Source organism: Lampetra planeri, chromosome 7, assembly GCF_965212315.1.
Source record: "Lampetra planeri chromosome 7, kcLamPlan1.2.h2, whole genome shotgun sequence".
In the NCBI taxonomy this organism is placed as follows: Eukaryota; Metazoa; Chordata; class Hyperoartia; order Petromyzontiformes; family Petromyzontidae; genus Lampetra; species Lampetra planeri.
Window position 1 is genome coordinate 5,644,732 of NC_136113.1, and position 136,190 is coordinate 5,780,921.

At 46.5% G+C, this 136,190-nt stretch overlaps 4 protein-coding genes across 8 annotated transcripts; 1 reads left to right on the forward strand and 3 right to left on the reverse strand.

Annotated features, from left to right (window-relative positions):
* Nucleotides 1-2,465: 2,465 nt before the first annotated feature.
* On the forward strand, nucleotides 2,466-62,545 carry LOC144719841 (serine/threonine-protein kinase D3-like). Its single transcript, XM_078596092.1, has 18 exons — nucleotides 2,466-2,877; nucleotides 37,934-38,072; nucleotides 42,546-42,677; nucleotides 45,293-45,411; nucleotides 48,680-48,881; nucleotides 50,258-50,335; nucleotides 51,042-51,171; nucleotides 51,325-51,445; nucleotides 52,534-52,611; nucleotides 53,076-53,433; nucleotides 54,150-54,202; nucleotides 54,726-54,798; nucleotides 55,535-55,641; nucleotides 56,908-57,069; nucleotides 57,401-57,499; nucleotides 57,672-57,942; nucleotides 58,445-58,530; nucleotides 58,934-62,545. The coding sequence occupies exons 1-18, from the start codon at nucleotides 2,611-2,613 to the stop codon at nucleotides 59,138-59,140; spliced, it is 2,682 nt and encodes an 893-aa protein (XP_078452218.1). The 5' UTR covers nucleotides 2,466-2,610; the 3' UTR covers nucleotides 59,141-62,545.
* A 5,644-nt stretch (nucleotides 62,546-68,189) lies between these two features.
* LOC144719842 (proteinase-activated receptor 1-like) lies at nucleotides 68,190-74,922 on the reverse strand. 4 transcript variants are annotated; one of them, XM_078596095.1, is made up of 3 exons: nucleotides 74,591-74,922; nucleotides 73,964-74,039; nucleotides 68,190-71,708 (listed from the first exon to the last, which is right to left on the reverse strand). In XM_078596095.1, exon 3 carries the CDS (start codon nucleotides 71,685-71,687, stop codon nucleotides 70,779-70,781), a length of 909 nt encoding a protein of 302 aa, XP_078452221.1. In that variant the 5' UTR covers nucleotides 71,688-71,708; nucleotides 73,964-74,039; nucleotides 74,591-74,922; the 3' UTR covers nucleotides 68,190-70,778. The 4 variants fall into 4 exon arrangements, with proteins under 4 accessions (XP_078452221.1, XP_078452222.1, XP_078452219.1 ...); XM_078596096.1 differs by having other exon boundaries at nucleotides 68,190-71,694; nucleotides 74,591-74,921; XM_078596093.1 differs by lacking the exon at nucleotides 74,591-74,922 and having other exon boundaries at nucleotides 73,964-74,506.
* Nucleotides 74,923-90,798: 15,876 nt separating this feature from the next.
* On the reverse strand, nucleotides 90,799-94,128 carry LOC144719843 (proteinase-activated receptor 1-like). Its single transcript, XM_078596097.1, has one exon. The coding sequence runs from the start codon at nucleotides 94,089-94,091 to the stop codon at nucleotides 93,180-93,182; it is 912 nt and encodes a 303-aa protein (XP_078452223.1). The 5' UTR covers nucleotides 94,092-94,128; the 3' UTR covers nucleotides 90,799-93,179.
* Nucleotides 94,129-102,141: 8,013 nt separating this feature from the next.
* LOC144719845 (3-oxo-5-alpha-steroid 4-dehydrogenase 2-like) lies at nucleotides 102,142-112,199 on the reverse strand. 2 transcript variants are annotated; one of them, XM_078596099.1, is made up of 5 exons: nucleotides 111,613-112,199; nucleotides 109,104-109,267; nucleotides 107,842-107,943; nucleotides 104,704-104,854; nucleotides 102,142-102,670 (listed from the first exon to the last, which is right to left on the reverse strand). In XM_078596099.1, exons 1-5 carry the CDS (start codon nucleotides 111,900-111,902, stop codon nucleotides 102,604-102,606), a joined length of 774 nt encoding a protein of 257 aa, XP_078452225.1. In that variant the 5' UTR covers nucleotides 111,903-112,199; the 3' UTR covers nucleotides 102,142-102,603. The 2 variants fall into 2 exon arrangements, with proteins under 2 accessions (XP_078452225.1, XP_078452224.1); XM_078596098.1 differs by having other exon boundaries at nucleotides 104,704-104,892.
* Nucleotides 112,200-136,190: the final 23,991 nt, after the last annotated feature.

Here is a 136,190-nt window from a genome sequence, read left to right on the forward strand (position 1 = left end):
GCGTAAGACAATAACGCCGATTGGACTAAACACGCACGCTTAGCATTTATGTTGAGAAACAAAACACAAGTTCTGCTCAGGCTCTATTCGTCGTTCTTTGACCCCTGCACTCGTGACTTGTTTGATGTGCTTGATCAATGTGGGAAGGGGCCATCCGTTTAGTAGGTACGCAAAAATCTGTCAAAACTTGACCCCTCCACCCCCTCCCTGTACGCACGCAGACTTTTTACACCCCACCCCTCACCTGCGTACGTCCGCCGGACGCACCCCTACCCCTAGAATCCTACAGATCGGCCAATATTTAATCCACGCAGAAGGATTAATAATATTAACGTGATTTAAAGATTTCGTGACTGCAGGGATTCATATTCTTGGTTCTTTCGGTAAAGTCACGTAGAAGGGAAATAATAAAGTAAATTAATGTTTTAATATTTTTATTATTTTATTATTTCCCTTCTACGTGACTTTACCGAAAGAACCAAGAATATAATATTAACGTGTTTAAGTAAACAGATAGTCCACCGCCGGACTATCTAACTCATTTGAAGGCCAATGTAGACACATTATTATCGAGGCTTCACCCCCTTCCCCCCCGTTTCCTATGCGCACATTGTCAGTAGACCCCCCCCCCCATACGCAAGCGTACGAGTTTGTGTTATCCCCCCCTCCACCCCTCCATGCGTACACACTAATGGATGGCCCCGAAGCAGACAATTGGTGTGTCGGAGTTAGGAGAGGAATGCGACAGGGACCGTCCGTAAATGACGTCACGCACCTAGGGGGGGGGGGGGGGTCAGACATTTGTGACGATGTGTGACGAGGGGGCTGGGGTGAGAAATGTGACGTCACATCAAAATGCGCAACTTTAAATTAATACAGACAGCACGTTCTACTTAATTAAATAGACTTTTTAATAAATGTTTTCTCCTACAACATCAGAGTGCAGCGCCACATTAAATACGCACTACAATGACAATAGTTTAAAGCGATTGGAATCATGTTTCATTTTTTGGGGGAGGGGGGCAGAGCTTTGTGACTTTTTATTTGAGGGGGGGGGGTCTGACTTTTTGTGACGCCGTGTGACGAGGGAGGGGGGTCATAAATTGTCCAAAATCGCGTGACGTCATTTATGGACGGCCCCACAGGCTTCGTTCACCGCTTAGTCTTGACATTTTGGGTTCCGGCTTTTCCTCTCCCACGCGCGAATATAAAACTCAGTCCGGTACTGTGCATGCCACCACACAAACACAAAGGCGTTATCTAGCAGCCGGATTATACGACGCACATCTCTTACCCTGTCATTTAAGGCCAACGTTTTTTTTGCAGGGTGCGTCTTAAAATCTCGATACTGCAGGTGTGTGTTTGTGCCCCGTGTAACTTTATTGACTCCGAGCGCAAGTTTGGGCCGAGTGTGTTTTGTACAAAAAACAGCTTGACTTAATAGAAACCACCCACGCTGCTGGTTCGCCAACCCGCACTGACCGGCGTGGCGAAGTATGACCAAACAACCATCACAGGAATGGATCATCGGTTGCTGGATATCGCGTGCCCTCCCCCCGTTGTCCGAAGTGACATCTCGAGGCATTACAAATCGAGCTGCCCAATAAACAACAACACACAAAGTCAAGACGGCGATGCGGGCATGAGAAAGAAGAGCGAGTCGGAGGGGAGATGAGAGACAGAGGATGTGGAGAGAGAGGAAAGGGAGTTAGATGAGGAGGTGAATGAGATAGGGGGTGGAGAGGAGGGAAGTGGGGGAGAGGAGGATGGTGGGGGGAGAGGAGGGGGGGAGGGAGGAGAGGAGGGAGGTGGGGAGGATGGTGGGGGGGAGGGGGAGAGAGGGGGGGAGAGGAGGGGGGAGGGGAGAGGAGGGGGAGGGAGGGGGAGAGAGAAGGGAGGGGGAGGAGAGGAGGGGGAGAGGGAGAGGAGGGGGGGGAGGGAGAGGAGGGTGAGAGAAGGGGGGAGGGGAGAGGAGGGAGGGGGGTGAGAAGGGAGGGGGGAGGGAGAGGGGGGAGGGAAGAGGAGGAAGGGGGAGGAGTGGGACCTGGCGCCATGAACATACAGGGCACGGGGCCCGCCCAGACCGGGTTGACGGGGGCGGCTGTGTGTGTGTGTGGGGGGCGGGTGTGTGTGGTAGGGGGGGAGTTCCACGGAAGCTTCCGCGTTGGCGCGGCGTGGAGCTCAGAGAGAGCCTCCTCTGAGTCAGAGACGGAGTCTGCTGGCCGCCGTTGGGGGGGACGGCTGCGGAGACAGAGGGAAGGGCAGACAGAGGGGGACAGACGTGGGGAGGGACAGTCAGTGGGCTCTACACACAGACAGAGGTGGCAGACACAGAGGGACGTGAACTCACACACGCACACACACAGTCAGAAGACGTTACACACAGACACTACACACCTACAGATTACACAGCAGACAACGTAGGAGCGTGCGGGGTGGGCGGGTGGGTTGGGGTGGGAGGGTGATCCGCGTCTCCGACGAGTGAGAACTCTTGAAGAGAGACCGAGGCATTCATGTAGCTTGCCCTCTCGGTGGGGCTCAGAGGGAGAGGCCGTCTCCCCAAGACGTTTTCCTGCTGTACCTCTCTGGACAACGACGACAGCTTCAGCGATGTCCGCGGGTCTGGCGAGCGGGCGGCCCGCAAACTTCGTCCACCCGCCGGGCTGCCCAGCGCCCAGCAGCAGTCTGTCGGCTTCGGGCTCGTCTCTGTGCAGCATGGCCAGCGTGCCGGGCAGCTACTTGCCCATGAAGGAGCCCACCAACCCCGTCTCCTTCCAGATACAGGTCGGACTGGCCCGCGAGAACGTCACCATGGATGCCGCAGAGACCAGCCTGGCCGCGCTCAAGGAGCTCGCCTGCTCCGTGGTCGACCAGAAGGTGAGGAGGGGAGAGACGTGTTCGGGGGTTGGGTTCCAGAAGGTGTAACGAGCGTGCGGGGCAGGGGGGTGCCTTGAGCCTGAGCCCCCCCCCCCCACTCCCAATCCCTGGTGGCAAAAGCTATGAGTTGGTGGGCCCCCTTTGACAGCCACCACGAGATGTTTTCAACAGTAGTGTCAAAGAACTGAACACGTATTTGAAACGCGGTTTAAAATGTTTTAATGAGAATGCTTTAATGAGAATGTTTGAATGAAAATGTTTCAATGAGAATGCTTGAATGAGAATGCTTTAATTCAAGTCCCACGGTGATGTTATTTCAATTTAATTGAGAGCTGTAACGTCCGGCGACCGTGCTAGACGAATCAAATATTGGTGGCCCCACCGGGACCACAGGACTGATTGCCCCGCACTCCCTGAGCTGATAACGTCGTTATTATCTACGACAATGGCTTTCTGGTTACATAAATGTTGGCGTCTTGGAATTGTTTCGTGTGTGTTTGTCGTGTTACGTGTGTGTGTGTGTCTGTGCGCGCTGGGCCTGCCTCAATAGTGTACCTAACCTGGCACAAGCGCTTTGATAGTGGAGAATGACGGACGAGATGTCGGTGTCTGTGCGTTTGCTGTTGCGTCGCGGATGCTGGAGGTGGCTGAGCCCCCAACCGACCCCCCCCCCGACCCCCCCCGACCCCCCCTGACCCCCCTCTGACCCCCCCGAGTCTGCTGAAGGCTCAGCCCCCCCCCCTTCCCATTTAAACTCTGAACATTTGGTTAAAGTTTCTTTAACATTGACTGTGCCATACCCCCCCCCCCCATGAGTGTTGTTTGAACCTTGCCCCCCCCGACCGCCTCCAACTTAAACGGGGTCACGCTTCAGGGTTGGTGTGCGTGGGGAGCGGTGGCGCAGTGGTTTGCACGCCATCCGCCGCACCCGGCGACCGGAGTTGTGCATGCCGGTCACGGCTCGCATCAGTGGCGAGTAATCTCTAAAACCGTTTCTTGAGCCCACCCCTAGGTTGACTCGGTCATAAATGAATACCTCGGGTGTAAAAAAAAAGCACAAGCACTGGGTGGGGAGACAAAGGTGGCCGGACGGGCGTGGTGCTGTGGACCACACCCCGTGCCGGTCTCAATAGGTGCTCGCTAACAGCACTTGCGTCAAAACTCAACTTTGTGAAATGTTCTACGGGGGGAATCTTCCACGCTTTTATGTGGGTTTCACATTGCCGTGTAATCGTACGTTGGGTTCATAATCCAGTCTTGCGCGCAACCACCGTCAGGGGCAGTCTCACTTGAGTTGTGTTTGCTGTCCCCACTGTTGGAATTTGTGTTGTTTGCTCTTCTGCCTGCCTACAGTAACTTACACTGCTACAATCAAGACCTGGGCGGATGGCTGGCTGTCCCCTTGCCTACCAGGTTAATTCAGATTACCCATGGACTTGTTATGCCTAGGCTGCTATTCTACAAAATAAAATGTGGAGATGATACTGCTGCTACTGCTGCGTTGGTAGTGGTGCACAAGCACAATTTCCTAAATACACGTTTCGTGTCAATAACGCTGTGGCTTTAAAATAAAATAAAAAAATCGGCAACGTTGCGGGTAACAGCCCGGCTATGAAGAAGGGCCGTTGCCAATTTTAAATATATATTTCTTATTTTCAGGCCACAATGTTATTGATGAATGTGAGTTTTTTTTTTTACAATTCTAACAAATTTGTTCCTTGGCTGTGTTTACATTTGAAGACGCGTGCACTCGGTTTCGCCGTGTAGATTCAAGGGTATCCTCACGTCACTTCCGGTCACGCCGTTTGGCTTGTCCAATTGTGCTGTTCATTTTCTTTCCGTAATTTTAGTTTTAGATACAAATTTCGCGAGTTGTCTTTAGTTGTGGTCTCACTGAGACCGCTATATAAGTCTAAATTGTATTGTTTTGTACTACTATTACTACCACGAAGACTTTCGCCGTTTGTCCTGAACACCTCTCCGATGTGCTTTTCGGGTTCTACTGCGTGTTGTTCGGCACGATGTCCAACGTTTTGCTCTACTTTCCGGGAGCTTCTTCAGGAACTGCATTAAGCCGCTCGCATTCTGATTCGCACGGTTGGATTGGCTACGTATGGTACGATAAGTTCAACATACTGTACATACATTCTCCCTCGATTAATTGCGAATACTTGCAACTTGAGAACATATGTGAAATCTATAACCTTTATCCTTTCATCATCAGACTGGCCACTTAGGAATGCACAATACAGTATTGGTGCTTTGTGGAATGTGCACTCTGAAGAGGTGTATGCTGGCATGTCATTGATCCTGAGGCGGTGGTGTGATGGCAGATTGTTGGTTTAGGGGAGGGGGGGCGGGACACTCAAGAGACACTTTAGGTGCAGAGAATTGTCTGCCCACAAATGCTAGTGCAGAGGAGCCATGCCTGTGGGATTATGGGATTTGATCCATATTTGTCCACTCTGGATGGGCCATGTTTGCACTCAGCCACCCTGGCCACCAACCGTGTCACCCCCTTATGTCCACCCTGGGATGTTCAGACCATATGATTATCATGGGCTGCCACTGCTGCCCCTTCTGCTGTTTATTGGCCTGTTTATGGTGAACGATAGCGTACAATTATTTTATCTCTATTTATTCAGGAAAGCTGTGGTTCTTTTCATGAGTGTCCTGCATTTGGGATGTTTAGATATTTCCATTCATGGCTGTTTGGCTTATGCGACGAAGCAGGAGTGACCGGATGTTGTCTCGCCCGATTAAAATAATATAAAAGCTACCGAAAAGAACATAAGCTGCCTAGAACTGCATGGGCAGCAGTGGTATACGCACAAATCAGAAACCACAACTCAACAGTTTCCTTATTGAAACTGTCTTCATTGTCAAAGTTCATATGACCTACATCCAATTCCGGTTGAAGGCCTCCCCCCTAAGCTGCCTACACCGCCTTCCGTGGCCATGCGATGCAACAATCCGTACAGCACCTGTGCTTGCACTGATTTCATCACTTTGGTGTTAGTCTCGACCACCGGCTGCATCAACCTTCGTAGCGATATGTCCCGTTGAAGCCTACTTTTCTCAATAGTTCATACGATGGCTCTAATTCGTGTTTAAACAGTCATTATTTTGTCATGTTGCGTTGGCAGTGGTGCACAAGCACAAATCGCAAAAACAGTGCAGCACGTTTGCCAATGTCACTGCGGCCTTAAAAGGGACAAAATATCATAGTTGACATTTTGGGCAATTTCCCTTTTTCTCAGCACTCGAATACAGAGGCCAGAGAGGTAGAGTGGACGTCCACTCGCTCTGTGCTGTGGGGAACGACTGTTGCGTGAAATGTCACCTATGTGGTATACTTTTCATTTTAAGTCCTCAGTGTTACAAACGAATGTGAGTTCTTTTGTTCATTTTCGTTCACTCTGAAACATCCATGCGTTCCCCTTTACTGTCTTTGCTTAGCTGCCTTATAGCAGAAATTAGTGCTTGTACGTACGATGTTCTAATCGGCTCGTGAGGCAGACAATGGCTCTGCTGTGAAGAAGAGCCATTTCCTTAGTAGGGTCAGTCTGTTATACTTCCTTCTGTTGTATCGCAGTGTTAATGAGGAAATGCGGTTAGTGGTTTTTTCTTTCGTATGCTTAATCTTGACTGGTTAGGTCGACCTGCTTGGTTCTTTCGGTAAAGTCACGTAGAAGGGAAGTAATAAAATAATAAAAATAAAACATAGTAAAACAATTCTCACGACGTTTCGTCCACAACGCAAGCAGCCGTCCTCAGGTGAAAATCAGCCTCGACATACCTGGTTTTCACCTGAGGACGGCTGCTTGCATTGTGGCCGAAACGTCGTGAGAATTGTTTTATTATGTTTTATTTTTATTATTTTATTACTTCCCTTCTACGTGACTTTACCGAAAGAACCAAGAAGATGAATCCCTGCAGTCACGAAAGCTTTAAATCGAAATTGGATAGGTCGAGTTTATGATTCCCTTCAGCCCTATTGTGTTTGCTAGCTGGACACACCCCCAACCCCCTTTTCAATGCATCCTGAATTCGCTCCCTGTTTAATTGACAGGGGAAATAAGAGTCATCTGTGAATTAGCAACAGCCGGGGAACAATTAGAACCAAACTCGAGCAAGATGCCCAGGGTTGGGTTCAATAAAACACTCAAACAGCGCCCTTAATTTGATGATCTGGGGATTGCAGATCTGCTCTGCGTTCCCTGGCCCGAGGCTTCGGTTGATGGGCTGCCGAGCTGTTTTCTCCATACTCTGTGACTCTCTCCCCGACGTGATGTCAGGATGTCTGGACATTTCTAAAGCGTGTCTTAAATATGATCGCTACGCTTGCGTTTATTCAACTTTGAGCTAATTTAGCAAATGGTTTGTCGCAATTATTTGCTTATTTTGCCCCCCTTCTTTTTCCACGTAAGTTATTGTCATCGTCATCATGAGTGTCTGGTGTGTCTCCTATAGATTGCTATGAGATGTCTGATGAAAGGGGCTTCATGAATAGGATTGGGAGTGGTTACGTTTGTTTTTGGTACGTGTCCCATTGTCTTCAGTGAGAGCATCTGGAATCCTCTGCTCTTATACATTTCTTCAAAAAAATGATTCACAGCACTTTGTCAACCCACCGCTGGATGAAGGCCCCCCCCCCCACGCATGCAGTGTTTGACCATACTTCACCACTGTCGTCAGAAGTGCGTGATAGTGAAGTGGGTGAGCTCAGGACCGGTTTAGATATCACTCCCCACTGATGTTAGCCGTGGTTGGGAATCAAACTCAGGTGGCTGCTCCACACCCCCACCCCCAACGTCTGTTTTGTTGCTACGAAAAATTGTGATTCAATAATCGGTAATTGGTTTTCATCTTGATGAATGTAGCGGCCTCCAGTGGGGGCAGGTGTCACGTGAAACCCATTTAAACAATGCAACATCAGCCATGGTCATTCCACTGTGAGATGAAAGCCTCCTCAAGATGAATTGATTGTTGCACGTACGATCCGATGCGCGTAGTGTGAGCGTAAGTATTGGCTTTCATCGATGATGGAGCGTTACACCCCCACCACATCGTGAAAAGGTAAAGGTGCAGCTTTGAAATGTATTACTCATGCCACTGCTGCCGTAAAGGCCTCCCTTTGAGGGATCTCTGGACAGCCTCTCTAGATGGTATTTGGCCTCTTTGTCCACCTTGGTCAGGCATCTCGGAAGACATCCTGACCACGGTACTACTTTTCTGCTTTATTAAAAATCAAATCAATACTGAATGATACCAGCATGCACTGTGTGTTTTGCCGATGCCCTTTAAATGTAATGTTTTGTACGTCCGATGACAGTGTTAGGGACATTTATTTGACCGTCGCTGCCCTGGGCATACCTTGCGAATTTGAACCATCCCAAGAATTCGGTCACGGCCAATAGAAGGTGAAAAATAAAGGTGACATTCACGTGGGCTCGCCACAGGCATCCCCTCCCTGCGCACGTTTATACAGCGTGTACACACCTTCAACGGCGTCGCGTGTCCGACAATTACAGATGGCCACGGCGGCTCGGCAGGTTCGAGTGATTGGTTCGCAAAGCATGAGGTTGCGAGTTCAGAATGCTGGTGTTCTTAATGGAATTTCCACCGCTGGCTCTGCGGAGATGTTAGCAGGCGATGAGCCACCGCAGTTTTAAGCAAGAAGTCACCGACTCCTGGCGTGCCGTCGTCTGCCCAGCTGACCTTAAAGCAATTTTGGAGCTCACTGTTGAAGATGAACCTACCTCATTGCCCCATTGGGCTAACAGTCGGCCGTAAAAAAAAAAAGTCGTAAAACAGTACAACAGGCAGACCTTTGCCTTGGCCAACTGGCACAGTTACGGCAGGACTGATCTGCCGTCTTGTGCCGAGAACTTAAACATTTTCTCATTGTGCAAGTATCGAGGTTTTCCAATAACAGGTGGAGAGAGGGGCCAATGCCAATCAAGTCTTGGGGACACAACTTCGAGCAACACAGGGACAATTTTTGACCTTAAATTTCGATTTAAAGCTTTCGTGACTGCAGGGATTCATCTTCTTGGTTCTTTCGGTAAAGTCACGTAGAAGGGAGATAATAAAATAATAAAAATTTTACATAATAAAATTCAATTCTCACGACGTTTCGGCCACAACGCAAGACGCTGTCTTTCCGACGGACCTGTTCTTCACCTGTGGACGGCTGCTTGCGTTGTGGCCGAAACGTCGTGAGAATTGTATTTTATTATGTTTTATTTTTATTATTTCCCTTCTACGTGACTTTACCGAAAGAACCAAATTTGACCTTGATTTGTACGGCGGCGTGAGAGCAAGCATTGGCCAGAATATGTATCATTTCCTGTCAGATGTCAGGGAGGGGAGGGGTCTGGCTTGAAAACCTTGAAGTTGCTGGAAAATTGTATCACGGGCGGAACCCTGCACTTTGAAGTCCTGCTCGTGAACTCACGTGTTAGCGGTTGGATCTGCCGCAGGCAGGGGTAACGTCCCCTGGAGAGACCCGTTGCAGTTTATCAGGAAATAAAATGCCTTGAGTGTCCACCCACGTTAGAAATTAACAGGTGGGGTCAAGGTCATGGATTGTTCTTGATGTAAGCAAAAAACAAACTAATTTGGCCTTAATGATTTGAAAACACATCGGATATCCGCGTATATCCATGGATATCTAGTCTTTCTACTCATCAGGTCACAACACATAGCCCAACTCCTTAGTAAAGTTCCCGAGTGCTGCGTCATTCTGAGCCGTTCACGGACGCTCGATCTTGATACAGGTTCTCAAGTCCGTCGCGGTGTGCTTGTGTTTGGACATTGCACCAGGGATAGTGCATTGTTGACTGCAAACGAGGGCTGTATCTTCTTTAGCTAACGCATCAATAACCTCCTCCTGGCGGCTCCCCCGAAAGAAGGAGACCTGCGAGGCGCGCCTGCGTCTGGACGAGAGGTTGACAACGCGCTCGCCGATAGCACGTGGGCCCACACCATTTAAAAAAAAAAGTGGTGAACTGTGTTCCTCCACAAGACAAAGATCCCCCGTTATGGCCTTCACAGACGGTTGGGGCAAGTGCTGTTAGCGAGTAAGCGCCTATGAAGGCCGGCAGGGCACACGAGGGTGTGGGTGGCCAACACCTCGCCCGACCGCCTTTGTCTCCCCAGTGGCAAATGTTTACGCACCGCACGCAACCAAAAATGCGTGCGCTTGCACGTCAGACAAACCTCACTCACGCGCACACGCATGGGCGCGCTAGCCCGCAAGTTGCAGAGCGCCAGCGAAAAAACGCAGATAACTGGACAAACCTGTATCGTGCGTTATTACAGTGCCTGGCTTGCCTGCCAGTGTCAAGTGGCTCGGAGTAAGGCGGCTTTTGCGGGGGGGGGGGGGGAACGAGCTATGCTGAAAGAAAGTCGACCGGCGCCGTTTGCGCTGCAACGCTGAGAGTTCGCAAGGCGGTTGAGAGAAGAAGAAGAAGGGGGCTTTATTTTTCGATTTAAAGCTTTCGTGACTGCAGGGATTCATCTTCTTGGTTCTTTCGGTAAAGTCACGTAGAATGGGAATAATAAAATAAAATAATTTCTCACGACGTTTCGGCCACAACGCAAGCAGCCGTCCTCAGGTGAAGACCAGGTCTGTCGGACGGCTGCTTGCGTTGTGGCCGAAACGTCGTGAGACATTATTTTATAATGTTTTATTTTATTATTTTATTATTCCCATTCTACGTGACTTTACCGAAAGAACCAAGAAGAAGGGGGCTTTACTCGGATTTCCCGCCGAGTCGGGCTGCGTGGGGGCTTGTCTGCCGCGTCTGCTGTGTGGGCGGTGTGCTGGGCAGAGGGCCTCTGCGAGGTAGCCACTGCTGGCAGCAATTTGAAGGAATCTTTAAATCCAGGGTGGCCCAGAAGTCAGGTGGCGTTGGGTTTATTGCATTTATTTTAAAACTGCCATTAAAACATTGTTATTTTGGTTTCTTTAGGTTTATATTTTATCTGTTATTATTCAGTTACCTGAAATTCGTCGTTTACAAAACTCGACCAATTGAGGCGAAACATAATTGATGAATTTTCAAAGATTACACCGCTGTAATCTTAATAAAAAAAGTCCTAAATTCATTTAAAAACAGTTGAGGCAAAACATTGATGAATGTTCAAAGATTACACCGCTGTAATCTTAATAAAAAAAAAGTCCTAAATTCATTTAAAAAACAATGCATGCATGTATTAATGTAAATAAGTTTGAACATTTGTTAAAATAAATTAAATAACCGAATATAATTTGTTCAAATAAATGTTACCCTAAGTGTCCTGACTTTTAAAATGCTATTTGATGTTCGTGGTCAGGGAGTTTATCTTAGAGACATTAGAGGCCTCGGACGCAAGACGGGGTGTGTGCGACATAGTGAGTGCATGTTACTGGAATGTAATGCGTGTGTCTGGGACTCTGGCACTATGAGATAATTTATGCAAGCGCTGCATATTTAGGTTTTTCACGTACATGTCCATAGGTGTACGAACAAATACTGCTTGCCCAGACCTTATTCCAAAAAGCCCTTTCTCTACACCACAAAGGTCATTAGGCTGGTAGATTTAAATAAATGTTATGTTTGTGTGGAGATATCCAAAGGATGGAGATTAATATATTACCCTGAAAGCTCCACTACAGCACTCGGTGTGGTTTTATTATAGATTTTGATTGATGTAGGATTTATGCCTTAAAACTAACTAAACTAAAAACTATTTTATTTTACCAGATGAAGCCCACTGAGCTATTATCTTCTTCATAAGCGACCCAGCCGCAATTGATACCTCAAAGAAGTGTCTCCTCATGTGGAAATCTATAGCAGCCAAATAATATACGGGGAGAACATGCAAACTCAAAATATACAGGCATATCGGTCGGGATTGAAAACAACCTCCTGCATACCAGGCAAGGTAGCTAACATCTCGCCACCGTTACGCCTTGCTGCTGGTTGGCTACCCACGGTTGGTTAAGTATGGTGCGTAAGAAGTTCAACAAACATACATTCATGCAGGTGAGGGAAATAACGTCTCGCCACCGCGGCGCCCTTAATGCTTGATTCGTTACTTTCCATTGAATTATCATTTTGCCTTGTTTCGGTACGTGTGAAAGTCTATATATTATTCGACCTGGTGGTTGATAGACACTTTTAACAAGCACACTGTTATTCTGCGATCGTATTCGTTTTCTTTCAGAATTCGCACTCCCTCAATTCACCTTACTTGAGTGACTGAAATTCCATGACCGTAGTGAACACGGTACAGTGTATTATCTCAACGTTACATTACCTTGGGGGTGGATCGGTGGTGCAGGGATTAACGCACTGAGCTATGACCGTGGTTACCCGAGATTCGATTCCCAGCCACGGCAAGCATCAGTGACGAGTGGTGACCTCACCTGGTCTTGGGCCCCCTGCCGCCTGACCAACACCGCAATCTCCAGTGTAGTGAAGTATGGTTAAACAACTGCCACGACAGGCACAACCAACATGGGGAGGCCTAATTTTAGCAATAATGTCACAAATGGCTGTAAACTATTGTATTACATTCAGCTGCTTCACTGATTATTATTTGCCTCATCTTGCTCTCAAATCTTGATCTGTAACCCATGCCTCGTACGTTTAGCACAGTATTCGTGCTGTGCAACACGTGGAAGTGTGCATTGCGTGTCCTCCAGCAGTAGTGAGTGTTGGCACAAACATGCGATTCGGCTTACTCTTTATTGGGGAGGGGTATTGCTGTGCCAGGTGGATTGGCCCACATTTGGCCAGAACAAGCGAGTGTGAGCGAGCGTCTCCACGTGAAATACCTTTGGACAAAGAAATGTACTTTCTGCATTCATGCTCTCGGTCCGAGGTCCACAATCTACGCTGGTGTTCCTGCAAGTTAAACAACTTTGGAACAAACAAAGCCACTCCGCCGATTGTCGAGTGTCGTTCACCTTACAGTCGTCGTGTAGCATTTGCGGCACTGGCAGTGGGTAGGGGGTGGGGAAGTGGAGCTGGTTTAAAAAAAAAACGCGTGCGCGCGTGCGCTCCAATTAATCCGGCGGACAATATCGAGATTAGGGTGTCAGCTGCTTAGACGCGCGCACCTCAAGGTAGGATGCCGTGAGGTGCCCGTTGTCTTTGTCGACCAAACCTCGGTGGCGCGACAGGATTTCTCTTTGGCACAACGACAACAAACCCCCGCCGCCCCGCCCCCCCCTCCACCGACGTGTGACTCGTCGTAACAGCAATGGCAGCGCTGCCCATCGCGTTTCGTTCTGTCTTGGTTATTACTGCGCCACGAAAGAATACAAAGGTCCCGCTGCGCAGCCATGCACACCGTTGTTGGGCAATCGCCGTTTGCGAGCGCCTGCAAAGGAACGCGCGCGGTAAACCGATGGGGGCGGTGCGGCGGAGTCGACCCCAGTGGAGACGCTGGACACGTTCCGACGCCACCGATGTTGGCCCGTGGCTGGAAATCTAAAAGGCTCGGATCACTGGGTTTGTGGTGCAGTTCCACGAACCACTCTGCCACCGCTTTCCATTTAGGTTATTAGCACACGTGTACAGACCAAACAAATGTACCTCAGTTATGCCTGTACGCCATCAGGGCAAGTGCTCTAAGCACGCCAATTAAAGTCCTATTAGTGCGTGTTGGGAGGGTAGTGTGTCCAGCACCACGCCCAGTTGTCTTTTGTCCCCCCCCCCCCCACTGTTACCGTTCTCACACTTCACCAGCTACACGTTTAAGGCTAAATTCACTTCGGGGTTGGCCCAGGGCAGGTTCAGATACCACTTGCCACCGATGGCACACACACCCACTGCATGGCATGTGTAATCTAAATGGCAGCTGCAGATGATTAGCCCACTAAAATAGCATGAAAATGAAATACAAGGTTGTACTATAAACAAAAAAACAGCCCTCTGTGTTAATACTATCATCTCGGTTATGCTTCATAAGCAACATAATCAGCCATGGGTCCATCCACTGCTGGATGAAGACCTCCCCAAGCCACCACCATCGCCCACGATCACGCGGTTGAATATAATCCGACTAGCCCACCTGCACATGAGCTTATTTCGACCAGCTCCATCTCCGCGATGCTTACCAAACAAAATTAATGTTCCCTAAATCCAAAGTCCTTTCCGGGAGTGGGGGACTGGGCGGGGGGGGGTGAACACCTCGAATTTGCCAACGGGGTGCAATTATTCAACAGGGAGCAGATGGGAAACTTGGGAAGGGTGGAGAAAACCCCAGCCCCAGCCATCGGCGGTGGTTATAAAGATTCTCTGTGGTTGCATGCCTCCCGGGCCATTTTCGAAAATGCACAAGCGATGGGATGGGGCACGCGAAGGTCAAGGGTTGAGAGTCTGACCTTGCAGGGATTGTCGTCTATCCAGCGCCGCCAAAACCCCTGGGAGAGAGGGAGCTATGATGTCGTGAAAAGTCTGCACGAGTGTGTTTGTACATGAGTGTGTGTTTGTCTAGACGTCTGCACGTGTCCTTGTGTTTAGGTGTGTGTGTGTGTCTCTACACAAGTGTGTGTCCGAGATGTGTCCAGGTGTGCAGGTGTTTGCGTGTGTTTGTGTATGTGGGGAGCGGTGGAGGAGTGGTTAGCGTGCTCCGCTACGAGCCCGGTAATCCCAGTTCGAATCACGCTTACAACCAACACCACTGATGATTATCGCCGCAACCTCGAATGAGTACCTGGTACAACGTGACTATCGCCACTGGGGAGACAAAGGTGGCCGGGCGTGGTGTTGGCCACCCACCCCCTCGTGTACCGTGCCAACCTTCATAGGTGTTCGCTAACAGTACTTGCCCCAACAGTATGTCAAGGTTATAGGGAGGAATCTTTGTCTTTTTATATGTGTGTATGTTGCTTGTGTATTGGGGTTTGGTAACAGCACTTGCTCCAACAGTCTATTGAGGCCACACGGGGGTTCTTTGTCTTGTTACTGGCTTTGTGTCTAGGCATGTGCGTGTCTCTCGAAGCGCGCACATGTGTGAGTGTCCCGGCATCCGTGTGCTGCTTTCATCATACAGCAATGAGCGTGACACTAGTCTGTAAATCTACCCGCGCCCGAATGGCGTGCCCCCTTTATATAATCTCTCTGGCTTTGGTCAAAGGTCATTGCAGGTAAATGCATTCCTTGGACATGACTGGGTAAGTAGCTCCTCTCTCCCACCCTAGTTTCCATGTTCATTACTGTCTAGAGCAGAACAACCCTTGCGTTGGACAGTTCTAGAATCATCCGACAAACCAACACGCACAGTACGTAGCTCTAGAGAACCATCGAAGGCGTACCGTGTATATATTGGCTTTCGTAGGAATGTGGTCCTGAATGGCACAATGAGGAATGTATATAAACTGCATGACCATAAATAGTTTAATTGATTCTCGGCTGGAACTCATGTGGGCTTTCCAGGAAACGAAAATGAAATAATGCATTTCTTTTAGCGTCGAATACTCTTCCGGCGTCTGATCAGCGGAACGCGAGGAATGAGCCTGGGTTGGCTTCAGAAGGAAGAGGTTACGAACACTATAAAGGGAAACAATTGAAGTGAACGATAGTCTCGTGCTGCCCCGCTCTAGTGCGCTGTGGAGTGTTGGTGTTCTGAGGTTCGGGGATAGATTAGGAGCAGGCTTGTAATTATTTTTTTACAATGCAATGACGTTTGGGTTCATGGCGTGTCGAGATCCAATTGTGTCTGGACACGCCGGCACAGAACAGCGGATAATGTTTAACCGTGGGGAGCGAAGAGAAGTATTTGTCTTGGTGCGTGTATAGATTTAAATGAAGAGACGAGAAGGCCATGGATAGAGGGAGGTGAGAAGAAGGGGTTGAGCCTGGACTTGAACTTAAGCACAGGGAGTTGACAGCACGGATGACCAGGGGGTGAGATTTCCAAACTACGGAGGCAGCAGAGGAGAAGGAGCGACCTTCCCACTCAGCGAAGATTTGACTGGAGGACTTGAATCTGCAGTTTTGAAATAGATGGGCATCACCTGTCTGTGTGACCCCATCGCAGTGGGGCTTCTTCCTTCCATGGTGGCGCTGAAAGTGATTAAATGATGCTTATTTGAAAAATATCACTGCAGTCAAACTATAGCGCTAACAGTATCCATAACAATCAACACCGTCCATTCGGCGTATATTGACGCATCGACTAAACAGTAAATATTGATTGTTACGATCGCAATGCATGCAATGTATTGTGCGCCAAATAAGAATATGCTAATGTTACGTGTAAGCTAATGTCGCTCACGAGACGATGTGAAAGAGACGGACCGAACAAGAAACATTACAAACGAAACTGCAACTAATCGAATCACAGATAAGATTCATGATAGTTAATTCACTTTCTGGGGTGTGAGGGAAGGGGGAATTGTTACAGACGGTGACATCATGCCCATTACTCCTGTACCCTGTGAGTTACAAATCTGACCGTGTGGTAGCAGCAGCAGGATTTTTCAGAGCAGCAGGATTTTGTTTATCGCTACGCCCATGCCTCCCAAGACTTCGATGGAATGCGCTCGACTCATGCCGACACGACTGCCGTGGCCGCTAAGTGGTTTGGAAAGCGCTCTGACAAACGAATTGAGTTTGCGCCGGAAGTTCGTACACGACAATCGCTTTCATCGTCAGTCTCCATTGCCATGGAATATTTTCGCCATCGGTCACCACCGGTGACGGTTCCTATCGTTGTCTTTCCTCCTCAACGGGAGAGGCGGTTGGGGCGAAGGGGGCAATGAACAGCTAACTTGCGCGCAAACAGAGGTGGCGTCAGTGTTGCCGCGTGACAACTGCGTGCCACCCAGGCCGTTGGCGAGTTTTCGCGAGATGCCAAACTCACCTCCTCTTTATTTCGGCGATTTTGTCCGTGTCGCCGCCGAAATAGAAAACGGAACAACTTTACGGTCATCCCACCGTGGGACTGCTTTGGAGCGACGATTTTTTCCACTCGACGCGTTGGCCCTCGCGTCGGTCCGTGTTCGTTTTTGCAGCGGCCTTGGTCGTGACGCTTGCTGAGGTTTTTCCCAGATGCTTCAAGAATCAATGAAGTAGTCTCTTTATGCACATCGCTGTGTGCGGTTCAGTGTTCTGGAAGATAACTATAGGCAGCACCGGTGGTGTATTTGTGAGTTCTGCTCAAGCGCTGTGGGGTGGTGGGAACAAGGATCCAAGAGCGTTCGTGTTTTTAAGCAAACAAATTCTGCATGAAAACATTTGTCCCGAAGGGCCAGAGGCAGAGTACAAAAACACATTTTTTTAAATTATGAGTATTGGAACAGGACCCATGTCTGAGAATGTAATTCCTTGTATATTTTACTACCCACAGTCCAGCAAGACATCGCAAAATCATGTTGTGCAATGGGGTACTTCCATTTTTTTGTGGAGCAGTATGCTTCAACTGAATGTGGCCTCGCTTGTGAATTAAGGGCACTGCGATTTTTGTGATCTTGACTCATTCATTTCCGAAGCTGAAGCTTCCCCCCATTCCTATCCAATCTCCCCTCCATCCTCTTGATCTCACACCGCACGAGGGATCTTGAGCCATAACTATGGAAGGATGGTGAAATCGTTTCAGGTTGGCTTTCCCTCAGCACTTTGTTTAAGGTGACGCCTTCGCCGGAAGCAGTTTAACGTCATTCCGAAGGAGCATTTATTGATGATTAATTAATTTGCGCTTGTAAAGCACCGCACCGTTATTCGCTCGCTCTCAAAGAGAGAGAACGTCTCGGGGGGCGGGGGGGGGCCTGGCAAGGAGGAACCACAGGCAAGCGGGAAAGGCAGCCAGGTGGTGAGTCGTCCCCAAATTCCCACCCCAAGCTCAGTCGTCCTCTTTCTATTAAAGTTTAATCAGCTTATTTAATGAGTGTTTACATCTGGGAGGAAACACGAGCACCCGGAGAAAACCCACTCGTGCGAGGGGGCAGCACTCGGATGAAGCAGGTCGAGTCCACATTTGCTGTGCCTCTTTCTCCTGGCAAGCCAGGGTATGGCACCTCCTTGGTGCCCCATGGGAAGGGAGTTTCACAACATATGTGTGATTCACCAACCCTCGCTGCCTTCACAGTGCTGGATTTACAGGCCACATGCGTAGCCACCACCGCCCGGCTTTTTTACGGTGCAGCATTTGGGTACTGCGATAACCCTGGGACTCGGCGATGAGTTCCGAGTCCCTGCTTTAGGTGATTCTGTGGCGATGTCCCCCCACTGGCTTCACCAACTGCGGGAACCGAACCGTCCACCTCGGCAGGGATCCATATCAGCTGGGTCTGTCTCGGTCGGTGATGTGTAAAAAGTCAGCACTCGGCAGACGACACCCAGCATGCCTCTCGCTATGGCTGTGGCAACGAGCCACGTGCCTACTCCAGATGACTCGTGACCTGGAGAATACTCGCTGAAGCTTAAGCCATGCATCGGGCAGAGTTCTCTGTGCAATTATTCACCCGTGCACCAATCATCAGTTTACCCGTGCGCAACTGATCAGTTCACCTATGTGACACTACTCGTTTTCCACGCAATGAGTGTTTGGAGCTACGTTCCTGAATAGATTCCAGAAAACGCTGAATGGAGCACGTGAAGAGCTTCCAAATGCAACAACAAAAATTCTAGTTTGAATTTTTCAAAACATTGCCTAGAGTCACTGCTCATCTCATGGTTTGTTGGTTTAATTAGTTTTTTTTAGCGTTCATACACTACTCCAGTTTATTTTGCTAAGAAGCCCAAACTTTTTTTTTGTTTCAGTTCGTAACAGGCTCGTCTTTTGATCTTATGTGCGCGCCGGTTACGCGGTCATCTGCAAATTCATGGAATTTCTAGCCACTCTGCGTTGATCTGATGTCATTGTAGGCAAGGTCTCCCATGCAAATATACTGATTTGGTCATGCTGGATTTCATATTAACTCTGGATAACTTTGCCAATCATTATTGAGCAATGATTGCTCCAGAGCAATGGAAAAATGTGTGTGCATATATGAAGCCTGGGGCTTGCGTTAAACGATTTTAAAGAGAGAGAATTGGGAGATCCTCCCCCCCCCCCATTAGCCTCGATTGATGATAAAAGTAACAATCATTTATAAACCACTTTGCGGTGCACAATTATAAATAGACTACAATTGCGGTTGTGCTTCAAGTGTAGAATTAATCGTACCATTCCCGGCCTTGGCTAACTCCAGTGGCCAGTGATTTCCGAACCGATCCTGGGCCTCCCCTTCAGGCTGCACTCTCCAGCATGGTGAAGTATGGTCAAAACAATCGCTATGACGTGGCACGGAGAGTGAGGCCTGCGATTAGCAGGGCAGTGACCAAATGGGGGCTGTACATTATTCTATTGTGCATCCGCGGTAGGGCTTGGGCGGGGCACATCGCGAGCAGGCGCCAATGGGCCAGGGTGATGGAAATGCCAGCTAAGTGAGAGAAGGGACGACCACCACAGAGAAGTTGCAACGTCAGTTTTTTTTAGTTTATACATCACTCCAGCAGTGGATAAACCATGGCTGTCGATGATGGTATTTGAATGAAATCAAAGCTGCTTGCTCGGTCTCGCCACCTATCTATCCCGAACGCAAACCCGCTCTCCTCCTTGCGGCTGCCCCCCATGCGCTCCCACCGCAGTGCATCTCGGCCGGAAGTGTGTGGGTGTGTGTGCGTGTTTGTGGAGCAGCGTGCCGGTGTTTGGGTGGGGGGGGGTTAGAGTGATGCGTTTGCTGCGATGGGGCTGGGTTTTTGGGTTTATGCCCTCGCACGTCCGTCCATGTGTGTCCGCTTGACAAGCGCCGCCACTGCGGAGCTGTCATGTAGGTGCGTGCGTGCGTGCTTGCATGCAATGTGCACGTGGGCGTTGCTCATGGCCACCAAACACCGGTGACGATTATATGAATCGGTCCTGGCCCTTCCATCGGTCGACTCGGCCTTAAATGAGGACCTGGTGCTGTGTGTAAACGTCGACCACCGAGGAGACAAAGGCGGTCGGGCGTGATGCTGGCCACCCCACCCCCTTCTTGTGCCGTGCCGGCTTTCATAGGTGCTCGCTAAGAGCACTTGCCCCAACAGTATGTAAAGGCTACGCGGGGGATCATTGTCTTTGTACGTGGGTGTGAATGCCCTTCCCGCGTGACGCTGAAGCCTGCTCGCCCGCTTGGCAGTTCTTCCGAGATGTAATCTGTGTCGTGGGTGGGATTGGCGCACGGGAAGGACGAGCGTGGCGTTGTTTGAGCTGTCGCGCTCTCTCCGTCGCGCCGGTGTTGGTGGCGTGCGAGCGAGAGTCGGTCCGTGAGCCCACACCAGACGGTCGCGCGCACGTGCCGTCGGTGCCGCCCAATGCCTCGATGTGGCCAACGACACCATTGGAACCTCCTTTGCCAGTAGCAAAATGTGATAATTGGTTTTTTACCCTTTTATTTGGCAACAAAACTGACGCTTTTTTTTTGGCCAACGACGTTGAATGATGCGACAACCAATTTGCAAGAAGAGAGTTATCAAGTACTCTTTGGTTCTTTCGGTAAAGTCACGTAGTTAGTAATAAAATAAAACAAATCACGACGTTTCGATTGCAACATAAGCAACCTTCACCAGGTGGGAACAACCACAGCAAGAAAAAATTGCTGAAGTGGGCGAGAGAGCTGCCGTGGCAAGAGATTATATAGGTATCAAGTAATTCATTCATTATTGATTTGAAGCTGTCGTGACTGTAGGAATCCATACTCTTTGGTTCTTTCGGTAAAGTCACGTAGATAGAAAATTAATTGATCACGACGTTTCGATCGCAATACAAGCAAACCTCATCAGGTGAGACGAACGCAGCAGGAGAACTGCTGATGCAGGAGAAAGAGCAGCTGCAACACGTGGCTATACAGGCTTTAGGTACGCATAGATACATCGCTATTACTTACGTTTTGCTACCTGGGGTGGCACCGATTTCAGCTCTGGCGAATGGAACAAGTTTGTTATTGCGGGGTAGCGCGCTGCGTTACGAACCCGCCCGACCTGGAATTCGATTCCTGCTCACGGCCAACATTGCTGGGTTTGTCCAGGATGTTTCTGTTGCGCGTCGTCGCTTTAAGATGTTCTCCGTTCATATTTAGTTTGTTGCGGTTGCACCCGACTCAAGAGCCGCATGGCTCACAGGGCTATACCTAATACATGAAACTTGAACTTGATATCTGAACTGTTGGCTTCCTCGCAGCACTGTGTAAACATTAAGTACTGTGGAGGCAAACATGGCCAGTCATAGTGCTGGTCACAACCAATCTCCTCGTGTGCCTTTGCCGGCTTTTGCACGTGCTCGTTCAAAGCACTTGTCCCAAACAGCCTGTAGTGCCTATACGGGGAATTGTTTTGCCTTCGTCCATATCCACGGAGGCTCGTTTGTTTGCCTACCAGCGAATAATGAAGTCTTCAGTTATTGAATACCTCGACAACAAGCACTATCTGCCCGGCTGGCTGGCGGTGAAGGTCTACAAGTTTGACACCTCTGTTTTATCTTGGTCCTGGGCTTCACCTAGGTCGACTCTGCCTCCTAATGATTACCTGGTGTGGTGTGCGTAGACAAAGGCGGCCGGGCGTGGTGCTGGCCAGCCACCCCCTCGTGTGCCGTGCCGGCCTTGATAGGTGCTCGCTAACAGCACTTGCCACAACAGTCTATTAAGGCTGTACAGGAGATATGTGTCTTGTTTATCATGGAGAAAACAAACATGCCGTTTGTTTGCAACGCATTCAATCCTTGGCTGCCGTAAATGTCGAGTGGCCATGGCACACGGCTGTGTTACGCAAATTTCACCCCGAGTTGTGTAACTGGATTTGGGACGGAATTCCATTTTAAGAGCGTGCAAATTTTACAGTCCAGTAAAATATACACGCGTCGCGCAGAACGAGGAGGGATGTGCCATATTTAAGATTGTGAGGGCTGCTCAGAAGATTTTTTCCTGTAATTGAGATAAGCCAGCACTTGCACTTACTGTAGGACTATTCTTGCTTTTCGCAATAGCGCCCATGTCATATATATACAGTCTTACAAAACAAGAAAGATCTCCCGTATAGCCTTGAATAAGCTTTTGGGGCAAGTGCTGTTAGCGAGCACCTAGAAAGTCCGGAACGGCCAGCACCACACCCGGCCACCTTTGTCTCCCCAGTGCTGATGTTTTTACACACCGCACCAGGTACTCATTTAAGGCTGAGTCGACCTCAGGGAAGCACAGGACCGGTTCAGATTATCGTCGCTGGTTTTGGTGACCGTGGGCCGGAATTGAACTCAGACCGCCGTGTTCGCAGCGCAGCGCGCTATCCGCTGCACGACCACTCCCCCTATTATATCTATACATATACACACATCGTACGAATACTAACAATCCGCTGGTGGATGAAGACCTCCACACACCATGTCGATCATGGGGGATGTTTGACCATACTTCACCATGCAGGTTGGAATTAAACTCTGCTTGCTGGACTTATAGCGCAGTGTGCTAACCACTATGTCACCACTCTGCCCTTGTATGTATCTCTGTAAATGTGTTGTACCGTGTATAGTTCGTACGTGACATGGATCCGCAGAATAAGCCCGGCTTCATCTCGGTGTAATCGCTGGGTATAATAGTCCGTGCTGACCATTTAGAAAAGTAAGTGGGGCTTGGGCATAACACGTTGCCCATATGAACGATGGCCGGTGGTCAAGGCTAAGGATGGAGTGGCAGCCAAAGGAGGCGAGCACGCCCGAGAGGGCGTTGCGTGGGGGAGATGGAGCGATGAAATCGGCCCGCGTGCAGGAGCCGGAGGGAATTCTGCAACTTGATATTGAGAGACGACGAATGCTTGGAGAGGCTTTCATCCAGCAGTGGATAGATTATGGATTATGTTGATAATGAGCCCGTTGAGACTAGAAGTCTTTTTGTTTCGGTTTTGACCTGAGTACACACGACACACAAAAGTAGACACAGAAAATGCAGCTCGTCGACAAAGGTCCATACTGTTTGGTTCATTCGGTAAAGTCACGTAGGTATAAAATAAAATAAATCGCGACGTTTATTTTCGACCTACGTGACTTTACCGAAAGAACCAACGAGTATGGATCCTTGTAGTCACGAAAGCTTCAAATCAAGATACAAAGGTCCAGTCTGTCAGTCTACAGTTTTGTCCAAGAATGAGCTGACTGGGTCCACATCAGCTGTGGTCGCTTCTCTGACCCAGGCAAAGGTCATTGCCAGGGGCATCGCATCTGCAACGTTGATCTTGCCTGCCATAAGCCCTTTTGTCTTCAGCACCGAACCTCATTATGCAGGTGTGGGACGCGCACAGGGGCAGATTTACTCTTCACATGCTGCGGGGGGTTGGAGGATGGCGGTAAGTACGAGCGAGTAAACTCCCCAAGTAACGATTCCCCGTATTCACAGGAATGTCCACCTGTGCTTACGGGGGAGGGGGTGTGGGGGGTTTGCTATGCTGTGAGAGAGTGGGGGCTGTGAGTCGCGCTCTCGCTCGCCTTCTCTCTCCGCTTCCCTTGAAAGCTCATTACGCGCACGTACACGGATACTCGCCCCCGTGGACGTACACACACACACAGTCACTCAGACAAACTCGCACGTGGACTGATGCTCGCATCCAGAGACAAAGCTCCCCCCGATAGCTTTAATAGACTGTCGGGACAAGTGCCGTAAGCGAGCACCTATGAAGGCCAACACGGCACACGAGGGGGAGGGTGGCCAGCACCGCGCTCGGCCGCCTTTGTCTCCCCAGTGCTGATGTTTACACACCGCACCAAGTATTAATTTAAGACTGAATTGACTTAGGGGAGGCCCAGAACCGATTCAGATAATCGTCACTAATGTTGGCCATGAGCCGGAATCGAACTCGGTTCGCCGCGTTTGTAGTGCACATACAGACGTGCGCGCAGACACGAATGCGCACACAGACTTTCTCGCATGCGCGTTTACACATGGACGGACATTCACAGACACGCATGCACGTACTCGCATACACAGACCGACGCAGTCACCCGCACTCGCGGAGAGGTTTCAAGGTATTGAGAAAGGTAGTACACTCAAAGTCTCTCTGGCCAAACACTGGGCCTAGAAGCTCGGCATCAGTTTGTGTCCAGCAGTCCCTGCATCAGTACCACGCATTGTATCGGCTTATGCTGGACACTGATGCGGAGACTGTTTTTTAGAAATATGAAGAACTGCACTGCGTGTCATATATGCAGGCGTTTGTGTATTTTTCATATCTAAAAAGATTTCAGCGGTCCCTTTGCTTTTGAGCCGTACAGTAGGTTTATATTTCGGATGGAATACGAGATGGCACAAATAATGTTACTATTTCAGTAAACTTGGGGTGGAGCCTTGGCACAGCGGGTTAGCGCACTGTGCGACAAACCCAGCGACCCGAGTTTGATCGCCAGCCACGGCGCCTAACATTGGTAGCGAGCGACATCGGAGCCAATCCCTAACCCCCAACAACAACCCTTCATCAATTCGCATTGACCAGCGTGGTGCAGTGCGGTTGAAACAACCGCTGCAGTGACTGACACGGCATGGAGGAGGCCTTCATCCCAAAAGTCGATTGACAACGCAGCTTGTTGCACCGAGCGGTCAACTTCAATAATATTTCAAACATGGATGTTGCTAATTGGTTTTTTTACCCTTCTATCTGGCAACAAAACTGACACCTTTTTACAAGGAGTCATGTTTGCATAGACCGCAATACCTGCAGTCATAATACAAACAAAAGAACATAACTCTGATAATGTATGCACTGTCCTTGAAGTTGATTGGTCCACACCCGAGACAGCTTTTCTTAGAGCCTAGTCTCACATGGTGTTGGACCAGATGACGCCAAAAGGCGCACTCAGGACAGTGCACATTATCAGTTATGTCTTTTGTTTGTATTATGACTGCAGGTATTGCGGTCTATGCAAACATGACTCCTTGTAAAAAGGTGTCAGTTTTGTTGCCAGATAGAAGGGTAAAAAATAACCAATTATCATATTTTTACTGGCAAATGAGGTTCCCATAGTGAAGGATGTTGTTGTCACATGAGTCGTCCTATCTCGGTTATCAAATTCACGTCGGAGGCTGCAGATGTATCTTGTGTTGAATTCCCTCTCCCCGCTCGTGACCAGATAAAAGGAATATTTTATTTATATCATGGAAAAAACCCTCCCCCCCCCCCCCATCAAAATAAGAGCGGGGTTCCTGTTTTCATACACACGTGGGCCACCCAAAAAGCTGCCTTTTTCCACCACTCGCCCTGCTGTGCGTGTGGTCGCTGGGTGGCGGTGGCAAGGACAACAACGCTTCCCACCCAGTGTTTGTTTTTCTCCCGGCTGGTCGATTGGCTCTCAGCATCTTCCGCTGTGGGCAGGGATTGTTTGTTTCGCCGCTCGTTCGATTGCGCACCATCTGCGCCAAACTGCCGATACATTGGGCAGGATGCAAATCGCCAAACTCTGTCGGCCAGATTGTCCCGATTCGGGATGAGTGGCCTACTTTTGTTGTACTTCCTCCTCCTGACACCTTGCAGTCCCTGCGGGTGGATGTGTCTCACACGGCTCAATTTGTCAATCTCGCTTCCAAAGGTCTAGATTAGAGGCGCGCGCGAGCATCCACGCGCCCACTACACCGGCCCTGAGATGTGGAGCAGAGTGAGACATGATATTTATTTTTGCAGTCAATGTCCTGCGTGTTCCCCATCCACACTGTGAGGCCCCGTGGGAGGCTGGTGGGCCCTCGAGACTGGCCGGATCCTGACACAACTGCTGTGATGTTCTTCCTCTGATGATACAGTAGCCCATTCACAGGTCCACAGAGGAACAACTCGTGCACCATGCTCCCCTGTTTCTAAAAGTATTGCTTGCATTTTTTATCTCTTTCTTATATCTATCCCTATTGTGCTGTCGAGGTAATCACTCGCAAAGCAGTGCCATCTTTTGTGTTAGAGAACTGACCACAGCTACCTCCGGACCATTGTATAACTGTTTAAAACACCGTAATGCAGATGAACATTTTGTTTTGAACAGCCGAACCGCGTCATCTTGGTGATTTTGCGCCACTGCTGGTAATGGAGACATTGGTGCGTGTTCACCAAAGCTAGGACAGACAGGCACGTTCGCCAACAACACTTTGATGTGGCCCTGCAAGTTAAAGGGACGGGCCAAGCTTTTTTTTGCTCGTGCTGTTGATGATGGTCAGGGTCTTTTAAAACTGGCTCCAACAAAGTGGTTCAGTCTGGCAAACCGATCTCGCACACAAACGCGTCCATTGTTAAGGTAGAATTATCTCAGTTTCAAAGTTTTTATTGCTAAATTCACCCATTGTGTGAGATTCCCCACAATCCTCTACTGTGACCCTGTACGTTGTTGTGATGCGTTGTTGTGATACGTTGCGATGCGTTGTGCCTTGAGCGGTGCCCCAGGCTGCTTTGTGCTCACAGCAGCATGTTGCTGGCACTGTCGCAAGAGTCTTCAATGCCCATTTATGACTTATTTTAAGGTATCCACTGCTTTAACCAGTAGACGCTGCCTCTCCAGGCCAGCCACCAGCACAGTACGAGACTTCAAGTATGTGTCTGTGGACCTGCGCATGCAGCCTGTAATTTTATATCGCAATATTACATTTTATTATTCATAAGTCATTCTAATCGGGGGCACCCTTGCGTGCCGTGCTGGCCCGGCCGGAGCGTGGTTGGCGTTTCGGTTTGCAGTCCTTTATTTGAAAGGGCCTGGATGTTTTGTTGTGAGCAAACCACATTATTCTCTTAGGTGGTGGCATTGTTTAAATATTAATCCCAGCAATATCATTTTCTCTGTGGGACGGCCATTACGCAATATCCTGTTTGGAAAACTCAACTCGCGCGCCCCGCGACCTTGTTGCCCCCGTATGACCAATGCCGCAAGAGCGTCACCACACAATCACTCTTAAAACAATACTAGGCAACTTATAGAATTGGCTGCGGATTTCTAGGATTTTGTGTGCCGTCTCTCTCATTCTTACTCTGTCATGTGGGCTGACGGCTGGCAATTTGTCCTCGCTTGTTCCCTGTCCCGAGCTCGCACGCGCGCACACACTGGATGGGAGAGCTCACTCACCCTTCTTGCCCAGGGGGTTGTCTCAAGATGGAATTGCCTCTCAAGCCGTGGGTTTGTGTGAAGGCCGCGGTTTGTTCGAATGTGGCCCCTTGAAAACTATTTTAGGGGCGCCGCGGTGGCGAGACGTCAACTCCCTCGCCTGGTATGCAGGAAACATGAGTTCGATCCCAACCCTGACGCCTGTTGTGTATTTGGAGTGTTCTCTCCCTGTGGTCGCCTGGGTTTTTCTCCAGATTCTCCAGCTTTTCCCTCCACATTTATAAACGTGCGTTTAGAGTATTTGTCTGCTATAAATTTCCACATGATAAGCCACTTCACGGAGCTATCGTTTGTGACCAGGTTGCTTCTGAAAAAGAGCTACATAGCTAAGTGGGGCCTTAGCTAGTGAAATAAAAATAGTTAATAGTTAGTTGTTTTACTGGAAAGTGGTATAACAAATGAAGCTGGTCCATGAAAGAGTCCCTGATGGTGCGATCACTGAATGAAACAGTTGGGGTCCACAACTCCTGGTCCCCAGTGTAGAACAGCGCAGCTTATGAAACCGTCGTGGATTGTCCAACGCTGTGAGATACAAACCACGAGGTGAATAACGATTCACCTTCCCAACTCCCGGAGATTCGAGGAATTGTCACGATGCAGTTGTTGATTCGGGGGGTCAGGATTCGCTTACTATTTTAAAACATTGCGATGACCGTAAGCGGCACCTGTGGCGGCTACGTGGGGGTCATGTAAACCCATTACGCACAATGTATTGAAATAGAAAATAAAATAGCGATTCTTATACATGCGATTGACATGTCTACCGTTAACTCATGGAACTGATAATGACCATCGATGGATGCGTTGCTATAGCCGTGCATTCCACTGCCGCACGCAAACAGGTGTGGCGTTGGTGGGTTTAACACCACAGCACTATGAGAGATATTTCTATTCCTTTGTTACATCCGTGTGCTTGAATGTTCTCCGTAACGTGCTTGTTTCTACCCTCATTTCCTCGTGTCCGAGGCCTGAGATGTTAAAACTATGACGCTGGAATGAGTTTGCAAAACGGTTAATGGGTTAAATTGATTCATTCGTTACATAAAGTAAAAAAACGCTTGTTTACTCAGGACAGTATTACAGTACTCACAATATTGTTTTCAGAATCAGAATATTTAATTGTACTGGAGGAATCCGATGAGCCGTAAATCTCTTGAAACAAATAGGGTGACAAAGTAGAGGATGCCATTAAGCTGGTGAAATACAGAATGAGGTGGAGAGTTCTCATTCGGCCCATCATCTCTGGAATGTGATCATTCTGATCCTACAAAAATTTCAACCGGATGACCACCTAAAATGGAACGTCTCATTCGCAAGGGCGTCCGGGGTGTCGAATGGCACGTGTGTCACAAGCGCGCAACAGCAAAAAGAAGATGGACAGGCAGAACCAGAGAAGAGATAAAATAGTAATGATTGTAGAAAATATTCAATCAATACGTAGATTTAACTCAACACTTTCGTCAAAAAGAGAGAAAACATATCTGGCTTCTGTATGTGCTGTGAAGAAGGCCCAATACCTGAAACGTCACTTATTGTATACTTTCCCAATTTTAGGCAGTGTTATTGGCGAATGTGGTGAGTGCTTGTGTACAATTGCCAATGCAGCAGCAGCAGCATCACCAAATAATTTGCATGCACAATGGATAGATCCATTGGTTACTTCAGGAGTCGATCATGCTGGTCACCGTCTCCGTGCGCGTCACATATTTTTATCGTGACGAGTCCGCTCGGTGATGTTGGCGACAGATTGCCGAGTTGACGCAGCCTACAGGTGGCGAACAAAACAAGAAGAAGTTTGCGTTGACCCTTATCAGCCCATATGCGTCCATCTCTCTGGGAGCATTTCAGTGCGCGCTCCGCACAGTGCGCTCGCGCGCGCGTGTTGTGTCCATTGTGCATCTTCACACGTGCATGTCGGCGTGAGCAACGCACGTGCTTGGGGCGTGCACACGGCACACGTGAACATTTTGCGAACTCGCCGTTGCGACGCCACGATCGGCGCGTGCTCGGCGGCGTAACTTGGCTTTAGCGTGCGAGGCCTCGTGGAAGGAATGAAACGGGGGTTACCGCCCTGGCCGATTTCTCCCCCCCCCGCCACGCTCTAACCTAGACTCCTCCGGCACGTGGACCCCTGTGCAGTTTCACCGCCTGCACGCTCGATAGCTACGCCGCTGCGTTTGCCAAAATACATTTCGACTTGGCTGAGGTTGTGGCTGTGCCACACATTGCTCTCTCATCTGATAGCAGAGGCCCCCTGGTCGTGTGTGGACACGCGAGATTAACCCACTTAGGAAAGATGACATCAGAGCCGCTCGTGGCCGTTCGGCGAGCGATGGGGGGGGGGCATCGTGATGATGACTGCCGACGGCCAAATCCGGAGCTAAGCAGGCTAGATCCTGGTTAGTACTTGTATAGGTGACTCCTGGGCAATAGAATACTTGGTGGTTTAGGTTTAGACTTGTATGTTAAACTTCTTTCGCACCATACGTAGCTAACCGTGTTAATCGGAGGTGCAGGGGAAGGACAACAAACCAAACACAAAAAGCAGTTCGAAAGAGATGAGTTTTCAATGTAGATTTGAAAGTGCATAACTCTAGTGCGTTTTAGACGGACGCAGAAGGGCATCTGGAAGCACGCGATGCGGTGGCCATCTTTGTTCGATGGTAAAAAGACTTGGGCTGCGAGTTGGTCAGGTGATGACAGTACAGCAATGGATTATTGAATATATCTGTGTGGAGCATTCAGTGTTTATCTCCCTTGTATCCATAGGGTTTCATCCGTGCACTCTTATTTTTCCTCTCGTATGCTAAAAACTCGGGAATGGAATTCACCTATCAGGCCTGCGCAGGATCCTTCCACACGAATATAAAAACAAGTCTTGAGATTTAGTAATACGCAACATATGTAGGGTGCCTGTTAAATGAGAGAACATTATTTTGCTACCCTAAAGTATACAGGAATGGTTGCTATTGAATGCCAAATCGTTTCATCCACATCTGTGTGTGTCTGTGCATGTGTGTGCATGTATGAGGTTTGGTTTCAAAACATCTTAAAAAGTTTAACATTATGGTAAATTATAACATTATGGTTATGTTATCTTCACATCCAAAACATGCTGAGATTCCTGTAATGTGTTTCGATGTAATGCCCAGATATATTAGCATTTGTTTCCAGGCTTCATGCATTTTTTTTGCGCTTCTGTTGAATTTGCCTCTTCAGATGAGGAAAGTGCTTGCATTTGACAGACATGGATTTCAGATCTGGTACTCACAAGGGCAAAGGTTGAAGTCAGGACCCATAAACAGATGCAAACGTTGAGCCAACGTTGGCCCGAACGTCCCATGTTTACCAGGGAGCTTACAAGACCAAGCACAAACCAAGGCCGTTAAGGTTGAGGTCAATGTCAAATCCAGCCACGGCTGCATCCCCTGCGTTGCCTGCGTAGTTACAGTAAGCAAAGCTGCATCATGGACACTCAAGCGCTTTCACACAAAAGTGATAGATTACATTTCATTAACGTCCTCACAGTTTGAATAAAATGTTTTAAGATCAATTGTTTAAAATGAAAAACATGTTGAATTTCTGTGAAAGTTATTGTTATGAGCAATTACACGTGACCAGTTTGAAACACGACCCAAGTGCTGAAGGTTCTTGGACTAAGGACACCAGAGGTCATGCCCAAGGCCGAGGACAAGAGTTGGGAAAATATCCATCCTCGAGGCCTAGGCCTGGTCTTGAAGACCAGAGATTGCAATTTGGTGTAATTACCTTCTTTAAAAAACAAAACAAGTCGTCTTCTTAGGTTTTTTCGGTAAAGTCACGTAGAAAGTAAAATAAAATAAAAACAAAAATCACGACGTTTCGGAGGCAACACAAATCTAGAATTAAAACAAGTCGTGTTTGCACTTGTAGGGGTGCGAGTGTGTGCGTGCGTGTGCGTGCTGTATTGTCTGGAGCGGTAGCGGAGTAGTTAGCGCACTGTGCTACAAACCTGGCGACCTAAGTTCGATTCCTGCTTATGGCCAACACCAGTCACGATTATCTTAACTCATCCTCGGCCACACCCTCAGGTCGACTCAGCCTCAAATGAGTACCTGGTGCGGTGTGTAAACATCGCCAATAAGGAGACAAAGGTGGCCGGATGTGTTGCTGGCCACCCACCCACCCCCTCGTGTGCTGTGTGGGCCTTCATAGGTGCTCGCTAACAGCCCTTTGCACCAACAGTCTGTTAAGCCTATGGGGGGGGGGGGATTTTTTGTCTTCATCATTTTTTGTGTATCTGGAGGTGGCGGGGTGGTGGAGGTTATTTCATCCACCTCGTTCGCAGCTGAGGAGTGCCCGTGTCTTGAAAGTCACGCGATGCATTAAAACGCTTAATGGGCTCGTTAGAATGCTGTGTTTCTATGGGGATGAATTTAAAGCGGTAAAATAAGTCGTTGGTAAAGATGTGTGGTTTAAAAAGCCCCTCGGTGTTTTCACACGAACAGGAAGCATGAAGAACAGAAGTGATGAGTGACACTGAGGGTGCGGGCATCTATGTTTGCTTGTAAGTGCGTATCGCACTTGCATGCAGCTCTTAACAGCATATTCTGCCAACAGGGGCATAGCAATGAGCATGATGGCTGAACACTACTACAGTATATTGCAATAAATGATAACAATGAGGTTATTTGTAGAATTTTTTTTAAAAAACAGCCAAATATGTTCAGGTTAGAGACGAAGATGCTCACACAAAAAAACTAAATAAAATTAAATAAAATTACATTATTCATTTTTTTACGTGGTGGGGGGAGGGGGGTCTATTCGGGTAAGAGACTGGAAAAATAAATCCATGCCCGGCACACCACGTTCAGTATACTTCCCGTTATGGCTGGCTGCGAGCGCTCGGGGGACACGTCATATTATAAAATTCGTAAGCATGTGAAAAAACAACCCCCAAGAGCATCATCTTAATTTGAATATTGTGATTCAGTTTCCCACACCTGTCCATCCGCTCGCCTCTAGTGAGTGGGGGCGGTGTGCTCATCATTTTGTCCCAACCCATCTTGGCTCCAGTTCTCGGCCCTGCCAATCTCATTCTATTGCACAAAACAGCTCAGTATGCACCGCCATGGGTATGTTGTGGGTTATAAGGGGTTAGTGGGTAGGCGTATGGGTGGGTCAGTAAATAGATTCGTTTGGCAGGGAGAGAGGTAGGTTATGGTGTATAGGTAGGTGGGTAGGGAGGCGTGTGGGTGGGTGTGTCAGTAAGTAGTATGGTTTGGCACGGAGGTGGTTTGGATATTTTGGATAGGCAGGTGGGTGTGTAGGCTGGTCGATCAGATAGAGGTGGGTGAGTAAGCTACGTGGGTGGATGAGTGGATCAGGACGTAGATTCGTTCTGGAGGGAGGTAGTTAGGATATGTTGGTCTAGGTGGGGTGGGTCGGTTGAAAAGAGAAGTAGGTTCCTTCGTGTGGAATCTGTACTCGTTCGTGAGAGTTCCCTCCTAAGAAGGTAACATGCACAAAGGGTTATCCATCGCGAAAGATGGAGCAATGAAATTGACTCCTGGGCAGGAGCTCGACGGATTGTTGCATCGCGAAACCATGAGATGATGATGACAAGGGGGAGACCTTCACCCAGCAGTGGATAGATCATGGCTGCTGATAAAATATACAGTATTTGCATCGCGCATAAAATGTAAGCAGAACCAAAGATTGGGACAAGCAGAATAAACACATTCCTGTGGAGGGAGCTGGTAGGAACGTTGGGTTGCTCGGTCAATGGCCAGGGTCAACGGCGGCGTGGTGTATTCCGCAAATATGCCCGACTGTGAGGGCGGGCACAAGCCGGCGTGAGTAGGTTAAACGTTGAGTTTTATAAGAGCACCACGGGGTGACCAGCCCCTCCCCACCCAGCAGCAACCCTCCCACCCCACACCCAGCCCCACCCCTCCCACCCAGCCCAGCCCCTCCCCACCCAGCCCCTCCCCACCCAGCCTCACCCTCCCCTCCCCACCCCACCCAGCCCCACCCTCCCCACCCAGCCCCTCCCCACCCTCCCTTCCCCACCCTCCCCACCCAGCCCCTCCTTGCACGACGGACGGACACAATAATCCCCTGTGGGCTGGTGTCACCAGGAGGTTCCTACCAGTATTATCGTGCATATAGTTATCGGAAGTCACCGTGTGTGTGTGTGTGCGCACAGTGCCAAGATTACTCTGCAAAACACCCTGATTGAACGTACTTGCTGTAATGATGATCTTAAAGAATCATTGTTGGAGTTATTCCCTCGAGGATGGTGTGAAGTTGCGCTCGGGAACCTTCGATTAGCACAGGTTGGCTAAGTACGGTGCGAAAGAAGTTCCCCATACGAGGAATGGAGATGCCTCCTCGGTACCACTTCTCCCCCTCCCCCCGTTTCCGTTGGGATTCATCGCCATGCTGGTCGCCCCCCATCGCCCCCCATGTTCTTCTTCGCTTCTAATTCGTCAGCTAGGAATTGGGCTCCCCTTAATGCTCGATTGTATTTATCCTCTTCGTCTTGATGCGAGTTACTGGCACTGTTTACGGATCGTTGAGCACTTTCTGAGAGGCCTTTGTCCTGAAATCGCGCTCTTCATCAGACGCAGCGTTGTTGCTATCGTGGTCGTGGTATTTACGACGGCGAACGCCCTTTTGAACGCGACCATAATTATTGTTATTTATATTTTACGTAACTTTTTTTTCCATTTGCTCTTAAACAACTTCAGATGAAGTTGGAACGCTGGCTAATCACGCACTCTTTGACCCATCCACCCCCTCCCCCCCCCTAAACAAATAACTCCTAAACAACGCAACCGCTCCCGCCCGGCGAGTTGATCTCTTTTGCCAAAGAGGCTGTGATTTAGGGATGAACAGAGAGAGAAGCAGCGCTGCTGCTTCCAAGCACAGTAAAACACTTGTCTCCTTGTTGCCCCCCTCCCCCCCGTAACACACACACACGCACGACGCGGCCACGCCTGGCTGATCTGATGTCGCCAGCGGTGACCTGCGCTGCGCTTTGATGCGCGTTCACGGTGGACATTGTTTGGAGAGGGCTTAGACGGCCCCGTTAGTGGCTTGCTGTCGCGTGTTTACGATTGTTTACACGGCAGGGCGGTTTTGGAAGCGAGAGCATAAACAGAGGTAGAACCTTTGTCTAAATAAGTAGCGTCTGTTTGTCGAGGGTTGTTGCAAGTTGCTCATTCGAATTTTAAAACAATGGAAAGTTACCCCCCCCCCCCTGCTGCCCAATTCAGGTTTAGCGGACGTGGCCAACTTGACCCCTCCTCCTCCTCCTGCTCTTGCCCTGATTTGAACTCTCAATCCCGTTGATTGTGCGCCGCTGCTGCTGCTCATCGAGATTTCACAGATTCCAGATTTGCGGTGTTGATTCGGAGATGTCCTGTGCCCATTGTCACAACTTCGCGAGCTCCATAGATATGCAGGGGCGATCACGAAGTCGGACATCGGAGACTGTGAGACTCTCCCAACTCTTTACTGGGGCGTGCGAGCAGAGGGGTTGGGGAGGGACAATGAGGGAGTTCTGTTTTTGTGTCCGTCTCTTTTTTTTCTACCTCCCACTTTGTCTCCATTGTCTCTCCGTGCATTGCTTCCTGTCTCTCTCTCTCTCTCTCTTCCCACGTCTCTCTGCATGTGTCTCTGTGTTTGTATCGCTCTGTGTCGATCTTTCGCTCTGCCTCTTTCCACGTGTCTTTGTGTGTTTATTATTACATAGCTCTCTCTGCATTTCTTTATCCGTCCTTGTACAGCTCCTCTCTGTAACACCCCACCGCCACACCACCCTCACTCCATCTACACGTAGCGTTGCAATAACACTCCCGTGAGATGACGCCGAGAGAGACACACGGGGGACACCCGGGCTCCGTTAAACGCCATGCAGGGGCCACGCTGCTGTCACGCTGCTGAGAAGCGCATGGCAGAAGGGGGAGACGAACGATTGCAGCTGCGTCTCGGTGACCGGGCGATGGCGGTGAGCCCACCCCCGCCCCCATGTGCAGTTGCTTCTCTTTCCTAACCCAAATTCCCACGGCTGCTCCACGCGTTGACCGCTCGGCTGCACGTGCTTCCACCCTATAATTATGCAGTGTGGTGGCTGCGGGAAGCGGCCTTGAAATCTTCTGATTTTGTGCGTGGTATTTGAAGAATGCCGTGAATACACATTGGCCACTGCGCCGTGATGATGGTGGCGATGGTGCCGGGTGTGAGCTCGTGGCACGTGCCTCGTCCCCGTGGAACTGCGTTGATCCAGTGCTTGAACTGGGCTGGCTCGTTCCAGGCACTGCGTGGACCCCAGTCCAGTTCGACTCCCCGACTCGTGCGAGCGCAGCACGATGACCGCGTGACACGCTTCTATCTGGGGCGACTCCGCAGCCAGTTGCACCGTAATGGGGATCTGCACGCGAAGGAAACTCCACGCGCAGTGCCGTCACTCGCTTAGTCGCGAACGTTCTTGGCGTGCTGGCGTTAAAAACACGCCCGACGAATGATAATGTTGGAAAAAGTTTAACTTAATATGGTGTATGCCTACGTTGAAGTTTTTTAAATCTATAAACATTTAAAGGTTTCTTCCCCAACCATCATGCCTGGCAGGGCTTTCAGAGGCGAGCCTGGGCCGCCCCTGGGCCGCCCCTGGCCTGCCCCTGGCCTGCCCCTGGCCTGCCCCTGGCCTGCCCCTGGGCCGCGCCTGGGCCATCCGAGCCTGGTTCCCAGTGGCCATGGAAACGTGGTATTAGAGCTGTGGTGAACAGTGGGGCTGTCCCGACTGGTTTGACTAGGTTCATAATGCCATTGCTAATATTAATTTAATCAACCATTGGTGTGTGTGTGTGGCTCTTGTATACATACAGTAGGAGCATTGTTTTTTCTTCGTTCACGAAGCAAAGTTTGCTTGAATCCTGTAAAATGGTGAATGTGATGTCTGGGTTAAGGCAGTGTATTTTAATAAATAATATTAGAATTATTAATATATATTTATAAAAAAACACTGTTTGACAAGCTATGGCACTGTGTTTAGCAGAGTTTTGGCGCAAAGAACTGGCAACGATTGAGCACTTGGGTTTATCCGTGCATCTCACTGCATGGAAAGAAAGAAAGATAACGAAGTGTTTGCTCCCTTGACAATCATCAGTCTCTTTTTAGTTGTATTTCTCCACATCTTTGGCAATTTCCTGACCTCTCTTCCCCCAATTCCACTACTCCCCCATATACTGGCTGCGCGCCCCAGCCCCGTTGCTACTTGCACCCTGCCAGCTCTGGAGCCAGCAGGAGCGTTTCTCGGCCAACAAAAACTGTCCCACTGGGTTTTAGGCACTTTAACGCCTCTGAAAACTGAAAGCGTTTTTGTATGGGGGCTGTTTAAAAAAAAGCCTTTCCCTCTAGCGCACAGGTAATGTCGAAATTCTCTGAAGGCTCACAGATCGTCGATTGAGTGCAAAGCGGAACTTTTTTTTCTTTCCCTTTTTGGCTTAAACAACACAATCTTCAGCTCGGGCCCCAGGCCAGTGCGCAGTGCGACGTGGCCGCGGATTATCGTGGCCAGCGATGGAGCGGCCATGTACAAAACACATCGTTTTGGCAGTGTCCTCTCAAGCTCATTGCTCCTGCTTTGGGTCTGCTGCTCGAGTGACCGTTGGCTATGTCTGTCGTCAGTGAGATCCGCCAGACTCAAACGCCTCATTGCCATTTTCACTAGCTCGGAGCACGTGGGGGCTTTGACATTGTCGTGTTCCTAATTTATCTCTGCGCTATTGAGCGAGGATGTTAAATCACGAACCCTTTTCGCATGCTGCAGAGCCTTTTTTTTCGTCTTTTGAAAAAACGTCGATTTACAAAACATTCTTCGCCACCTTTATTTTATTGCCGGTGTTTGCGAGGCTTTGCTATCTGTCCCTGCGGCAATGCCCTAATTTCTAACGGAGCATTTAGGAGAGCGCCTGCTTTCGGAAATGTATACGGGAAGAGCGTGTGTTTTGGTTTTTGTGTTTGTAGCACATGTCGGGCAGCACGCGATAACAAACAGACAAAATGTTCGTTGTGATGCCCTTCAGGGACGGTACATGTAATGCAAGTCGGAGTGAATCAATTTCCATCCTTGTGCTTATTTTATAATTTACCTTTTTTTCCCGCAATACAAAAGTTGCATTTTGTGAAATTAAACATTGCTCGGTGTCTTGACGCATGTTCGATGGCACCGTGTTAATCGTTTTTGACATTTTGTATCATTCAAATAACTTAAGGGTTTGACTTCTGGTAAGAATGATGGCAACTGAAATTAGGCTGGGGAGGCCTTCATCCAGCAGTAGATTTACAAAGGGCTTTATATAATTATTTTCACAAATGATACAGAGGTGGTGGCGCGCAGTGGTTGATGAACTATGCTACGAAACCCAGTGACCCAAGTTTACCGGTCATGGCTCGTGCCAGTGGCAGATGATATCTCAACCGGTCCTGGGCTCCACCCTCTTCACAAATTCGCATTCACCTAAATGGCGAAGTATGGCCAAACAACTGTTATGACCAACACGGCGTGCGGGAGCCTTCACCCAACAGTTAGTAAAACCTCAAACACGGTTTGATTGTTGGTTGTCACATCATGTTGGCTCATACGACAAATGCAGACAAGTATGAGTAATGTCTCTAAGTATGAGTCATGCTTGTAATGCATGTATATGTGTATGGGCATGCACGTGTGAGTTTGTAGAAACAGTGTTGATATGGATTTTTAAGATTTCATATATACAACACAAAATTAAAGGGGCTCGCTGGCTTCAAGATAATGGGCCCAAGCCACCAAGTCCACATTTTGCCAATTCAAGGACCCCTTTCTGGCCTCAGCCATGGCAATGAGTTTGGGATGTTTTTTTGACCGCGAGTGCGATGTCTCCGTGCGTCTGTGCCGTAGTTCCCGGAGTGCGGCTTCTACGGCATGTACGAGAAGATCCTGCTCTTCCGCCATGACCCGCAGTCTGAGAACGTCCTGCAGCTGCTAACGTCGGCGGAGAGCGTCAAGGAGGGCGACCTCATCGAGGTGGTCCTGTCCAGTAAGTCTCTCTCGCTCATCCTGGTTTATATACGGTCCGAGTGGACACTACTGGCAGACCTGGGTAAGTTAGCCTTCCACTTACACCCTGCTTTCACTGGCACATCTGAACCGCACCAGGGCCATGCCAGGCTAGGCTGCCCAGGGATCAGGAGGTGTGAAGTTGTTTTTCCACGACAGAGGCCGAGCCGTGCCGATGACATCGCATGCAGTGTGTGACGTCGAAATGCGTGTAGGTGACGAGGTGACACGGTGCCCTCAGTGTACCGACAGATGCATTGAACACGTTAGCTCCATCCCTGGTCCTACTTAGCCCCGAGGGTAGATTCGTATGCGTTGGGAAGTCAGCATGTCACCGTTTGGTCACGGCCAGATACGGAGAAATTGCCAGTGAAAAATCGCATATCTCTATGAAGACATGGGTTTTACAGTTAACCAGACCACATTTTAAGTGGAATCCACTATAGATTACATACATTAGAAACAGTGTCACTCGGTGGACAGGTGCTGAAGCCAAGGGCGTGGGTAAAACAAACCCCATGTAATCCGAGGAAATGGTTCAAAGCTGCCACTTCATTCATATGTTAAACTAAGCCGCCACGAGTCCTATCCCCTTGGCTACAGTTCCTCCACATAGAAGAGACCGCTTCTCACCGTTGACCATTGAGCTAGCGGTTGTTCGCTTCGCAGACACAACTTTGCCACTCGTCACTGTTTGTGGTGACGCCAGCGAGTTGACCCATTTGAAACGAATGCTTCAGCATTTCCTCTGCCTCCCCCCCCCCCATTTCCACGCCCCGCGCATGTAAGGGTACCAAGAATAAACATGAAAAATTATGCAAATTACTGTTAACTTAGTGCATTATGCATTGCAATGTTACAACAAAATACACAACGTAAATTGGAAACTTTGAATTGCTCAATTGTCACCTTGGCAAGACCCGCCTGAAAAAAGAATTGTGAGACTCAGTGAGGCTTACCTGGGTAAAACGAGCACAATGATAATCATCATAATAATAGAGTACAGACGACAAAGTCAAGAGCATCCTGTAAAACAGTGTTGAACATTGATGCATTTACGTCTGCAATGTTGCAGACGTACGAAAATGATAAACGCGCAAAGTAGTGACGGTGCCACCCATACCGTGGCCACAACGTCCGGCGAGTCGCCGGGCTACGTTTGTCAGCTTCGTCGTAAATTTTCACGGCCCCCCCACCTCCCCCCCACCTCGGCTGACGAAGCAATGCTACTCCCATACAGTGCACGGGAACACTAAACGGCGGCTGGTAACGTGAGCGGCGTGACGCCATGCGCGAATCCGGTGCGCGCCGATCGCGGTGCCCACTCGCTCCCTCGCCAAGCGACGTACACGACGTGGGCCGCCCGGACGCCGTCATGCGTTCGAGGCGGCGAGATCGTACGCGCACGCACGCGCGCGCGCGTGAACGCATTCACCCACAGCACTGCGCCTCGAACCGTAGTGGCCGGCAGGACGTTTCGCGTCGCCTCTCCATTGGGCTGGAAATGCTCTGCCAGGGGACCTTGGAGCATCGCCATAGGCCTCGTGACATCTACTGGACATCTGTGAAAAAAGAGCTTAATAGCTCATCGGATTCCTCCAGTATAAATAAAGATTCTGATTGTGAAAAAATGAAAATGAATAAAGATAAAGATTCTGACATTTGCTCTGAACTATGGCGCTGGGACAAAGAAAATGTGCCTTTAATTATTATTACTAAGTATCCAATATGCAACATTTTGAGCAGTGGCCCTTCTTCATAGTTCAGAGAGGTGACCTCTCTTGTTGACGAACGTGCTTGGGTTTTTGTTTGTTATTTGTGCTTGTGCACCACTGCCAACGCAGTTTCGGCGAATACTGTACGCATACATACATTTTTGTTTCTCAATCATCACGTGCGTCCGGTCTCCTCGTGCGCTGCTCGTGGAGATTCACACCGTTGCCCTCTGGCTCCTGCCTTGCGAGGGAGATGTGAGGAGCAATAAGGAGATGAGAAACGCATGTGCTAGGGTCCTGGGGCCTAGGAATTGGCGTGCAAAACAGTGGAAAGTTACTGTGTATGCATAATAGTGCGGCATTACAAAATATAAGCTGTTAATTAAAACGTGAAAATGTACAGCTGGGATTAAAAAAAGACAAATCAAAGTATAATCGTAAGCAGAATCATAATCTTTCTTTAGACTAGAGGGATCCGATGAGCCATGAAGCTCTTTTTCACAGATTTCCAGTATGGGCGGGTCAGCAAGTTACCATATTAAGCCTGGGTCGACTTCGGAGGAAGCCCAGTATCGAATCAGATCATCACATTACATCCTAAACACAAGAACAGCAGATGTGTGATACCGTTTGTGTTGATAAATATTTAGTAAACAAATTGCCAAATTGCACAGTGCTGTGGCCTAACTTGGCTGCCGGCTGCGGTGTGGGCCTAGGCTGGTGTCTCTGCTCAGTGAGCTCTGATTTTACAGTCAATCCCCAGAGGGGGTGGGGGGGGTACGGACACTTTCGTGATTGCGAGCGACGTGACCGTATGAATGGATGCCGCCAAGAACGACGGTGCCACAGACTTACCAGAAAACATTCTCGGGTAAATTCCGGCCAGAAATCTGCGACTTCACCACCTGCTTGGCTTTGTGCGGATTTGCGTCAAAAGTAAATAACGCTATCGACGTTGTGCCAACTCGTGCATTATCATTCTTGATGGCTGTGGGAAATTGGCTGTAAAAATGTCACCAGGATTGGTTTTAAAGTGTCTCTATTTTGTATTTATTTAGGCTGTGTCAACGCGGCAGCTGCTGCCACACACAACCATGCCACTGTCACCCATAGAGAGGTGGTGTTGGCAACAATAATACAGCACGTTTTAGCCGTTCATTTCGGTGTCGAGGTAAATTTTTACAGTTCTTCTGTAGACCCATATATTCAAATATTGAAACGGCTCGTTGTGGCGGTTAACTTTAGTGTATGCAGAGTTTTCAATGACATGATACTGTATGTTTAGGAAACATTTTATAGTCCCGGTGTTGATCCGTGAGTTTGTATTAAAGGGTTATGCCCCGTGAGTGCTTGCGCCTAGGGGTTGTTAACTTTCATCACTCGTGTCTCGCTCGTGTGCACAGCTGAAATAAAGTTGTCACAAAAGTAAAATAATCTGTGTGCTTTTCCCTTTGGAATGGAGCCAACTGCACCTTGGTATTGGCCATGCATAACACTCTGGGAAATTTGGAAAACAAACCTGTCCTGTCCCTCTACTAAGTCAACTCAGCCTTAAATGAGTTACGTACCAGGTGTAATGTGTTGGCATTGATGCCGAAGAAACAAAAGGGAGCTGGCCAGGAATGTCCCTTGCCACACCAAGACAAGCATATGCCTTTCCTTCCTTAATTGTTGCTCATTATAACAGTACTTGCCACAACAGTCTATAAGGCCAAACAGGGGACCTTTCGTAAGTTTTCTAGTTTACGGGTGGCATGTGCACCGGCAAGAGTGTCCGGTTGTTGTTGTGAATTCGAATCCCCCTGCTACAGCAGTTCGAGAATTGAGTGTAATTGTGGGTGGCTCTGAGCGTGAGAAAACGCCCAAGGGGAGGCCTAGCGTAGCCGGGCTGGGATCCGGGCATGTCGAGGCGTGCCGGTCCCACCCGAGCCTCACCGCTTCCCGTGCACCACAACACTGGTTGCCTCGTCGTCGGTCGTCGTTCAAACATAGCTGGCCCCCCACCACCACCACCACCGCTGCAGAGCCCCCTCCTTCCAGTCGGGATGCTGCATCGAGGGTTGCCACCTACGAGGATACAATAGAATCAGGGCATATCGTGGGAGACGAATATCTTATTCCGTCGCTGACAAAAAAAAAGTAGTTTCTAATGCCCCGGAGAGACTTACAGGTTTCCTGGGACCGCTGCCTCAGAAGGAGGACGATCCTGGGCACGGGGGTGGCAGCTCTGGGCTGCGCGGTGTGCGTACCGTTTCGTTGACCCTGGTAGATTGCATGAATGTATGAGGATGACGCCGCAGCAGCGAGCGCCTGATGGTCGTGCCACCAAGCCAGCACTCATTAAGTGTCTGCTTTCGCGTTGTCTCAATGACCAAGGCAGAAAGCCTGCCTCGTTGCTTGAAGTGCGCATTATCGACCAGGTCTAAATAAAGCCTCATTGTGTGCTAATTGTGTCTTTATGAGCGGAGCAACTTTGAAGCCAGCTGCACAAATCACTCACTTATTCCTGGAAGGCAGTGTCTGTAGAAAAAACCCCACCCCACCTGTATTTAAGCAGTTTAAACAATTTATACCCCCCCCCCCTATAATTACTTGACTTGAAATGACACCTTTTGGTGGTGGTTGCACACCAGGGATGCCAACCGCTGTAAAGTGCCTCCACCTGCCCTCTCATCCCCTCATCCACCTCTCGCTCTACCCTCGTGTTCTCCCCACCTCACCCCACCCCCTCCTGGCAGGATCGGCGACTTTGGAGGACATCCAGATCCGGCAGCATGCTCTCTTCGTGCACTCGTACAAGTCGCCCACGTTCTGCGACCACTGTGGGGAGATGCTGTTTGGCCTTGTGCGGCAGGGCCTCAAGTGCGAGGGTGAGGCCCAGGAACCTGCTCACGGTGCAGCTGAGGGTAGCCGGTTGGCCCTCCATACCTCGACTTTGTTATACGTAGACATGAGTCCGCGATTGATTGTAATGCCTCGTTGTTTTGCAAACGTGTTGCAAAATAGGCAAATAAGGTGCTTTGTTTAACACTTAGAGATTGCAAAATCTCTAAGTGGCTCAACTGTTGACTGCGCCTGGTAATTTCCATACAGGAATGAAGCAAAGTGAGTAGTCTACACTGAGTGGATTTTAAGGGCTGTTGGATGCCCTTTGCAAGAACAGCCCATTTTGTTGCATTACCCATCAGGTTCAGAATATTGAATTGCACATCTAACTTACAAAAATGTAATTAAGAAATGTTCTATCATTTCTGTTTTCTAAACTTTACTTTTTCAAAGTAAAATAATGAATCTGAATGCCCTTCACTTGATTAAGTTACCGTTGGCTTCATTAAGATTGTTGCCAAGACACATTATTCACCCGAATATTTGACGAGACATTTTGCTTAAGAAATTTTGCCAGGATGTGCTCGACAAGGCAGTGAAACTTTAAAGCCCAGACAAAGTTGCATGTACGTTGAACTTATTTCGCGCTGTATGTAGGCAGCTGTACTTTTCAGAGGTGTGGGTCATGGACAACTAAACCAAACACAAAAAGCAGTTCTAAAGAAATTTGTTTTCAATTTTAAAAGCGCATAGCTCTTGCGGCTTCCTCATAGCGAGGTTGTGTTGTCGCTGCAACATGTGTCAGGAGGCATGCTGAGATCTGCTCTCACTTCACGTCACCATTTGTTTGGGGAGATGCCTTGGGATGAGAACCTCTGCACATCTCCCAGCTCGAATGAGTCACATTGACAGCGTGCGTCGTTTAGGTAGCACGCACGCACGCTCAAACGCACGCGATCCTTGAAACTCCCACGCAATGCCCGCAGGGTCCAGTCGTAGCGGCTGGGAACACCCGTGGGATTCTTGTTTTGTCACGATCATTCTCGTCGCGGGTTTCGATTTGAGCTGCATTTGAAGTTACGAGACTTTATACCGAGCTGTTGTGGTGTTCGCCTCGGCACAAACATATTCACGTTAGTAATGTTTGTTTCAGTTGCCTTTTGTCAGACTAAATGTTTCAGACATCAGCCATGTGGTTGTCCTTTCTTCGTAGCATACATTCGGTGCAATTGCAAGGACTTGCTATTGGATATTATAAGCAGCAGGAAAGGAGGGCGATGTGGTGGCACTTCGGATGACTGGTGACGGACGTCAAGTGTCTGTCGCCAGTCCATGAAAAAGTTCTCTCACCACATCTGGTGGCGCATGCAAAACAATGTGAAGTAAAAACTGTCCTTGGCCCCCAACCTGCCTGGCCAGAGGTAATTATCGCCGGTCACAGTGATTCACTCAGACTTGAACTACATTTTTTCCCCCCCTGCCTTCCACTCCTGCGTGTGAAATGGACCCCATGTAGTGAGCTCAAACTCACGGTCATGTGCAGCGGTGTCAGGCACAGGGTGCATCGGTGCTTTGTCGTGTGAACATTCAGCCCTTTGAAGGCCTCCTTGCACCATGTTAGCTATAGGGATTGTTTATAATTCACCATGCTGGGTAATACGTGTTGGAGTGTGGGAGCCAGGATCGGTATAGATATCACTTGCCACTGATATTAACCTTTGCCTGAAATCAAAATTCACGTAGCTGGGATTCGTAGCGCAGTGCAATAACCACTACACTACCCATTTATCCCACCTTCACAAAAGGTTTTGAGTATTGAGTGAATTTATAATAGGGATTCACTCCCCCCCCCCCACCACAAAATCAGTTTTTACAAACATTCCAATGCATGTATGGTGTCCTTTAACATTGATATTAATTTATGAATCAATGTATTGTTTCACCTCTGTCACAAAATACTTTCCGTAATGGGTACAACTGAAGTTTTACCATTTGACTCACCAATTTGCTGCTCTGGCTAAAGCGCTAATTGTTGCGTGGTCGCGCTGCAATGGAATACGCTTTGCGCTATGATCTCGACTGCCTGGGTTTGACTCCTGGCCATGGATAACATCAGTGGGCCTAGAGTTTCCATGGTTCAACTTGGCCGAAAATGAGCATATATTGCAGTGTGTGAACATTCGCTCTAGGGAGGCAAAGGTGGCCGGTTTTGGTGCCTTCATAGGTGCTCGCTATTAGTGCTCCAAAAGTCTGCTAATAGTGATACGGGTGAGATGTTGTCATGTGCGTGCGTGTGTGTGTGCTCGTCTTTCTGTGTGTGGCTGTGGGGAGTGGTAGTGTAGTGGTTAGCGCGCTGCGCTACGAACCCGAGGACTGGAGTTGTATTCCCACTCACGGCCAACACCAGTCACGATTATCAGAATCGGACTTGGGCCTCCCCTAGGTCGACTCAGCTTAAAATGAGGACCTGTGTGATGTGTAAAAATATCGCTACTGGGGAGACAAAGATGGTCAGGGGTGGTGCTGGACACCCACCCCCTCGTGCACCATGCCGGCCTTCATAGGTGCTCGCTAAAATTACTTTTCCCAACAGTCTGTTAAAGGCTATGCGGGGGATCTTTGTCTTTGTGCGTGGCTATGGCGTGCACTTTGTGTGAAGGCTGTGGACTCAACTACCACAAGCGCTGCGCGTTCAAGATCCCCAACAACTGCAGCGGCATGCGCAAGCGACGGCAGTCCACGCACTCGACAGGAAGCTCCGACGACTCGTGCTCCCTGGTGAGCACTGCTCGACACGCGCCACCCGACACGTGCCACCATCCTTGCTCGGCCAAAGCGAGGTGTCTCTTTTGTTTGGCGTCTCCCAGAGTGTGACCTGGCTCGCACCAATAACACCTTTAGTACCACTGGTAATTTTAGTGCAGTCGTCGACAGCAGCAGTTTTTGCACCACTTTCTATTGTAAGTAAAAAAAAATGTAGTTGCCCACTGGTGGATACGTCTAATTGCTGCTCCCACTAGGGTGTAACTGGGGTTGTAACTTCCATTTGGATCGCAGACAGAGGTCACATAGTGGAGGTTGTGTGCCCAGTTAGACCAAGCATTGATGATAAAACACACTATTAATTTAACAAAAAAAACCTATATTATGAAAACACACTCTTAAATAAAATAAATTGCGTTGGCTAGACACAACTCCGTCATTTTGCCGTTGCCTCTAGCTACGCGATCATAGTTGTGCAGAAAAATGTGTCGTAGTCTTTTCCAACATAAGGGAGTGCAAACCACCACCCTTTCTGTGCTTGTGTCTGCTTCTGCTCAAGCTTGGAACGCTGCGAATATAAGGTTCAACTATTTTTTTCTCCTCTCGCAATTGCTCGAAGCTTACTTTTAAGTGAAATGCCAAAGCTCGCTCTTTTTGCTGATTTCAACGCAGTCGTGTGGGTGTGGAAGCCGAGGCTTGCTACAAAAGGCTGTCTCCTCCCCTGTCAGAGAAATTGTGATAAATGTTTTTTTTTTCAAACTCATATGGATGTGTTTTTTTAACTCTAAATACCATCCGAGCTATTGACAGTTTTGAGGGACCGAAGGGGCGTGTTTGTTTATGTTTTTTGGCTTTGAGAATGTGGTGTGCGAACATGAACGCCTTGCGTCAATTCTGGAGGGTGGGCATGCTTGTCAGCGCTTTTAACGAAAACGATGCCCACTTGTTCCATCCCTCGACTTTTAATCAGGGGTTGCTAATGATAGATGCTTACATTTTTGAGCTATGTTGTGCCTCCTTTGCCTGAGGCCTAGGCGTGAGGCTCCGAGCCGTCAGTGGTGAAGGGCGGCAAGCCCGCCTTCTGTGCACACAGAAATGTATCGTTCATATGTGTTCCTTTCAAAAGTTTGCTAAGGAGCATTTTCCGCGACCCAGATGCCCAACAAATGACGCAGAACAAATTAAATCGTACCCAGTGTAATATAACATGCTCAGTGTAATATAACATAAACACAACTTTCATGCAACTTGGATGCGTCTCGCTTTTCTCACATCTTTGTCTGGTGAATCTCTCTCCTCTCCATTTTTCTTTCTTTCTCTCCATCTCAGACGTCTTCTACCCCCCCTTTCACTCCCCTTGCGTTGCTCTTTACCTGGCTGCTCACACTCTCCTCAGGCTCTCTGTTTCATGGGTAAGCTCTACTTCACTTATGCACAAACACATTTGCACACGCACACACTGTTATCTTTCAACGGCGTTTTTGGTCAGATTGACATTGTGACTAAAATTCATGTTGGCCCCGTTTGTGTTGGGAAAAATAGAGTGTCTTTGACCCCATCACCAACGGCAGGACACATTGCCATGGTTGACGATGTCACCACGGATCATGTCCGATTGGGTTCTAAAACTCGAAGTGGCCAGTCGACTGTGCGAATGATGCGTGGTTTCCCTCTAGTGGACAGAGGTGATGATGGCATCAGCTTTTCACTCCCAAGTCTCGGCTTCCTTGTCGATCAGGCCTCACCGCTTCTCTCTGCTGTTGCTGTTGACTAGTAGTGACCAGCTTGTTCGTGTTAAACTAATTACGCGGTGTTACAGCGTTGGTAGTGGTGCACAAGCACAAATAACCCCAAAAAATCTCAACTTTGTTCTGCAGTATTCGAACATGATTATATTTATAAAATCAGGGGTCCTCAATTTCAACTTTATGAAAGGCCCCAGGGTGGTAGAGATTGGGGGCAAGTGGGTTAGCTTAGCTTGAGGATTAGGGGGCCTCATCTGGGATTTTGCCCCACGGCTCTCAGCCCCCAAGCAGTTGCCCTAAATGGCCCTGAAACTCTGCAGCGACACACAGGAATCCAGGGGCCGCGTGAGACACAGTTGACTTGTCACGCACGTGAGGATTGTGACTCTGGGTGCTGCTTAAGAATGCTGAAATGTACGTAAATATTCGACAGCAGTCAGTTATATGTTTCAAAAAGGATGCAAAAATGTGTGTAGGGCACAATGCCTGGGTGGATTATGCAAAAATCCATCGGCAATTCCGGAAGAAGTGCATTGTGATTCTCTTGTCTTAGATCACCATCAAAATACATTTGAGCAAATGTGACCAATTGAAAGCAGCAGTCATGCAGTGATAGACAACAATAACAGAGAGCAGTCGGCTGCCTTTCATCCACCATGTACGATAGGTAAACTGTGTCTAATGTGGCTCCTGACATCGATTTTGGCATCACGCCCTGGGCCTTGTGTAATAACAATTACTCATAATTATGTATGTTGGTACATTAAAAGGTAAACAGTTCTTGTAGATATCCTGAAGTATGGGGTATACCGGTTACAAAAATATTCACAAACTGCATGAGGAGTGAGCATCCTAAATTCGATTTGCCAGCCACGGCCAACATCAGCGGCTAACGATATCTGAACCGGCCCCTCCCTTCCCGCTTCATCAACCCGCCACTAGCGTTATCGATAAATACACTTGCTATTTACACTGGTCAACAAAAAAAAAAATCTGGGCATGACTTTTGCAGCTGTTTTAGACTAATTTCAGGGTGCTGATTCCAAATCTTATCTCAGATTTGCTCTATCACATCTCATTTTATGCTATCGGCATACCCCATTTTCATTGATTTTACCCGAAATTAACTCTGTCACTTATGATTGCAAGTTGTTGGGAGTCAGTGACTGCTTTAGTGTTAAAATATGGTGCTGTATTTCTAGGATAGTGTGTTTATAATATCATTTTATGTAGATATCCACATTTATTTAATATTTTCATTCTGCAGTTTTTATTGAAAATGCAATATTTGATATCTCAAAAACCTGATGTGATAGACAAAAACTGATGCCAGATTTGGAAAAAGTGTGTTGACCAGTGTTATCAACCCAAAATGTACAAACACCACAACAAATCCCGGCAACAATCTCACGCAGAAACCCACGAACTATTGCGCGCGAAGATCTTGCCAGGATTGTCCGTGTATGAAACGCTGTGACACCATGTGCGGCTGCCCCCTCACCCCGCCCCGGCTTCGCTCTCCCACCCTGCCCTGACAGCGCTCGGACAGCATGCCGCTGGCGTGGCGCGACAAGCGCACGGCCTCGTGGAGCGGCCGCCCCGTGTGGGTGGACCGCGCCGTGGCAGGCAAGGTGAAAGTGCCGCACACGTTCGTCACCCACTCCTACAAGCTCCCCACCATGTGCCAGCACTGCCGTCGCCTGCTCAAAGGCATCTTCCGCCAGGGGCTGCAATGCAGGGGTACGTGTAACAACAACAACAATAACAGCAACCGCCACTGAAATGGCGGTGATGTCACCACCATACTTGTGCCCAGGCGATGTGCACCTTGAGGCCACGTGAAGTGTCAAACGCCCGCTGACAGGAGGTCATGGAGCAGACCCAGGTGCCATGGGTTGACTGACTGTAATGACTGGCAGATGTGCCATCTGTGCCCCCTACTATGCCAACTTGCTGTGTTTTAGCCACCTGGCGCTCATTGTTGTGAGCATCGCTCCTCTGCCCTCCACTGTTGTATGTGCGCGCACGCACATGCACGCACATGCACGCACATGCACGCGCATCCCGCCAGTGCATGAGTGTGCTGCACTGGCACATTCAGAAATTTTCAATACAGTTGCACAGTTTGCGTCCAAAGGCACATAACACAATAGGGACCAGCAACAAAATTTCACCGTCAAAGTTGCAAGAGATAATAGTTCACACGTTGATTGAGTCAAGCAAGGCGGTTGTGAGAGTTTTCGAGAATAGACGATGGGAAGGAATTCCAAAGTGTGAGCAGTGCGAGGGACCAATCGGAAAGGGAGGTGAGGTGACCTGCAGCGTGGTAGTTGTACGCGGTGTGTGGTTGAGACGAAACAGTCAGTCCGGTGGGCCAGGTCCTCAACAACACAGGTGGAGGAATCGATGAGTGAAGTAACCATGGCGGCAGCAATAGCGGCGTGATAAGGAGACGTATGACTGCCCGTAAGTGAGTGACGTTTGTGTACACCTGTGTCTCTTGTGCCACAGTGTCATCAATGCAAGTGATACGTTGCATAAAACACATTTAGTCTGTTGTGTGTGTGTTTTTTTTACCCCTGAACTTGTATTTTTGTAAATGACAGGCGAGTGAAACGTTCTACTTGAGCTGCTAGTGGCCACTAAGCGGTTGGATCTGTGCCCATTGTCCTGTTGTCCTGTCTGCATGTGAACATTTCACATGGAAGAAACACAGCAAGTCAAGAACATACAGTAAAACCTTGGATTGTGAACATAATTCGTTCCGGAAACGTGTTTGTAATCCCAAGCACTCGTATATCAAAGCACTCGTATATCAGTTGTGATCACGTGACGCTCGGCAGACAAAGCGTATACACGTACTGCTCGTATTGCAAGACCTCGCTCGTTTATCAAATTAATATTTATTAAAAAAATTTGCTCGTCTTGCAAAACACTCGCAGACCAAGTTACTCGCAATCCAAGGTTTTACTGCATGTTTATAGACTCAAAACAGTTTGAATGTAGTTCATGAGCAAAGCTAATGCTTCGTCTTTATTCGTGGTGGATGTGTGTCGCACACCTCCTCTGTCGCTGCTGTGTTAAGTGCGTGATGCATTGTGACTGTGTCCCCACAGACTGCAAGTTTAACTGTCACAATCGCTGTGCCACCAAGGTGCCCAAGGAGTGCATTGGCGAAACACTTTTCAATGGAGGTAGGTCCTGCTCTATGCGAAGTCCTCTTGTAAATATTCTTCGCATTCTCAAATGCGCTTCAGTTGTGAATGAATGAGGCCTTTAACATTTTGTAGTGGACTGTTTGTTCAGCGGGTTAGTGCGCACTGTGCTTTGAATCCGGTGACCCGAGTTAGATTCCTGACCATGGCCAACGTCAATGGCAAGTGATATCTGTACCGGTCCCAATCCCCCTACTTCACCATCCCGCAGTGACCTGCATGTTGGAGAATTGTCAAACAGCTCCCATGACCCGACACTGCGTGGGGAGGCCTTCATCCAGCAGTAGATTAACAAAGGGATGTAAATTATTATGATTATTTATTTAAACAATCTGTTTGGGGAAGTGACGCCAAGGACTTGTTTGCATGTCACCTGCCACTGATTCAACTCGGGTCGCATAGTTCATACTCTTTGGTTCTTTCGGTAAAGTCACATAGGTATAAAAATAAATGTAATCACAATAATAATATGATTATTTATTTATATTTTTATACCTACGTGACTTTACCGAAATAACCAAAGAGTATGGATCCCTGCAGTCACGAAAACTTCAAATCACAAAGTTCAATCGTGCAGTGGCCCCTGCTGCAATCCGGAGCTCGTAATGATCTTGCCCGCTCGTGGATTGGTGCTAACCCACGCACCTGCGATTGGGCGCGTGTGCTTGTCGCGTGCGCCGGGTAGGAGAGAGCGACGTGGTGATGGAGGAGAACAGCGACGACGGCAGCGGGAGGAGCAGCGAGCCCGACCCGCAGGGCGACGTCGACATGCCAGAAGACGCCGACCCGGACATGTTCCCTGACCGCCCAATCGGGTGAGACGTGCGGAACCTGTTGCCGTGTGAGGGCGGACGCCCGAGTTAAAGGGATAAAGCAAAACGAGGATGGGGCCTTCTCTCGTGTTAACTCTTCCATCCTCTGCTTGTTTGTGTGCCTGTGTCTGTGTATGTGCGTGTGCACTCCAAAAGGCAAACTGCAAGCAACATCCCGCTGATGCGCGTGATTCAGTCGGTGCGACAGACGAAACGGCGATCAAGCACCGTGCTGCGTGAGGGCTGGATGGTTCACTTCACCAACAAGGACAACCTCGTGAGAGCCGCACACGCAGCAGGAACCACGAAAACCACAGCAGCAGCAGCAGCACGATAGACATTTCTGTGCTTAATGCACAAAGCACTCTTTCAGCGATTGCTTTAATTGATCACCGATAAACTGCAGCTTTACAATACTTCTAAGAGTTTGAGGTCCTCGCACGTGATCGGGCTCCTTTGGCAGTCACGCTTACGCCAAAAAGTTTTCGGTCCTTGGCTCTCACATTTGTGCCTGTAGAACTGCAACCTGACCTCAGATATTCTCCCGTTTAAAAAGCAACAAAAAACATAATTATTACCTATGATATGTTCAATAAACTAGAGCTTTATTATACAGGTAGGAACAACAGTTCCACACTGCCCACCAGGGATTATTTGTCTGTCGTGCATAGCCCCTCCCAAACATGTACGCTCCTGGATTTGTTGAAATGCGTCACGTGACCGCGAGCTTTTTGTCGTGCACGAATGCGCTGTCCAACCAAGTTCCTCCCTGCCCACTCCGAAGGAACGTGTTTATTTTCTATTATTTGTTTTATTTATTTCTGTAGGGCGCTCTGCAGCCCTTTGTTGGGTCTGCTGCGCCTTATAATAAAGTAAAATGTATGTACGTATGTTGAATTTCTTTTGCACCCTTACGAAGCCAACCATGCTTATCAGAGGTGCAGGTTGCCGAGCTCGTAGCGCAGCGCGCTACCCGTTACACTACCACTCACGTGCATACAAGCGCACACAAAGACAAAGATCCCCCGTATAGCCTTAACAGACTGTAGGGGCAAGTGCTGTTAGCGAGCACCTATGAAGGCCGGAACGGTACACGAGGGGGTGGGTGGCCAGCACCACGCCCGACCACCTTTGTCTCTCCAGTGGCGATGTTTACACACTGCACCAGGTACTCATTTAAGGCTGAGTCGACCTAGGGGAGGCCCAGGACCGGTTCAGATAATCGTCACTGGGTGTTAGCCGTGAGCGGGAATCGAACCCGGGTCGCCAGGTTCATAGCGCAGCGCGCTAACCGCTACACTACCGCACACACACGTGCGCACATGCACATTCTTTTCTCACTTGGATTGTGCGTTGCTCCTGCAGAGGAAGAGGCACTATTGGCGCTTGGACTGCAAGTGCATCACTCTCTTCCAATCGGACACGGGCAGCAAGTACTACAAGGTACCGCGCTTTTAGTCTCGGCTTCTGCTGCACACGCCGTTGTTACGCGAGGCGTGCAGTGATGTGTTGCTGATGAAACAAATACAACAATGTTGTAAGATTGTACGTATGCCACGTGAATGAAATTACTAATTACAAGCTTATTGTCCTTCCCTTAAGAAGGAATATGTTTAAATGGGATAGCTGAAAGGATAAGAGTCAGGAGGAAACATCAGCACAACCGGTGTATGCGGTGGTGCACTGTGTGCCACCATAATTTTACACCTCACCCAGCTCCACCACCAGCTCCACCACACTAACATTATGTTTATGCAAGAGGACATGGAAAACGCATCATCGCAAATGGCTGTTACCAGGACCACGTGGGGGATAGTTTTTGATGGCGTCTAGCAACAACCCCTGGGAAAGTTCACTTGAGCCGACGTCTCCTCCTGACCCGTTCTCCCGCTCACGATGTTCACCAGGAAATCCCACTGTCGGAGGTCCTGCGCGTGGAGGCTGCCCACAGCTTCACCATGCTGGGCCCGCAGAGCCGCCCCCACTGCTTCGAGCTCATCACCTCCACCATGGAATACTACGTGGGCGAGAACCTGGGCCTTGCTGCCAAGGTGGAGTCCGGTGCCGACGGCGACGCAAAGGCCGTGATGCGGCCCAAGGAAGGGGGTGGCCGCGGTGGCTCGAGCCGCGACTACAGCCTGCTCAACTCGGGCCTCGGCGCCGAGGTGGCGCACGCGTGGGAAATGGCCATCCGGCACGCCCTCATGCCCGTCATGCCACAGCAGACGGCCAACGCCTCTTCCGCCACGGGCGCCAAATCACACGGTCAGCGGCGACACTGGGAGCTTAGGATTGTCACGGCCGGTCGGGAGAAGGGCAGGCCGCACGAGTGGTGGCAATGTGGGGTTAGAACATAGGACCCAGGGTTGTGATACACTGGGGCAATTGAAAGCAATTGTCATCAGCAATCATCACGAATGGATATGTATCAAGGGGTGGGGGGGGTTTGAGCGAAGGGACGGTAGAGATGTTAAATACCTCGCCTGGTTTGAAGGAGGTCGTGAGTTCAATCCCGACCTTGACGCCTTTTTGTTTGGAGTTTGCGTGTTCCTCTTATGGTAGAGTGGATTTTTTTAAGGTCCTCCGGTTTTTCCCTCCACATTTATAAACACGCATTTAGAGTATTTGGCTGCAATTAATTTCCACATGATAAGCCACTTCGATGAGATATAATTTGTGGACAGGTCGTTTCTGAAAAAAAAATATATAAAGCTCAGTGGGTCTTACCTGGTAAAATGAAAATAGGTAATAGTGAGGTAATAGAAGCATCCATTATTTCCTTCCATAAATGCTGTATGTCGGCAACTTGGCACGGCAGTGGCATAGAGTGATTGGGTTTTGTTTAGAACTGTGTTCTTCAACGCTTCTGCGACCCCCCCCCCCCCACCGTTGGACAGAAGACATGTGTTATCACTAAGAGAGGACGATGCGTTGAGATCGGCCAATGGCATTGAGGGCTGTGGTGTTACTTGTTTTTGCAGCGGAGGTGTGCGTGAGCTTCTCCATGTCCAACTGCAAGATCCAGGAGAACGTGGTGAGTAGCAGCGTACACACTCGTGAAGACTGCTATTTGATATCCACATGACAGGAGAATAGGGCAGTGAATTCGGAATCTGAGGGCTAGAGGAAGGTTGGCAATAATATTGTTTGCTTGGTGGTGCCTGTTTTCGAACATGATACTTATTTGAGAAGCTGTATTCGGTGACATGCTAATTCTGACATCCTTTTTTTTTACTTCCTGGTTTGTTATTCTGACTTCCAGGATGTTGGCTAAATTTAGTTGTCTTAATTGCCCTTTAACTTGCCGGTGATTTTAAACAATAATAATTAATTGTCACGTTAAACGCTTGTACATGTGACAATTCATTTGTTTGGCTGTGTTGGGTGGTGGAGAGTCTTGGCAATACAAACTGGTTCAGATCATTACGTTGCCTAACCCGAAAATAAATTAGTAATCTACGTAAACTTAATTTTAGAAAACTGTCAAGTGTTGTTAATTTTAATATTTTTTTCGTGGAGCTCTTATAACGTTGGTTGGCGCGTTGTGCCATTTTCAGGACATCAGCAGTATTTACCAGATCTTCCCGAACGAGGTGCTGGGCTCGGGCCAGTTCGGAGTGGTGTATGGAGGTGAGGGTACATGCGTGCTGTAACTGCGCCCATCGTCGCACACACTTTGCCTTTGATCAAACTCGCAGACTCACTCTGCAATGTACAAGTATAGTTGACAGCAGTCACGTAGCTTACTACCATACTTCACCACGCTGGTTTGTGCAGGCAAATGAAGGGGGAGAGGGGCTGGGGGTGCAGGATCAGTGCAAATAATTGCCCGTCACCTCCGATTAACACGGAGGAATATACACTGTCATTAGCCGTGGCCGGGAATGGAACTCGGATCATTGGGTTTATAATGGAGTGTGCTAACCATTGTGACACTTCCATCAATGGGCATGAAATAATATAATCAATTAATATATTGTTATTCTCACGATGCATGCATTGAATCGTCCATATAATAACCCATTATTTAAGATTTCTAAAAATCAAATCGGACGGAACAGGTGAAATATGAAACAGACAGTACAAATTAGACAAAATCAATTGTTTCTTTTATTAAAGTGACTTGAACTCATAACAATTGGATTGTGTAGGAGTCAATGTCTACATGCCAGAGTTTCCTGTACTAGCTCTTGGTAAAAGTGGACATTGCATACTGGTAGAGAAGAACCGTTCGAGGACTACTAGGCATGTGTGTGGCGGTGGTTATATTGCGGTGTGACACGACCTGGCGGTTTGGTGGTGTCTGTGTGGTTACACTGCGGTATGAGATGATGACCGTGCTGTGCGGTGGTGTCTGTGTGCACAGGGAAGCACCGTAAGACTGGGCGCGATGTGGCCATCAAGGTGATCGACAAGCTTCGCTTCCCCACCAACGAGGATAGTCAGCTCCGTAACGAGGTGGCCATACTGCAGGTAACGCTGCTGCTCTCGATTCCCCAACAACAGCTGTGATCAATCTGCTGCTGGATGAAGGCCTCCCCACATCGTGATTATTGCGCAGTTTTGTCTTTTTTTTCCCCATAATTCACCACACTGGTCAGTGAGGGACGGCAAAGGGGGGCAGCCAGGATTGGTTCAGATATCACTCGTCACTGATGGTGGCTGTGACCGGGAATGGAACTGTAGGTGGATGCCGAGTTTATCATGCAGTGCGCTAACCACTGTGCCACCACTCCCACAGTCCTGTAGAAAATATAATATGCACTGCATCAGGGCATTTTGGGTAATAACTTGCTAAACTACCAGACCACAGTCTGTTTCACCACTTTAAATAGACCAAAATAAATTTGTCCATCAGCCTGTGTGCCTTCCAGCAGCATTTTTTAAAAATGAGAACATTCTGGACTGCAGTCAACTTTCTAAGTGCCATCAGCAGAGTGTCGTTTTAAAACGAGAGGAATGCCACGGAGCTCCATCAACCTGTTCAGCAGAGTAAGCAAAAGTACAACATGTAACATGCACTGTTGTGGTGGATCGTGGATAACGTGGTAGCAGCAGTCATTCCATGCTAACAAATTATTTGGTGGCTGCTCCATTGGCAGTGGGGCACAAGGACACGTAACAACAAACCTCGACACGTTTGTCGATAACACTGCCCTTAAAGGAGAATAGAAAATAGGTGACATTTCGAGCATATTCTGTAAAGGAAAGGGCCAACGCCCAAAATGCCCCTCATTTCAACCTGCTGTTTTTAACAACCTCGGCTAGAACGCATTCTCATCCGCGACGTCTTCAATGAAAGCTGCACGATTAAGTGCCCACACCCCGTGCAGTCGCTGTGCGTGGCGCACCCAACCGTCAAACCTCACAACCCGGCGACATCAGCTCACGAGACGTGTTATGAAGGTGTGCAGTGAATCTGCGGAGCGCGTGTTTTGCACGAGCGCGTGGCGGTGTGGACGTCGCGCGCGGTTGTTCGCGTCCGTCTCTGCGTTACAGGAGTTGTTTTTATTATTATTATTATTTCATATCGATTCACGTTTGTGCAAGTATTCTCTCTTTATTCTCTGACACAGCTGTATTTACTTCACTGTTGTCATTTACGTTACGTGAAACATTGTCGTTTGTGGTGACCCCCAGGTTGCTCTTGCAAATAAGACTATCCTGGTGTCTTTGAGTTTGCACCTGATTAAACAAAACAAACCTGATATACGGTGTGTGCCCCCTCCACCCCCACAGAGCCTGCAGCACCCGGGCGTGGTGTACCTGCAGAGCATGTTCGAGACGGCGGAGCGTGTCTTCGTGGTCATGGAGAAGCTGCACGGGGACATGCTTGAGATGATCCTGTCCAGCGAACGTGGCCGGTTGCCCGAACGCATTACCAAGTACTTCATCTCACAGGTGCAGTGTTGGCTCAGAATTTAGGTGGCAGTGGGGCCCGCACACCTTCAAAATACTTACCTACTCATTATAAATGACATATACTCCCTCCCCCGCAGGCTTCTATGCCCCACTGCACAGATGTCTATTTTGCGTGCAAAAGTGCGTTTTGCGTGTCTGTGTCGGAAGCGAAGCCGCAGTGGTTTGCACTTTGCATTTGATGTTACGATTGTGGAGATGCGAGCTCAACGATTGGCCATGCAGCATGAAACACCTGTGGTGTAGGCAGGCTGGTTGTAGGTATTTTTGCATTGCATGTAAACGTGCCGGCTGCTTGCTGCTCTGTCGACAGATCCTCATGGCGCTGCGCCACCTGCACTTCAAGAACATCGTGCACTGCGACCTGAAGCCGGAGAACGTGCTGCTCGCCTCCTCGGAGCCCTTCCCGCAGGTCGGCACGCGCCCTCTCACGACGTCGGCATTCGAGCCGACGTCATAAAAACACACGCTTCCTCTTGCCCACCAACGCGGGGGGGCCCGACTCTCGCCTCGCCGCTCCTTCCCACCTAACCTCTCGCCCTCTGTCCCCTTTCGCCGCACGCCACTGCGTCTCGGACGGGCAGGTGAAGCTGTGCGACTTCGGCTTCGCGCGCATCATCGGCGAGAAGTCGTTCCGCCGCTCCGTGGTGGGCACGCCGGCCTACCTGGCGCCCGAGGTGATCCGCAGCAAGCAGGGCTACAACCGCTCGCTCGACATGTGGTCGGTGGGCGTCATCATCTACGTGAGCCTCAGCGGCACCTTCCCCTTCAACGAGGACGAGGACATCAACGAGCAGATCCAGAACGCCGCTTTCATGTTCCCGGCCAACCCGTGGAAGGAGAACTCGCCCGATGGTAGCTGGGGGCGGGGGATTGCCTTGCGGTGCATGTGTCGTCATTTTCACTTCCAGCTTGTTCCATGCGTCTTTTGTACGTCACATACAATTTACTTCGCCACCCCGATACATTAACCACCCGTACCAAGTGTAGTATGTCTATGTGGTGTAACTGTAACTTCATATCGGTGTTCGCATGTCAGATTTTTACAAATGGGTAACCACCAAGCATATTTTAGGCTGTTGCAGGCCTACATTTTCAGTAGAGTGCAATGCAGCAAAATAATGTTTGTACTGTTCTATGCTACGTCTGCGCTTCCCATGAATTTGGCGACCCACAATGACCACCAGCGGGTTCAAGGATTGTCAATGAGTCCCACGACCCACATGGTGTGAGGAAGCCCCTCATCCAGCAGTGGATTAGCCAGAAGGGCTGTACACAGTACACATTTGCGGTAACATCTTCAACGTTTGTTTTTCATTAAATTAATATTTGTGTGTGTGTGTGTGTTTTTTTTTAGCCATCGACTTGATTTCACACCTGCTGCAGGTGAACACAAGGCAGCGCTTCAGTGTGGACAAATCGCTCAGCCACCCGTGGCTGCAGGTAAAGATCCCCGCACACACCAAATGCAGATGTAAAACTCGAGCCAATCTCCGTGATTTACAGTCCATTCAGAGTCACAATTGAAGAATAGATGTCGTTTTAAACATTGTAGGAATGTAATGCTCGAATAGCAGCAGAGATCATGCAAACCAATCGATCACAATATACGACTTTAAAATAATACATTTTCCGCACGCGATTCGATGCAAATTTATTGCGAATGTAAGAATTGATTTTAGTCGGTGAATTGCAATGTACCTTGTCAACTTAAGTTTCAGCGCTTCTGGAACTTGATATTCACTTGCTGTGATTGGGACTGTGCTAACACTTGCCTCTATGATCGGCGTGCATGCGTGCCTGCATGCTCGTGCACTGCTTGCTGGTGTCCACGTTCCACTCGCAGGACTTCCAAACGTGGCTGGACCTGCGAACGTTGGAGACGCGCCTGGGCACGCGCTACCTGACGCACGAGAGCGACGATGCACGCTGGATGCAGTTTGCGCGCACGAGCAAGACTTGCGTGCCCGCGCACCTTGTGCCCGAGCGGCAGCCCGATGGGATCGACTCCGACGCGGAGGACGGCGAGTCGCAGCGCATAACGCGCCTCTAACCACCCACGCGCCCACCCACCCGCTCACTCAACCGCTCGCCCCGCTGGCACGCGAGAAATGGCAGTGTGGACATTGGCCCTGCACATCGGTGCGTTTGCAGGATGTCTGCCTGCCTTGCCTGCCATTTGAACGTTGGGCAGGACCTGCAGCTGCTTGCACGAACAAAGGGATGAACTGCGACTTTAGTGCTCTGGCAGGGCGCAAGAGACATTGCAACACACCTTTCACTCGATGGTTTATTCTTGAGTGTATTTGCTCTTTTTTACAGTATGTTTGTTTTCAGATTACAACCGAAGCAATCAAAAGATGAATAAAATAATGTGGACATTTTACATTTTGTTTCATTTGAGGAGTAGCAATTCGACCCATTGCTCACTTCACCTTTGGGTTGTGTTCACTTGGGCTTGATTACGGGTGTCGGCGATGGTCTTAATGAGTCGTCAGCGCTACACAGTCGTACGGAGGGAAACGCAGCTGCCACCAACACATTTCACCGCCAGTCCCGTCCACAGTGAATGAGATCGTCCAAATCAAAGGTTAGCTCACATCCCTTTGAATGGACTCGGAGATTAGTTGGGATTGGGATTGTCGAGGAAGACCCTTGGACCAAGCCGAGTATTTGGTGAAAAACTGAAATGGAGAATGGAAGCAAGCAGTGGAGATGGATGGAGGAGGGGCATATTTAAGAAATGCAGCAGTCAGCGCTTGACTCTGCACCATATCGTCTGTCCGCACATATGGAGTGCTTATTTTTCCGTAGCTCGAGGATCAAATTATTTTCAACGGGAATGCAGAAGCATTTATCCCCAGGCTGCTGCAAGTAATTATTTTTGGCACATCATTCTAGGGTTGGTTCACAGATAAATTCCCACGCAACAATGAGACTGTGCATTAAACCAGATTCTATTAGGCTACCATTTCTCACTTGTGACTGTGATTATTGTCAGCATTGAGGTAGCAAGCACCAGGATGGCCGCCACAACAAATGCTTGCCATCGTTTAGTTAGGCTATTTAGGCTATTGAGATTGTCTTGACTATAAAGTCAATATGCCCAGTCTCCCAGTGACCTTTATTTGGAACAATGTGAGTGTCCAATGAGACCCAAAAGGCAGTAACAGAGACAATATAGGATAAAACTCTACTGTACAAAGTTAAGTGCAGATATAAAATCAAAACAAGGCGAGTCTTGGCGGATGGCCAGATGGCTTGTTGCGTGTGTGCTTGGTATTGCTCATGCAAGAGTGTATCCCACAAATCAGTGACATGCATCCTTTCTCTCACGACTTCTTCCTCACGTGTTCCCATGCCTGTCAACCCCTTATCAGTGCCTACATTATTACAGACCAATTTAGACCTTATTGGTCACCCTGTGCCCTTATGAATCTCAACGTTCATCCTACAAAGTCCCATCACAAGGGAGAAACACAAACAAATAGATAAAGAATGTGGTTTGCCCGTATTGAAACGGCTGTACGCCGTATGGACCTGAAAACTCAATTTATCTGTGCAAAAATACGGGTGAACCGTATGGGTTGACAGCGCTGTGTTTCCAACTCGTGGAGTTTTCCCATTCACTAATTTTTTAAATGTAATTTTGCTTTACTTTGCAAATTCTATACTGCTATTTTAAAGCATTTTATACTGTATATATTTTTAAAACGTTTACATTGTAATGTTTTTATTAAGAACATATTTGGTACTTAATCTATTCTGATAAGTAAGTACAGGGATGTATAGAGGTTGAATATGTTTTTCTTAAAATTTTCCAAATTACGTGAAATTAAGCAGGCAACAATAACGCATTAAATGGTAGAATGGCAGGAGACAACGCATTTCTTCCATTGCCAAAACCCCAAAAAAATATTAAATGATTCATTGGTGGTGTGTGTGTTTTTATACTGTCAAGCATATGGCTGAACTGAACTTTAAAAAAATGGACATGTGCATCGACTCAGCACGAATCCACTCAGTGAACCAGTGACAACCACCAGCACCGTGAGGCTCCACGTCATGGAACTCTGGGCACGCTTCAGTGACTGATGAGCAACGCGAGCAAACTGCTGCATCACTGTTATCCGTGTAACTTCTCTAACAAAACTGTAATGGAGGATTGCATTGTGGTGTAATGTGTATGCAGTATATACACATGCTATAGTCTAGGAGTATGTGTAATTGCAAGCCATGGTGCCTCGGAATGGTCAGCATTATGATAGGACCACATGGACACCCAATAGTTAATTCGGGTCACGGGTAGAGAGGGTTTCGGAGTTGAACGTGCTACCGCCTGCCAATGCTGACCGAGGGATTGCCGAGTTAGTCTGTGTGTACAGGCGGTGAAGGGATGACGCTTTACAGGCGGTTTGAAGGTGCACGCCTCTGTGCGGTCGTTTATTTGTGTATACTTGTAATGGTTTAACACATTTTTACGTTCGATTATGAATACTGCTGAAGATGTATGTTACATTGTAAGTTTGTGTATAATTATTGAGGGTGAACTTACATGGTTGTTTCCTTAAAAAAAACATTGATAAAAAGCTGATCGTTGACAGCTTCATATCTTTTCATTATCGTAAGGGATGGTTTGTATATGTTCAAATTCTCTTGGGAATTGTGATTTCGTAATTTTATTGACGCTCACTTTCATGTTGCAAAGATCTGTACACCAGCTGTTGCAAAAGGGCTTTTTAATGCAAGCAGGGAAGGCCATTTCAGTTGCGTGCATAGCATCCATAAATGACATGCTGCATTCAAAACAGAGATGTAGCCTATACAGTTGTTAACTTGATGGCTGTGCCAAATGTAGACTTTGGTAGTACTGACGAACTGGGCATGTTGCATAAAACACAAAAATGTACAGCCCCTTTGTCAGGCCACTGCTTGATAATGGGGGTTTAACGATATTTACCACGCTGCTACGTGTCTGTTGAAGGGATTGGCCCAGAACCGATCCAGCTATCACTCGCCACTGATATTCGCTCTGGCCAGGAATCATACTCAGGTGGCATGATGCACAGCGCAGTGCACGGATCGGTGCCACAGTTCCCACCCCCAAGGGCATGCCCTGAAGTGGTTTAATGTAACTGACTGCTGGTTTACACACACACATACGGCAGTTGCATGTCATGTTTATCATGAGTCACCCTGGGTTCCATTTAAAACACAAACTGTTGTAAATAATTGCATATTCACACAAGTAGTGTTAGTAACATGAGAAATGTAGATAAATTATAAGAACTGCACACGGAAAAATACCATTAAGTGTATTTTGCTACCAGCTCTTTTTAAATCCAGAACATGCTGTATCTAATTAGATTGTGGCTACTCGTAGAATGGCCGGTGGTTTAACTGAACACACGTTGACAGTCGAGCTTTAAATAAAAAAAACAATAAGGGGGTCAGTGAATTGTCTTTTGAATGTTTCGTGAATAGTCATTTTAGTTTGTCGCGAAATTTGTTTCTAGGGACTATCGATACCAAATGTAACGTTGGGTAAGATGATGGCAAAACGATTCCATCAATAGGGCCCGGGTTATTTTTCATTAAGCTAACAATGAAATGTTACTAATCTTGAAAACCTGTTGCAGTACTACGCATTGCCCGTAACAATGACACGATATTGAAATATAATAATAGTTTTTTTTACCCTTTTACCTGGCAACAAAACTGACACCTTTTTTTACAAGGAGTCATGTTTGCATTGACCACAATACCTGCAGTCGGAATGCAAACAAAAAACACAACTCTGATAATGTATGCAACTGTCCTTGAAATTGATTGGTCCACACCCGAGACAGCTTTCCTTAGAGCCCAGTCTCACATGGTGTTGGACCAGATGACGTCAACAGGCGCACAACTCAAAGACAATGCACCATCAGAGTATGAGAGCTCGGGGTAAGCATAAAAAAAGGTGTCAGTTTTGTTGCCAGATAAAAGGGTAAAAAAAACAATTATCATATTTTGCTACTGGCAAAGGAGGTTCCAATGGTGATGATATTGAAGATTAAGTGATGTTAAAAATACTTTTAAAATTACTTTCAATGGTGGCCGCCATAGCGCCGTCGAGACATTGCAGTGACGTCACTAATATCTGAACAGGTGGCACTTTCTCGTTTATCCGCGTCGACATTACAAAGGGACACCTAATGTAAAAAGAACTCGACTACATTGATGATCATCATTTAAAGTGAGACGCTTGGGTCGGGATGGGCGTAATGGGGGGGGGGGGGGGTAATCGATTAGAATGGATTAGAAGAGATTATAATGAATTACAAAGAATACATAACTTCGATTACCTTAACAAAATTCCCCAGTAATCGATTAATGTCTTACGAGTCGATTAATCGACGAATTACTCTCGATTATAGAAAAAACATTCTTTCACTGAATGTTGATCGGCATTGGAGGATGGGGAGAATAATGGGGTGGGTACCTGGCCGAGAACCCCCCACCGATATGGCAAGTGCTGTTCGCGAGTTGCACCTATAAAGGCCGGCACGTCACACGAGGGAGGGGGTGGGTGGCCAGCACCACGCCCGGCCGTCTTTGTCTCCCCATGACCGGTTCTGATAATCGTCACTGGTGTTGGTGGCCGTGAACGGGAATCTAACTCGGGTCGCCGGGTCCGTACCGTTGCACGACACACGCACACTCCACCCCACTCCCCTCCTGCACCGCGCCACGCTGCCAGTGTTTTTTTGGGGACGGCCCCTGGCTAGGTTTGCCCACGTTACCACATCTGAGGATGTGAGCGGGACCGACTCGACACGTAACAGAACTGAGGTTCATTGAAAGATTGGTTGACCAACACCTCCATTACTTTCTGTCCGTTGCGTCCGATTGTCAATTGTCGGGCGGGTGATTGGTGAGGTTGAGTCCACAATCAGTTATTTCTTTTTGTACCACGACTCGATCTGCCAGATACCAACATCCGGGCAGCCAAGAGGGCCATCCCTGGAGCACGGAGACCAACACAGCTTGAGTGGCTTCCTGCACAAGCCCACATTGAACCTCCAGACGTCTGGAGGGGAAAACATTCTACAATAACACCACCGGCTGTCGGTCAACAAAGCACTCCCACTGGCAAACGACCGCAACTAGGCAAATAACGCTTTATGTTACCAAGTAAAGCCCACTAGCAAAATAGCTTTATTTCAGAAGTAACCTGGCCACAAATAATAGCTCAAATCAACTGGCTTATCATGTGGAAATGTCTCGCAGTCAAATACTCTCAAGGCATATTTCTAAATGTGGAGGTAAGACCCAGAGAAAGATCCACGCGACCACGGGGAGAACATGCAAACTCCAAATATACAGGCGTCAGGGTTGGGATCGAACCCACGACCTCTTGTATATCAAGCGAGGTAGTTAACATCTCGCCACCGCGGCGACCTCAAAACTCCGCCCCCCGCCCCACGCACACATCCAAAATCCCGCAACATCCAAAATCCAGCAGTCCCGGCTGGAATACACTCCAACCCCTACAAACCGATGACAGCCCGACATCTCGGCGACGCACTCTGCTGGTTGACCGCAAACATCACCAATTGCAACTCGGTAACTGACCAGAGCAGTGAAATCCCAGGGTCCAACCTCCCATGGAAACATCTGACAACCTTCAACCGCTTGAGGACTGGCCAGGGAAGATGTGGCCACTTGCTCCACATGAGGGAGCAGCCCAAATTGTCACTGGCGATCACCCAGGTCAGACGATCGCCCACGTATTGAAGCTCCTGCTCTGAGAAATCCATTGCAGGTGGAATCGCAACCACTCACTGTGCCTCACCTGAAGCCGTTGAATGGATCGCTAACATCGACACCAAACTGTAACTGTTTCCCCAGCCATAGGAAAAAGAAGACGAAGATTTGACATTCCCTTTCACGAACCCCCACCCCCTCGTTTCCAAATAAAGCCACCCTTGCCGCCAACTGCCGTACCCAGTAATCCAAATACAGCGGTCCTCTCGGTTAACAGTGACAAAGGTTAACGGTGTTTTCGGGTTACGTTTCGCCGACCCACAGGACCCCGTGTGCTTCGACTAACGCGAACGTGTCGACGAACGGCACGTTTACGAGCATGCCCTCAGCCAATCAGCGACGCCCATTCATCAGCGTTTAGATCCCGACCGGCTTTGTTTACATTTTACTTTTTTTTGGCAGTGGGAAACGGCTCAAATGTCAACGTTCATTCTACAAAGGCCAATCACAAGGGAGAGACACAAATTGACATTTTTGTTGTTGTTGCTCGTATTGAAACGTCTGTACGCGCGTATGGACCTGAAAACTCAATTTCCCTGCAGACGAATACGGCTAAACCGTATGGGTTGACAGCTACGCATGCAATTCCTATTATTCGATCGAACAGTTATGTCGGTGATCGCTAGTTTTCGTGGAGCGGGTTTTCAAAACGTTAACCGAGGTACTACCGCAGTAAGTCATCGATTACTAATTGATTTCGTCGACCCAAAGGGGCCATCCATTTAGGACGTAACGCAAAAATCTGTCAAAACTTGACCCCTCCCCCCCTCCCTGTACGCACGCGGACTTTTTACACCCCCTTCCCCCCGAATCCTATAGAACGGCCGATATTTAATCCACGCAGAAACGATCAAGGATGAATAATATTAACGTGTTTAAGCAAACAGATAGTCCACCGCCGGACTGTCTAACTCATTTGAAGGCCAATGTAGACAAATTATTATCGAGGCTTCAGCCCCTCCCCCCCGTTTCCTATGCGTACTGACTAAATGGATGGCTCCTAATCAGTCATCGCGATTACTCGATTTGGTGTCCATCGCCCGGAGTTTGAGTCGTCCCGGGTGAGGTGGCCCCCCTCGAGTCGCGCGCGTGTGGCTGTGGTGCGTGAAGAGAGACGAAATAAACAACAACAACCGAACTTTGACACCGAGGAGAACACCTAAAAGAACACCTAAAAGCCAGACCGTGAGAGCACACACTCTTCAGAACAGTGGTAAGTAAATGTTCACGCAATCACAAACTTGAGGTGATTTGTGAGAGACGGTCTCCACTGATGTTGTTGAGCCTCAACCGGATTGTTGTTGGAGACCCTCGGTGGCGCGTGTGGAAGCGTCGCATTTCGATGGTAGCTCAAGCTCCCAGTGTGTGTTGAGTACGACAGTGTTTGCCTCCCAGACAAGTGGCGGTTCACAGATATCGTGGCTGAGTTGGTACCTATTCTATTGACCCCCCCCCGAAAAGATGATGAGCTCATTGAACACTGATCAGAGATTGAACTCGTGGTGATCGCATTGTGAATCGCAGCACCGTTCCGGCCTGAAACGGTATGGTTTTTAAAAAATTCTTGCAACTCAATTTATTTCTATTATATTATGTTCCCGTGAAGGTTGCAGGAGGGTACCTTGAACGATTCTCACAAACCACACCCTCCCCCCTCGTGGAAGGACCTGGCGTTTTCGATTGTTTCCAGCATAGGTTGTTGTTGTACCCGTTGCACATTTAATTGTAGCGTCTCTAGTGGCTTGCAAGCGGCGAGACTCGGCGTGTGGTTGTTATAAACCATGAACCAGATGGTGCCACCACTCGCAGTGAACCAGAGATTATTCATTCACATCATCACATGTTTCTGGACATTTTTTTTGGGCCACTACCATTATAACCCCTTCTTGAATTTGGTTTCAACCGAATAACCCTCTTGCATGACCCAACGTGTTTCATGGAAATAAATTAACGTATAAATAAATTAATTTTGTTACAAATGATCTATTTTGTGAAGTACTGTATCCTAACTGGCTAGTAACTTGCAAGCGTTACCCTTGGAAACCACATTGTTTACAAGAAAATAATTTAGAACGTTATTTAACGTTGTTCTCGGTCACCATATGGATTTACATTTTTATTAGCTCTGTTATGTTGGCAGATTCATACGCGATTATTCGCCAATGACTGTCATGCACGATATAATTTCACGCATTGATAAGTCACCTCGCGTACTCCTTGGGACATGGCCACGAAATCCCCAGGGGTCCACGTGCTCCCGGGTAAAAACCACTGGCCCACACGACACAAGATACTGCAATCATTAGCGTAGTTGTGGAAATAGAACAAAATAAATTAGCCGACAAAATATCTCCTTCGTACGTCTGTCCCATCCACTTCCAGTCAACCACCGTGACCTCTTGAGAGTGCGTAATTGCAGCCGTATTGGTTCAGTCCAAGCAACACAGGACCAAATTTCGATTTAAAGCTTTCGTGACTGCAGGGATTCATCTTATTGGTTCTTTCAGTAAAGTCACGTAGAATGGAGAGACTTCAGACTCTGTCTTCTCGACAGACTAGTTCTTCACCTGAGGACGGCTGCTCGCGTTGTGGCCGAAACGTTGTGAGAATTATTTTATTATGTTTTATTTTTATTATTTTATTATTTCCATTCTACGTGACTTTACCGAAAGAACCAAGAAGATGAACACAGGACCAGTTTCGACGTACAGTGTCTCATCAGCAGTCAGGCTTGCTTGAACCATAGTAGTAGTCGTATACTGCCCAATCACAGTTTGATCATCAACAACCGTGACCTATTCACCCCGGGATGAAAGCCTCCCAAGCGCCTTCGCCGTTCAGGTATTAGGATGCTAACAAATGACATCCCTCCCGATGCAGCGGCCTCTAGTGGCTGGAGGGGGTTACGCGGACCCAGTTTAACACTTAGATTTTTATGGCTTTATTTTGGTGATTTCGAAAACATTTTTTGGTGTGGCCATGTTTGTTTGTTGTAGTACGGAGTTAAACTGATGGCCTTAATCTAAGTTGTCTTGTGGTTGTTGTTTGACTTGCATCCCACTGGGATTTGTGCACACAGCGTTGGTGTACGGTGCTTTTTCTGCAATATGTTGCGGTCTTTTCTTGGATGTTCTGTTTGCACGTAGTCACATAGTCACTTTAAGATGTTTTCTTGTTCATGTTTTTGTTTTTTGTTTGTTGCGGTTGCACGCGATTCAAGAGCCGAATGGCTCACAGGGCTATACCAAATAAATGAAACTGAAAACTGAAAGATGTGTACACGCGCATCTCGATACATGAATCTTGAGCTTTATATAACTAATATACCAGCACACCTTATCGATTGCACCGAAGTCACATTGTATGTAGTCCTCAAAAGAGCTCATGTATGTGGCATGATATATGTTGCTATTTTATATGTTTAATTTTGGACAATAGAAATTCACAACTTATTTTGTATATTCTAAATTAACGACAACATATCAAATCACTTATTTTATGTGTCGTCAATGATTAACAACATGAAATAAACAAATCAAGAGGTATTAAACATGTTCAATTATCAAAAATATAAAACAAATTCTGCATCTCAATGCCTATTTTATACTGCTGCCTTTTGAATCAACAACAAACCACGCAGCTATATCATTTGCAGCATGTTCAATGGTTGAATAGTGCGGTCGATAGCTCTGGTCTGGCAAGCACAGCCAATGTGTAGCTAAATATCGTACGCTATTTGTTGCCGTATTTAGTTATATGTGTATGATCTCTAGCAATACATTTACCAAACTTATCGAATCCTCAATTTTTGACCGCATATCATACGCGTGATATTATATATGCTGCCAGTAATTGAGGATATACCTAATAAGTTTATTAAATATTTTGCCCAAAATCAAACGGAAACAAATATGCCAGACCACGTTGTCGCTTGGTGGTTGGTAGCTGTAGATGGTACTCTCCCATTCGATTCAGTGAAAATGTATGCAGTTATTAGGGGCCGTCCATAAATGACGTCACGCGATTTTGGACGATTTTTGACCCCCCCCCTCGTCACACGGCGTCACATAAAGTCAGACTCCCCCCTAAAATATGACGTCACAAAGCTCTGCCCCCCTCCCCCCCAAAAAATAAAACATGCTTCAAATCGCTTTAAACTATTGCCATTGTAGTGCGTATTTAATGTGGCGCTGTACTCTGATGTTTTAGTAGAAAACATTTGTTAAAAAGTATATTTAATTAAGTAGAACGTGTTTTGTCTATATTTATTGAAAGTTGCGCATTTTGATGTGACGTCACATTTCTCAACCCCCCTCCCCTCGTCACACATCGTCACAAATGTCTGAGCCCCCCCCCCCCCCCAGGTGCGTGACGTCATTTATGGATGGCCCCTTATATAAGCAAAACCAAGAAATCTATACTGAGTTTACATGGAGAAATGCAACAAACTATATCGGCAAGAGAGGCGGGCAAGAAGATTTTCGCCAAAGTTATTCACAGCTGCATTGGAAGATGTTTTGCAAAAAATTGGATTGGAGAAATAAAGGCATTGACGTAAAATGGAGAAAATATTTACAACCTCAGATTTTTTCCTTATGGCATCGTCATTGTACCAACCGATGGAAATGATTAAAGGTCTTAATAAAGAAGGTTGCAAAGTTCAAGATAAAATTGTCAGAACAAAAGTCACATACTACAAGTTTTCCCAGCAAATCAAAAATTCCTGTTGAAGGGATACAACTTTAAACACGTCAAAATATGCCTACCCTGGGCAGTATTTAAAGGTGGACCGGCATCACAACGACGTTAAACGTTGCCATGCAGTTGTTTGTCCAGAAGATGGGCAATGCGTGCGTTTGGCCAGTGGGCGGTGTGAGACCTACCGGGTGGAACTTTCGAGGCGCCCTAAGCGTACCAATTCTCACGAGATGTGAAATGCATGAATGTTGGTTTTGTGTGATACACATTCAATGCACGAGTCTCACCCCAAATGCCTGAGACTTGAGACGTCTGCTTTGAAATGACCATATACAGACGTGGCTGTTCCACCTGATGACGGAAGCTTGTGTTGCCTCCGAAACGTCGTGATTTAAATTAGTTATTGTCATTTTTTTTTTACATTTTTCATCTAGGTGACTTTACCGAAAAAAACAAAGAGTATGGATCTTTGCAGTCACGAAAACTTCAAATCTAGAATTACATACGTGCCGTTGTGGACTAGCCCTTACTAACCAAGTCGAACAACAGAAAATATGTTTAAAAATATGGTTGCAATGAGTATAATCCCTCCACCCACCCCCCCCCCCCATAATTCGTTACACCACGAGGTCATTGGAACATCATGCTGGTGTTTCTGGTTGTGATATTCCTCCACATAGCCTACCCTAACCTCATATATTAACTCGTTGTGGTAAAAGCCCACATCAGTATAAACTAAGGGAAAAATCTCAATTTAAAGCTTTCGTGACTGCAGGGATTAATATTCTTGGTTTTATCGGTAAAGTCACGTAGAAGGGAAATAATAAAATAATAAAGTAATAAAAAGAAAACATTACATTATTATGTTATATTTTTATTATTTTATTATTTCCCTTCTACGTGACGTTACCGAAAGAACCAAGAACTAGGGAAACATCGTTTATGGTGTTTTATGAAATAGACAAAAATATGTGCATAAATACAGTACACAAAGATTGACATTTCAAACAATTGTCAGCAGTCCAACTGGCGAGCTGCTTGTTTTACCAGTTAAGATCTATGGACGAAGTCATCATGGGGAAGAAAGTGATGATTCATTCGGTTGAAGAAAATTACCTTTTCCATTGATGCTTGCGACACACTGAGACTGCATCTAAGTGAAGCATATCCATTTGCGTTCCACTCTAGGTCGCTAGAGTTGCTTCGTTGCCATTGCTGGACTGTGTTCTTTTAGTGAAGTATTCTTTGAGCACCTCCTGGCAAGTTGTTGAGGCAAAGTAGTAAATGAGAGGGTCCAACATGCAGTTGAGAGTGTTGAACACAAGTGACAGCGGGCGCCACCATAAGTTAAGGTGGTTAACATAACCGATGACATGCGTAGCATTGTAGCAACCAAAACAAAACAGATAAATGAGCATCGTAATTATGATCAGCCTAATGGCACGTGTCTTCTTTTCTTGCCCCATGTTGAGCACATTATTGGAGAGGAGCACTTTCATGATGGAGGCGTAGCAGTAGGATGTGACGAACAGTGGGAACACGTACAAGGTAATGCACAGCACTAACCGCAGTCTCGCTATGAATTCCAGGTCATCTGGGGCGAAATTATCGCAGCAGGAGGAGGCTTCGCTCGTGTTGTGATCTGTGTTGATATTCATCATCTTGGTCGCGTTCATAGGCACAACGTGGATGAATGCTATCACCCAAGTGATGGCACTCGCCATGCAGCCCCACACCTTGTTCCTCCACACCTTGGACTTGATGGGGTACAGGATGGCGAAGTAGCGGTCCACAGAGAGGGCCATCACGGACAAAATGCTCACGTAGGTGGTCGTAAAGAAGACCGTGTAGATGAAGTGGCAGAGGAAAAGTCCGAAGACCCACACGTTCCCCTTGAAGTAGTACGGGATGATGAAGAATAGGCAGCAGACGAAGAGGACATCTGCTACGGCCAGGTTGATCATCAGCACGGTGGTGGAGGACTTCCTCTTGATGCACGCACAGAGGATGTAGATGGCCACGAGGTTGAGCGGCAGGGCGAGCACGACCACCAGGCAGCTGACAGCCGGCACCACATGTTCGATTAAGTCCATGGTAGATCTGGATGAGTGACGCTAACGTCAGTACACAGATACGTCATTCATCATCAATTTAGCATATACAGAGTACTGGATTGGCATTTAAATACTTGGACCTGAAAGCAAACTTAAACTTGCATGGGCACAACATTGAAATGTTAAATGTAAAAAAAGTATTAGTAATTAGCAACTAGCAAATATTTTGTACAAACAATAGTTTGAATATGTATGTGATGAACATCTTTCTATCCAGGCATGTGAGAAGGTGTAGCATCTAATGGAGCATCCAATCTAATATCAAAGGACCTCAGAAATAGTTCTGTGATGTCAACTTCGGCAGGCCATGCTTTAATAAGAGATAATGTTGCATGGCTATCCTTTAGAGTTCTGATTGGAAATGCCCACATTATTGCATGATAGCGCACTTAGTGACGCTAACGCTAGTATGAAAATTAGCTTTAGTTAATGCTCATCTTAGTTGTCGGTCCTGCCCCACAGTGTTGGCAATACCACATTTACATGGTGTGAGGCAGTCTTGCTATAGGATATATTTATATCATAAACAGCCATGGTCTCTTTACTGCTGGATGAAGGTCTCTCCAAGCCATCACCATCTCCCATGGTCTCACATGACAAGAATACATCTAAATTTCGATTTAAAGCTTTCGTGACTGCAGGGATTCATCTTCTTGGTTCTTTCGGTAAAGTCACGTAGAAGGGAAATAATAAAGTAATTAAAAGAAATGTCTTTTATTATGTAATTTTTATTATTATTTTATTATTTCCCTTCTACGTGACTTTACCGAAAGAACCAAGAAGAAGAATACATCTAGCTTCTGCACTCAAGCTGAACTCGTTCCTCCACCTCACTGCGAATGTAACGTTGGGTGTCTTCTCTCCTTTGACGATCACTTTGTTGCTAGTTTCGGCCTCGGTCATCACCCCTGTTAATGAAGTGCACTGCCCAAGTCCACTTCCTTTTCTTAACAGTCAATACGATGTCTCTTGCTTGCGTGTTTTTTTATCCTTCCTGTGCCTCCGTGTAATTCCAAGCATGCACATGACATGCCTTTTGTTGCATTTTTTGTTCTTTTGTTTCACGGTCTTTGTCAATGTCCATATTTATTCCATATCAGGTGATATGCATTTATTGAAAACTCTTAGTTTAGAAAATACATTTTCATCGTTATGTTCCGCTTTCCAAAAGCACTCCAAGATATTTTTGTCCACCTCTCTATTTCATGATTTCCATCCTGATCCATCTTTAATAACCTCCCTATCTATACATACTGTGATGTGTTTTACAATGGCGTCGTTCCAACAGATAACCAAAATTGTTTCGTCAGCTTGTTGTACGTAACTTTAAAGAACATAAGTAAAATAACTTAACAGGGGTTTTTGCAGACACTATTAATTCAAAATAGTTTTTGGGTAAGGCCGCGTAATGATCTGGCTAAATTCCTGTTGTAAAACCCGCCACCAACTGACTTAGCCCATCAAAGTCAATTATCACCGTCACAAGTGTTTAGTGCGCTAATTATCATTGTTTAAGCTCAACCAGTAAGTCGAATAAGAGTACTTATAACCAATTTTAACAATTAGATATGGGTAAAATAATTCATATTAATGCATGCAAAAGTAAGGCTTAAAAAAAGGAAGGACACCTTAGAAAACTTATATAAAGTATGTTTACACTATTGTTGTTGTCGTCGTACTGCTGTTGTGTAAAGTACTTGCATAACGCAGAAGGAAACGCTGACCCAACGGGTGTCGAAGTCTACACTGTAAGTACAAAACTCATGCAATCAAAAGTCACTGTTGTCGATTTTCTATTTTTTTTACTTAAATTTGCTGTCACGTAATATGCCTAAAGTGCAGACGAAAATACCTTGTGGCGGTATAAGTTAGTGACGGGCTTTATTAATCACTTATCAACACTGTTGCATCCTCGTCATTTTAAATTGTAATGTTTTAATTCAGCAGCTATACACTATTGTGGTATGCTTATAATCTGGGATACTAGTTTTGGTGTATAGAAAAACAAGATCCCAAAATGTTGCTGATGGTGTTTTCATTGGTTATTAATTAATTTTCCATAAATATGCTCTTTTTTTCTAACACATTCTGCACTTGTGAGGTTTGCCATATTTCAGACTGGCCAAAATTTGTAGCAGATTTTTCTTTCGTTAAACACTGGCAGCTCACCGAGTACTCTCCTGCAATGAGGACATAATCCCATGAAACTTTCTAGGACATAAACATGACTGAAACTTCAACAGCGGTACACTCACTTTTGTAGTAGCCAGGTGTCTTTTTTGCAATGCAGTCTTTAGTCTTCAGCGTAGCGATGATGATGCTGATGTTCCACTGAGGTCCATCGTGTAAAAAGAAAACCACGAGAGGCAAAGCTTCAATTCATATTTTACCCTTTTATGCAAGTGACAGGAGTTCCTTGTGTCAACATAAAACCCACTATGTGACAGTATATGCCAAAATAAGATTGGAGCAAAGCCTCCAGAATCGCAGCCAAATTGCAGTTGCCACTTGCAAAATGTCTACTGGCATTTGCAATTTGCCCTTTAGTCGTACTTTCCGTCAACAGAAAGGCATTATTATGCATGTGACCCATGATCAATGTACACCAGATGAGTTAGAATCCGAACATGTTGTGCAATTCCAGTGAAGGACGTAATACTGTTCTTTTAGAGGCTCTGCTCAACAGTGTTTAGGGAGAGCGTTTAAAAGGGAACAATGATCGCGTTAGCCAAAGAACAATGGAGTTCAGAGTGAATTAATCTATGTAATAAGCCAAGACGATCTCTCCTTGCCCTCGTGGCTATGGAACAGTTCTCCCTGCATTAAAGGCTATCTTCCATTCTTGTTGGTTTCCAAGAAGCCAGGAATGTGCATTACTTTACCTTGAGTCGGCTGTGGTTGCGCACAATTGTGATCGTATTGGAGGCAAGGGTTGGTAGATGATGCATTTGTAAAAGTCTGAAAATAATGTTGAGACTCGGTGTGGTTTTTCTGGATAAAGGACATTATTACATTATTCTTGTTTGTACCCACTATGAATGTGAGAAGGAGTGGAGTGGTTCACTTATATAGGCCGTATAGGATAATACTGCACAGGAAACACATTTTGGACAATATATTTATTTTACAGCAGACATGTGGTGATTGAATAACATTTCTGCTAGACAACCACTTTGGCTGTTTTAGCAAATGTGGGGAATTAGACAGGTTTCATGAAACAGGCCTTTGCAACACTTCCCGGTAAATGTGTAGCTGCCTATTGGCACGTACAGATGGGCAGACATACGCTCTGCGTCTTGGCTCGGTGCTAGAAACCACATATTAAAACAATAACTCATGTTGGCTTATTTCCAAGCATGTTACCAAAACATCTGCTATATGTTACTTTACAAAAGATCAGTTTTGGGCATACAAAATAAACAACGTACAGTATTTCAAATGTGTTCTAATTAAAAAAATCACTGTGGAAGAAATTATGTGTCTGACTTTGCTGGAACTTGCGGTATGATTGAGCCGCTGTGCTATGCATTTTCATAAAAAAAAACATGAAAATAGATTTAATACCGATTTAAAGCTTTCGTGACTGCAGGGATTCATCTTCTTGGTTCTTTCGGTAAAGTCACGTAAAAGGGAAATAATACAATAATAAAAATAAAACAATTGTATTTTATAATGTTTTATTTTTATTATTTTATTATAAAACAATTGTATTTTAATGTTTAATTTTTATTATTTCATTATTTCCCTTCTACGTGACTTTACCGAAAGAACCAAGAAGATAAATTTAATAAAAACAAATTTATATCATTATCATCAGCCATGATTAATCCACTGCTGGATGTAGCCCTCCCATAGGGCACTTGTATTCATAAGCGTTTACCGGATGGAATTGCAGTTGCAGTCATGTACTGTCATGATTGAAATGTACTACGTGGTATTGGAATGAAAGTAACAACCAAAAACAGACAATATTAATAATAACGCTTTACTGCATACTTGTAGTAACGCAGTTGCAAGGAATAGAACAGTATGTGTTGCGTGATAGATGCATTAAGGAAATTTGGACTTTAATAAACAAATGCCAGACTAACGAATATCAATTACAGGGTGGAACATGAACCAAAGGGTCAAAAAGAAATACTCTATTACATTCTGTACCCATGTTGCATGTGTGGGTGTCTTCGGCTTTTTAATTCAGCATGTGTTAATTATTAAGAAGGGTTGTAAAGGGAGCAAGCCTGCCTCTCATTGGTATGCTGTGGCTGAAACTCATGCACACAGTGCGTGACTCTTGCACCCCATAACTTCAGCGGCTTGACAGCTGAAATTGTTGAGGCTGGGCATACAAGATCTGTTAAGCAACATTCAACTAAATTGTAACAGTGCTTATAGTGAATTTTGGATTGGGGCCAGTACTCTGTGATTGTCTTTGGAATCCCATGATCCCTTGGGGGCCTTGCATATTATTGTTCTTGAGATCAAGTTTACTTTTGGTTGTAATATATTTCTTGGCAAAAGATGCAAATGATGCTTCCACCCAACCACTCACTGAATCCAAGCGCTAAATTGCAAGCTCCTTTTATATCCCACATCCGTTGACCAAATTGGTCTGCGCTCACACACAGGTGCATCAACTCACTGCACCCTAAACAATACACGGGGCTACGTTGCATAGTTTCTACACAGTGAACATATTGGCTCGCAACTTGATTTGAACGGATTCCGTATTTGTGCTGTGAAAACCGAATAAACGGATCCACCATACAAAGCAGCACCCTAATCTTAACTTGTGCACCGCTTTCTAAACTTAATTATAATCGAGATATATTCCTGAAATGATTTCCCAAAACCTACAGGCCTGTGAATCAACACGCAGTCTCTTTGTTTTGATGGAAATGTGTTCATATAGTGACAGTACCTTGAATTGCATACAACACATAAGGGATGCAGGAGTTTAGAAATTGGGAATGGTACTTTCAGAATGTGGCTAAATGTTTATATATATCATAAGGATCTTAGGCTGTGGTGCTGTTATTATTTGCTGCCTACGATGCCATATGTTAGTGTGACTGGGTTCTGACTCTTCATTACTCATAGCTTGTTGAGATTTACCCCAAGCCTCAGTACTTAAGTGCAATGTTGATACACAGATATGCACATCTCCACCATCTGTTTGGCAACTCAGGTCTCGCTTGATAATAGGACTTCGAGTCTCAATGGCCTCTTATGTTGGTTATAAATAAAGGTCGACCATCCGTCTACCTGGGGTGCTGGCAGATTGAATAGCTCACTACAAACCAAGCAATCTGAGTTTGATTGTCGGCGACCGCTAAAACATCAGTAGCAGGTGATATCTGAGCTGGTGCTGGGCCCCTCTTTACCAACTTACACTGACCAGCATCGTGAAGTATGGTCAAACAACCTCCATGACCGATACGCATCCAGCCATGGATTGACAAATTAATACTGTTATATGTCTAATTGATTTTTTTTACCAGAATTTGCAATGGTCTTTACAAGGGGTCGTCAAGAATGGTACATTAGGCTGTGTATGTAATTATTTGCTGTATCTACGTGTCTTCCTCATTGAGGATTAGCAAATGTAAGTATTCAAGCATTTTGAACATGGTGAGATTTGTAACTGTACCTTTAAAAACATGTTTTTTGTAGCTGGCTACCATCTGACATAATATATTGCCAACAAAAAACTATTTTAAATGCTGAAAGGAAGCATTTCTTAAATGTACCACAATTTAATATTTTAAATTGCCACTGTAAACAAATCAAGACTCACAATTATAAATTAGTGTGCCCATGGCCGCCACTGTCACACCTGCATAATTTTGCTTATTCCATGTTTAGTACAAAATAATGACAGGTAATTTCACTATAATTTTAAGAGTTTTGGTGGATGGCTGGCTGGAGGGACGGATGAATGGACGATCACTTCCAATTGATGTGTGGGCTGCTAGTCAACATGAAAAGCAGCGCTGGAAAAAATCTGCTTCTAATTAATGGCGACTAAAGAAATCGATAATATCCAGAACACAATTACCATGTTTTGCAAACAATGCGATACGCCACAAAACAAACGTAAAGCTACTGTGTTTGTGTGTTGCACGGTACATCATAGTCTTTGAACATCTTTTGTCAAGTACTGCCGGTGCCGATGAGCGCAAAGCTTTACATACTTTATAAGAATATTATTTGTCATGTCACCTTTGCAGAGTGTTTCAGGTCATTGAATAGGGACATACCATCGTGCGTGATGCAAGGGGGAATCGTGAACTTTTCAACAACAACAACAAAGGCCACCCCACAGAGACGACAAAGGCCACCCCACAGAGACGATCACCCCTCTCTGTTACCTGTGTTGCTCTCGTTATGTATCTTGGTGATATCTGTCTGCTAATATGTCTGTCTATAGTTTTCTGGTTAGATTTTATGTCGCTATTTCAACAACAACAAAACCGCGCTGCCGGTACACGCTGTACTTGAGTTGACATCTGTGACATCTCAGTCATTTGTACCCTAGGCGACTGCGTGCACATACATAACGTTTGTACATTGTGTAATTCTATTTTGACTCCTTTCTGCGATCACGTGAGAGGTATGGAGTCTGTGGCAGAGAGAAACAATGGCTCTTTCACTTGTATTGTTTAAACACCCTTGAATTTGTGTTGAGTGTGAAACTTTCAAATGTGAAACATTCTGGACCAAGTTCAGTTTCAAATGCTGTAGCACTTGTAAAAACAAACTACTATATAATATGCTGCAAATTTTTTACATTCTATATTTAAATAATGTATATTTTTTGCAGTAAAAAAATACTTGCAAATGCACATTTATTAGTTTACAGTGTATACATAATTAAGACCAACTTATAGTCACAATTACATAATTGACCTTATTCTATAGTTACTACAACATATGTCGAGCAATAAACATGAAGGGAATGCTTTAGCAAAGATGACCCATGAGAAATACAAAACGAATCTTGTTTGTCATTAACGTAACCTCATGGCAGGAAAATAAAGCGGTAGTCTCATGTTTTATACACGACAATTTGCATTCATATAGCTACTAAATTAAACCATTTATCAAGATGATGTACAGAAACATTGGTTCAGATTTATTTTATACAGGTATCAGGGACGTATGGTCAGGGGAGGCAGGGGAGGCAGAGCCACTGACATATTTGTCCAGAAGGATAGGCAAATGGACTTCATTTACAAGTAAAGGTAAGACCATGCAATATATATTTTAATTTGTGTCAAATGAGTATGAATAGTGGAACTGCATTCGCCTATAAAACGTGAATCGAATACGTAACTCATCTGTGTGCGTGTGTTGTAAAGAATGCTGATATGAAATATGAAACATAGGGCCGCCTAACCAATCGTCATTGTGCAACCTGCCAATTGAATGGTGAATTGAAGCTACCTCGATCGGGTTCATATGTGTGTAAATCTGGCTCTGATACTAGCCAGTGCCTCCCCAACCATTGACCTCACCGCACATCACTGACAGGTAGAGAGAGGCTGTTGGTTGAGATAGAAAATTATATTTTAAAAAACTTTTTAAAAAACACGCTTTAATGAAATGTACCGTACTAGTAATGGAAAAACTCCACGACTCCAGGAAGTGGCCCCCCGAAGCTTGCCATAACGTAAGGGACCGTGGCCAATTACAGCCAACGTCAGTTTACCATGGGCAATTAGACCCAAGCCGAAACATAACATTTAAAAAATAATGTTTTAAAATATGTTTTTTTAATGATAGAATATAGTATTGTCATCAGTATGACATAAGTATACCAAGTTTGCAGTCGATATCACATTGGGATGTGGGTAAAAATTGAGTTACAAGATTTGAGGATACAACAACGACAACAACAAGAACAACAACAACAGACAGAGTGAGTTAAATAAAAGTGTGTAATAATAATAAACACGGAAGCTCTTAAGCCTGGACCGGAACGGGGGCAATAAATGAAATGCACAGATGGCGAGTGGAAGGAAGTTTCAGGTTGGGGGCAGCAGAGGACAATGGGCGACCTCCCGCAAAGCTAAGACTGACTGGGGGACTTTTGCAGGAAGTCTTAGTTCTAGATTTGAAGCTTTCGTGACTGCAAGGATTCATACTCTTAGGTTTTTTCGGTAATGTCACAGCTAAATTTACTGTGTGACGGTCCCACCTGATGGCGGAGACTTGTGTTGCCTCCGAAACGTCGTGATTTATTATTATATTTCTAAAACACTTGCACATTTCAAGAAACTATCTACGAACGGTTGTGATTTATTATTTTACTAGCAGAAGTACCCGGCGTTGCCCGGGTGAAAAATATATTTCTTAATAACCTTACATATATACACAGATACTAAGGTATTGTCAAAGCCCGGTGGGCTTTGACAATACCTTTCACCACTCACCACTCACAACTCACCCTCACCACTCATCCTCACCACTCCCACTCACTACTCACCCTCACCATTCACCATCACAACTCACCAATCACCAAACTCCCTCACCAATCTCCCTCACCCTCACCACTCACCCTCACCACTCACCCTCACCACTCACCAATCACCAATCACCACGAACCCTCACCACTCACTCTCACCATTCACCATGACCATTCAGCCTCACCACTCACCACTCACTCTCACCATTCACCCTGACTATTCAGCCTCACCACTCACCCTCACCACTCACCCTCTCCCTCACCACTCACGCTTACCACTCACCCTCACCACCACCACTCACCCTCACCACTGACGCTCACCACTCACTCTCTCCCTCTCCACTCACCCTCACCACTCACCCTCACTACTCACTAATCACCCTCACCACTCACCACTCATCCTCACTACGTACTACTCACCTTCACCACTCACCTTCACCACTGACGCTCACCACTCACCCTCCCCTCTCACCCTTCCTACTCACCACTCAACCTCACCACTAACCCTCACCCCTGACCACTCACCCTCCCCACTCACCACTCACCCTTCCTACTCACCACTCAACCTCACCACTGACCACTCACCACTCACCCTTACCCTCACCACTCACTCTCACCACTCACCCTTACTATTCACCACACACCCTCACCACTCACCCTCAACATCAACACTCACCCTCACCACTCACCCTCACCACTCACTCTCACCACACCCTCAGCACTCACCCTCACCCTCACCACACACCCTCACCACTTAACCTCACCACTCAACCTCACCACTCACCCTCACCACTCACCCTCACCATTCACCCTCAACACTCACCCTAACCCCTCTCCCTCACCACTCTCCCTCACCACTCACCGTCACCACTCACCACTCACCCTCACCCCTCACCACTCACCCCTCACCATCACCACTCACCCTCACCACTAACCCTGACCCTTCACCACTGACCACTCACCACTCACCCTCACCACTAACCCTCACCATCACCATTCACCCTTACTACTAACCACTCAACCTCACCACTCTTCGTCATCACTAACCTTCACCACTCACCCCTCACCACTCACCCCTCACCCTCACCACTCACCCTCACCACTCACCCCTCACCATCACCACTCACCCTCACCACTCTCCCTCACCACTCACCACTCACTATCACCATTCACCCTCACCACTCACCCTCACCACTCAACCTCACCACTAAACCTCACCCTCACTACTCACCATTCATCCTGACAAATCACCACTGACCAATCACCACTCACCACTCTCCACTAACCCTCACAACTCAACCTCACCACTCACCCTCAAAACAAACGAATCTCTCACCACTCACCCTCACCACTCAGCACTCACCCTCACCACTCAGCACTCACCCTCACCACTCACCCTCACCACTCACCCTGACCACTCACCCTCACCACTAACCCTCACCACTCACCCTTACCACTCACCCTCACCACTAACCCTCACCATCACCACTCACCCTTACTACTCACCACTCAACCTCACCACTCTTCGTCACCACTCACCCTCACCACTCACCCCTCACCACTCACCCCTCATCCTCACCACTCACCCTCACCACTCACCCCTCACCATCACCACTCACCCTCACCACTCTCCCTCACCACTCACCACACACTCTCACCATTCACCCTCACCATTCAGCCTCACCACTGACCCTCACCACTCACCGTCACAACCACCACTAACCCTCACCACTCAACCTCACTACTCACCCTCAAAACTAACGACTCTCTCACCACTCACCCTCACCACTCAGCACTCACCCTCAGCACTCACCCTCACCACTCACGCTCACCACTCACCCTTACCACTCACCCTCACCACTAACCCTCACCATCACCACTCACCCTTACTACTCACCACTCAACCTCACCACTCTTCGTCACCACTCACCCTCACCACTCACCCCTCACCACTCACCCCTCACCCTCACCACTCACCCTCACCACTCACCCCTCACCATCACCACTCACCCTCACCATTCAGCCTCACCACTCACCCTCACCACTCACCCTCACCACTCAGCCTCACCACTCACCACTCACCGTCACAACCACCACTCACCCTCACCACTCACCCTCACCACTCAACCTCACCACTCAACCTCACCCTCACTACTTACCATTCATCCTGACCAATCACCACTGACCAATCATCACTCACCACTCTCCACTAACCCTCACCACTCACCCTCACCACTCACCCTCACCACTCACCCTGACCACTCACCCTCACCACTAACCCTCACCATCACCACTCACCCTTACTACTCACCACTCAACCTCACCACTCTTCGTCACCACTCACCCTCACCACTCACCCCTCACCACTCACCCCTCACCCTCACCACTCACCCTCACCACTCACCCCTCACCATCACCACTCACCCTCACCACTCTCCCTCACCACTCACCACTCACTCTCACCATTCACCCTCACCATTCAGCCTCACCACTCACCACTCACCGTCACAACCACCACTCACCCTCACCACTCACCCTCACCACTCACGCTCACCACTCACCCATCAGCACTCACAACTGACACTCACCCTCACAACAACCACTCACCCTCACCGCTCACCACTCACCCTCACCACTCACCCTCACCACTCACCCTGACCACTCACCCTCACCACTAACCTTCACCACTCACCCTTACCACTCACCCTCACCACTAACCCTCACCATCACCACTCACCCTTACTACTCACCACTCAACCTCACCACTCTTCGTCACCACTCACCCTCACCACTCACCACTCACCCTCACCACTCACCCCTCACCATCACCACTCACACTAACCACTCTCCCTCACCACTCACCACTCACTCTCACCATTCACCCTCACCATTCAGCCTCACCACTCACCCTCACCACTCACCGTCACAACCACCACTCACCCTCACCACTCACCCTCACCAATCAACCTCATCACTCAACCTCACCCTCACTACTCACCATTCATCCTGACCAATCATCACTGACCAATCACCACTCACCACTCTCCACTAACCCTCACCACTCAACCTCACCACTAACCCTCAAAACTAACAACTCTCTCACCACTCACCCTCACCACTCAGCACTCACCCTCACCACTCACCCTCACCACTCACGCTCACCACTCACCACTCACCCATCACCACTCACAACTGCCACTCACCCTCACAAAAACCACTCACCCTCACCACTCACCCTCACCACTCACCCTCACCACTCACCCTGACCACTCACCCTCACTACTAACCTTCACCACTCACCCTTACCACTTACCCTCACCACTAACCCTCACCATCACCACTCACCCTTACTACTCACCACTCAACCTCACCACTCTTCGTCACCAAGCACCCTCACCACTCACCACTCACTCTCACCATTCACCCTCACCATTCAGCCTCACAACTCACGACTCACCCTCACCACTCACCACTCACCGTCACAACCACCACTCACCCTCACCACTCACCCTCACCACTCAACCTCACCCTCACTACTCACCCTCACCACTCACCCTCACCACTCACGCTCAGCACTCACGCTCAGCACTCACCACTCACCCATCACCACTCACAACTGCCACTCACCCTCACAACAACCACTCACCCTCACCGCTCACCACTCACCCTCACCACTCACCCTCACCACTCACCCTCACCACTCACGCTCAGCACTCACCACTCACCCATCACCACTCACAACTGCCACTCACCCTCACAACAACCACTCACCCTCACCGCTCACCACTCACCCTCACCACTCACCCTCACCACTCACCCTGACCACTCACCCTCACCACTCACCACTCACCGTCACAACCACCACTCACCCTCACCACTCACCTTTACCACTCAACCTCACCACTCAACCTCACCCTCACTACTCACCATTCATCCTGACCAATCACCACTGACCAATCACCACTCACAACTCTCCACTAACCCTCACCACTCAACCTCACCACTCACCCTCACCACTCAGCACTCACCCTCACCACTCACCCTCACCACTCACCCTCACCCCTCACCCTCACCACTCACGCTCACCACTCACCACTCACCCATCACCACTCACAACAACCACTCACCCTCACCGCTCACCACTCACCACTCACCCTCACCACTCACCCTCACCACTCACCCTGACCACTCACCCTCACCACTAACCCTCACCACTCACCCTTACCACTCACCCTCAACACTAACCCTCACCATCACCACTCACCCTTACTACTCACCACTCAACCTCACCACTCTTCGTCACCACTCACCCTCACCACTCACCCTCACCACTCTCCCTCACCACTCACCACTCTCCCTCACCACTCACCACTCACTCTCACCATTCACCCTCACCATTCAGCCTCACCACTCACCCTCACCACTCACCACTCACCGTCACAACCACCACTCACCCTCACCACTCACCCTCACCACTCAACCTCACCACTCAACCTCACCCTCACTACTCACCATTCATCCTGACCAATCATCACTGACCAATCACCACTCACCACTCTCCACTAACCCTCACCACTCAACCTCACCACTAACCCTCAAAACTAACAACTCTCTCACCACTCACCCTCACCACTCAGCACTCACCCTCACCACTCACCCTCACCACTCACGCTCACCACTCACCACTCACCCATCACCACTCACAACTGCCACTCACCCTCACAACAACCACTAACCCTCACCGCTCACCACTCACCCTCACCACTCACCCTCACCACTCACCCTGACCACTCACCCTCACCACTCACCACTCACCGTCACAACCACCACTCACCCTCACCACTCACCCTCACCACTCAACCTCACCACTCAACCTCACCCTCACTACTCACCATTCATCCTGACCAATCACCACTGACCAATCACCACTCACCACTCTCCACTAACCCTCACCACTCAACCTCACCACTCACCCTCAAAACTAACAACTCTCTCACCACTCATCCTTACCACTCTCCACTAACCCTCACCACTCAACATCATCACTCAACCTTACCACTCACCCTCACCACTCACCCTCACCACTAACCAATCTCTCACCCCTCACCACTCACCCTCACCACTCACAACAACCATTCACGCTCACCGCTCACCCTCACAACTCACCACTCACCCTCACCACTCACTAATCACCACTCACAATCGCCACTCACAACCGCCACTCACCCTCACCACTCACCCTCACTACTCATCCTCACAAATCACACCCTCACCATTATATTTTTGCCCCAGTCAACGCCGGATATTTCCCATTCGTAGCAGTTCATATCAACTCTATAACCAACTTATATTAAACGGGAACAGCGCGATCCTAAAGTAATCTACAACCTTCGATTAGTCCTTTGTGCGATTCAAAGAATCGATTCCTGGCATGTTGGGGGTTTACGTTTTGAATGACAGAGTTTTATTTTCATTGGTATGTTATGTTTTAATGTTTTCAGGAGTTTTTAATTACATTTTTGCCCCGGTCAACGCCGGATATTTCCCGTTCGTAGCAGTTTATATCGACTATAACCAACTTATAGTAAACGGGAATCGTCCGATTCTAAAGCAATCTACAACCTTAGATTCCTTTGCGCGATTCAGAGAATCGATTCTTGGCACGTCGGGTTTAAAAGTAATTACACAGTTGTATTTTCATTGGTATGTAATGTTTTAAAGTTTTCAGAAGATTTTAAATGTATTTTCCCCCCGGGCAACGCTGGGTATATCGAGTTTATACCACAAAGTCGTCGCTTGACACGTGTGGCGTGTCGAGGCCTAGTACCGTGCAGAGCCTCCGGCCTCGCCTAGATTGCCCACCCGGCTGAGGCTGGGTACTGGGGCCGTTACCCCCCCCCCCCCCGCGCTACAATAATACTGTCTAATCGCTATAATTTTATTATCTACCGACCCTATAATAGTAATTGCACACATTGGGGTGGGGGGGGGAGTGAAGAGGACGTGAAACTTTGATGAATTTACCTCAGAGTCGCGTGTTAATGCGTGCGCATATTTTTAACGGGAATTAAAAATGGCGTCCACCCCGCAGTGAAGGCATTGCTACCCGTTGCCAGGGGCAACCACCGTGGTCCGCGCCGGTCGGGAATAGTAAATAAATAAATAAAGCGTTAAATAAATAAATAAAGAGAAATCGCACTAAATCGGTAATCGGTCCGATTTAAAGTTTAGAGACGAAAAATCAGAAATGCCTAAGTTTACCGCGGGGCCGGGGGCGTGCCCACCTGCAAAATGTAATCTCGGCGAACCCCACGGTCCGAGAGCTACATCCCCCGCAAGGGAGCGTACGCAGACGGACAGATGGACGGACAGACAGACAGACAGACAAAAAATGAATTATATAGGTTAGATTTCAATAATGTTTTCGATTATTTTAATTATTTATTTTAATTATTTATTTTTTACCTACGTGACTTTCATAATCAACGTTTTTGGGTTTAGATCGCGTTATTTATAAATGTGTCGTAACCCTCCACCACCCGACACGGCCAATCAGTAAAAAAGTGTCACGTTGACAAAAGACAAATAGTTCACTGCTTTAGCCCACCGGTGTGTTGAAGCGTCAAACCACAACATTTACATTGTAAACCCAAAAACGTTGATTATGAATAATATCGGTCGCGAAAGCCTACGTGTTAAACTACGTGACTTTATCGGAAAAAACCTAAGAGTATATATACGAACGGTTTTCTATTCGTATACATTGAGTAGTGAAGGTGTATGTTGTTGAACTTCTTTTATACCAAACCATGCTAATCGAAGGTGATAAACGCGTTGAACAGTCAAAACTGGCTATGTATACTGATGAACATTTTTATAATCTCTGTATTTTTTTTTTTTAAAAGACGACTGCCACCACCGCATGTTATACTCATTTCCCCAAATACTCTGCTACTTTTGCTTTAACCTATCATACGGCATCAGCAATGTCACCAATCTATTTCTGTCTCTGCCACGTGCAGTAGTTGCTACGTATACTCACCTGTTCATAAATTTAGATCAACCACAGCCGTTCAAGTACCCTGCCCACCGAAACAAAGCATCTTTGTGGCAGATCCTCTTGGCTGATTCATTACTTCTAAACACAAGCAGCAACATCAAGTTTGACAACTTCGATCCTTGCTCGCATAGATTAAGGCGTTGTGTGATCTTGAGAGGATCGACGTGATTCGCATTTCTCTCTTCACCTGAAGACAATGCTGTCTGGTGCATTGTTGGTTGAATGATGATTCACCATGGAAGTGGAGAAAGACGGTAAACTACCATTCTTGGATATTCTGTTTGAGAGGAGGCCTGACGGATCCTTGGGACATTCTGTCTACAGGAAAGCCACCCACACAGATTCCTACTTGAAACCGGATTCCCACCACCACCCATTTCAAAAGAATTATCTCATCAAAAGCTATACCACAGAGCCCATGGCATTTCTGACAAACACCACCTGACCGGTGAATTAAGAGATGTACATCGGGCCCTCAGGATGAACGGATACTCTGACCGTACTATCCACCAAGCTGTCTCTCCCACCACACAGAAACAGCCACTTGAAACTCCGACCAAAACTATCACGTTACCATACATAGCAGGCGTGACCAAAAAGATCTCCAAAATTCTAAACAAACATAAGATCCAAGTCCGATTCAGTACAGTGCATAAAATCCGTGATCTGATTCCATCTGTGAAGGATGTCGTTCCTGACTTACAGTATCCTGGAGTCTACAAATTGAGTTGCATTTGTGGTGATTGCTACATTGGAGAAACGAAACGTCATGTTTCTGATCGTGTCCGCGAGCACAAGTCAGATCTGAAACACGGCAGAACTGATTCTTCTGCCGTTGCCGATCATTGCTACAACTCGGTGGGCTCTCATGAAATTGTCTTTTCTGAGACCAAGGTTCTCTGCAAACCTCCCGGCTACCATCAAAGGTTTGTACACGAAGCCATACAAATATACAAACACAGACATAATTTCAACCCTGATGATGGGTACAAACTTAGTAATCATTGGAAAGATGTTATCAACCACGCAAAAAAGACTTAATTACACTTTTTTGGACCATCTTATCTGACAGGCACTATTTTACTTTACTTTACCGAGTGTTAACATCCCCAGTTATTTTTTGGCAGTGCTCTCTTCATTGTTCAGCCAGCATTGGTATAAACATGGGCATTTTCGTTCTTTTGTCTATCATGTGTATCAGACCTCCCCTCCCCCCTCTCTGTCCATTGTGTTGGCGTGTGCAGCAGCAACCGCGTCCAAGCCGTCGTCCATTGTTTTGGCCCCGCTCACCCCCCCTCCCCCTCCCGATGCGTTGTACTTAGCACTCCGTGCTGTCTTTGAGCCCCGCCCCCCTCCCTCCCGATACGTTCCATTTATTGGCTACCACATTCTGATGAGCTACCCCCCCCCCCTCCTCCCCCCTTCAACTTGCTTATAAGGGATTACTTCTTGAATCATTGCCTCACTTGATGCAGCTAATTCGGCTGTGACGGTCCCACCTGATGACGGAGACTTGTGTTGCCTCCGAAACGTCGCGATTTTTGTTTTTATTTTATTTTATTTTCATTAAGTTTGATGTTTTACCTACGTGACTTTACCGAAAAAACCTAAGAATATGATGATAAGAGTTGTTCTCGCAAGGAAAAATGCTACAGGTTCAGATATGTTAATTTTGTATTTTCGTGTTGTGATAAGTCTTGGGAAATGATAACGCGTTTGTGTATTCCTGTATGTAGAGTCACTCAAATTATACATGTGCATTACATACATCTGTTAAAATTAGGATAACTGAAAAGGTAAAAAAACTCATTAATTAGCCAAAATAACGCCAAATATACGAATGGCCTTAAGCTGACATAACTACAATTCAGTGTCGTGTGTTTTGCTCTAATTGTCGCTGAAATGTTTTGTGAAATTACAATGCGATTTCCACCTTAAACGGTTATTTAATTGCACATATGTCATATACATTTTGAATTGCAACGGATATTAATTAAATATAATGTGTGATTTTGTTTGTACTGGAATGGCAAATGTAATTCATACACAATCTAACACATGCGTTCCAGATGTCAGTTGAACAAAGCCAAGTATGTATGCTTGGGTTAACTTTTCACCAAATTCTGTGCGAATTCCAAACTTTGGTTACGTAGCGCTTACGGAATAACAGCCACGGTAATGAAAGGCATTGAAATACATTTGGGGAAAACAAATCGGTTGCATTGATGAATATACACTTGTGTATTTGTTAGTATCTCAATGATGTTAGAAGGCAGCAGGACTTATAATTATACTGGTAGGAACCTCCTGGTTACACCAGCCCACAGGGGATTATTGTGTCCGTCGTGCAGGGAGGGGCTGGGTGGGGAGGGAGGGGCTGGGTGGGGAGGGGAGGGTGGGGAGAGGCTGGGTGGGGCTGGGTGGGGAGGGGCTGGGTGGGGAGGGTGGGGCTGGGTGGGGAGGGGAGGGTGGGGAGGGGCTGGGTGGGGAGGGTGGGAAGGGGCTGGGTAGGGAGGGTGGGGAGGGGTTGGGCTGGGTGGGGAGGGGCTAGTCACCCCGTGGTGCCCTTATAAAACGCAACGTTTAACCTACTCACGCCGGCCTGTGCCCGCCCTCACAGTCGGGCATATTCGCGGAATATACCACGCCGCCGTTGACCCTGGCCATTGACCGAGCAACCCAACGTTCCTACCAGCTCCCTCCACAGGAATGTGTTTGGGAAAGGCGGTGCTCTGGGAGCAGAAACGTGCTATTCTGAGTGAAGTTTAATTCTAAGTCAGTCGTGACCTCTGGCATGTGTTCACTTGTAATAAAAATCTAAAGTGTGCTTGCCAGTAAATCTGCCAAGATGGTGTAAAATTTGCCAAGGCTTGCATATATTGTTGTGTACTCACCAAGTAGAGGTTGAAATTTTGTCTTCTCCAACCATTGTGAATATCAAACAGCGATGATGCTAAGAATGCATTTGCAATATGTCCTCGGAGCTGTTGGGAAATGTGCCTCATTTTTGTATTTGTCAAGGATCCCTTTGAAGAATTAGTGAATTGTGGTCATTGTGTCCGAAGATGTATCTCCTTGCCTGGCTGCCCTTATAACATATGCACTGTTTACTTTCTTCATGCAATCTCAGTGTAGCTGTTCTATCTCTGTAAATGTGTTTTTATATTTTCTAGATATATGTTGTTTAGGCCTTGGTTTGTGAGAGCTTGGGTGACTCCATGACTTTCCACTCTACGAATGCACAATGACCAATGGGAACAGAAAATCAGGAGAAACATTTGAGACCAACCAGAAATTGTAAGCAAGCCAGGCTTTGGAAATGTTTCTCTACCATCGATCACATACATACAATGAAAAATATTCTGGAAAAATCCAATGAATATCGTGTAACATTATGCCTTGCTTTTGCAGATTACGATTCAGCATTTGACTCGTTGAAACACGATGAAGTTTCCCAATAATTAAGACCGATATAAAAAAGACATCAATAAATAACGAAAAACATTTTCAACAATGGAACAGCCACAGTGAGATTACATGTCACAATTAAACAAATTACATATCAGAAGGAGAGTCAGGCAAGGAGAGATACTTTCACCAAAGTTCTTCACAGGAACATCAGAAAATGTTTTATTCCATAAATTTAATTGGGGAAATAAGAGCGTAAACATTAATGGATAACCATATATACATCTCAGTGTTGCTGATGATACAATGATTACAATAACAAATGGAAAATGAATTATTGAAGGTAAAGTCACCAACCTTTCGGTCACCTACGTGACTTTATCGAAAGAACCAACGAATATGGATTCCTGCAGTCACCAAAGCTTCAAATCAAGATTGAAGGTAATTGTTTTAAAGTTCGGATCACGATGAAAAAAAACTAAATTCATCATCAACAAGTTCGCTGAAAAAATTAAAATATTTGTTTGGGAGACAACTGGAAACGCATCACAATATATATATACCTCGTGCACTTATTAAAGGTGGACTGGGAACAAAATGATATATCATTTATACATTTGTTAAAATATTGGCAAAACTATACAGTTCCTTTTGGCTGTCTACGAAATAACAACACATGTAAGAGAATACAAATACATGTCGGCTTGTGTAAGATTTTTCCAGACTTCAAATTGAGAAGATAGACAATATGTATGAGTTTGTCCAGCGGGTGGTGTGAGACTGATCAATGGCGGGATGCGAGCATTGTTGCCTGCATAAGATTATACGAATCCAAGGGCAAACAAAAGTAGGTGACACGTAAAGGATGAGACAAGAGGTCACAATAGTTCGGGTATCTACTCAGGTTTGAGGATATCGTGATAGCTGATGCAACAGAAACCGACACACGATGGAAAATAGGAAGAGCTCAGAGCAGATTGGAAGACGTAGTCGACAGAGACTTGGCACAATTGGACCTAACAATACCAACAGCAGAGAAGGAGATGAACGATTTCAAGAAGTGGGTGATGAGCAGCCTCTAGTTGCTCTGAAAGATTTGAAAAGTACAAATTCTGCGTGAGCATCGTTGCTGTGTGAGATATTGGAAGCACGATTTCTATGCCAAATGCGTGAAATGTACGCTTTAAACTGAGCATATTTATATAGTAATGGAGTAACCATTACTAACCAAGTCAAAACAAATAAAAGATAATTTGTACTCATGAAACCCCTAAGGCTGAATCCCACATATGGTAGATTCAACCTCCAACAAACAGGCGCATGTAATACTCTACATAGATTGACAATTATGCCATGGCAAGTGTCCTCAGTACAAAGATGGATACTTTGTCATAATTTCAACTGGTGAGAGGCTTGTTTTGATCAGTTAAGACACCACGAGGGGAGTCATCAGGGGGAAGAAATTGATTATTTATTTATTTAAAGTAAATTACCTATCCCATTGATGCCTGTAACATACTGAGTCTCCATCTAATTTAAGCGCATGCATTTTGCATTCCACTGTAGGCCTCAAGACTCAAGAGTACGTTCGTTGAAGCAAGTGACCGATTCTGCGGACACCTTGAGCATACAAAATACAGGGCTTCCATGAAACGCCCCTCTACTTTTATTGAAAGCAAAGCAATTTAAGGTAAATTACGCAATAATACAAATCACAGTTCGTCCTGAAGGTGGTGTTCGCCGACAAGCGCCCGGTGGCCGGGTGACCCACGTAACCCGGTTGGGCCCAGCCCGGAACGTCTACGCGGGTGAAGGGGCGTGTGCGTGATGCCAGTCAGTATGGAAGGGAGAGAGGGATGAGTCTCGGACAGGCTGAACACCGGCGATGGACAGACTCGCTACGGGGACGTTGGAATGCCCATGTCACTGGTGGGGAAGGGAAGGTCTCGACTAGACGTATTCGGTCTCACCTCCGCACACAGCATTGGCACTGGTACCAAACTTAACACTCAAGCATCAGCACCGTCAATATCTGGGCACAGTTCAAATATGTCAGCCGCATTGCGGAACACATTTTGCAGCATCTGTGGAGTTCTTTTTTTGGAACTGCCGCCCATATATAGGTATGATATCCTAAACCTTGCAGATCTCTAGCTCGTGTTTGATACCGCCTCTGACTTGATAAAGTCCCGTGCAAAGAAATCCAAAGGCGTTAAATCCGGAGATGGAGCTGTCCAGGGATCTGATGCCACTGCGTCTCATCAAGCGATTTGTAAAACGTTCATTCAGGTACTTCTAAACGATGTTTGCGTAATGACAAGGAACCCCATCTTATTGAAAATGTTACTACCATCACACCTTCTTGTACGTTCATATTCATAGGGTCCTGCAAAGAAACGTGCATATACCATTAGTTCAATGAAATGGATAGGGGCTCTATGGACACCCTTTATACTCTGCAGTTGCTAAAATGAAAAGAAAGTGTTTAAGATGTCATATTTTTCTTGAAAAGTCAAGCACATCCGTTTTGCTTTCGATGCTAGGTATCCAGAGGTGCTTCATTGCCATTGCTGAGCCGTCTTTTTTGGCTGAAGTATCGTTTCAGGACCTCCTGGCAGGTGAATGAGGCAAAGTAGTAAATGAGAGGGTCCAGCATGCAGTTGAAGGTGTTGAACACAAGTGACAGAGGGCGCCACCATATGTTAGAATGGCTAACATAACCGATGACATGCGTAGCATTGTAACAACCAAAACAAAACAGATAAATGAGCATCGTAATTATGATCAGCTTAATGGCACGTGTCTTCTTTTCTTTCCGCATGCTGAGAACATTTTTGGAGAGGAGCACTTTCATGATGGAGGCGTAGCAGTAGGATGTGACGAACAGCGGAATCACGTACAAGACTATGCACAGCACTAACCGAAGACCCTCTATGAAATGCAAGTCATCTTGGCTGAAATTATCATAGCAGGAGGAGGCGGCTTCACTCGTGTTGTGAGCTGGGTCGATATTCATCAAGTTGACCAGATTAATGGGTAAAATGTGGATTAATACCACCACCCAGATGATGGCACTTGCCATGCAGCCCCACACCTTGTTCCTCCACACCTTGGACTTGATGGGGTACAGGATGGCGAAGTAGCGGTCCACAGAGAGGGCCATCACGGACAAAATGCTCACGTAGGTGGTCGTAAAGAAGACCGTGTAGATGAAGTGGCAGAGGAAAAGTCCGAAGACCCACACGTTCCCCTTGAAGTAGTACGGGATGATGAAGAATAGGCAGCAGACGAAGAGGACATCTGCTACGGCCAGGTTGATCATCAGCATGGTGGTGGAGGACTTCCTCTTGATGCACGCACAGAGGATGTAGATGGCCACGAGGTTGAGCGGCAGGGCGAGCACGACCACCAGGCAGCTGACAGCCGGCACCACGTCTTCGGTTAAGTGCATAGTTGACCTGGATGAGTGACCTTAACGTCAATATACAGATACAGCAACTAGTTATCAATGTATCCATTTACACAATACTACAGTGCCCGTTGAATAACGTATTTGGACAATATAAAGATGTAAAACAAATACTTTAAAAGCCCAATAAATTCGTGATATGCACATAATGAAATTATATTTCGAACAATATTCATGTTCAATAGGTATGCAATCAAATTCCCTTGATCAGGGCACACGAGGAGGTTGAGCAGCCAGTGAGATGAGAGGCACTTGAAGGGACCTGAGATGTAGTTCTGTGATGTCACCTTCCAGGGGGCCGTTCTCTAACGTGGGGGCAGTGTTACACGGCTTCCTGTGGCAGCTTCGAGTGGGAATGTATTTGTGTCATGACTGACATCAGAGCGCAATTAGTGACGCTGACGCTATTACGCAAATGAGCATCAGTTAATGCTCATCTCAGCGACCGCGAGCCAGTGTTGACAATGCCACACGTCTATGGTGGCAATCGTCTTGCCATTTCAATGGGGGGGCGGGGGGAAGTTAAAATAATTAACAGTAAGATAATATTCTTGGTTCTTTCGGTAAAATCATGTAGAAGGGAAATAATAAAATCATAAAAATAAAACATAAAATGCTCAGCCGTAGCAGATCATTGTTATAATTCAGTGGGCTCACATGCCATTGACTTCTCCAAGACGGAGGTTCTTTGCAAGCCATCCGGCTACCATGAAAGATTCGTTCATGAGGCCATCCACATATGCAAATATACAATTTTAACCGAGAAGATGGATTCTGGCTCAGCAATCATTGGAAGGACGTGATAAACCATTTCGGGTCTTTATTGATTGTGTTCTCGTTTACGGTGACTTTCAGACCGCATTCCTTTCGCTGGCATTGACTATATAGCTTTGGTATTCTCCTCACGGATGGGAGTTTTTTGCTCCGCTGCAAGTTTCCCTCTACCACTCTCCCATTGACATATTTCTTTGCTCCCTCTTAGTACCTTTAGTAAAATTTCCCTCCCTTTATTACTGCTAATCCTACATAATACACTAGTATAATATGACTTTGAGACCCCCCACCGCCTACACATTCGACAAGGAGTGACTCACCCCATATCTGTATTTGTCATCAACATGCTAAATTACCCTGTTGATATGTAAACTCCTTTGTCAAGGCGCTCTCCTCCTCCCACCCAGCTTAAAATACGCTGCCAAGCTTAGCAGTGTTCATTAGGATGCTGTCTTTCCGACAGCTCTGTTCTTCACCTGAGGACGGCTGCTTGCGTTGTGGCCGAAACATCGTGAGAATTTTATCATGTTTGATTTTTAATAATTTATTATTATTTTATTATTTCCCTTCTATGTGACTTTACCGAAAGAACCAAAAATATGAATCCCTGCAGTCACGAAAGCTTTAAATCGAAAAGTAAGATAATACTTGATATTATCGTGAGCCTTATGTATATAACAAAATACTTAATCTATGTAGAGTTTTAAAATGTTGTTATGCATGTATGTTTAACTTTTTTCACACCGTACTTAGTCAACCATGCTAATCGGAGGTGTGGGGGAAGGACAACAAACGAAACATAAAATAACTTGTAAATAAATTAGTTTTCAATCTAGAATCCCGTTGTGTAGTGCAGTAATAAACATTTGTTTGCAGTCACAACTATCCATTGGTTTGCCTCTTATCGAAACTGTAAGGGCAAATTATATTCAATCGATTTCATTGGCTATTTTGAAATAAATTTAACAAGAAATAATAGTAAGATATTATACCCAATATGGATATGAAACACATTGTGGTATCATTATTTAGTGATGAATTTCATTGCTCATGTGTCAACACTTTCGCTTAGTCATATTAAATTATGATTTTCTATTGCAGTAACTATATACGATTGTACCGTTATAGTCTGGGGTACCTGTGTTGATGTGGTATATCAACATTTGGTCCCAAAATAAGATTTTTTGCATTTTCATTGGTTATAATTGCATTATGCTGAATTTGCTCTGTTTTCTTAAACGTTCTGAAATGATGAGCTTTACCATATGCCAGAGGCTCACTTCATACTGGCAGTTTACAGATGACCATTTCTGAATTTATTATATAAACCCACTAATCGTTTTACCACATCAACATTACTGCAACTTCAAAAGCGGTAAACGTACTTTTGTAGTAGCCAGATGTCTTCTATGCCCGTTGTCTTCAGCGTCGAGATGGTGATGTCCCACAGATATCAAGTCGTGTTGAAAAACCATCAGACGTAAATACGCCCCGCATGATAAAGCCTTCTGTGCAAGTGACTGAAGTTCCTGGTATCAGCGTAAAACCACTATGTGTTTATGTTTAAAAAAAAAAAAGGGAACACAGTCTTGTTTGGTTATGAATCACGGTTGTAATTTCGCAAAATGTCTCATGGAAATTGTAATTTGCCCTTTACTCACAGTTTGTGTCAACAAGGCGTTATTATCCATTTGACCCGCTATCAATATGCACCAGATGAGTTGGAATCAGATTTTATTGTGATATTCCAGTAAAGTATTTCGCACTGTTTGTACAGAGGCTCAAATCAACAGTGATTGAGTAAGCAAATGAACCGTCATGTGTTCAAGTGGATGTAGCGATGTAATACGCTAAGAGGACACGTTTCCCATCTTCAGAGATAAAGACATCTCACAGATCCCTCTTGGCTACACAATATCCCTTGTCTCCTTTGAGGGCTACCAACGACTATTTTTGGTTTCCAACAAGATGGGCATGTACATGTGTGCATGTTGAACGTCTTTCGCATCATACGTAGCCAACGGTGCTAATCGGAGGTACATGGCCTTACCTTGAGTCAGGTGTGGTGGTTCAACACCTCTGTGATCCAGAAATTTGGAGGCACGTGTTGGTGGGCGATGCCGATTTGTGATAATCTGAAACCCCGCTAGGTGTGGCATTACAGTAGATGATACTGGTAGGAACCTCCTGGTTACACCAGCCCACAGGGGATTATTGTGTCCGTCGTGCAGGGAGGGGCTGGGTGGAGAGGGAGGGGCTGGGTGGGGAGGGTGGGGTGGGGCTGAGTGGAGAGGGTGAGATGGGCTGGGTGGGGAGGGTGGGGAGGGGCTGGGTGGGGAGGGTGGGGTGGAGAGGGGCTGGGTGGTGAGGGTGGGGCTGGGTGGGAGGGGTGGGGCTGGGTGGGGAGGGGCTGGTCACCCCGTGGTGCCCTTATAAAACTCAGCGTTTAACCTACTCGCGCCGGCTTGTGCCCGCCCTCACAGTCGGCCATATTTGCGGAATACACCACGCCGCTGTTGACCCTGGCCATTGACCGAGCAATCCAACGTTCCTACCAGCTCCCTCCGCAGGAATGTGTTATCCCTGAAGCCATTTGTGCAGACACCTATGTGTTATCGTCTCGTATGCTTGGGTTTTCTCTGGGCATACCGGTTTTCTCGCAGGAGCAAAATATGGCATTGTCTTTTAAACTGATTGGCCGACACCAAAGACAGCCTTCTTTAGGGCCTCGTCTGACACTGGTGAGACAATGCCACTATCAGAGCATTTATAGCTCGGGGTGAGCAGCTATAAAATGTTACCTTTTTGCCAGTATCAAAAAGATACTTGATATTGCCAAAAAGGTCCCAAAACATTTCTTAAAATGCAATAAAAATGTAACGCAGCATGTCTTGCCTCACGGCAGATGGGGAGCGTACGTTCACAGGAAGGTCCTGTTTTTTATGCTAATGTTGGTCACGTGACCAGGAAGTGACGATGTTAGATTTCCACTGTACCACGCGGGCGTCGGCCATTACACAGATAAGTCAAGATGGCGGCACGCATCGCATCTCAGTGAGACCACAGCCGCACTTGTCCATTGTGGGAGCTTAAGAAGCATTATCTGTAAGTTGTTTATATTCCTATAATATTGGAAATGCTGCTGTAATGTTGGAATGACCGTTATAGCAATGTAAATGCCTTTATGGTGCCGTTAAGTTGTTGTAGTAAATACGAGGCCTAGTTAGTAACGAAGCCTGTGACTTTCCTTATTGTGGATGTTACTTGTGATTTAGTAGGTCAAGTCAGATTTGTGCCTATGTTGCGATCCTGAGAGTGATGACGAAGTATCTCATCCACAGTTTAGTGTTAAGTGTAATGCTGTACATTTGGGGTGCAGTGGGATGAATACACTATGTGCCTGTATGCAACGCACCAGCTTGTGCCTTTGTCTAGTTGTTCAGGGGTAATGTGGGGGCCTGGTCTTTCCAGGATCTATTGTTATCTGAGACAATGTTCTGATGCTGTGGTGTTTATTGTGTGGGTGTTTCCGAATTATAACAGATGCTGTATCTGTGTTTTCTCACCAGTTTTACCTGTTACAATCAATAAATGACGATCGGAGTTGGACGGTCATCCTGGCTCTGAGGGTTTATTGAACACATGGTTATCTACTCGACTAGCGGTGCAACGCAGCGCACAGCGAGGCCGAGATACAGCACCTTCCCTGCATATTTCCAGTTTGGAATCTTAGACTTTTTTTGTTAGTGTGTCGTACCTCGTTTGTGTAGAGTCAATACTTATGAACGCAAAATGCAATCAAGAAGAGTGTATCCGATTGTTGTCAGCATTTATACATATTATACTACATTACACAGTGCAGTTGCCACCGCTGGTTGCCTGAGCGAGTCATACATCTATTCATTTATCTTAATTCAAGAGAATGTTTTATTTATTGAGAAGCACGCGGTGGGTCGGGGGGGGGTCATGGAGATGAACTCGCCAGGAGAGGGCGCCCCTCTCGCGAGGCGGTCTCGCCCATACAACTTCGACAGGGACAATTACATTGCTGCAAAACATTTTTTTTAAACGTTGTATCAAAGCCCTGCGAAAGGCTGTCTTGGTCAATAAGAAGGCCTGTCCATGCTCAACTTGGTATCCTTTGTCGCTCATAGTAAAGTCATTTTATTTTTCATTTGCTATACAGCCAGATAATACGACAAATCGCTAACCTTAACACCCAGTCGTTCCTAAAAGTTGAAGGCGGTATAGTACTATAGTAATAGAGCAAGTGCAGAATCACTGAACCGGAATTGATAGCTTGAAAGAATTTAGCGCGGGGCCCTTGAAAGTGCGGGCCCCGTAGCTACAAATGTATCTACTTTTGCAACTGGGATAATCCGGCACTGTGCAAAAGGTGCTGGAAATGTCCCCGAAGCCCATTAAATTATCAGCAGACAAACCGATGAGCTGCAGGCCGTGCAGGAGGACAAACCCCCCCCCCCCCCTTCTGCTCGGTGCAGCTTGGGGAATGGGTCTGCAGATTCTGATCTCCTAGGAATTTATCCGTTTTCATCAGAAGAACACATTAAAGGCATAGAACTGTGTTTACGTCTCCTCTGTGAAGGGGTGGTAGCGGACACATCCCCTTCGACCAGGATCTGCTTTCCGCCTTCCTGCCCTGTTTTATGATTCCCAAAGTGTTTCGTTGCCTTTTTTTGAACGGGATGAAATCCATCCGAGAAGCTGTCCAATACCGGGGTCCTGGGATTCCTTTGGGACAGATATTCACAAGCGCTTCGTAGCTGCCACCATGAGGGTCAGGTTCGCTGTTATATTTGTTTAAGGGAGTCCCCACTTAATCGAATGTGTGCGTTATTGTCTGAAGGGGATTATTTCAAGAGACCTCCCAGGAAAGCTCCCTGTTGTCTCTGGGACCTTTGCGAAATTCCCGACGCACCTTGCGTGGCCGTCTTTTGAAAACTTGGCTTTGGTATTCGCTCCATGGAAAGTCGTCCTATTGTTTGCAGTGACCCCTGGTGGGCGTGAGGATGAGCCGCATTCGGCCTTATGTTGCTCATCACGTAACATATACGTCACGTCAGTTTATAACGCCGTTGGTGCACAGTGGTGACCTATCAAGCTCTATCCAGGCTCGAGCCAGCTTAGTTTCCGAGCTCAGGTATATTCTTGTTTTTTTTTATTTGTATTATTATTTTGCTTGTTAAACCCAGGAAAGCCTCACCGAGTCTCAAAACTCGTTTTTAGCAGGGTTCTGCCAATGTTTCGCAGGAGGGGATGATGTTGCCGTTGTCTGTAATCCCAATTAAGTGATTTGCAGATAATTCTGCATCGGGATGTTTGGGCCAATACCAACTATATTAGGTTGTTTTAGCTATGGGAGGGAACAACACAACTCAAAGAAAACCCATGCAGAACAAGGCAAGAACATACAAACGCCAACACAGGTGCCCAAGTCGGACATATAGTGTTATCACTGCATCACCCTTCCGCGTATCGGTTATCAATCATGTAGAGTATACTTACTCTTTGTTTTTTTTCCGGTAAAGTCACGTAGGTAAAAAAGAGAAAATAAATTAAATCACGACGTTTCGGAAGCAACACAAGAAACCGTCATCAGGTGCTGACTGCTCCAGCAACATTACTGAGGCGTGTGAAGAGAGTTATTACGAGACAAGGTGTTTCTATAGGGTGTTGGGGGGGGGGTCAAGAGGTCGGGGGGGGGGGGCATCTGTGGCAAGGAGTGTGGATGGTGGTGCACGGGATTAGCATGAGTTAAGCCGATAGATAACCATCTGTATTCTTTTTGTTGTGCAGCGCCTGCCCGGCGAGTGATGGTGGCATATCAGGTTGGGAATAGAACACCACTGGAAGAAATGGATATGGCTTTACAATTATAAGTATACTTATTTTAACTTAAAAAATGCTGTCATTGTTTAACATTGTAGTACAGGTTACTGTTTACAAATATATTGACTGCCACCACTACATGTAATACATATTTCCCCAAATACTGTACTCTGATTATTTTCTAGATTTGAAGCTTTCGTGACTGCAAAAATGCATATTTTTAGGGGGGGTTTTTTCGGTAAAGTCACGTAGGTAAAAAAAATAAAATTACAATTAATAAAAGTAAAATAAAAATAAAAATCACGACGTTTCGGAGGCAACACAAGCTTCCGTCTGCAGGTGGAACCGTCACAGCACGATAGCTGTATCAAGTAATTTAAATGTTTTACCTACGTGACTTTACCGAAAAAAAAACCTAAGAATCTGATTATTTTGTCCAGCAATGTCACCAATCAGTTGCTGTCCCTGCCACGTGCAATAGTTGCTATGTGTTTTCACTTAAAAGTCAGGTTTGCACCTGTACTTAAATGTACATCAGCCCAGCTGTACAAGTACGCTGTCCACCAAAGCAAATCATTTTTGTGGCAGATACTCTTAGATAATTATTTCTAAACACAAACAGCAAAATTAAGTTTGGCAATGCCTTGCTGGCATAAAGTATGGACGGTCTTGACAGGGTGCTGGTAATTCACGTTTCTGGCATCACCTATTGACATTCCTGTATGATGCAATCTTAGTTGAATGCATATGTGGTGACACTAGGAGTAGGAGGCACTCTATTAATAGCCATCACAGTTCACAAGAGGTAACTACAGCTCCCAGTCAGCACAGCTGGCAGACTGCCTGACTGACGACGCCGAGATGGTGAAGACGTAGACGGTGACGAAGACTCCAGCAGCACGACGAGGGGATCCCACTCCAGGCAACAGCCCCGAGCCTTCGCTCAGGGTCCCCTTTTATCCTCCCAGCGTGGCCTCGTTTCGCCCCAGCCACGCCCCCCTTCTAGAACATACTAGCGGGTTCCCGGGCTTACCTCACGGGACCCCTCTGTCACCTTTCCCCGACATCTCTCTCTCTGGCTTATCACGTGACCTGCTGACAGGGCTGCTGCAACTGCAGATTCTCTTTTCTGCCAGCAACCCGCACTATGCTATGTAGTGACCCATTCCATGTCACTACACATATAATGACAACAGTTCTTGCAAGGGAAAGCCCTGCAGGTACAGATATGTTAACTTTGAATGTTGTGTTTATTGTTGAAAAGCTGTCACTCGATTGTGAATTATTGATATACAGCCACTCAAATTGTACATGTATATGCGCATTATGTAGTAACCATTTTGCACCATTGGTAAAAACTGAGAAAACTTAAATCTACGACCAAAAAAATCAAAGCCAGTAGCCAACATAACTCACTCACTCAATGTGATGCCTCCTGCGTTTATTAACTTGCCTATTAAACAGAAGCACTTATGAGTACAGAAAATGGCTATTATTCCCCACAGTTTTTGCTTTTATGACCAGAACAGTGATATTTTGAAATTTACCTATTTTCAATGAGCAAACGGGCGAATTTGTGTCTTTACGTTCACATAATGTCAGAAAAAACAACACATGAATCAAAATTTACATGTATTTATACTAAAGTAATACAAAAATGACGACAACAAATTTAGAAGGGAGTAGTTTTTCTTAATTTACGATGTTAATGTAAATCACTTTCACGAATCAGCCCCCAAATATAGCCTCCCATCAAGTTCTCGTTATACTGTCCTTGGTAGCGGCGTTCAAAGTGGTAAATGTAAATTCTATAATGTTTTATTAAAATATAAAGCACAATGACAACTCAATTAAGGCCAGAAGTGGCCTTTTACAGAAAATAGGGAATTAAAGCTTTTCTTGACTTGGGATAGTCTGAAAAATTTTCATGGTAATATCTGAAAGAAGAGAGAAAAAAATATACATAATGAGTTAATCTCATGGCAAACAGACCAATTAAAAACTGTACATTGTAATGCAGCTTCAGTAATGGCATCTCAGCATTCTGATGGAGTATTTGTCAGCTCTTTAGTAAGGGTGGAAACGTATCGGCCTCATCAGATGATATCTGATATATTCCGTATTGGCTCAACTACTACAGTTATTGATTTTACTTTGCTGTTTTTCAATTATATACTGTTTATAAAAAAAAAATACCTTGTTTCAAGTGATAAAACTCAGCACACAGCATTTTTTCGTTTTTAAAGCTATTACTAATAATTACCGGTGATGTCTCCATACATTAAACCATTCAGCCACTGCTGATAATATTTGGCATTGCCTGTGTAATATTTTCAGCTACCAAAGAGATTTCAATATTAGGTGGATTTTGAGGATGTGTAATACTTTGACACTGGGTGACGATGACCTGTGCCAAATGTATATTTATATTAAATTTTTATTTCGTGTAATGTAGGCTCGGGTAAAGTTATGCTGGCCCAATCAATCCATTACTTTTGTAATATTTTTTGCCGTGTATTTGGCTTGGCTCAGTGACGCTACTGTGGAAATCTGGGGGAAGCCCACTTGCCCCATTTATGAACCAGGGTTGACTAACTCTCAAGCAGTCGTGAGAATGCGGCGTTGAGTTGTTCAAAGTGTGGTGGTAATGATTGACACACGTGCCACACCCAGGGGGAGGGGTAGAACCGGTCCGGACCTGTTGGGCCAATGGCGGTTGGAACCCCTCTGAGGGAAGGGGGCTGGCAGGAGCTACGATCCCCCAGAACCCCACCCCTCAGGGAGAAAGAGTATATAAGGCGGGTCCCTGAGAGCGCGAGGCAGTCCGTCTCAAGCCGAAGCCAGAAGCCGCCGGAAGAAAAAGAAGACCCTGGACCCCAAGCCGCCGATGTCCTTCTAAGGGCCAGGGCTCACTGCGGTGCCAGTGGTCGTGGGGTTAGGACCCTGAGGTTTCCTCAGCCTGATGCCCTTGTGAGGGCCAGGTCCGGACGGGCCAGTGGTCAGGGACCCACCGGGTCAGCGGTGGGTCAGCCTCCCCTAGGTCTAGCCAGCCGGAGGGCTGAAGTAAGGAGAGTTGTAGGTACCATAGCCCGGAAGCTGTACCTCCCCAGGTTGTGGGTGAAAGGGGCCATTACCCCTTTGTGTTAGGGATTAGTGTAACTGTTTGGTGAAATAAAGCGTGTTGCCTCTACGAAGACTCCGTCTCCCTCCAAGAACATTACAAAAGTATGAGATGGCTCAACGCCACGATCGTTGCCTCGCAGAGGTGGGACAAAGTCATTGTTATGCAAGTCCAAGTCGAGTCGCAAGTCATCAAATTCATGACTCGAGTCTGACTCGAGTCCAAGTCACATGACTCGAGTCCACATCTCATAGGTGGGACAAAGTCATTGTTATGCAAGTCCAAGTCGAGTCGCAAGTCATCAAATTCATGACTCGAGTCTGACTCGAGTCCAAGTCACATGACTCGAGTCCACATCTCATAGGTGGGACAAAGTCATTGTTATGCAAGTCCAAGTCGAGTCGCAAGTCATCAAATTCATGACTCGAGTCTGACTCGAGTCCAAGTCACATGACTCGAGTCCACATCTCATAGGTGGGACAAAGTCATTGTTATGCAAGTCCAAGTCGAGTCGCAAGTCATCAAATTCATGACTCGAGTCTGACTCGAGTCCAAGTCACATGACTCGAGTCCACATCTCATAGGTGGGACAAAGTCATTGTTATGCAAGTCCAAGTCGAGTCGCAAGTCATCAAATTCATGACTCGAGTCTGACTCGAGTCCAAGTCACATGACTCGAGTCCACATCTCATAGGTGGGACAAAGTCATTGTTATGCAAGTCCAAGTCGAGTCGCAAGTCATCAAATTCATGACTCGAGTCTGACTCGAGTCCAAGTCACATGACTCGAGTCCACACCTCTGTTGCCTGGTGACCCATGCCAACTCGTGTGGCTGATCGGGAAGCCCACCGGTGGTGGTGCAGGGCGCGAGGCCCGATGCAGCCGATGGTGAAAATAGCGAAGGCAAAGGCAGGGAAGGTCCAGGTGGCCAGGGCGTAGCCGATCCACTCCACAATCTCGCCCAGGAAGTTGGCACCGGATACCAGCTCGAACAACCCTCCTGCAGCCGCACCAGCGCACAGACAGGCACTGGAGGCACTGGTGGCCAAGCACACAAGTAAGAACACCTCATCCAGCAGTGGATGGAACATGGCTGATTATAAAGGATATAGACAGACCTGAATTGGTTTTGGATGCATGTTGGTAATTAAGTAAACCTAGTTTTGTGCTAGAAATAAATAGTAGAAATGAATGCAAATGTTATTTTCTGTGAGAAAAAACATATTCTGTGAATTACGTGTTGTTCATTTCTACAAGCCTGCTTTTTCAGTTGTTGAAAACCATTTTTTACTGGAACTCTGGTTATCAACACCCCCCTGCTGAACTTGAGTGGAGGTGATGGTTATCTACGGTTATATGCAGGACCCTCATGATCTGGATTAAAAATGACACAACTTTTGTAGATGCACTTTGGTGTGATGTACCGTGGTCGACTTTGGCTTTCCCAAACTCCAGTCCCAACGACTCCCGACGTAACGTCCGTCCGTGATTACCAATTTACTCCCCTTTCAAATACAAATGAACTCGTTCCAGACTTCACATGCTCCTGGTGATTGATAAACGTGCCACGTGACGTGCTAAGCAATTAAATCTGCCCGCGTCACGTGGAGCACGTTTACACGCACACCTGCAACACACACACACTCAGCTCCCAATCTTCATGTGAATCGGCTCGATTAACGCAGACATCGTTTCATTGCTATCGGGCGCGTGCAGCCAGGAACGAGTTCATTTGAACGCTGGGAAATTGGTCATTGCGGAAAGACGTTGAGTGGTGAGTCGCGAGGACTGGAGTTCAGGAAACACCCCGGCATAATGTCTGTGTCATTTTAAAATCAGTTAACAGTAGTCATAGAATGATAACACACCCCCACCCCCTCCTCTCTCTCTCTCTCAATGACTACTTCTGGTGAGTAACTTTAGGCATGAAAAAAAACACATTTTACTTTTCTAACCCAACATTAAACAGTGTCCCAATGTTATCATCTGCTGCGCTGTGCTCCAACGTCTGTTTTTTTTGTTGCTGAACTGACAGTGCGCTTGTGAGGAGAGCACATACACACGCGGATATGCCTGCTGTGTTTATACAGGGTGGGCCATAAGTAACTAACCTGCTTTGTAATGGCGGTATTTTGTGTTAAATTATTATTTTGTTGATTTTTTTCCACAAATAAAGTAGAAGCCTGGGAGTTTACGATAAACCGGTATACACCTCAGCAGCGTGCAAGAATAGTGTAAATGTATTTCAGAAACAATTGTTCAATTATCTCCACACAGAGAGACGATCGCTGATATATTAAGACTTGAACGGGTGCGACGACGGTGTACATTTCCCATTAAACTAGTTTACATTAACATACCAATCTCTCCCTTTCACGCAGCTGCTGTGCGTGTGTGCGGCGAAGGGACTGCTTTCCATCTCTGACCCCGCCTACTTACCCTCGGGTGACACCCACCTCAAACCTAGATATAACCTTGTGTTGCAGCAGCCCTTTGCTGTTCAGCAGTTCTACTGCTGTATCTTTCCACCTGATGACGATTGCTTGTGTTGCGATCGAAAGGTTGTGATTTATTATTTATTTTTCTATCAACGTGATTTTACCGAAAGAACCAAAGAGTATGAATATAATGCTCTATTTTTGCGTTTGTGTCTTTATTTCAATTTTCCAAAGTTATAGGCGAAATAAATCCGGTAGTTTCTTACGGCCCACGCTGTACATGCTATTATAAAACTCTATGAAGATACTATACTTTCCCAGGCGAGAGCCCATTGATATCTTAAGACTTTATTTTGAGGTTAATCTGGGTCAAAGGTGATTGCCCAATCTGTAATACAAGGCTAAACGTACAGAGCTGAACCAACAAAGGAGAGAAAAGTCAACAATATCGGTGTCGACTTTTGTAAAAATTATTCAAGAAAATACTGTTATAGAGCAATACGATGGAATACTCAAATAATATAGAAACAATGATCAGAATCGATTGCACTCAGCTTCTCCGATTAGCACGGTTAACTACGTACAGTTAAGAGGGGACCCACATTAATTGTAGAAGGGATGAAGGGGATGGTGCTACAGGCACGTGACTCATGGATGAATGAGGGTTTACCGAATGTGTTATTCTTAGTGGTCTGTAAAGGTATTTTGTGACACATCATGATTTATGAAGGAGTGAATCCACTACACTATAAGCAAACCTGTTGAACTCGACTGCAAACATATTAATCTGGAAGAGAATGTTCTACTTTGTATGAACATTTCTGAAGATAAGTGAATGTCAGATCATTGAGGATTGCAAAACTAAACTTTTATTTTTATTTTACCAGGTAATGCCCACTGAGCGATATGGCTCGTTATTCAGAAGCGACCTGGACACAAATGACAGCTCGACGAAGTGGCTTATCACGTGGACATTTTATAGCAGTCAAATACTTTAAACGCGAAGAAAATAATCCATGCGATCACGTTTTAAAATAACTTTCCAAAACAAGGGAGGGCTTCTCGCACTGCGTCTATAGGTGGGGGTATGTGGGGCTTGGTGACCGAGATATGTTTGTCAAATGACAGTCAACCTGATATTTTGAATTCCCAGAGTTGGAATTTAGCCAATTAAATTCAGAACCAAATTAAGTTTATTCGTTACCTGGTTGAGAATATCTACCCGCTTCACTCAAAAACTCAATTTCATCACAGCCAGCTACCTGGATTGGAACCCAGAATCTCAGGTGCACCATTTCAGCCCTCTGAACCACCTAGCTACCTCAAGTTACCGGGTTCATCGTGCAATACACCAACCACCGCACGGCCACTCTGCCAGTTTGTAATTAAAACAAACTTGTGACTGCAAACTAAAATGTTGAACGGCTTGATGAAGGGGCAAGGGGTGTATGGTTATATCTGCGCGTGACTGGGGGCAACATCGGTGACTGACAAGTCAAGAAGTAGATGGCAATAGTGAATCTGCAGTTCAGGGTTCATGGGTTCTCACCACGTGGGATTCTGTACACATACTCCCCAGGTTTCCGCAGATTTCGAAGGATCCGATCGCTGTGAATGTTCATAGCCATGCCAGCCAGGAAGATGATGGAGCCTAGCAGCACAGACACAAAAACAACAAAGATGCAACCATATAGCCTGAACCGACATTTGTTTGCGAGCACCAATGAAGGCCAGTATGGCACACGAGGGGGTTTGTGACCAGCATCACGCCCGACCACCTTTGTCTCCCTAGTGGCGATGTTTACACATCGCATTAAAGGGTAGTCCCAGGACCGGTTCAGATAATCGCCACTGGTGTTGGCCAGGTAGCTCGTAGTCACACGCACACGCACACCTGTATAATACACACACCCACATTTGCAACTCTTTCCTGCCCAAACCATATTTATATCCAAGTTGAAGGCTGTCATTCCTTGGTGTGTGACTGTTCCTTCTTTGAGAAGACTCTCCATGCCAAACATTGAATTGACCTTGGGATGTAGTTATATTTATACAATTTATAAATCCAGACTATTCAACCGTGCTGCCAATGAAGGATTAAACTAGAGCATTTACAAGTCATGCTGTGTTCAGTGTGTTGCTGCAAAACAGAACAATATAATCTTGTTCTGTCAGTTTGGCAGTGTAGGAATTATGTAACACATTATCCGGACTTTGCCACCTGATGTACAAAGGAGATTATCGATACAGCTGATGGAATGGATCATTTGGAATTGAATAGACAAGCAGAACAGCAAAACGTTAATCCGATTACGGGCAGCTAAAAGCCTTGTACATAAACCAGCAGGGCTCTGAGTCAGCCACGCCCTCGTGTGGTCAAGGTTTGGTTTCGTTCACTTTAGCGGCGCACTCCTCTGATGACTGTTTTGGACGTGGAGTTTCTGCATCACCTCGACATGGAGAGAGTATTTCACCTAATGTTTTCCAGGCACTCCACTTCCTTGTCATATTTGAAAACATTCACGAAACTGGCCAAACGTCACAAGCAAGGCCCTGCCTTGAAAATGGTCTCAACGAATACATCGACAATGTGTAGACTCGGTGAGGCTCTCCAGGACCTTGTACTGTATATTGTATGTGGACAATTTTGGTTGTTAGCCGAGTGGCGTCAGCATGCATCCCTGGTGCAAGGAATGAAAAACTTCTCTCCACCCCTTTGTGGCCCGGTGCCTGGCACCTCCGGCGTGTGCGCCCTGGTGCAGCAGCACCGCCTGCACACTCGGTAGCCACACCACAGTGTTGGCCCCCTACCTATGAGAAAACGTGCATCGGTGAGCCAGTCCGACGGGTAGCTCTTGCATTTCAGAAGGTTGTAGCTTTGCAGGTATCCGTTGAGGGCGCAAAATACAAATGCCTTCACCATGACGGACAAGGATGTGGGGCGGCCCCGAGACAGCAATGAGAAGATGAATGTCCTGCGGGGAGAGGTAACCGCACGCACACCGCCATCAGCGCAGGTACTGCCCGCCTATTGACGAGCGCACGACAAATAAAGTCCTACTTCAGTTCACCGATCAGGGGCAGGTCCATGGCCCCCTCCCTCCAGCCCGAACCCATTGTCCCTTGCCACCCGGTAGGGCTGAACGATTAATCGATTTAAAATCGAAATCGCAATTTTAAACGATGCGATTAGCTGAATTTTGTTTGCGATTTGAAAAGTCCTATTACTTTCTTATTGGAATTGTTTTTTTATTAGTATAACTTTATTTATTTTACTTAACAATGGTTCTATGTTTGATTGTTCTATTTCAATTAAAACATTTAATAAATATATGTTGGAAGCAATTAATATATTTTAAGTTCTCATCCTTGCTTTAGAATATATAGAGCAGTTAATATTTTGATGGTATCATGTGGCAATGCTCCATCACATGTTTTAAATCTATTACACAGTGACAATTTAACTGAAGCTTGACTTCAACAAATTGAATCCCAAATCGTTCAGCCCTATCACCCGGTGACGCCACAATCCACACGAGCGTTCGTCAACCATCACTAGGGAGGGCCAGTGGATGCTGGGTCTATCGTTGGTGTGTTTCACTTAGGGTCTTAGGCGAACACATCGTGGATGACGTTTCGCGTGATCAAGGTAGGTGCGTTTTAAATGAAGGTGAAACCCACATGGGTAACTAAGAGTTAGTTAAATGCCAAGTTATGCCAATTTTGTAGTCTGGATAATGCTTTTTTAAATATTTAACTATTTGAAAGATGTTGAAATTACACTTTCGCTAGATTGTGTTTTTTTCTTTCTCAAAACTATCCCTTGTCCCAGATTTTTTTTTTACATTTTATAAAAAATAATCACTTAACATGTTTCACTTCAAGGATGGCGTCACGCTATCGGTTATTGTTTTGTTGAACGGATATCCGGCAGTATGTCGATGCGCAATAAAAACAAATGTGAATATCAAAGGCCCTGCAACCTGGTCAAGTGGTTGCATTACATACTTGTGCATATGCTGTATATGGGGGACAAGTCACAGGAGTATAAAAAAAACGATGAAACAGCATCTCGACGAGAACAATTGTGAGGGTCGCCCCTTCATTTCAACGCCCACTTAACGCATGATTCTAAATGTGGAGGGAAAAACACAAAGCGCTCGTCAAAAAGCACTCCGCCTTAAAGGAAACAAAAAAAAATTAAACGGCGACGCTTTTGGCAATGGCCTTTCTTCAATCAGGTGCCATGGATAATAATGATAATAAGGGCGATTGTCTAAAACAGTGGTCCTTAGCCTGGGGTGCATGCGCCCCTTGGGGATGCGAGATGCCATTTCTGGAAGGTAAATAATCGAAACACAAATTAAGCACGGGCTCGTAAGTACGACTTCAGTTCAGTTTTCAGTTTCATTGATTAGGTATAGCCCTGTGAGCCATGCGGCTCTTGACTCGGGTGCAACCGCAACAAGCAAAACACATGAACAAGGAACATCTTAAAGTGACTACACGCAACAGAAAAATCCAGGAAAAAACAGCAAAGTCTTCCAGGAAAAGCACCGTATATCAACGCTGTGTGCCAAAAATGCCAGTGGAATGCAAGTCAAACAATAACAACCATAAGACAATTTAGATGAAAGTTATACGTCTAACTCTGTACTACAACAACAAATATGGATAAACCTATGTATTGAGTAGCATTACTGTATAAATTTTTTAACGATTGAGAAACAAAGGTTCAGAACCACTGGTCTCAAGACATCGCCTATTGATGAACGCCTTGAGGTGTTTATGTATTGTTAAGTGTGCTTGTGCACCACCGTCAATGGAGCATCACCAGGTCATTTGTTTCATTTTGACATGATCAATAATGTTAGGCCACTGCAGCTACTACACTTTTATTTTCCCAGCAAAGGTCCACTGAGATATACAGCTCTTTTTCAGAAGCGTCCTAGTCACAAATGATTGCCCAATGAAGTAGCTTATGTGGAAATGGAGAGCAGACAAATACTCTAAACGCATGATTCTTAAATTGTGGTGAGAAAAACCAGAAGACCCAGAGAAAAATCCACGCGACCACGGGGAGAACATGAAAACTCTAGATATGCAGGCGTCAGGGTCGGCATTGAACCCACGATCTCCTGTAAAACCAGGCAAGGAAGTTAACATCTCGCCACCGTGGCACCCATGCATGCATTCCTCAATCAATCCCTCCCTTGGTGCGAGTCAAAGTGTCATGTTTGAGACCGCGCGCCTCGAACCACACCTCTGGTGATCAATGCGCAGAGAAATCACTCCCGACTCCGCGTCACACGCAACGCACCTTTGGAAGTAGTGCCCGCAGAACATTGCGAGATGCACAATGTTCACCGTATCGACGGAGTCGCGCTCGGAGGAGCCCACGTGCATCAGCAGGAGGATCACTGGCACCGCGAAAGAGGGCAGCTCTTGCGTGCACCACGCCAGCCTTGCGGGAAGCATCACACGCGGCTGCCCCTCGCGGTCCCAGAAGCGACCGTAGGCCATCTCCTTGGCCAGCGTGTTGAGGACACCTGCCGCGGCCATGCACAGCCCCATCCAGGTGAGCAGAACCTCATTGCAATGCGTGGGCATTGCTGCGTGATGGGGGTGATGGTGGCGTTGTTGCTCGTTGCTACTGCCCCTGTTGTCTATGCGGCCTGGGGGTCAGGCGTGCGCATGTACGTGTTGTTTGTACGGCTTGAGTTGTTTCCAAATGGAGAAAGAGTGGCTGGTTTTTTTGTCTTATAAGCTGAAGTGTGCATGACGCGGCGGGCGCGGGGCGGTCCGCGTTTGCAGAGGAGGCATTGTTGCGGTGGGTGGCTGTCTCGGGGCTGCTGCTGGCTGCTGCTGCTGCAAGCACGTGGGGGCTGGGCTGCCAGCTGGAAAAGAGCACCTGAGCAAAAACACGTGGCATAACAAAAAAACGAATCAACACACTCCAACAACAACACTGTCTCGAAAGAAATGTTATATATAAAATCGGCGACGTTTCGGGCAATGGTCCTTCTTCATAGTATGTGAAATAGTCGCGCTTTGTTCTTTTTAGCCGTGCTGCAAAGGGTGGATGGGGAATCCCTATGCCCCTTAGACCGTGCGAGATCACTGGGTCGCTGTGAGCAATAACCTCACGCTCATCCCTGTCGCAGTGATACTACTGCAGTGTTTTTAACTCGCGTGTGCATTGTACAGTGCCACAGACGATACGAGTGCCCGCCCTGAAAATGTGGAATTGGGACGGCCAGCGCCAACGAACGCCGCTCTGTGCTATAGTTTGAGGATGGTAACTATGAACGTGTTGCAATCCATACTCTTGCGTTGTTTCGATAAAGTCACGTAGGTAGAAAATGTATAGATCACGACGTTTCGATCGCAACACAAGCAATCGTCATCAGGTGGGACAACCACAGCGAGAAAAAACTGCTGAAGTAGGCGTGGTTGTCCCACCTGATGACGAGTGCTTGTGTTGCGATCGAAACGTCGTGATCTATTATTTTTCTACCTACGTAACTTTACCGAAAGAACCAAAGAGTATGGATTCCTGCAGTCACGAAAGCTTCAAATCAATAGTGTTGTAATTCCATTTGTAACGTGTGCGGTCACATATGGCCTATAGGTTATATATATACAAAAAAAAAGACAGCATCCTGTTGTAAATTCACTGTTGGATAAAGATCTCAGCAAGGCACTACGAATTGCCATGCTGATCAGGGTACGTTGATGAAGGTGCTGGCGGTGAAACCCAGGACCCGTTTAGATCCCACTCGCTCCTGACACCGGCTACCTGAGTTGGCTTCTTGGCAACAGCATAAACACACACACATAGTTGTGTGTGTCCGATGCGATATTACTTACACGCAGGGCTTGACTTCTCATTCGATCTTTCCAGAACGCTGCTTAGGCTGGCATGGACATGGGATTATTATCGGCGTAATACCACGAGACGACTAGTGCATATGTTGTATTCCTATAATCCTATAATACCGTAGAAGTCGAGACGGGTGGGTCTTCCTTAACACATTCCAGCGGGGGGAGTTGGTATAAACGTTGGGTTGCTCGGTCAATGGCCAGGGTCAACGGCGGCGTGGTGTATTCCGCAAATATGCCCGACTGTGAGGGCAGGCACAAGCCGGCGTGAGTAGGCTAAACGTTGAGTTTTATAAGGGCACCACGGGGTGACCAGCCCCTCCCCTCCCCACCCAGCCCCACCCCTCCCACCCCCCACCCAGCCCCACCCTCCCCATCCTCCCCTCCCCACCCAGCCCCACCCCACCCTCCCCACTCAGCCCCACCCCTCCCACCCCCCACCCAGCCCCAGCCCCACCCTCACCTCCCCCACCCAGCCCCTCCCCACCTTCCCCACGCAGCCCCTCCCCACCATCCCCTCTCTACGGGCTGGTGTAACCAGGAGGTTTCTTCCAGTAACACATTCCTGGAATAGTGAAGCACTCTATTCCGGCTGAAACGAAGCGCATGTCGCGATGTCTAAAGCTGCGTTTGCGATGTTCCATTCCTCTCTCCAAGCAGGGTTCCTTGAAAGCGAGAAATTCTCGAGTGTCGAGTGGTTTACATAATGCCGTGCGTAGCACACTCTACTCTTCAACAAGCTTTGTGTCTTCAGAATGAGTGATGACTTCACCTTCGGGACTCCGGGACGAGCGCGTTCACAGTGTCGAGACGCAATCGCGCGTCAATGGTTCGCCCAGTTGCTTCCTCTCGTCTATTTCATTCACCTCTCAGTTTCAGTTTTCAGTTTCATTGATTAGGTATAGCCATGTGAGCCATGCGGCTCTTGAATCGGGTGCAACCGCAAGAAACAAAAACATGAACAAGAAACATCTTAAAGTGACTAAGCGCAACAGAAAAAGCCAGGAAAAAACAGCAAAGTCTTCCAGAAAAAGCACCGTTTATCACCGTATATTCATACGTAGCATTGTTTATTATCCGTAAAGCGCCTCGGTCAAGGCGCCGTGTAAACTATGTGAAGGTAATGTCTGTGGCCAGGTGATACGAGCCCATCGTGACCGTGTGGCATAAGTTCAGCTCTGGGGGTTGGCAATCAAAATTACAAAAGGAGCGATTTTCTTCGAATTCGGTCAAAAAACCCGAAATATTTCGAGAGCCGCAATGGCACGTGAACACAAGATGGTACTTGATGAATACCGTCAAGCCTGTAATCACTATTTTAAGAACAGCACACGCACAATGATTTGTAATACCATATCTACAAATCATTGTTGGGCTTTCGGACGTTCATCGTTTATCGAAAATAATTTGGAGGTTTTTTTTGTTTTACTTGGCGACAATCGTGAAGCGGTCCTTAAAGAGCCGCATGCGGCTCCGGGTCTTTAGGTTGATGACCTCTGGTTTAGCTAAATACAAAAACTCCAGCCCTTTGTCAATTCACTGCTGGATGAACGCCGAGTCGGTCATGGGGAGTCGTTTGACCATACCTCACTCCGATCGGAGAAGATACCTCTCTCTCTCTCTCTCTGGCCGAAAGTCGAACTCAGGTAGACGTGGTTCGAAAGGGCATCACACTAGCCACTGCACCGCCGCTCCACCCAAACAAAAAAACGACCTCGAACCGTCAGAAATCGAACAGTGTATTGACAAAGGCACCGTCAATTAGCGTGCCGTATTTACAGCCTTCACTACAGCCTTCTTGCCACTGAGGTTTGGATGTGTGTGTGTGGGTGGTGTGTGTGGTCTGTGTGTGTGGTGGGTGGTGTGTGTGGTGTGGTGTGTGTGTTGGACCCCGTCGCATTATCCGGACTGTCACAAGGCGAGAGAACACTCTGGGGGGGGGGGGGACGATCTTTGGGTTGTGTCCTCTGAGCTGGCGGTGACTCATCTCCTCGTGTGTGGGGGGGGGGGTTCACGTGAGGGGGGGGGGGTCTGGTTAAGTGGGGATGTGGTTGGCGATTTGAGGGGGGGGGGGGTTTGGGACCGGTTGATTTCCAATTCGACGCAAAAGTTGGAGGAATACCAATCGGTAGCATCAGCTGTCTCTGCGGCCACATTCCTCACGCGCCCGCTATTTGTCCAGGCTGTCCAGATGCCGACAACACGGGCTCTTTGTTTGGAAGCACCCGTACGCAGAGTTCTTACGACTCAGCGCATTCACTTTCTTCGTCTGCATAGCATTTTAAGTTTGGAGCCAGTGCGGCGCATGGAGTGCATTGCGCCATTCAACTCCTTGCAGTTTTGCACGCAGCTGCAAATTCGATGTATTGCCCATTTGTCACGTAATTAAATTATGTAACGTAATGAGCGCATTCGGCTTTCAGAGTTTCAGGTGGATAGTGGGCTCGACACGCTGCAGGCACCGCTATTTTCCGTTCGTGCATTCCAGCTCTCATGGATGTGCCAAGGTGATTTCGCCGTGCATGGCACCCTTTTGTTATCAATCCACTGCTGAATGAAGGTCTCCTCAAGACGTGTCAGTAGTCATGTATGTACGTTGAACTTCTTTCGCACCATACGTAGCCAACCGTACTAATCGGAGGTGCGAGAAATGACGGGATACACTTTCGTATGGCGTTTGAGAGAAAAAAAGGAACAAGTTGAAATTACTGTAATTGTAGTTTTCATTATTATTTTGTAAATATATTCAGCGGCATTCGGGGTGCTAGGCGAATTGAGTCTCCCATTGTTCCACCAGAGCACAGCGGGGCTGATATTGGGCAGTCGTCAGCGATGACTACACGCCTGATGGTTTACATCTCACAGCATTTCGCAGTTTGGCGAGCGCTTGCTACGCCACTTATGTAGGAAATAAAACACCATGATTCATCACGCTTGGTCGGCGCGGGACGCTGAAGGCAGGAAGTTGTAGACGTGGTAGCTGACAAAGTACGGAACACAACGATTGGATTTGCCGAACACCCAGCCCACCCAACCACTGTCCCACCATGCAGCCCCGCAATCTCTGTTGTATCCAGGCTCAGACCTGCTTAGCTCGCTAGATCTGACAAGTTTGTCGCATTGCGGGTGATTTGGCTATAGGCATTATTTTTTTGGTGCGCAAGATATGTGCCGTGAAGAAAGGGCCATTGCCCGAAACGTCGCAGATTTTATAGATATTTTAAGAAAGTGTTGTTGACGAGTGTGCTTGCGCCAACGCAGCGGGATCAGCAAATAATGTGTGCAATGTGTAGTTTGAAAAGTGCATCTTTAAAGATCTCAGGTTTGTACAAAGTTGCGATTTGGGTGTTATTGCTTGTGCACCATTGCCAAAGCGGTATAAAAACATTCGATGTGTTTATTATTATTATGATGTTCCCGACCGGGCAGCAAGCCCGCTTGAGTCAACTGGGGACAAAACGCGCGCCCACGCTCTCCTCGTAATGTAGAACTCTTCTGCGACCGAGCAGCTGCGTAATAATTCATTCCGTGAAGAAGCCTCCAGCGCGTTGAGCGTAATTTCGGACATCGTGCCGAACGACACGTGGTGCAACCCGACATCACAATCGGAGAGTTGAACCTAGCACATCCGCGAAAGCCTGCTAGGTGGTATAACTAACACGTTCATGCGAAGGGAGCTGGTAGGAACGTTGGGTTGCTCGGTCAATGGCCAGGGTCAACGGCGGCGTGGTGTATTCCGCAAATATGGCCGACTGTGAGGGCGGGCACAAGCCGGCGTGAGTAGTTTAAACGTTGAGTTTTATAAGGGCACCACGGGGTGACCAGCCCCTCCCCACCCAGCCCTTCCCCACCCTCCCCTCCCCACCCAGGCCCTCCCTCCCCACCCAGCCCCTCCCTGCACGACGGACGGACGGACGGACACAATAATCGCTTGTGGGCTGGTGTAACCAGGAGGTTCCTACCAGTATGAACTTTCCCGCTCCTCGCTCACCGCGTGAGCAAAGACATTTCGAAGTTGCGCCAGGAGAGGGCAATGTCTGCAAAGCGAAACTGAAGCTTAAGTGAAAATGGAGAAGTACGTTATGAATGATTGTACAAGGCAAGGGGATCAATGAGACCAGATTTATCTTCTTCAGAGGAGAATTGGTGAGGGAGTTAGACTCTGCTGATGAGATCCTAAAAATTAAAACTGGTTCAAAGTATTCATGCTCAAACACTTTCCACTCGCTTACATACGTCTGGAATTCCATCCGGTCAAACAGAATAAACAATTTTTTATGTGGATATACAGAACAGGCTTATGAAATCCAGATCGCAAAAGCACATCGAGTAATTTCTGAGCAGAGTTATCTGAATGGGCAGCATTAAAAAGTGGCTTTGCATTGCCCTTAGCTCCTGGTTGATCCACTGCTGGATGAGGGCCCCGACTTTCACCGTGCGGGTCGTGGGGATTGTTTGGCCGTCCTTCAAATCCCTCTTGAGTGCGGCTCGGTGAAGGCGGGGCTGTATAGCCGCGGGAGTGTTACAACCCAGTTGTACGAATTCGTGTAATACCGTGCGTGTAAAGCATAACGTCATACGACTACGGTATTGGGCCTGCTTTTACACGCTGGTCAGACGCGTTGTAAAAGGTGGGATTACTCAAGGCCGTAGCCGTCGAGTCAACGTTGGGGGGGACCAAATCTTCCAGGGGGTCTGGGGGTCTTCCCCCCATAAAAAAAAATCTAAATTTGAAAACTAATTCCCTACCTAAAATATGAAAATATTCACTAACACATGGGATGGACTTTTTTTACAATAATGACTAATAGTGTATTGTATTACATTGCTCTGTTTTATCTTTTTTTACCTTTACTTGTTTCATTGTATGTAATGGTAGAGATTAGGGATTAATAAAGTACAACCATAACCACAATCATATGAACAGAAATCTATTTTTTCGCAATATATTGACATTTTGAGCATATTTGAATTTTTGGGGGGGGGGAATAATATATATTGGGGGGGGGATGTGCCCCCCCCCCAATATATATTATAATTACAGCCTTGGGATTACTCATACTTGAAGTACCTCATTCACGCGACCCACCTACCGACCGCCCGTGGTGCATGGGAATCACTTCAACTCGTAGCGCGATCACCAGTCACTCAATCTCGTAGACAGAGAGCGACTCGGAGGCGCAAGAACCCACGGACAAGTGGGAAGGCAGCAGCCACGCGGTGGGCCCGAGCTCCGCGGTCCCCTACATATAGTGAGACTGTTATCAGCAGCCAACTATTGAGTGCTAACACGTGGAAGGAAACCGGAGCACCTGCAGGAAACCCACGTGTGCGAGGGGGCAACACTCTATCCCGTGCAGACCTAATAGGTGGAGTCCACACATGTGCATCTCCTAGCAAGCCAGGGTATAGCATTGTTTTGCGATGTGATCCACCAACAATGGCCACCGGTGCTGGATCTACAGACGCGTTGGCCGGACCAAACCTGCCTACCTGCATGTGTACCGCACGCAAGGCGCGGCCCTGTTACATTCAAAATACGTTTAATACCGTAGCGTCCTTCTATTTTTACAAAAAACTGCAAATCACCGCTCCGTTCCACTTGACTCCCCACGCCCGAGCAGGTCGCCTTCAGTGCATTCTGGTCCGTGTTGTTTTGTCTCGTTTGTTCAATTCTGTTTTGCTTGGGCCATTTCCCCATATTCTGTTCTAAAACGTGCATACATGTTCCGAATAGAAAAGACTCAATTCTCAGGCGCACAATGCTATATACAGTATATACACATTTCAACTCGATACATTCGTCAACACTGCCTTAAAAGGAAAAAACATAGATAATGGGTGACGCTTTGGTTCAATGGCGCTTCTTCGTAGCAGATACCATTTGATTGATTGCGTTGGCAGTGATTGTACATCACTGCCAACGCAATGTCGCCAAATAATTTTGATAACATGTATACGTATCGTGAGCGTAACACTCGATTGGAATCGACCAATAAATCAAATGTCACACGCTTTGTAATTACTCTACTGCAGTGTAAGGCATTTACTGGACGTTATATAGGAATGGCTTGATGTGTGCTGTCATCCAGCACTGGTTTGATCTTGGCTGATGACGACAGGGATACGTTGCTGAGAATGTCACGGTTTTCAAAACTAGGTAGCAGAGTCAATCGGTGTCTTCAATTCCGACACGCGAATTGATAACAATAGCGCGTGTCATGTTTATTATGGGCAGGCAGAAAGGTCACATTGCGAATAAATAAGTTGAGTGGCGCACTGGGTCGTGACGTCTCGACTAGCATTATCACTCACTCGATCTCAATACCACTGCTTGACGGCGTGCAAGCACTTGCGTACCCACACGCGCTTGCGATAATTGATGGTGGGAATATCCAGTAAAAGGCTATCAACAGGAAAATGCTAAAAACGGAATGTGTAAAATATAGTTTAAACTTCAACCCCTGATGATGATGGTGGGAAAGCCAAATGAGTTCACAATAGGTCACAAACAAACACCTCGTGAAAGACCCGATGGCTTTGATCTTCCACGGAGCTTCTGGACCACAACTCCTAAACCACATCTGCACGATGACAGCTGATAGTTGATGGACAAATTGAAATGAAAACATCTCCGGTGCGCGAATGTGGCCACCCAGAACAGACCATGGGACATATAGCGACTCAATGCCCCATTCACACATACGAAGGAGGCATCACGGCGATACACTTCTGATGCAAACATCTGGCTCAACCACCTGCATGCAAACCTATAGTTGTTGCTCTACATCAAGCTATACATCAAATGTGAGCCATCCAAAGAAGAAGACTCACTCGTGTGATCACATTAAGTCAGATGTGTCGACTCGAGAAATAGGTCTGTAGATCTCAGAGCAGCAGCTTTAATTTGTACAAAAACACGTTCCTTCGGAGTGGGCAGGTAGGAACTTGGTTGGACAGCGCGGCGTTCAGGGGGGTGGGGCGGGGGGGGCAGTTGGATGAGTGGGCGTGTTGACCCTTCCCCCCCACCCTCCCCGACATCGTCAACCAATCGCGGCGTAGCTCGGTGTTCGGTGGGGAGGGGCATGGGTGGGCGGAATTCCGGATATGCACGACAGACAAATAATTTCTGGTGGGCAGTGTGGAACCTGTTGTTCCTACCTGTATAAATATGGTATTGCATTTGCGTTAAATACACGGATTAATTAAATGTATAGCATCGTCGCAATATGCCTATGTAGTATAGACCCAATTCCTATTGTGAAATACAGCCGTTGTTTAATATGTAAATGCACAGTAAAGTACATATTTGAATGTCGAGACCAGTCCAGAGTTTGATTGTATGAAATAAATGCTGCCGGAAAAGAAAAAAAAACACTCCAAGAAGGATGTGTGGCTGATTGGATGTGTAAACTTTACTTTTATTTAGTTGCCAAAGTACATGTGGGAATTAGGTGTAACTCGTCGGTTTATTTATTTAGAACATTTTTGGGTGATTTAGACCCACCTAGGATTTCCACTTCTGAAGTACAAAAAAAAGCCCAGGACATATCGTGGGAAGAGGAATATCTCACAATTCGGGGAAGTACTCGTGAATGCGTTGTCTTGAGTGGTGTGGTCGGACTCAGGTGACCAAAAATCTAAACTTTTAATGAACCAGGAAGACATGCTGACTTCCCATGACGGTTACTCCAAAAAAGAGAGGACGATCCAGGGAAACCCAGGACAAGTGACAACCCAAGGCCCACCACTGTTCAAACGTCATCACGGAGCAATGCTTTAGTTTTTTTCTCTGCAACTGCGTTTGAAAAATGCAATAATCTTCAATTACATAGGGTTGTATAAAACAAAAATTGTTCATAATAAAGGTTTTTTGGGTGAGATCGCGTTATTTATAAATGTGTCGCAACCCTCCACCACCCGACACTATTTTAGTCCACCGGTGTGTTTAAAAGTGAATCCACAACATTTACAATTTGAGTACGGCGTTTCGCTGGCAATAACATCCAGCATCTTCGGGCGATTTGTCAGAATAGTGAAACCATCCACCTGCTTCCGGTCTTAAATAGTACAGGATGACGTCATCATTGTCGAACCCCATCAGGATTCGAGATCAGAGGCGGGGGTGGGGATGTATGCAGTTATGTAATAGATCAGCAATCAGCCACTTAGCATGTGACTCACCTGTAAGGAATTGCAATGTGTTGTGTATTACGTAATAATGCGCTTCCAGGATGCGCTGAGTCTGTAGCTATCACAGCGGTTGAAATTATTTGAATTCTTCTCAATTCCAATTGATTCTCTAACTAATCTTGGCCAGTCATAATTAGTTCTGCATAACACTTCAACGTTATCAAAATCAATTGAATGTCCTTGTTGGCAAGCATGCTCTGCCACTGCTGACAGCTGTGTTTGGGAGAATTTAATGATCCATTGGTGTTTTTTTAGTCTTACGCTAATGTTACTGTCCAATATAACACTTACCGCATACTATGGGAACCTCATTTGCCAGTAAAAATATGATAATTGGTTCTTTACCCTTCTATCTGGCAACAAAACTGACACCTTTTTACAAGGAGTCATGTTTGCATAGACCGCAATACCTGCAGTCATAATACAAACAAAAGAACATAACTCTGATAATGTGCACTGTCCTTAAAGTTGATTGATCCACACCCGAGACAGCTTTCCTTAGAGCCTAGTCTCATATATCATATTTTTACTGGCAAATGAGGTTCCCATAGTGTAGATGCTTGCCCCGAGCTCTCATACTCTGATGGTGCATTTTCTTTGAGTTGTGCGCCTTTTGGCGTCATCTGGTCCAACCCATATGAGACTAGGCTCTAAGGAAAGCTGTCTCGGGTGTGGATCAATCAACTTTAAGGACAGTGCACATTATCAGAGTTATGTTCTTTTGTTTGTATTATGACTGCAGGTATTGCGGTCTATGCAAACATGACTCATTGTAAAAAGGTGTCAGTTTTGTTGCCAGATAGAAGGGTAAAGAACCAATTATCACTTACCGCATAAGCAATTGGTCCGATATACACATTCTGTTGATAACTTTGGTAATTCATCTTTAGTACAAGACACTAGTTTTAGAATTGTGTACCGGTCAAAATCTCACTTTAATGTTTTGCTTTTGCAAAACACGGCCTAATTTGTGTGTAACTCCCGAGATATATGGTATTTTAATTGTTTTGATAATCTGATCACTTTCAGCAGTATTGTTGTTCGATCCTGATTTGGCATTGAATGCTCTGTTAATTCTAGCATTATTGTAGCCATTCAGTCTTAGTGCTTATTTTACATGCTTAATCTCTTTCCTTAAACTTTCACCATCTGACACTGTCTTTGCCCGATGTTTGAGCGTCTTTGTTATTGATTTACTTCGCTATCGTTTCATCTCAAGCTTGTAGGCATTGTTGGCTTATCCTGGTCATGCTTTCATGGGATTGTATCGCTGGAGTGTGAGAGCTGCTCCCCAACGCTTATCGCAGCTCACCAGCCCGCACTAAAGTTGGGATTGTGCTCTGCGATGTCAATTTGTGGACTAATTGCTCCGTTGTGATAACTTATTTGTTATTGTTGTCTATGCCTTTTGTATTCATGCCATTATTTTATTAGCTTAATCATTTTTACGAGGGTTCCATTTACTTGAACATTGTTATAAATAGAATTTAGCCCTCCCTATATAATCAGTGTACAGCGTCGTGAGCTGCAATTGGCATGAATGAAGTTATACAAATTAAAACAATTATTATTACACGGATGAGGGTCAATTAGGTCATCATTGTTTTCGGTTCGTTTGGAGGTGGACGTTGTGGCTCAGAGGGTAAAGTGCTGATCCGGCACCGCTGAGATTTGGAGCTCGAGTCAGATCAGCTGTCTGTAATTAAACTTGGGATCTCAAACGTAGCGAGTCGATAGTGTCAGCCTGGTTGTCAATTTGGTTTTGAAGTCAATTTGAACCAATTTGAGCTCTGAAAATTAAGAATATCGGTTTGACTCATGCGGACGAACATTGTCCTTGGTGGGAGAGCGGGCGTGAACGTACTGCCACCTACTGTGAGTAATGTTTGTTGCATGACCGTCAAATTCAGCCAAATTATGTGCAAATCCCATTTTAATACGATGGTTGTTTGTTCAGTCGTTGGTAACTGGGCGGAGACCATCAACTCATTACACTCGAGACCCCAATGTATTCACAGATGGCTGCCGGGATTCAAACTCAGGGACTAATATAGATTGTAAATATGGTCTGTAAGTCCTGGAAAATAGAAACTGGGTATAAATACAATTATATGTTCGCATAAATGTGGGTCCCGAACATTATGGCCGAATGTTGATTAATTTCACTCTTAAATTAGCCCAAAGTTTAACATTGATATACGTCTAATGCAAAACACTTGCACAAAATATCCTCATTATCAGTATAGCAAGTAAAATCACCTCCCGTGGAGTCTCACACCAACCCCAACAGAAAGCAGACAGAGCCCTTTACCGGGCACTTTTATCGTCTATAATATATACAACATTGGTTCTGGCAGGTGGAGTGTTTACCGTCGGTGTGCACAGTGCGGGTGATAAGCAGCAGCGAAAACAAAAGAAATGTGATGCAGTGACCCGATTACTGTAATCGCACCTCAGCTGAGCCAAGATGCCTGTCCATGACCGCCTTGCTTTGAGGTGCCTGGGCATCTCTCAGCGGGGGCAGGCTTGTTATCCGGTGCCGGAATGTTCGCGCTACGCTATGAAAGTGTAAACCGTGTCGCGGATTAAGGCATCAAGGGGACCGTGGCGCAACGGGTGCAAGCTCAAGGGGGTCCCGCGTGAGTGGCCTTCACAAGGACCCCCTTCCTTAGAAGACGCATGGGGGCCTTCACAGCGGTCGCGCAAATGCATCGGCCAGCACCATTGTTCATGGAGACTTTGAGAAGTGCCCAGGAGAGGCGGCTTATTAAAGTGTCGGGTTCGTGTTGTGCGAAACGATAGATGGTATGAAAGCGGAGAAGAAAACGCGCGTGGAAACGCAAGCGAAGGAAAACACATTGTTGCAACAGGAATCAACGTAAGGATAGAATGGGGAGATAAAAAACAAACTACTGGCATAGAAATATAATAACGCTTGAAACCAGAGGTGGGACAAAGTCATTGTTATGCAAGTCCAAGTCGAGTCGCAAGTCATCAAATTCATGACTCGAGTCTGACTCGAGTCCAAGTCACATGACTCGAGTCCACATCTCATAGGTGGGACAAAGTCATTGTTATGCAAGTCCAAGTCGAGTCGCAAGTCATCAAATTCATGACTCGAGTCTGACTCGAGTCCAAGTCTGCTTGAAACACCAATGGAAGTAGCCCAATAATTATATTGCATGATGGTCTATGATAGTGGTGCCCAATTTTTTCGAGTGTGCGAACCTCCTTTCAACCTCCAAACATGGTGTGGACCACCATATGCTACTACTGTAGTTTTTTTTACTCTTATATATATGGAAATCGAACGAAATAACAACGAAATAATATGCACTCAGTAATAATTTGTAATGCACACACCTGAAATTGTGAAATTCGTATGCATTACCTCGACAAATACATTTGTGAAGCGTAGCAATATATGTACAACGACGTATTTATATTGGGGAACTTAATGAGATGGATGGTGCTGTTTCGCTGACTTCAAGGACAGGGTGTCAGGTTAGAGCGACGACAGTTTTAGCCTTAAATATGATGCCACATTTAGCCTACTTCGGCACTGATTTTAATGCAACAAGCGTGGAAAATCCATTTTCACGCGCACACACACACACATACGTGTGCTGTGGCAAAAGAGCATCAGCTACTTCCCTGCCTTGTCGGACAATTCTGGGTACTTTGAAAGCAACGTGTAGCCAGAAGCCAGTCATGTACTTTTGTGTGAAGACCAGCTTCAAAGAGTTGTCACACGAAAGTTCAGTTCGGCTGTCTTGCTCTTGTGTGTCCACACCCCCCTCCCCCCACCTCCAAAAAAACCTTCAATAATTAAAAACAATGCTATATCAGCATACTTGTAAAATAAATAACAGTAGTAGGTCCATAGTCTTGGTTCTTTCGGTAAAGTCACGTAGATAGAAAATAAAAATCAAATTACAAATTATAAATAAAAAGAATACATTCAAAACAATAAAAGCAAAAAACCCCACGGCGTTTCGATCGCAACACAAGCGGTCTTCATCAGGCGGACCGCTGCTATGAATTTCTGCAGTCACGAAAGTTTTAAGTCAAAATTTTACAGTAGTAGGGATTTTAGAAATGATATGATTATTTTTAAAATCTGAAATTGTATATTCTGGTTATTTCAGTAGTCACGGAGATGAAAAAAATAAAAAATTAAAAGAAAATAACTAAATTAAATCACGAGGTTTCGAAGGCAACACAAGCTTGTGTCATCAAGTGGAACAGCCACAGCAAAATTACAGTAATTTCCACCTGATGACGGAAGCTTGTGTTGCCTCCGAAACGTCGTGATTAAATTTAGTTATTTTCGTTGTATTATTTTTATTATTATTTTTCTTTTTCACCTACGTGACTTTACCAAAAGAACCAAAGAGTATGGATCCTTGCAGTCACGAAAACTTCAAATCTATAATCTGAAATTGTATATTTCCTTGGCGAGGATGTTATTATTATATTTTGCGCGGTCCAGTTGTAGTAGCCTCGATAACCGCCAGGGGGCCACGGACCACAGGTTGGGAACAGCTGCTCTCTGGACCCGTGAGATTAGATTTCAACTGTTTGGAAGTGGCATTGTTTGAAATTGACATCGCGACAATTCATTAGGATCGCTTTCTCTTCAACATGTGCGCTAATGCACTGGGAGAACGATTTAGTTTCCGTGACACAGTTGACAGTTGCTGCCCCAACGGTCTGGAACGCCATCACCCCTCTGCACATTCGCAGGATCACCTCAATCGTCTCCTTCAAGAGACACTTTAAAACTCACCTCTACAACCACGTGCTTCCGAGTGACTCTGAGCTTGGCTCCGCGCCTCTGAGTTGCCGCCGTTATGTCCGCAAATTTGCGCGCGTTATAAATTGCATTATTATTATTGTTGACTCACATTCCACTGAGCTGATTGATACATTATACAAATGCAGTGAAGCGTCTGATGCAGTCTGTGTCAAAGATAATACTGCGATAATTTATGGTGGGAAAAATCCAGTAAAAGGCTATCAACAGGAAAATGCTAAAAACGGAATGTGTAAAATCTAGTTTAAATATTATTGGATGTTGTGGTACGTTTGGAAAGGCACGTGGGTGGATTGGCTCGAAAACGAGTAGAATTATAATTAATCCCAACCTGTCTCTTTGGGGACTTCAGGATGTTATTAAAGAGCAGTCAGAAAGGTGATGCAGGAATAAGATAGATAACACTATCCTGGAGCCACCTGGTAAAAATTGTGTTTATTTTTCTAATAAAATGTGGTTTATAGCGCAATAGACACGTGGGAATGAACGTCAAGTTGTGATGCCAGTTGGCACGTCCATAGAAATCTGGAAAACTTTCGAAGTCGTCTTTTAATCATGCACAAAAAGGAGATTTTTTTTATGAATGGGAAAATGTAAAGACAGGGAAGAGCCTGGCTAAACATTCCGCTTGTTAAACGGTTTTATGAAAGCCAAAGTCGTGCTGCATGAGTTTGAATCACAACAGCTCTCCGATGTATTTTCAGGCTGTGTTGTTTTGCTGCACGATGTTGCCAGCAACTGAAGATGAAGCTCCCAGCATGTGGAGCGAAACGTCAGACATCACGCCAAAACCACCTGCGCTAACAACCCGCAAACACACCGAGACAGCCGTACGGCACAACTGCGCAAAATCCACACAGTAGCATTGATCCACGATTCTCTTTTATACGGAGGTGACATTAACTCTGCTTTCCAATGCCACGTGAGGTGGCATCTGTAGCCCTAACGAATGCCAGTCGCCCCTCAGATGCACGTGGTGTCTCTGCGTGAGAGAGACACACACAGGGCTCTGTTTCTTCCAAAGTACACGCCTGCTTTGATTTACTGCGAGTGGCAGGCGTGTGTTTTTGATCGCAGCCTCAACAGGAATGCTTATAGCATGGATTTGTATTATTCAAGGCTTATGGAATACATTTTTTAAATGGTTATATTCGGAATTGTCATTAATCAAAACTGGCTTGGCTTGTAACTTGGACTGAAGAAAATGATGTGCTGTGTTTAATAAACTACTCATTCGAGTGAATGTGCCTGCTTTTTCTAGTTGCCTTCCAGGCTGCTAAAAAACAAACCTGACCACATCGCTAGGCATCCCTGCCATCAAGTACTGGGAACGCTGTCCACCATCCTGAATAGTCTCTTAGAAGCGAATTTTAATACAATTACAGCAAACTAATACACAAGGTAACAAAAAAAAGAAACTCGGGGGGGGGGGGGTACGATGCTCAGATACGATTCGCTAGTGTGGAAACAATGCGCTACGTGCACGTAGACAGAAGGAGACCTTGATAACCGTACGCGCCTCTGCTCGATGTCACGTACGATAATAAAAAAAAGAACCCCTCAAAAAAATGTTCGTCACCACCTTATCTTGCTCACACGACACGGAGACATAAAAGGAGATTTTCTGAGAGCAAATGTTTGGATGTGAACCCATAACGGAGCATTCCGGACCACAAGAGGGACCCTCATATAGCGCCCCCCACCCCCTCTCCCGTGCCGGCGTTCAGATCCGCGGCACATTCAGAGAGGCCAGCTTAAGCGCAATCCCTCACTCGCACTTATCGTCCCGTGCGTGTGGGGGCATCCTTTTCATCTCTGTCACCGTCTGCGTGTTGCCTCACGCCGACCGCCAGGACAACACCGTAGCTTTGTGAATATAATATTTCAGACAAACCTCCCCCACTACCCCCCTCTGTCGCTGTCTGGTTATACATGCCAGGGCTTTTGCCCCTTTGTGCTCAACGATGCTGTGGCAAAAGTTTATTTTAGATGAAAACCGTATGCACAGCCGTTCTTTAAAATAGCTCTTTGCTGTGAATTATAATATAAAGGAATGCTTTTGGTGGGCCTTTTTTGTGGCTTTTGGTATGTTTTTGTTAGAATTTGTTCCCCGCTCTTTAAAGAATACGCTCAATCATGACTCTGTTGAAAGCAAAATTGCAAGACGTTCGAAAATTGCGAAATGAAAAAAAAATAGTTTTTTACTTTTTCACACAGTTGCCTCACCACACACCCACTCCAGCTTTCACCCCTCCCCCCCACCCCTTATTTTTGATACACATAGCTTGAATTTTCGTACGAGATATTTTTTTTGTCGTTGGACAAAAAAAATATATTAAGATAGAAATTCGACTTTTCCTGATTCCCACTTTTTAACTTGGCCATGAAAATGTCCTAGTGGATCTGTCATTACGAAAAAACATTGATGTCACCGTGCCCCAGAATAAAAATTGAGAGTGCACATACATGTTCATTACTTTGAACCAATTATACATTTTTCGCAAGAAAATGTTATCACTGCTACGTGCGGTTAGCAGTGTTGCGGGCTTCAGCTGACCTAACCTCATTTGATTTGTTTATTTATCTCAGTTACAAAATTGTCTGTTCACAAATATACTACCGTTTTCAATGTTTTTCGGAGAGCCAAAAATGGATGTTTTACGTCTTAATCATTCAATCTCAAATAGTATAAACACGACAGTTCGGAGCTCGCATCGGTCGTCTGATCGTGTTTGGGTTTAAATGTGCAGCTGTTCTCTTGTAAAGCCCACACTAATCAATGCTGGAGATCTGTGTTTTCAGCATGCAGGCTCACTGGACCTGCCAGGATATTTTTACAGAAGATTGCGGTGATTAAAAAACATCCACGTTGGCTCCGATATATGCCCCGCAGCCCTACGGAGGCCAAAAATGTAATCTGCCAGTAACAAAGTTGGAGTATTGTGCAGTGCGCATAGGCCAAGAGCTTTAACAAGTGTGTTTTTAACTTCTCGACATTGTTTCTATTTGTATCAGTTGGGGGAAATATAAGCAATCAGATGATATATCGCTACTGTGTGTGTATCAGAATCACAGAAGCCATACGGGGCATGAATGAACCACAGCCCTTTCTCCGGCCACGGGACCCATCGTGAAGATGTCGAATTGTGGTGCTTGATAGGATTCTGGAACAATGTCCAGACCCAAAGAATATGAATTCCTGTAGTCACGAAAGCTTTAAGTCAAGAATGTCCATCCATTTAGGGTTGGAGGCCTATTAAAAGCTAAACATTGGTGTAACTGATAAACTTTAACGTTATTAATAGGATCATAGATATGAACATGATTTTATTCTAATCAGGTGAAACAGAATTATTTACTTTCTGGAAAGTAAAATGGACGGCCCCTCTCAACCCACTGCTTGATTAAGGCATTCGGAGCGTTTGACCATACTTCACCACACAGGTTGTCAGTGGTGATTGGTGGAATTTCTCGCCACTGATGTCACCTATAACTGGGACTAAAACTCAGGCCACCGGGTTCATAGTACACTGCACCATCGCTCCACACAATTTATTTACCTATAATTTCTTGACAGTGATGTGAAGTGAAGATGACTGCTAGAGAGTGACCTTGGCAGATGTAGTGTATGTGAATTAGGAAAGCCTCAAGTTCTTTTCAGGGGTGATTGGCATGTTTGGCTAATTCCTTGTTACGGAGCATTTTGCATCACGCTCAAATGGTCCTGAGAGAAAGCTCCTAAAGACCGTCCGGCATGGCGTAGCTTTGTTGCGGCCTTATGCTCCACAGGGATTGAAGAGAAGTAAGTCAAATGGCCCATACACACCAGGCGTTGCGGGTCCATTTGCTGTCCTCCCATCTCCTGGTCACGTTGCAGGGCAGGGGGGTTCGAAAGCCTCGCCAATCGGCGCGATCCATCTACCCTTGACTTGAGTGATACAATGCCCGACGCAATGCCCGATCCATACACACATGAAGGAGACATCACAGCGACACACTCCGCTGCGCCTTACGCGGCTGTCTGGCTCGACCGCCTGCCATGTGAGATTGTAGTCGTTGCTGACTTGAGCGCATGGCCACATGATGGCACCAGAGACACGGGGCAGTGCCGCCCCACCGCTGTGACCAACACTACTCTGCTGACCATCCCATTTGCCCAGTCCACGCCGCTGCAGCTGAGGCAAAGCTACACTGCGTCCAAAACAAACCCCCAAAAGCCGCGTAGGTTAAACATCCATTCTAGATTTGAAGCTTTCGTGACTGCAAGTATTCATATTCTTAGGTTTTTTCGGTAAAAGTCACGTGGGTAATAAATCAAAATTAAAAAAGTAAAATAAAAATCAACTCCGAAACGTCGTGATTTTTATTTTATTTTTATTTTACTTTTATTAATTTTGATTTTTTACCTACGTGACTTTACCGAAAAAAACCTAAGAATATGTTAAACATCCAGTTGCACGTCATATGACAAATGCTTATTAACACGTGCTACATTCTCCGGATGATGACGCACACTACCTCACACCCCCCTCCGCTTGAGAACAGACGGTTGTTTGCGACCAGATGTTTCTTTTTTTTTAAATGACTTTAATGCTACCGAGCGCAAGGTTGGGGTGCGTCTTGCTATAATCGTCAGAATGTGGTGACCGCGACTCCGCTCGACTTCCGTGCACACACGAGAAAGTGTGAATTGCTGTCCGCGTGGCTGCTGCCTTCGTGCGAGAGGTGTCGCGTTTGCCGTTGCGATTGAGCGAGGACGCCTGAGCCATACGTGCACGGGCCCTATTGTGTCTCGCGACTCAGCGATGTTGACGGTGCATCCGAATAAAGCTAGAACAAATCTGGTCACACACGTACACGTACCTGATAGCAGTTTATTGTAGTGCCACATCTCAAAACTAGAGATGCGATGAGTCACCCTGCAAGGTGATTTTAATGAATCGTCATGCTTCAGGGTCAAGATTCGATTCGAAATACAGGATATTATAATGATCAATTATTTTTTCTTTGCACCGTGGTAAATGTAACATGGCCTCACTTGCGCAGCACACACTGATTGACAAATGAAGATTATTCCGGAGTGATTCAATGCATCTATCGTGAGCCGAAGAGTTGATCAATATTATCGACGAATCGACGGATCGTTACACTCCTTAATTTTAACGTGTCTTGTGTGCAATGCTGGCTCACTAATGGGGGTTGGAGTGGCGGGGGGCCTGCGATGCTCTGAGTTATCGGTGCAGAGTGAGCCGTTGTCCAACGCCCTCACACCTTCACTACAGGACACTGGGATTGCTGTTAAAGAATACGTTAGTTGTACTTCGACATTAACCTAAGGCTCTTAGTTTGAATTGCCAACAAGTGTTGACCAGACCTTTGGTACTCGGGCTCTTGGGAAAAAAAAAACCCGTACCCGTTCAAGCCCGAGGGCTCTGTCGTCATTGAGCCTTGCTTATTTGGGTGCTTGTGCTTCTGGCGCGATAAGGCGAAGTGACTGTTTTCTTTATTCGCCGTATTTTCTCCACAAATCTGTCCTGGCCGAGGTGAAGTGCCCATTCCGATCTCCCCGCGGAGGAGTGGAACTTTTCGTGTTTAAGATCGGCCCATGGAAGTGGATGTCACAACCGCCGCCAAAATCCATCCAGGTGACCTCATGTTCACAACGTAGGGGAGGTAACGCTTTCCAATCCGCTGTGCCACTGGGTGTGCTGTTTGTCGCATGACGGTGAATCCAAAATGTCTCATTCTCAGGGATGGATTTTATTCAAACCGAGTACAGAACCAAATGTACTTGAAACAACGTCAGCAGAGGTTCAAAGGTTAAAATAAACTGGACCCCACCATCGGAATGTGGAATTTCAAAGTGCAGCTCAGAATCAAGAAAGTATGTAACGGTGCCTTCGTGTATTGTATAGCGACATCATGCTTGATGGAGTACACATATGCAAATGGAAAAATTGGCAGCTTAAGTGACATGATATAGTTCTACTATAACATAAGCAAATGCCATAGGTTTCATAATTGTCAAAGGGATCACAATCACTTTGAAGTATTCCTGTCCTGGAAAATAAATCCGTGCAGATGACATGCCCCACTGCCGGGGAGCACACTGACCACGAGCGTCACCTCTCGTGTGTAGCGAGCACGTGGTTAGCAGCTTGGATTTCATGGGGGCTTCTCAGGAGATAAGTTCATTTGGCACAGCATTAAAACCATCCTGTCCAGTTAATGATGATGACGATAAATGGTTTTAGTGCGTTGATATATGTAAAAAAAACGATTCAGGTAAGTCACTGATGGGTTATTTAATTCAGACAGACATCCTTTACCTCGAACAGGTGAGAGCCCGTTGAGATTAAAAGTTGATTGTTCAAGAGAGACTTGGGCCATGGAATCAGTGCAGTATATGCGTGCATTATAGGGTCAAAACAATGCCCAGGATCAGACTGCAAAGCATAAAAACCGTAATGCAAACTATGAATCAAAATCAAAGCCTCATGCTTTTATATTAAGTTTGAAGTCAAGTTTCAATTGTGTTATGTTTAATCAGGATATGTTATTTGCAGGATTGGCCTGGATCACGACAAATTGCAAAAAAACAAAATAAAGTACAAACAGATATCAGGACAACCATGTAAATCAAGTTCACATTTTAGTAAAATACTTAAAAAAAATATATAAGGCATAGTTCGTAAGGACTTGACATTCTTATTGTTAAGGACGGCAGGGTGTCAGAGTGTTAACACTTGTGCCTCACAGTAATAAGGGTCTCAGATTCTCGACTTGGGCGCCTTTCCGTGTGAGTTTGTGTGTTCTCCCCCTGTTCTACATGGGTTTCCTCTGGCTTTTCTGGTTTCCTCTTATAGCAAAAAACAATTAATCTAACTGGTATTGGCCAAAAAATCCCAATGCAGAAATATTGCCTGCAAATTACTCAGTTGGGACTACACACAGAGCAGCAACATTGCTCACTGCTGAGACAACTTGGCAAGACCCTCCTGAAACATAGTCTTGAGCTTCAATGAGGCTTTTAATGGCTAAACAAGTATAATAATAAGAACATTTACTAAACAACAGAGCTATTTGTCATTTCAATCTAAGTAATGTGCAATATCGTTCCATGTGTAGAGAATATTGCTGTCGAAAAACGTTTCAGCGTTTGTTGTAGAACTGTGTGCTTAGTAAGGATTCACTAGAGTCTGGTTTATTGCAGCAAGCTTTGCCATTTTCTAAACCCGCTTCTGGGGAGCTGCAGTCCAGTGGCATAGCTACTGAGAGTGCAGGTTGAGAAGCTGCACTGGGGCCTATGGGCCGGAGGGGCCCAGGCACCAGGCTCTGAAGAGGGTGGAAATTGAACAGGGGCCCCCCATTTTATATTCACCATGGACCATGCCAATCACGCTGCGCTGCGCCACTGTTGCTGCCCCCCTGCCTACCCTGCTGCGGTGATTGAGGCAGCCTGGAATGGCCCTGGGTCCGCTGGCTGAGCAAGGTATTGCTCCGTCCCAAATACGGAGCTCTGCTGGCGCACCGGCATAACATCCACTCGCTCTTGGGCCCCAAAAATAGCGCCGTTACTGGGCGCTTTGCCTGTGAACTAAGTTACATCAGTTGGGAAGTGACTTAACTTTCATGTCATCATTCCAAAGCAATTTCCGCAGCCAAACCTGGCTTCTCTCACCAGCAGCAGATTGCAGTACATATTTGGGCAGCGTTTACTTTTTTTTACGTTTCATATTAATGGGCACGATGATGTTGCCATTAGAAGTGATCCAGCAATGCATCTTCCTAACTGCCGCTAAGGTATGGTGTCCGATCGGTCCCTTTGAAACGACAGGAGAGCGCACGCACCCGATCGCTGCAGGGCTGTTTGTATAATTGCAGCAGCGTCTACGATGCACCCCTTTAGACCACAGCTGTGTGCAAGGTGAAGAATAAAGGCAGCATGTGGACTCGTAGCCACGGCTGTAAGCGGACGGTGTGTTTGCGGTGTTTTATGTGCAGCAGAGCCTTTTCTCCACTTGCCAAATAGAGAAATATTGCGAGCGTGGGAGGGACGAACATAAGGTTCAGTAAAATTTCTAAATAACCGGTCGTATTATTTATTCATAAAACGTATCCCCCCCCCCCTCCTGGAAAGCTGTTTAGGAAATTTTCTAAGAATGAAGGGAAGAAAATAATACCCAGCTTGTTAACGGCCACAGCCTTATTCTAAATTAAACGTGTAGCTTAATGATGTTGGAGGGTTTTTATTTACACTCTTGTTTTTGATGTCTAAACTTAAATGGAATCCAAAGTGCGAGTTAAATCCCAGAGGGATATTTGTTGTCATTTACACCTGCTCAGTGGGAGAGCCCTGATGATACCGTGTCTCAGGACGACGAATTATGCGCAAGCCCGGTGCGCTGATTCTAAATTGGGCTGATGTGCACCGACGGCAACGGAGCATTTTTTCTCGAGCATAACCGCCAGCCAACAATTTGAAAAGCTTAAATTACTCCTCGCGCTTCCTGTCATTAATAGGCTGGGAACATCACGTTGACACATCGTCGTTCAACACACCAAGATTCCACACCTCTGATTATTATTGAAGTGTCAGTATTTGGATATACAGTAGTAGTTTGTTTGTTTTTTTAAGCCGAGACCGTTTATCAACAGCAACATTTGGAAACTCTGGCTGGAATGCCGTGGCTGAATGATAAAGATGGCCATGTGAATTTAAGTGGTCGGTTATAGAAGGAGTTGTCTTGCGTTTAAACCGGTGGGGGCTGTTGGCTCTCTTCCAAGGTCCTTTCGCTGTGAGGGCCTTTGCATTTGGCCAGTGGCGTATCTCGCTAGTGTGTGTACAGGTGGTTCAACTGCATTGGGGCCCAAGGGCCGGTTGTGCTCCTACAGGCCTAATGTGCTCAGGCGCCAGGCTACAAATATGATGGAATTTGGACAGGGTAGCCCCATTTCGTTCTTGGCATCATCGGAAATGCCAACCATGCTCCTGCACCTAACGCTTTTGTAGTACCAGCCTCATCCTGTGTGGTGCACTGCAATCCAGACTGGAAGCCCCCAGAGATGAGCTCTGCATTGCAATCAATAGTCGTCGTCGTTTTATTAATCAGAGACGACCAGCGCTTGTTTCCCCCTCCGTGTGAACCGGTGTAAGCGATGCAAATTCCTTAGAGTAAAGGTTACGGTGAAAGGATAACAGCAACGTTTATGGTATTGATGATGATGAAATCTGAATTAATGAATAAAGCATTTTAATTGCTGAAGGACATCGTGCACACATATTAGCTCAATTTATGTCCAGGTGAGCCGTTTGAGATAAGATAATTTTTTTCAAGTGAGACACCTGGGGTGCAAAGTACAGTCCAACATATCTCAGTGCAAGAAAAAAACCCCCCAATAAAACCGTGTTGATATATTGGCGAAAGTGACTTCTGCTTGTGCTGTCGGTTGTCTCACGCGATGCATAGAGATGGAGCATTACAACATTTACACCTACCAATACATCAATATTAATGTTACATACATAAACAAACACTAAACAATTTTTTTGTATTTTACCAGTTAAGGCCCACTGAGGTATACAGCTCTTTTTCAGAAGCGACATGGCCACAAACGAAGTGGCTTATGTGGAAATATATAGAATCCAAATACTCTAAACGCACGATTCTAAATGTGGAGGGAAAAACCGGAGGACCCGGAAAAAAGTCCACGTGACCACTGGAAGAACATGCAAACTCCAAATATACAGGCGTCAGGGTCGGGATCGAACCTACGACCTCCTGTATAGCAGGCGAGGTAGTTAACATCTCGCCACTATTGCACCCCGGCCATATTAGTGTTGTAGAGATGGCAGTAGACACACCACTTTTATCAAATCAATCTGCAGAGTCAGTTACATCATTTTCAAAAATAAAATAAAAATCACGACGTTTCGGAGGCAACACAAGCTTCCGAAACGTCGTGATTTTTATTTTATTTTTATTTTACTTTTATTAATATAATTT

What these genes read in the sequence shown, in the direction of transcription:
- LOC144719842 (XM_078596095.1), bottom strand. Translation starts at nt 71,687, where the DNA reads ATGGACTTAATCGAACATGTGGTGCCGGCTGTCAGCTGCCTGGTGGTC.
- LOC144719841 (XM_078596092.1), top strand. Translation starts at nt 2,611, where the DNA reads ATGTCCGCGGGTCTGGCGAGCGGGCGGCCCGCAAACTTCGTCCACCCG. An exon ending in CGGGCAGCAAGTACTACAAG is followed by an intron (nt 52,612 to 53,075) that starts GTACCGCGCTTT and finishes GATGTTCACCAG; the next exon opens with GAAATCCCACTGTCGGAGGT. An exon ending in CCTCGGAGCCCTTCCCGCAG is followed by an intron (nt 57,500 to 57,671) that starts GTCGGCACGCGC and finishes TCGGACGGGCAG; the next exon opens with GTGAAGCTGTGCGACTTCGG.
- LOC144719845 (XM_078596098.1), bottom strand. Translation starts at nt 111,902, where the DNA reads ATGCCCACGCATTGCAATGAGGTTCTGCTCACCTGGATGGGGCTGTGC. An exon ending in TGCGGGCACTACTTCCAAAG is followed by an intron (nt 109,268 to 111,612) that starts GTGCGTTGCGTG and finishes CTCTCCCCGCAG; the next exon opens with GACATTCATCTTCTCATTGC. An exon ending in CGATGCACGTTTTCTCATAG is followed by an intron (nt 107,944 to 109,103) that starts GTAGGGGGCCAA and finishes CTGTGCTGCTAG; the next exon opens with GCTCCATCATCTTCCTGGCT.
- LOC144719843 (XM_078596097.1), bottom strand. Translation starts at nt 94,091, where the DNA reads ATGCACTTAACCGAAGACGTGGTGCCGGCTGTCAGCTGCCTGGTGGTC.